Genomic DNA, 144,179 nt, shown 5'->3' with positions numbered 1-144,179 from the left:
ATGCCAAAGAGATCTTTGAAAGGAAGGAAAGGTACCCCATGTGTAAAAATGTTTGTAGCAGCAATGTCCTGGGGTAAGACTGTCCATGGTTATCTCTTATAAGGACTGCAAGATTAGGAATGGGAATAGAGAAAACATATATCTGTCAGTCTCCTGGATATACAGATATAGAATAAAAACAATCCTGACCCATACTGGATAATGTGAAGAAATCCTATTGGGAAATGGGAGGCCTAGCTGTAGTGTGCCCATTTTCTCCATCTGTTCGCTAATTTTCCTAAGATCTGTCACCATCCTCCATTTTCCTGATTTCTTTTTTTATCACAAATACTGGAGAATTCCAAGGACTACTAGAAGGCTCAATATATCCTTGTTCCAGTTGAATTTGTACCATCTCTTTTAAAGCCTGCAACTTTTCTTTGATAAGGGCTCTGTCCAAACAAGTTGGTCAATTTTCCATCAATTTGGAACAAGTGTAGGCTGTGTGGTGGCCCCTATAAAAAGCCTCAGTGATGAGGCAGATTCCTAATTTACTGAGTAAATCCCAACCCCAAAGATTAACAGCCAAATAATCAATGATATAAGGTCTGATTTTTCCTTGGTGTCCATTATACACCCATCTTAAGGGGTGAATACTAATGCAGGGGGCTGCAACCACACCATCCCTACCAAGGCAGCATCAGCTAGTTCAGAGGGCAATTCTGCCGGCCAGAACAAGGATGATAAAACTGTTTTGTTGGCGCCTGTGTCTATAAGACCTTCAAATGTTTTTCCATGGCTGTTAACCATTAACATTGCTGGAGGATTGAGATATAGTTTTAATCCCATAATCATAGGAGCTTTCTGGGTCTAATCCTTTCAGTATCAAATTTCTTAAAATTAAGAAGCACAGTAAAGCATAAAGTAAATTGAAATATCTGATTTCATCTCAAATGTTTCAGTTCTTGATGCTTAGTAAAGTGAGTAGATCCAAGACAACTTGTGCACAGCAACAAGATTATGTTTTGATCAACTCTGATGGACTTGGCTCTTTTCAAAAATGAGGTGATTTAGGCCAATTTCAATAGATTTGTAATGGAGAGAGCCTCTCCATTCAAAAGGAGAACTGTGGGGACTGCATGTAAATCACCACGTAGTATTTTCACCTTCTTTCTTGTTGTTTGTTTGCTTTTTGTTTTCTTTTTTCCCCGTTTTGATCTGATTTTTCTTGTGCAGCATAATAAATGTGGAAATATGTGTAAAAGAATTGCATGTGTTTAACACATATTGTATTACATGCTGTCTAGGGGAAGGAGTGAGAAAAAGGAAGGGAGAAAATTTTGAAACAAATTTTGCAAGGTTGTTGTTGAAAACTATCTTTGCATATATTTTGAAGATAAAGAGCTATTTTTATTATTATAACGTTTTATTGACAGAACATATGCATGGGTAATTTTTTACAACATTATCCTTTGCACTCACTTCTGTTCCGACTTTTCCCTTCTCTCCCTCCACCCCATCCCCTAGATGGCAGGCAGTCTTATACATGTTAAATATGTTATCATATATCCTAGATACAATATATGTGTGCAGAACTGTACAGTTCTCTTGTTGCACAAGAAGAATTGGATTCAGAAGTTAAAAATAACCTTGGAAGAAAAACAAAAATGCAAACAGTTTACACTCATTTCCTAGTGTTCCTTCTCTGGGTGTAGCTTATTCTGTCCATCATTGATCAATTGGAACTAAATTAGATCTTCTATTTGTTGACAATATCCACTTCCATCAGAATACATCCTAACACAATATCATTGTTGAAGTGTATAATGATCTCCTGGTTCTGCTCATTTCACTCAGCATCAGTTCATGTAAATTAAAGAGTTATTTAAAAAAAAAAAAGAAATTTTCAATTCTCCTGCTTCCTTTATTTACTTAGAACTGGAAAATAATTTAGGCCACTAATATATTTGAAGTAATCCAGGTAAGTGATGACATTTTGGATTCTAAAGTCCATTCTACAGTTGATAAAAATAGATTCTCAGATCTTTCAGAGCCATATAATATGAAAAATTGGAGGACATTCTAGCCCTGACATATGTGTTCTCTCCCTTTTTCTAAAGGCTCTCCTTAATTTCTCATTCTCTTCTCCATGGAATCTCTCAGACATGGTCTCTTATAAAATCCCATTTCTTCTAACAATTTTCCTCATCAGCCTCTGAAAATCTTTCACTCTCTGTTTTAATCCTTCCCTAAAATTACATTCCTGCTTCAACAGCCTCATACATCTCAAGATTCTACTTTGTACATGTCAATCAAGCTCAGATATTCTAGTTCGAAGTTTGTTCCAAGAATTGTTTGATAATTCTTAATTCACAATCAAATTACTAATTTTTCTATTCAGAAGGAAAACTTACTGTCATGCTGGGAAATTTTGTCTTCTGAATTTCAGCCTACCAATAAGTTAGCAGCTTTAATGGCACCTGGGTGCACACATATTCATTTTTCTAGGAACTTCCACAGATAGGAGATTCTCATATCTAAGGAAATACTCTCTTAATATCTATTTGGATTATTTTTTCTTACATTCCTTTTATTGTTTTATTTTAACAATGCAAAATTTACCCATATCTTAAATTCTAAACAGGTCTCCTCCATTTATATATAACACCAATGCCCAAAAATACTGAATAATCATTATGACAAATACTATTATAAATAGCTAGTTGTCTTTGGATTACACTCTTTTTGTTGCACACATGTTTAGCAATTGTGGCATTAATTTTTGGTGGCAATAAAATGGGTGGTATTTTTACCTTTCCCTCAAGGCTCTTTGATTTATGATATCAGAATTTTTTCTTTTTCTATCAATAGCACATACGAAAAATGGAATTTGAATTTAGAATTAATTTCACAAAAACAATCTGCCGTCATCTTATTTACTAAATAGCCTACAACAGGTTAATATTTGGGCCAAATAAAAATGTATCTGAGAACACCTCTTTGCCATTTATGATATTAGCAATTTTAGACCCATTGCTAGATGATCATTTATCTATCAAGTATGGTGATATTCAAGACATTTCAAGATCTGATCTTTAGAGTCTTAGACATTCTCTGCTCTGATATGATGATTTTGAAATAGAAGTCTTCTCTCTAACAAGTTCTCTATGAAGGTTTTGTCCAAAACTTCTCAATATTAATTTTTATTAAAAATAAAAGAAATAGCAGTCTTTACTAAGGAAAAAATTATATAACAACTACCTTTCTTTTTGTTGTAAATATGTTGGGGTTTAGAGGAAATTTTTTTTTTCTAGCCAAAACAAAAAAAACCCTTTTAGTACTGTGGTTAAAGATAGATGGTGGTTTTGGTTTTTATGGGGTTTTGGAGGGCGGGGGTTATACATCACTACTGTGCAACAAACATTATATTGGAATAAATTAACTATCTGTGAAAAATTTACCTTTCTCTTATTTTGTAATACCAGCTCCATGTAGAAATTAACAAATATTTGCTATTTGTGATATTGACAAAGATGAGGCCCCTTCTCCATAAAATAATTTCTATTCTCTGAACTCTCTCATTTATAGTATTTGATGATTTGGAGTTCACTGAAAAAGCTGTTTTCCTCTGCCCAAAGGGGTCTCTGTTCTCTGGTGACCCTCTTCTATGGGAACTGCAAGCTCTCATTTTTATCTCCAGAACTGACACTCTACATACTCAAATCCTCTTATTTCTTAATGTCCATTTCCACACCTCATTCATTCCCCCCATTTTTTTCTTATCTAGACCCTCACAGTTCTGAACTTACAGCTTCTAAAGCCTCATCCATGATCCTGAATTCCAAATTTCTTTCAAGCTCTTACTTTCTATATTCTATGAGGCATCCCAAATCTACTAGTCTCTCTAAGCTTTTCATTTAAAATCTAGACATTCAGAGGCAAGACATATGTCCTGCTAGGAAATGCATTTTTGTAAACTACAGGACTCCTCCAACATATTATCTTTGAAAGGTCCTGGGAAGTCCTCATATGCTATGTTTCAAAGGGCTACTCTCCTATTAAACCATGAAGATTTTTTCTTTTTCTTTTTTTAATGGAATTATTATTACAGTACACATTAATCTTACCACATTCAAAATTTTTAAATTGACCAGTGTAATTTTTATTTTCTTAACGTGCAACTCATTATTTATCCAGATCTAGAAAATATGTTCACCTACTAAAAATACATTTATAATAATCCTTGAAATTTATAACATTTTGGGGATTTCTGGGTAAGGTGGCAGAGAGGAGGCATACAGCTACTTAAGCTCCACATTTTCTCTCAGAAATTATTTCATGACAAGCCTCATAATTAGTGCTTGACTGGAAAAACCCCCACAAATAATTACCAACAGAAGACATCCTTGAAATTCACCAGAAACGGTCCGTTTTTGTTCTGGGTTGGGATAACCAGATCGGGCGCAGGTTGAGGGCAGACAGCAAGAGCTTGGCAGGCAGCTCACACTCTGCCGATTCTGGAGAATGACCTTTACCACAGTGTGGATATTCTGTCTTGGCAGCAAGCCAGGATCAGCAGAGAAGCTATAAACATAGGAGGTAAAGACTATAACCCCAAAAAGCTAGCATCTTTCCTGACCTGGCCACCCCCACCCAGAGTGACTCAGTGCGTTCTTAGAGCCTCAGAGTCTAAGAGCGCAGATGCAGCACAGCCATTGCTGTCCTGCTAGTGCCTCACTGCTGTCCCCCGCAGTCTGTAGAGGAACCCCAGTAACACCATCCAGCCCCCCACTCAAAAAAGCAGACTGCATTTGTTTCTCTTGTTAGTTTGTTTTCTTTGATTCTTCTCTGACAAAATAAGCAAAAAAATTAAAAAAGAACTCTAACCATTGATGGCTTCTATATGGATAGAGAGCAGACTTTAAACCCTGAGGAGACTAAAAATAGACTGTCTCCAGATGAATCCCCAAAGGGAGATATGATCTGCTCCTTAATACACAAAACTATTATAGAAGACATCAAAAATGCTCTCAAAAGAGAGCTAGAAGTAAAATGGGAAAAGGAAAGGGAAGCTTGGCAAGAGAGTCTAGATAAGTCATCCCACTCATTTAGAGTGGATAAAGAAATCAAATCCTTGAAAAACAAAATTAGTGAATTGGAAAAAGAAAATAGCTCTCTAAAAATAGAATTGGCAAAATGGAAAAAAAAAAACTCCATAGAACAAAACAACTCACTTAAAAACTAATTATGACAATTAGAAAAAGTTATTTAAAAAGTGAGTGAAGAAAATACTTCATTGAAAATCAGAATCAAACAAAGAGAATTGAATGACTGCAGGAGACACCAAGAATCAGTCAAGTAAAACCAAAAAAAAAAAAAAAAAAAAAAAAAAAAGAAAGAAAGAAAGAAAGAAACAATGGGAAAAAATGTCAAATACCTTAATACCTTCTTGGGAAAACAACAGACCTGGAAAATAGATCCAGGAGAGACAATCTGAGAATAATTGGAGTCCCTGAAAAATGTGATTAAAAAAAAAAGAGCCTGGACACTATTTTTCAGAAAATTATCAAAGAGAACTACTCAGATGTTTTAGAAACAGAGGGTAAAATAGGCATTGAAAGAATTCATCAATCAACTACTTGAAGGGACCCTAAAATCAAAACACCAAGAAATATAATGGCCAAATTCCAGAACCATCAGACAAAGGAAAAAATACTGCAAGCTGCTAGAAAAAAATCAATTCAGATATGGAGGAGCCACAATAAAGATTACCCAGGATCTAGCAGCGTCTACGTTAAAGGATCGAAGGGCCTGGAAATTGATATTCTGAAAGGATAAGGAACTTGGTATGCAGCCAAGAATAACTTACCCAACAAAAATGAGTATCTTTTTCCAGGGAAGAAGATGAACATTTAACAAAATAAATAAATTCCATCTATTCTTGATGAAAAAACCAGACCTACATAAAGTGTTTGATCTTCAAAAACAGAACTCAAGAGATTTCTAAAAAGGTAAAAAGAAATCTTGAGAACTATATTTCTGCCATAAAGATATGTAAAGAACACATGTATAATTTATTCTAGAAACTATAGATGGAAAGGAAATTATACCAGAAAAAAGGATAAAGTGGTGGTACTACATCTCACAAAGAGGCAAAGGTAACCTATTATACCTGAGAGAAAGAATGGAGGGGATGAACATAGTGTGTATCATATTCTCATTAGAATTAGCTTAAAGAGAAAAATATAGACATATTCGATTTATGGTGAAACTCCTTCCACTTAGTTGAAAAGTGGGAGGGGAAAAGTGAAAAAGGAAGGACTAAGCTAAGTGGAAAACAATACAGAAATTGTGAGGAAAAGGGGTAAAATAGGGGGAGAAACTCTAAGGTGAGGGAGGGATACTAAAAAGGGAAGGCTGTGAGAAGCAAGTGATGCTCACAAGTTTAATACTGGGGAGGGAGGTAAGAGGGAAGGAAAGTAGAAAAGCATAATCAGAGATTAACAAGATGGCAAGTAATACATAATTAGTCATTTTAAGCATAAATGTGAATGGGGTAAACTCCCCCATAACGAGGAAGCAGTTAGCATCCTGGATTAAAAGCCAGAATCCTACAATATGTTGTATACATGAAACACACCTGAAACAGGGTGATACATACAGAATAAAGGTAAAAGGTTAGAGCAGAATCTACTATGGTTCAGCTGAAACCAAAAAAGCAGGGGTAGCCATCCTCATCTCAGATCAAGCAAAAGCAAAAATTGATCTAATTAAAAGATATAAGGAAGGACACTATATCTTGCTAAAGGGTAGCATCTAAATTCTTAAAAGAGAAATTAAGAGAACTGCAAGAAGAAATATACAGAAAAAAAATAGTGGGAGATCTCTTTATGCCAATAAATTCAATAACTTCAATGAAATGGAAGAATAACTTCAAAAATATAGCTTGCTCAGATTAACAGAGGAAGAAGTAAATTGGTTAAACAGTCCCATCTTAGAAAGAGAAATAGAATAAGCTATTAACCAACTCCCTAAGAAAAAATATCCAGGACCAGATGGTTTTACATGTGAATTCTACCAAACATTTAAAGGACAATTAACTCCAATGTTATATAAACTATTTGAAAAAATAGGTATTGAAGGAGTCCTACCAAATTATTTTATGACACAGACATGATACTGATACCTAAACCACATAGGTTGAAAACCAAAAAAAAAACAAACCAAACCAAAACAAAACAAACAAAAAAAAATATAGGCCAATCTACCTAATGAATATTGATGCTAAAATCTTAAATGAAATATTAACAAAAAAATTATAGAAAATCATCCCCAGGATAATACACTATAAACTAAGTAGGATTTATACCAGGAATGCAGGGCAGATTCAATATTAGGATAACTATTAGCATAATCGACTATATCAATAACCAAATTAACAAAAAAATATGATCATCTCAATAGATGCAGAAAAAGCATTTGACAAAATCCAACGTCCATTCCTAATAAAAACACTTGAGAATATAGGAATAAATGGATTATTCCTTAAAATAGTCCAAAGCATATAAATAAAACCGTCAGTAAACATCATATGTAATGGGGATAAACTGGAACCTTTCCCAGTAAGATCAGGAGTGAAACAAGGTTGCCCACTATCACCATTACTATTCAATATTATATTAGAAACACTAGCCTCAGCAATAAGGGTCAAGAAAGAGATTAAAGAAATTAGAGTAGGTAATGAGGAAACCAAACTGTCACTTTTTGCAGATGATATGATGTTATAGTTGTAATGTTTTGTTGTCTCCAGAAACTGCCGATTGCTCTCTGGGAGGAGATCTGCTGTCTCAACTCAATCTCCTGGCCAGACTCCTCTTCCTGTAGAGAGCCGTCCCAACTCTGACCTAGAGTGACTCACTCCTTGCTCAATATTGTCTTCTTTTATCCTCCCAGAGAATGGGCGTGTGAGAACTCAAGGGCTTGTGGGAAAATTACTTCAACTAATGAACTTGCTCCTTTTAAAAGTTGTGTAAACTCCTTTTCATATGTAAACTCCTCTTCAGAAGTTCAAAGGGGTAAACTCCCCTTAAAGGCCGGAACCAAAGGTGTGAACTAGAGAATTGTTAAGTACTGACTTAGCACTTAGTAAGAACCTAACATCTCCCCCTTTCTTTTCATTTAGAACATAGGGTGGTCATGACCTTGAAACATAAATCCATCAATATGGGAGGTATTACACATAATTTCATAAATTACATAAACACATAGTAACATAGTAGCATAATACATGCTAGAATAATGTAACAAATAACATGATCAAATAATCATAAATTGAGAATTTATAAATGTCCATAAGTCCATTGTCCATTAGTCTCATCTTGTGTTAGGAAATCCAATGATTCCTGCTGGTTTTAAAGTTCTTTAACAGTCTTCTTATTAGTCATGCTCTTTCAGTGTCAGATGTTTCTTAGATTTTTCTCCTTTGTTTTGAGGTCTTTCTCTTTTTCTGTCTCTCTCCAATGGACAAGGTGAATATGACTCATTGGTACCCATCTGATTCCTTCTCCATCTGAAGAAATATAAGCAAAACCTCTCCCCCAGGCAGTTAACTTATCTGGTTCCTTCCATTCACCACTTTCTGGGTCTTTCCACATGACCTGGCAATTATCTAAAGACAGTGGATCTCCTTGCACTGGACACTGCCCTTCTAGTGGGTTATAAAACCTGTCTGCCGGAGCCAGTGCATCTTTGTCAAAAATTAGAAATGGTATAGAGAACTAAATTTAGAAGTTCCCTAGGGTAACCTGTGGCTCCCCCTTTCTTTTGTTTTTGGAGGAGTGTCTTAATGTCTCTGTTTCTTCTCTCTACTATTGCCTGACGTTGTGGATTAAAAGGTATGCCAGTGTTGTGTAAAATCTTATACTGTGCACAAAAGTGTGCAAAATGTTTAGAATGTGCAGGTGCATTATCTGTTTTTATTTCTTGTGGCATACCCATAATTGCAAATGCTTGGATAAGGAATTCAGTGACCACTGTCTCTTTTGCTGTTGGCACTGCAAAAGTGAATCCTGAAAAGGTATCTACCACCACGTGGATAAAAGACAGATGACCAAAAGATTTATAGTGGGTCACATCCATTTGTCAGATTTCATTGGGTCTTGAACCATAAGGATGCTTTCCTGGAGGGAGTGTAGGAGCGTGGAAAGGAAGGCAAACTGTACAGCTTTTTTACTGTGCTCCTAGCTTCCTCTCTTGTTATTCCAAATTGTAAATGTAAAGCTCGAGCAGCCTGATGATATTTAGAATGAGATTCTTGTGCTTCTTGAAATAAAGGAGTACTGGCTAACATAGATAAAAGGCTATCTGCCTTTGAATTTCCATCAAAAATAGGACCTTAAAGTCCATTATGTGAGTGGACATGCAAGATATAAATCTTGCCTGGATGGATTACTTAGAGAACCCCAGAGATTCTAATTAAAAGCTATTAGAAATAATTCACAACTTTAGCAAAGTTGCAGGATACAAAATAAATCCACCTAAATCCTCAGCATTTTTATACATCATCAACAAAATCTAACAGCAAGAGATACAAAGAGAAATTTCATTCAAAATAACTGTTGATAGTATAAAATATTAGGGAATCTATCTACCAAAGGAAAATCAGGAATTATATGAACAAAATTATAAAACACTTGCCACAAAAATAAAGTCAGATTTAAATAATTGGAAAGACATTAAGTGCTCTTGGTTATGCCGAACCAATATAATAATGATGACAATACTCCCTAAACTTATCTATTTATTTAGTGCTATACCAATCATACTCCCAAGAAACTATTTTAATGACCTAGAAAAAATAACAAAATTCATATGGAAGAACAAAAGGTTGAAAATTTCAAGGGAATTAATGAAAAAAAAATCAAATGAAGGTGGCCTAGTTGTACCTGATCTAAAACTATACTATAAAGCAGCAGTCACCAGAACCATTTGGTATTGGCTAAGAAATAGACTAGTTGATCAGTGGAATAGGTTAGGTTCACAGGACAAAATAGTGAATAACTATAGCAATCTAGTGTTTAACAAACCCAAAGATCCCAACTTTTGAGATAAGAATTCACTATTTGACAAAAAAACTTGTAAGAAAACTAAAAATTAGTATGGCAGAAATTAGGCATGGACCCACACTTTATACCACATACCAAGATAAGATCAAAATGAGTCCATGATTTAGATATAAAGAACGAGATCCTGAATAAATTAGAGGAACATAGTATAGTTTCCCTCTTGGACTTGTGGAGGAGGAAGGAATTGTTACCAAAGAAGAACTAGAGATCATTATTGATCACAAAATAGAAAATTTTGATTACATCAAATTAAAAAGCTTTTGTGCAAACAAAACTAATGCAGACAAGATTAGAAGGGAAGTAACAAACTGGGAAAACATTTTTACAGTTAAAGGTTCTGATAAAGGCCTCAGTTCCAAATATATAGAGAACTGACTCTAATTTATAAGAAATCAAGCCATTCTCCAAATTGATAAATGGTCAAAGGATACGAACAGACAATTTTCAATCTTCCAAATAATTATTGATCAGAGAAATGCAAATTAAGACAACTCTGAGATACCACTACACACCTGTCAGATTAGCTAAGATGACAGGAAAAAATAATGATGAATGTTGGAGGGGATGTGGGAAAACTGGGACACTGATGCATTGTTGGTGGAGTTCTGAAAGAATCCAACCATTCTGGAGAGCAATTTGGAACTATGCCCAAAAAGTTATCAAGTAGTGCTACTACTTGGCTTATATCCCAAAGAAATACTAAAGAAGGGAAAGGGAAAGTATGTGCCAAAATGTTTCTTGCAGCCCTTTTTGTAGTGGCTAGAAACTGGAAAATAAATGGATGCCCATTAATTGGAGAATGGTTGGGTAAATTGTGGTATATGAATGTTATTCAATATTATTGTTCTGTAAGAAATGACCAGCAGGATTAATATAGAGAAGCTTGGAAAGACTTACATGAACTGATGCTGAGTGAGATGAGCAGAACCAGGAGATCATGATATACTTCAACAACAAAATTGTATGAGGATATATTCTGATGGAAGTGGATGGATATCTTCAACAAAGAGAAGATATAATTCAGTTCCAATTGATCAATGATTGATAGAATCGGCTACATCCAGGGAAGGAACAATGGGAAATGAGTATAAACTGTTTGCATTTTTTTCCAAGGTTATTTTTACCTTCTGAATCCAATTCTTCCTGTACAACAAGAAATTCGGTTCTGCACACATATATTGTATCTAGGATATACTATAGCATATTTAACATGTATGGGATTGCCTGCCATCTAGGGGAGGGAATGGAGGGAAGGAGGGGAAAATTTGGAACAGAACTGAGTGCAAGGGATAATGTTGCAAAAAATTACCCATGCATATGTACTGTCAAAAAAAGTTATAACTATCAAATTAATTTTTAAAAAGTAAAAAAAAAAGAAATTTATAACATTTTACATTTTAACGCTCATTCCACAGCAGATGATACAGAGTATGTGAGCCCTCAGACCTATGGCATATGGTAAATTAGTTTACAATTCAGTCCTGAACTTTTGTTTTCTGTCCCACAACAAATATTCCATTTTTACAATGATCTCCACAATTTCTCATTCTTCCAGACCTGAAGTTGGCTCTTTTCAAATCCTATTTAATTAGAAAATTTCCCTCATTAGCCTATTAACATCTCCTGATCTCTTTCTTCTAGTCCTTCTCCAAGCTGACATTCCAATTTCTACATCTTCATTCTTCCCAAGATTCTTGGATTATATATGTCAAGATATTATTCAGGATTGTTCATTTCCATCAAGCTCAGATAGTCAAGATTTTGACACATAGTCCTGTTCAGTAATTCTGTTTTCACAAACTTTCCTAATTGTTCCATGCATAGGGACATACTGGAATGCTGGGAATGCTCCAGTCTATAACTCACTGTAATGGTATTTAGAAGTCCAGACATTAAGTTTTTTAATGACTTTTAAAGACATTGGAGTCTTATATCAAAAAGAGCACCCTCCTTAGTCTTTTTTCTGCTTCAGATTATTTTATTCTTTTATTTTAACAATGAAGTTAAGTCTTACATATATATGATTTTCAAACTTAAGTTGTATTCCCTCAAAAGGCCATTTTAAATGACGAAAAATAATGAATATCTATTATCACTAATATGTTTTAAATAATTATCTTTCTCTGGAAAATGCCATCCATATCCAAAGAGAGAACTATGGAGACTGAATGTAGGTCAAAGCATAATATTTTCACCTTGTTTTTGTTATTTTCTTTGTTTGCTTGTGTTTTTTTTCTTTCTCTTGGTTTTTTCCTGTTTGATATGATTTTTCTTACACAACATGAAAAATATGAACATATGTTTAAAAGAATTGCACATATTTAACCTATATCAGATTGCCTGCTTTCTTGGGTAGGAAGAAGATAAGGGAGGAAGGGAGAAAAATTTGGAACACAAATTTTTACAAAAATGAATGTTGAAGCAACTATGAAAGACTTGGTTCTTCTCAGTATTTATTCAAACACTAAACTAAGGTAATCCCAATAAACTTTATGACAGAAAACACCATCTGTATCCAGGAAGAGAACTATGATTTACATTCAATATATGCTAATGTTCACTTTTTTCCTCTTTTTTTTTCTCTCATGGTTTTTCCCTTTTGTTCCGATTTTTCCCTCACAACATGATTCACAAAGAAATATGTATTTTTAAAAGTTAATATATATGTTTAACCAGAAAAAATAAAACAATTAATTGGTAGGTACCAAATAATTAAAATTTTTAAAATGGATATTGAAAAATATTTTACATGTAGTTGTAAAAATAAAATACAAATAAAAATAAAAAATAGCTTTCTCAATGTAGAAATTATAAAAGTTTCATAAGGTTTTTTAATGAGTTTTCATAATCTATCTTGCTCTTCTTTTCTTTTTTAAATGACCAACAATAATATTTGGGCCAACGATGAATATATTTGAGCATACATCTTTGCTATTTATGATATTTTCCATTCTAAGGCCCAATCAAAGCTAATAATTACTGTTTTCAGAAAAAACCAAGCAATCAATCATAGTGATTTTAAGGCCATTCTCAGATCTGCCCTTTGGAGTCTCAGGGAACTCTCTGCTCTGATATTCCTTATTCTAAGTGGTCTCCTACTTCCTTCATTCTCTTGACCATGGTTACACAGTACCATATGTCAAAATCTAATCTGTTCATTTTGCTTTCCATTCTTAGCCCCTGAACCTCTCTCACTCTTATTTTTCTATTCCCTCCTAATATTGACATTATAAATTCCATAGCTGAATCAACCTCAGGATTTTATATTCAAAGTTTCCATTGAACGCACACAGTCTTGGTTCCAGGTGCCCTGAATGGCCACCTATTCTGTTTTCACTTTCCCCATTGGAACATTTAGAGGCAGGAAATAACTTATAGCTTGAACAACCTGCATCTCTCAATTGCTCCCAAGATTTCTATATGAAATGTTAGAAACCTAAATTTTAGTATTCTAGGAACCATTCAAGATGACATTTTTAGTTCAAACATGATAAATTTTTTTTATTTTTAAATTATAATAATTATTATTATTATTTTGCTGAGGCAATTGGGATTAAGTCACTTGCTCAGGGTCACACAGCTAGGAAGCATTAAGTGTATGAGGTCAAATTTGAAGAACTATAGAGACTGAATACAAATCAAAACATACTATTGCCACCTCTTTTTTGTTTGATTTTTTTATGGTATTTCCCTTTTGTTCTGATTTTTCTATCACAAAATAACCAATATGAAAATATATTTAAAATAATTGTACATGTATCAAATTGCTTGCTGCCTTGGGGAGAGGGAAAGAAAAGGGAGAGAGAAAAAAAGTAGAACTCAAAAATTTACAAAATTCAATGTTGAAAAAGATCTTTACATGCAATTGAAAAAATGAAATACTGCTGAAATTTTTTTAAATAGTTTTATGCATAACTTATGTCATCATTGTTTTTTATTAATAAGATTATTATTGAAATGTAGATTGGTTTTACTGAAATGATGATTTCACAGTAGGTCTTCTTTTTTAAAAACTCTCTGTACTGAGGCAGTTAGGTGGCACAGTGGATAAAACACCACCCCTTAAATCAGGATGGCCTGAGTTTAAATCTGGTCTCAGATACTTAACACTTTCCTGGCTGTGTGACCCTGGGCAAGTCACAACTCCAATTGCCTCAGAAAACAAACAAACAAACAAAGAAACAAAACAAAACACAACAAAAACTCTCTATTTGGAACATATTGATTTTTTGGCCCAAACTGTACAATATTAATTTTGTTAATAAGAAATAGAAAAAGCAGTCTTACTAAGTAGAAAAATAGATACAACAGTCTTTATTTTGGTGTGCAGGTGTTGTGGTTTAGAGAAGCTTTTTTCTTGCCAAAAAATTGAGAGTAATCTCATCAAACCTTTTTGGTTCTGTGATTGGAAATATGAGGGGTTTTTATTTGTTTCTTTTTTTAGTTTCTTTTTTGTTGTTGTTGTTGTTTTCTTATATAGACCTGATGCATAATAATAATTGTAATAAATGAATGATTGCACAAGAAAAATCTACCTTTTTAAAATTGGCTCAAAATGGCAAAACTACAAAACATTTTCCACACAAAAAAAAGTCAGATCTAACCAATTGGAAAAATATTAAATGCTCTTGGATAGGAAGAGCAAATATAATAAAGATGACAATACTACCTAAACTAATCCATTTATTTAGCACTATACCAATCAGACTCCCCAAAAAACTATTTTAATGACCTAGAAAAAAATAATAACAAAATTCATATGGAAAAACAAAAGAATTTCTTTTCTTTTCTTTTTTTTATTTATAATTTTTTCACAGTATATATGCATGAGTAATTTTTTTTATAATATTATCCCTTGTATTCATTTTTCCAAATTATCTCCCCCTCCCTCCCCTCCCTCCCCCCATGACAGGCAATCCCATTTTACATATGTTACAATATAACTTAGATACAATATATGTGTGTAAATACCATTTTCTTGTTGCACATTAAGTATTAGCTTCCGAAGGTATAAGTAACCTGGGTAGATAAACAGTAATGCTAACAATTTACATTCACTTCCCAGTGTTCCTTCTCTGGGTGTAAAACAAAAGAATTTCAAGGGAAGTAATGAAAAAAAAAATAAAATGAAGGTGGCCTAGCTGTACCAGATCTGAAATTATATTATAAAGTAGCTGTTACCAAAACCATTTGGTATTGGCTAAGAAATAGACTAGTTGATCAGTGGAATAGGTTAGGTTCAAAGAACAAAACAATCAATAAATTTAATAACCTAGTGTTTGAGAAACCCAAAGACCCAGATTTTGGGATAAGAACTCACTGTTTGACAAAAATTGCTGGGAAAATTGGTTGTTTGTGCTGAGTCACTCACTTCTGCTTTTGGATGGGTATAGATCCTGTTAGGTTCTGTCGGTTTTTGTACCCTCTACCTTTGGCTTTAATTTTTCTGCTGGTCTATGGCTTTGCAACCAAAGCAGAGCAGCCAACCTGTGGTAAAGTCCACCCTGTAAATTTTCAAGCCACAGAGACCACCCCCACCCCAGTCTGCTCCGTTTGCTAGCCTCTCCTATTTCCCTGCTTTCTCTGGTCTGCTCCTGCTGTTCAGGACAAACCTTTTCTGGCGATCTTCCAGATTATCTTTGGCTGATAAATTGTACTTCCAATCTTTGTGAATTTTACCAATCAAGTGTTATTTTTAAGGCTAATTTTAATAATCAGTAATAAGGGTATGTGAGGAGGTTTGAAAGTCGAGTGTGCCTTCTCTGCCATCTTGGCTCCACCCCCCAGGTTTGTGGAGTTTTGAGAGCTGATGATAAAGTAGTATTTTCTCTGTATTTTTTTCTTTTTTACATCACCAATGCATACTAAAACTTAAATTGGATGTGTCTGATTATAAGAAAAATCTAACAACCTTATTTTTAAATGACCTACAAACAGGTCAATACTTGGGTCAACTAAGAATACATATGAGAAAACATACTTGCCATTTTTCATTCTAAGGCATGTTCAGAGCCATTCGTTTCTGTTCTGAGATTTCCTACTAATCAAATTTAATTATCTTAAGGACATTCCAGGAATTTCAGAACACTCTACTCTGATATTTCTTATTCTGTAATCTTCCTCTCCTATTCCCTCCCAATACTGACATGAATTCTATAGCTGCAGCAAAGCTCAGGATTCTGGATTAAAAATTTCCATCAAGCCCACACAGTCTGAGTTCCAGGTGCCCTTCATGGTCACCTATTCTGGCATCACTGACCCCTTTAGTTCTTTCAGAGGCAGGACTTAACCTTTAGCTTAGACATTCTGCAATGCTCAACTACTCCCAAAATCCTCACAAGAAAGCTATCTAGAAAGCCTAAATTTTAGTGCTGTTGGGACCAGGGAAGACATGACATTTTTGATTCTGAAGTCATAGCAAGATAAATTATATAAAGTTGTTATGTTCCATTTTGTTAATTGGGTTAATTAAATTAATGTGCATTGAATTTAGCAATATGATGAATTTGAAAGAGAAATCTTCTTCCTATACTACTCTCTATACTGAAAATCTGTTTTTTCTCCAAAATGTTCAATATTTATTTTTTATTATTAGTAATAGAAAGAGTAGTCCTTACTACGGAAAGAAATACATGAAACTGCATGTATTCTGGTGTACAGGTTTTGTGGGATGTGGAATTTTTTTTGGCTAACCAAATAATGCACAGAAATCTCATCACAGCCTTGTGCAACCTTATTTCAAAATGTGTGGGGAATTTCTTCATTTTTTCCTGTATTAATATTTTCTGTTTGTGTTTTGTCATGGCCATAAATAGATGATTTTTTGCCATACTCTTTAGGCTCTGTGGTTAAGGATGCCAGTTTTTTTTTTTCTTTTTGCATCTCCAAAGCATGCTTAACATAAAATTCAAATTTAAGTTTGATCTCATAGGAATTATCTGTTATGGGCCAGAATTCTTAACTTGAAACACAGATTCTTACAAGATGCTAAGTCAGTGGAATTGATAAAAGCAATAGTTATTTAGTTTAGCATGGTGCTTAATAGTTCTCTAGTTAAGTACATGTACTTAGTACTTATAGTTTTACAAGATTTACACCTATAATGGAGTATATAACAGCCAGCAAGGAGGAGAGATAGATTCATTCTATTGTTCACCTTTATGATAGCTGGAGGCTGAAGCACAAGCCCTTGGACTCAGATTCATTTCTATCTTCATCAGCCTTGTGGTGGCTGGCCTGTCCTCCTGCACTTCCCCCTCTGAGACCAAGGCTGGTCTGAAAGGCTCTTCAGAAAGTTGCCCAGCTCCAGACAAGGAGGCAATAAAGAATTTGGACTTTGAACTTTAACACCTGTCTATTTTCGTAGTGATTAATCTGACTGAAAAGAAGGCTGCTCCAGAGACCTCCAAGAAAACCAAAAAAGAACATTACAATTATCCATCTTCTCCTTGTTTTTAAAATTGCCATTAACAGGTCGATACTTGTGCCAACTAAGAATATAAGAATACATTGTTGCTATTTATGATATTTTCCATTCTAAAGTCCATTCAGAACTGATCATTTCCATTTTCATGGATAGGCAAGCAGTCAAATTTGGTGATTTTCATGCCAAGATTTGCCCTTTGGCATCTCAGGGAATTTTCCCTTCTTCAAAGTAGTCTCCTATCTCATTCTCTTAAACCAGGTTTGCATCATGTTTTGTGCTAAAACCATCCTGTTTCTGACATTTTCCATTCTCAGAGACCAAACGTTCTCATCTTACCCCTTACAGCCCCTCTGAAAAATGACAGTAGAGATACTACAGCTGAATAAAGCTGAAGATTTTGGATTCAAAGTTTCTATCAAGCCCACAAGATATGTGACCACCTATTTGGGCTTCACTTTCCACTCCACTTGGGACATTCAGAGGCAGAATTAACTACTAGTTTGGACTTTTTTTCTGGGTATCCTCAATTAATACCAACATTACTACATAAAAGTATCTGGAACCCTAACATGTCTTTATAATTCTAAAGAACACATGAGTTTTGGTTCTAAAGTCATATCAAAAAATGTGTCAAATTATTACTTTTAATTTTATTATTCATATCATTATTGTAATGTACATTGGTCAAACTTATATGATAACTTCAAAATAGAAATCTTTTCTCTAAAAAAAAGCTTCTACCCTGATCACTTGGGAGCTTTTATTAATAGTAATAGAAATCATAATAAAAACATCAGTCTTTCCTAAGGAAAGAAATACATGCAACTGCATTTGTTTTGGTGCGTAGGTGTTCTGGTTTTGCTAGTTAAAAAAAATTGACAATAATTTCACCAAACACTTTTGGTAGAACAGTTAAACATAACAAGATTTTAGGGGTTTCACTTTTTAGTTACTTATTTAGTTTTTCTTATAGATAACTAGTGATTAATAAAATTTGTGTTGGAATAAATGAATGAACTCCTAAGGGGGGAAAATTACCTTCTTATATTTTAAACTAGTTTAAAATGTCCTATATTTGAACCCATTGAGTATACACATAAAAATAAATCCAGGTAAATTGTGAGATTTTTCACTCTAAGATTCCTTCCCCAGATAATGATTTCTTTTCTCTGAACCCTCCCCCACCTATAGCATATAGCTGTTTGGAGTAGACTATGTGAGCTGACATTTTCTGCCTTATTCACTCTCTTTGTTCTGATTTCCCCTTCTCTATGGGCACTGCTAGCTCTCTTATTTTCATCTCCATGGCAACAACCAGGTCTGACATTTTCAAGGATCATGCTCAAAATCTCCTGTTTCTATAAATTTCCATTCACAGACCTTATAACTCTATCACTCTTTCTTCTCCAGACCTTCAAAATTCTGACCTGAACCTTCTATAGCCTCATTCAGCTCATGATGGTGAAAATGATCTGCAAAGATAGTTATTACAATGCACATGCATCATATATGTTATATATATGTGTGTGTGTGTGTATGTATATATGTATATACAAATTTGCAAAACTAACCCATGTCTGCTCTGTCATGAATATAGTACATTTTCATTTTATTGCCAAAACAGACTCTGCATTCATTATCCTTGTTAGTAATATCAATAGTTGTCTGGACTGAAGGAGAACATTTAGAGAATTACATTTGCCTTGGTGTCCAAGAGTTTTTAGTTTGGGGACGTTTTTTGGCTTGCCAAAAAATAGACATTAGTTTAATTAGATGCTTTTAGCTAAATAGTTATAAATTCTTAATTTATTTTGAAAGCATCCCTAATTTTGAATATTAATCAAATTACAGAAAAATATTGAAGTCACAGGCAAAATTCCCTCCTTCTAGTTTTTTTTTATTCTCTACAACTGGCCAATATTTTGGCTCACTTAGAATGCAGATGAAAATAAATCTTTGCCATTTATGATAATTTTCTATCCAAGGCAATTACCAAAGCAGATTCTGATTCATGTTCTCAGAGAGCTTCTTGCCATAATATAGCCCATTATAGGGGCTTATAGCCCATTCAAAAGTCTGATCTCTTGTGTCCTAAGGTTTTGCTTTGCTCTACTAAATCTACCCCAAAGAGAAAAATTCAGAGTTAGGACTTATACCTAGCTAGGAAAATTGATAAGCAAATTACAGCCACCTCCAATAATCACTATTTGAACGTGTCGAGGCATTAAGTGTCATAAGGACTTTTTAAGATATGAACTTTTTAACTGAGTGGTGAAAGCTATCTAAAAAGGTTTTGGTTTGTGGCAGCCCTTTTTGTAGTGGCTAGAAACTGGAATTGAATGGATGCCCATCAATTGGAGAATGGGTGAATAAATTGTGGCATATGAATATTATGGAATATTATTGTTCTTTAAGAAATGACCAGCAAAGGATATGAACAATTTTCAGATGATGAAATTGAAACTATTTCCACTCATATGAAAGAGTGTTCCAAATCACTATTGATCAGAGAAATGCAAATTAAGACAACTCTGAGATACCACTACACACCTGTCAGATTGGCTAAGATGACAGCAAAAAGTAATGATGAATGTTGGAGGGGATGTGGGAAAACTGGGACACTGATGCATTGTTGATGAAGTTCTGAAAGAATCCAACCATTCTGGAGAGCAATCTGGAATTATGTCCAAAAAGTTATCAAACTGTGCATACCCTTTGATCCAACAGTGCATTTATATCCCAAGGAAATACTAACGAAGGGAAAGGGACCTGTATGTGCCAAAATGTTTGTGGCAGCCCTTTTCATAGTGGCTAGAAATTGGAAAATGAATGTATGCCCATCAATTGGAGAATGGTTGGGTAAATTATGGTATATGAATGTTATGGAATATTATTGTTCTGTAAGAAAAGACCAAAAGGATGAATACAGAGAGGCTTAGAGAGACTTACTGATGCTGAGTGAAATGAGCAGAACCAGAAGATCATTATACACTTCAACAATGATACTGTATGAGGATGTATTCTGATGGAAGTGGATATCTTCAACATAGAGAAGATCTAATCCAATTCCAATTGATCAATGATGGACAGAATCATCTACACCCAGAGAAGGAACACTGAGAAATGAGTGTAAACTGTGAGCAATTTTTTTGTTTTTCTTCCCAGATTATTTTTACCTTCCGAATCCATTTTTTCCTTTGCAACAACAACAACAAAATTCGGTTCTGCCCATATATATTGTACCTAGAATATACTATAACATATTTAATATGTATGGGAATGCCTGCCATCTAGGGGAGAGGGTGGAGGGAAAGAGGAGAAAAATTCAGAACAGAAGGGAGTACAAGGGATAATGTTGAAAAAATTACCTATGCATATGTACTGTCAAAAATGTTATAATTATAAAATTTATTTAAAAATTTAAAAAATTTAAAAAATAAAATAAAATAAAATAACTGTCGATGATATAAAAAAATGACCAGGAGGATGATTTCAGAGAGGTTTTAAGAGACTTACATGAACTGATGCTAAGTGAAATGAGCAGAACCAGAAGATCATTATACACTTCAACAATGATACTGTATGAGGATGTATTCTGATGGAAGTGGATATCTTCAACATAGAGAAGATCTAATCCAATTCCAATTGATCAATGATGGACAGAATCATCTACACCCAGAGAAGGAACACTGAGAAATGAGTGTAAACTGTGAGCAATTTTTTTGTTTTTCTTCCCAGATTATTTTTACCTTCCGAATCCATTTTTTCCTTTGCAACAACAACAACAAAATTCGGTTCTGCCCATATATATTGTACCTAGAATATACTATAACATATTTAATATGTATGGGAATGCCTGCCATCTAGGGGAGAGGGTGGAGGGAAAGAGGAGAAAAATTCAGAACAGAAGGGAGTACAAGGGATAATGTTGAAAAAATTACCTATGCATATGTACTGTCAAAAATGTTATAATTATAAAATTTATTTAAAAATTTAAAAAATTTAAAAAATAAAATAAAATAAAATAACTGTCGATGATATAAAAAAATGACCAGGAGGATGATTTCAGAGAGGTTTTAAGAGACTTACATGAACTGATGCTAAGTGAAATGAGCAGAACCAGAAGATCATTATACATGACAACAGCAAGATTACATGATGATCAACTCTGATGGATTCCAATTCCAATTGTTCAGTAATGAAGAAAATCAGCTACACCCAGAGAGAGAACTATGGGAAATGAGTGTGAACTATAACATATCATTTCCTCTCTTTCTGTTTATGTTTGCTTGCATTTTTGTTTTCCTTCTCAGGTTTTTTTTAACCTTCTTTCTAAATCCACTCTTTCTTGAGCAGCAAGATAACTGTATGAATATATACACATATACTGTGTTTAACATATACTTTAACATGTTTAACAGGTGAGAGAAAGGAGGTGAAAAGTTGGAGCAGAAGATTTTGCAAGGGTCAATGTTCAAAAACTACCCATGCATGTGTTTTGTAAATAAAAAGCTATAATAAAAATAAAATAAAAAAGGTTTTGAATTTCACAAAGGTATAATATAAATTGAAATAAATGTCTGATCTCCTCTATAAATTCTTAATTCTCCTACTTTCTTGACTTACTTAGAAGTGGAAAATAGTTTTGCTTACTAAAAATATATTTGAAGTAATCCAGGTGGATGATGAAATTTTGTATTCTAAAGTCCATTCTACAGTTGATGAAGTAGACTCTCAGAGGTCTCAGAGCTATAACATGGAAAATTGGAGGACACTTCAGCCCTAACCTTTTCTGTTCTCTCCTGGATTAGATATCCCTTTTTCTAAAGGCTCTCCTCATTCTTTTTTTCCATGGAATCTCCCAAACTGACATGGCCTCTTCTCAAATCCCATTTCTTCTAACAGTTTTCCTCATCAGCCTCTGAACATCACCTATTCTATGTTCTAGTCCTGCCCTAAACTGATATTCCTGCTTCTACAGATGCATCCAGCTCATGAATCTACTTTGTACCTGTCAATCAAGCTCAGATATTTTAGGTTCCAAATTTGTTCCAAGAACTGTTCGAGAATTCTGACTTCACAATCAAAATTACTCATTTTTCCATTCAGAGGGGGGAATTTACTGTCATGCTAGGAAATTCTGAACATGAGCTTGGCAGTTTAATGGCACCTGAATGCACACACATTCATTTTTCCACAGATAAGAGATTCTCCTATCTCCTAAGATCCATTTGTATTATTTTGTTTACATATCTTTTATTGTTTTATTTTAACAATACAATTATTATTGCAATATACATTGGTCTTAATGATGTCGTGACTTTAAAATAGAAATCTGCTCCCTAAAATGCTCTCTATATGGAACATCTGTTTTGGGGGGGTTTTTATGTTCAATATTCATTTTTATTAATGAAAGGAATATATATGCATCTGTACTTGTTCTGGTATGCATATTTTGTGTGGCCTGAATTGGGTTTGGGTTTGAAGTGTTTTGTTTGTTTTTTCTTTTTATCTAGCCAAAGAATACATAGTAATTTCATCATAACCTTTTGCCAATTATTTTAATTTGTGTGGAGTTTTCAGTTTTTTTCTGTAGAGATATATGGAGCTCGTGGGGTTTTTGGGTAGTCATAAAATAGATAGCATTTTTATCTTCCTTTTAGATTGTGTGGTTAAAGATGATAGACTTTTTCTGTTTTTCCTGTTTGCATTGCAAATGCATTCTAAAAATAAATGGAAATTTATGTTGGAACTTATGAAAACCATACACTTTCTTCTTGTTTTTCAAATGACAGATCAATATTTAGACTATGTAAAAATCTCTCTGGAAATACTTTTTGCCATTTAAGACATTTTTTATTCTAAGGCCCATTCAGAGGAAATTTTGGTTCTCTTAGATGATCTGGCAATCAAACATGGCAATTTTCAAAATTCCCACAAGAAAGATATCAGGAAGCCTAAACATTTAGTATTATAGAGTCTATCTAAGGCAAGACATTTTTAGCTATAAAAATACATCTAGCCAAATTATGTCAGATTATTGTTTTTAATTTTATTGATTTATTGTTAAAATGTTCATTGGTTTTAATCTAGATATTGATTTCTAAATAGAAGTCCAAATATTATTATCCAAAATTGCTCAGTATTAGTATTTATTAATAGCAATAGAAAAAGTAGTTTTACTAAGGAAAGAAATGTACAAAAAAAACTGCCTTTATTTTGGAGAGGTAATGTGGCTTTGAGAGGGTTCTGTTGTTTGCCAAAAATTTCAAAGTAATCTCGTGAAACCCTTTCTGTTTGTATCTATTTTAGTTTCTTTGTTTATTTTTCTTGTATATCACTAATACCCAATAACACTTTTTAAATAAATGAATTGTCTGCTACAGATGTCTACTTTTAAAATTAGTTCAGAATGGATAATTATCAAATGCACTACTTTCATATACATGAAAATGGATCATTACTATTTGTGAGATTTTCCACTCTAAGTCCCCTTGCCCACCAGGTAATGTCTGTTTTCTGAACTCTCCCATCTATACTATTCCTAGGGTTAAGAATACACTGGGATATTTGGCCTTTCTCTTCTTGCTCTGAAGTTTTCTTTTCTATGGGGACTGCTCATTTTCTCATTTTTGTCTCCATGACAACTCCCAGGCCTGACACTCTGCATACTCAAATCCTGAAACTGTCCATTTCTAGACTCTGCACAGCTCATCTTTTAACATAAGCCATTACAGTTCTAGCCTAACACATTCTATAGGTTCATACAGGTCACGGTGCTGAATTCCAAATTTCCTTCAAACTCGTTCATTCTATATTCTATAAGCCATCCTCTATCTAATAAAAGCTTTTTATTTAAAATCAGGAAATTCAGAGGCAGGATTTATTCTTTGGTTAGGAAATGCTATTTTCTCAGTCCTAGGACTCCTTCAATATATATTCTTTTTTTTGAAAGTAAATAAACATTTATTTATGTAAAACATGCTATGCGCCAGGGACTGTGCCTTTTTAAAAATTCCATTATATTTAATCAAAAAGAAGATTGATTCTTGGTGGTCTTCAATCATATGCCTATTAGGTTTTTTTTTCTCTTTTGTGCCCATTAGTTATTTTCTTAACAAAGATACTGGAAAGATTTGCTATTTTTTTCTCAGATAATTTACAGGTGAGGAAACTGAGGCAAATAGGATTAATTTATTAAAATTAAAAATTATTAGGATTAAGTAACTTGCTCAGGATCACACAGCTAGGAAATGTCTGAAGCCAAATTTAAATTCAGGCAGAAGCATCTTCCTAATTGTAGACCCAACACTCTATTCACTGCACCACTTAGCTGTCTTTACATAAATTTATTTTATTTTATTTTACTTTACTTTTTATCATACATTTTTATTTACAAAACATGTGCATGGGTAATTTTTTCAACATTGACTCTTGCAAAAAAAATTTTCCCCTCCTTCCCTTCACCCCCTTCCCTAGATGACAGGTAGTCCCATACATATTATTTGGATCCTCTCATTGCTGAAGAGAGCCACATCCATCAGAACTGATCATCATATAGTATTGTTGTTGAAGTGTATAATGATGTCCTGATTCTGCTCATTTCACTTAGGATCAGTTTATATATGTTTGTATTCACCCTGCTGGTAATTTCTTACAGAGCAATAATATTCCATAGCATTCATATACCACAATTTATCCAACCATTCTCCAACTGATGGGCAACTATTCAATTTCCAATCTCTAGCCAGTAAAAAAAGGGCTGCCACAAACATTTTGGCACATATGGGTCACTTTCCCTACTTCAATATCTCTTGAGGATATAAACCCAGTAGTGACACTGCTGGGTCAAAGGGTATGCAGAGTGTGTGATAACTTTCTGAGTATAGTTCCAAACTTCTTTCCAGAATGGTTGGATCCATTCACAACTTCACCAACAATGCATCAGTGTCCCAGTTTTCCCACATCCCCTCCAACATTCATCATTATTTGTTCCTGTCATCTTAGCCAATCTGACAGGTGTATAGTGGTAGCTCAGAGTTGCCTTAATTTGCATTTCTCTGATCAATAATGATTTGGAACACCTTTTCATATGACTAGAAACAGTTTCAATATCTTCATCCAAAAATTGTCTGTTCATATCCTTTGGCCATTTATCAATTGGAGAATAGCTTGATTTCTTATAAATTAGAGTCTATATATTTTGGAGAGGAGGACTTTATCAGAACCTTTAGCTGTAAAAATGTTTTGCCAGTTTATTGCTTCCCTTCTAATCCTTTCTGCATTAGTTTTGTTTGTACAAAAGCTTTTAACCTTAATATCATCGAAATTTTCCATTTTGATGGCAGAAATTAGATATGGATCCACACTTAACACCATATACCAAGATAAGATCAAAATGGGTCCATGATTTAGGCATAAAGAATGAGATCACAAATAGATTAGAGGAACAGAGGATAGTCTCCTTTTTCTTTTCAGATTTACCAAAGTTTTATTTATTTTATTGGCTTTTTTGTAAAACCAACTCTTAGTTTCATTTATTATTTCAATAGTTTTTTTTTTGTTTTTTGACTTTCAGTGTTATTGATTTCTCCTTTTAATTTTAGAATTTCAAGTTTAGTTTTTGGTTGGGAATTTTTAATTTTTTCTTTTTCTAGCTTTTTGAGTTGCAGGCCCAATTCATTGATGTTCTCTCTCTCTATTTTATGTAAGTAAGCCTCTAAAGATATAAAATTTCCCGTTATTACCGATTTGGCTGCATCCCACTAATTTTGGTATGATGTCTCATAGTTGTCATTATTTTGGGTGAAATTATTAATTGATTCTATAATTTGTTGTTTCACCCAGTCATTCTTTAAGATGAGATTATTTAGTTTCCAATTACTTTTTGGTCAATTTACCCCTAACTTTTTGTTGAATGTAGTTTTTATTGCATTGCGATCTGATAAGAAAACATTTACTATTTCTGCCTTCCTGCATTTAATTTTGAGATCTTTATGTCCCAATATATGGTCAGTTTTTGTATAGGTTCCATGAACTGCTGAGAAGAAAGTATACTCCTTTATATCACCATTCAGTTTTCTCCAAAGATCATACCTAATTTTTCTAATGTTCTATTTACCATCTTTAATTTCTTTCTTATTTATTTTGTGGTTTGATTTATCTAATTCTGAGAGTGCAATGTTCAGATCTCCCACTATTATACTTTTGCTGTCTATTTCTTCTTGCAACTCTCTTTACTTCTCCTTTAGGAAGTTAGATACTATACGACTTGGTGCACATATGTTAAGTATTGATATGAATTCATTGTCTATGCTACCTTTTAGCAGGATATAGTTTCCTTCCTTATCTCTTTTAATTAGATCAATTTCTACTGTTGCTTGATCTGAGATAAGGATGGCTACTCCTGCTTTTTTTGGCTTCAACTGAAGCATAATAAATTCTCCCTCCAGACTTTTACTTTTACTCTGTATGTATCAACTTGCTTTGAGTGTGTTTCCTGTAAACAACATATTGTAGGCTTCTGACTTTTGACCCACTCTACTATCTGCCTCGGTTTAATGGGAGAGTTCATCCCATTCACATTTATAGTTAAAATTACTAATTCTGTATTTCCTACCATCATATTATCCCCTGATTGTGCTTTTTTCCCCTTGTCCCCTCTGAACCCCTTCCCCAGTATTGAATTTATGGACCCCACTTGTGGTGCACAGCCATCCCTTTTTAGTATCCCTCCCATTCCTTTTAAGTTTCTTCCCCTTTCTTGTACCCTTTCCTTATTCCTCTTTTCCTTTTCCCTTTTCCTCTCCCCCCTTTTAATGAGGTGAAAGAGAATTTTCTGAAAAATAAATATGTTAATTATTTACTCTTTGAGCCTACTCTGATGAGAGTAAGATTCACACAATGTTTCTCCCCCTCTCTAAATTCAGTCATATGAGGTAAATTTTCTTTGCCTCTTCCTGGGATGTAGTTTCCCTCTTTTTATCTCTCCTTTCCCATTTTCTGATACTATCCCCTTCCCTTTACTACTTCCCTTTTTTATATCAGTAAAATCAAATTATCCATGTAGACTTTCTTTATATCCAGAACAGAAATACATTTCTTAAGAGTTCTTTTTACCTTTTTCTGCTTCTTGTGTATATAGATCAAATTTTTTGTTTAAGTCTGTTTTTTTTCTTAGAAAGAAATGGAATTCATCTGTTTCATTAAATGTCCATCTTCTTCCATGAAAGAAAATGCTAAACTTAGCTGCGTAGTTTATTCTTGGTTGCATTCCTAGTACTTATGCCTTTTGGAATATCAGGTTCCAGGCCCTTTGATCCTTTAATGTGGAGGCAGCCAGATCTTGAGTGACCCTTATTGTGGCACCTTGATATTTGAATTGTTTTTTCCTAGCTGCTTGCAATATTTTTCCTTAGTTTGGTAGTTCTGCAGCTTAGCCACAATGTTCCATGGAGTTCTTTTTTTAGGGTCTTTTTCAGATGGTGAAATTCTTTCAATGTCTGATTTCCCTTCTGTTTCTATTATCTCTGTACAGTTCTCTTTGATGATTTCCTGTAAAATAGAATCTAGGCTCTTTTTTTCATCATAATTTTCAGGAAATCCAATGATCCTCGGATTATCTCTCCTAGATCTATTTTCCAGATCTATAGATTTTCCCAGTAAATATTTGACCCTATTCTCCAGCTTTTCTTTTTTTTTTTTTTTTTTTTTTTTTTTTTTGTTTTGTTTTGTTTTGTTTTGTTTGACTGGTTCTTGGGTTCTCAATGAATCATTCATTTCTATTTGTTCAGTCCTCACCTTTAATGAGTTATTTTCTTCATGCACACTTTTTAGTTATTTTTGTATATGTCCAAGTGAGTTTTTAAATGAATTGTTTTGCTCTGTTGAATTTTTTTTCCATTTCACTAATTTTTTTTTAGTGAGTTATTTTCTTTTCACAAATCCTACTTTCTTGGGAATTTTTTTATATTTTCCAATTTAGAAATCCTACTTTCCTGTGATTTTTTAACATTTTCTAATTCACAAATTTTGTTTCCCTGCACCTCCTGTGAATTCTTTATTTTTTCCAACTCAAATTTCAGGACGTTGTTATTCTCTATCATAGCTTCTCTTTACTTTCCCCATTTTTCTTCAAACTCTCTTAACTTTTTAATAGTCCTCTTCTAGGAGAGAGTTATGTGATGGGGGGCAAGTATCATTCCCCTTTAGGGTACTATCTGGAGACTGTCTGCTGTTAGCCTCCTCGGGGTTGGATACCTGCTCTTTCTCTATATAGAATGTGTAAATCATTCTCTTCAGTTTCTTACTCATTGTTAAAACTCAGTGGGGTCTGCCCATTTACCAGCTTCCTCCCAGACTGGGGATAGAATGCAGCAATCCTGTGACTGGGCTAAGAGAGACCTCTGGGAGAGAGTTCGCCTCCCCCCTTGAAATGACTCAGAGGTGGTTACTACGGCTAGCGTTGCAAGTAGTGCCCAGTGAAGCACTCCCCACTGTGTGGCCTAGCGACTGCACTGAGGTTAGAAGCTGAATTGTAAAAGCATCACAAACCCCAGACAAAGCCTTCCATGGGGCCGTGGATATTAGCAGTTGACCAATTGAAAAGCCCCTGTGCTCAAACCGGAAGTCTCTGCCTGGGAAGCACAGGCCCTGCTGGGGGGGTTCCGATGCTGCTGGAGTTTCGCTAAATGGGAGAATTCCACTGCCTCAGGCTGAGCCCCCCATTATGTGGATTAGAGGCTGCCCCACACTGTGTCCGCCCCCCCCTCCCTTCAGGTTCTTAACTGCCCCAAGGAAAAGCCATGGACAGCAGAAGGCGGCTGCACAGCTGTGCTAAGATCGGTGCTGAATCACTTCTATTTTGGGGTGGTTGTATTTTCTGGTTTTTTATATTAAAGTGGCTTTGATTTCTCTTCTGATCTGTTGTTTTACAAGCAGAGTAGAGTTATCAGCCTATGCCGGATTCCTCTATCTCAGTGGCTTCTGTGATCCCAGAGTTCTCCCCAGCCTGTTTGGCACAATGTGCTAGCCCCTAGTCCAACCCTGTCTGTACCAGTCTTTTTTTTTCCTCCCCTCGGAACTGACCTTTTCTGTCAAAATTCCAGATTCTCTTCAGCTGGTAAGTTGTGCTTCTAATCCTTGAGTTTTTTTTTTTGTTGTTTTGTTTTTTTATCAGTCCAGCGTTATCTTTGAGGCTGATTTAACTAATTGGTATTGAGGGTAGAAGGGAGCTTAGAAATTCACATGCATCTTCTATGCCATCTTGGCTCCGCCCTCTCACCAATTTTTTAAAAAGAATTATTTTCTTTTTCCAATTCACAAATTATGTTTTTTCAGGGAGCTTTTTTCTTTTTCCACCATACATACATATATATATATATATATATTTTTTTTTTTAAATTATAGCTTTTTATTGACAGAACATATGCATGGGTAATATTTGCAACATTGTCCCTTGCATTCACTTCTGTTCCAACTTTTCCCTTCCCTTCTTCCACTTCCTCCCCTAGATGGCAGGCAGTCTTATGCATGCTAAATATGTTACAGTATATGCTAGATACAATATATGTGTGCAGAACTATACAGTTCTCTTGTTGCACAAAAAGAATTGGATTCAGAAGGTAAAAATAACTTGGGAAGAAGTACAAAAATGGAAGTAGTCCACATTCATTGCCAGTGTTCCTTCTCAGGGTGTATCTGATTCCGTCCATCATTAATCAATTGGAACTGAATTGGATCTTGTCTTTGTTGAAGATATTCACTTTTATCAGAATACATCTTCATATAGTTGAAGAGGGCTGGAACTGAACAGATGCAAGTTAACCTGGCACTTGAGGCTAATTACTAATTGGACAATTCTCTATTACCACATGTTTGGAGAATGACCCTAATTAACTATTCTGTACTGGCTCAATAGGTGGGTATGGAGAAAGAAGGGGAAGTGAGATCATTGGGTGGAGTAGGAGGAGGAGATTGATTCATTTTCTTGGCCCTGGAGAGAGAGGAAGGAGGTGTGGAGATTGCTAGATATAATCCCCTGACCACAACTGCAAAAGACCAAGAATAAAGATTTTTGCTCATCCTGACTCCTGCTGGTTCTAAGAAATCTGGTGTTTCTACATACAGTAGTGTTAATGAATTGTATAATGATCTCCTGGTTCTGCTCATTTCATTTAGCATTAATTCATGTAAGTCTCTCCAAGCCTCTCTGTATTCATACTGCAGGACATTTTTTAAAAATTATAACTTTTTTTCACAGTACATATGCAAGGGTAATTTTTTACAAAGTTATCCCTTGCTCTCACTTCTATTCTGAATTTTCCCTCCTTCCCTCAATCACCTCCCCTAGGTGGCAGGCAGCACAACACATGTTAAATGTGTCATAGTATATCCTAGATAAAATATATGTGTGCAGAACTGAATTTCTTGTTGCAAAGGAAGAATTGGATGCAGAAGGTAAAAAAAAACCTGGGAAGAAAAACAAAAATGCAAACAGTTTACACTCATTTCCCAGTGTTCCTTCTCTGGATTTAGCTGATTCTGTCCATCAATTGGAACTGAATTAGATCACTTTGTTAAAGATATCCACTTCCATTCAGAATGCATCCTTGTACAATATCATTGTTGAAGTGTATAATGATCTCCTGCTTCTGCTCATTTCACTCAGCATCAGTTGATGTAACTCTCTCCAAGCCTCTCTGTATTCATCCTGCTGATCATTTCTCACAGAACAATAATATTCCATAACATTCATATACCATAATTTACCCAGCCATTCTCCAATTGTTGGGCATCCATTCATTTTCCAGTTTCTAGCAACTATAAAAAGGGCTGCCACAAACATTTTGGCACATACAGGTCCCTTTTCCTACTTTAGTATTTCTTTGGGATATAAGCCCAGTAGTAGCACTGCTGGATCAAAGGGTATGCAGAGTTTGATAACTTTTTGGCCATAATTCCAGATTGCTTTCCAGAATAGTTGGATTCTTTCACAACTCCACCAACAATGCATCAGTGTCCCAGTTTTCCCACAGCCCCTCCAACATTCATAATTATTTTTTCCTGTCATCTTAGCCAATCTAACAGGTGTGTAGTGGTATATCAGAGTTGTCTTAATTTGCATTTCTCTGATCAGTAGTAATTTGGAACACTCTTTCATATAAGTGGAAATAGTTTCAATTTCATCATCTGAAAATTGCCTGTTCATACCCTTTGACCATTTATCAACTGGAGAATGGCTTGATTTCTTATAAATTAGAGTCAGTTCTCTATACATTTTTGAAATGAGGCCTTTATCAGAACATTTAACTGTAAAAATATTTTCCCAGTTTGTTACTTCCCTTCTAATCTTGTTTGCATTAGTTTTGTTTGTACAAAAGGTTTTTAATTTGATGTAATCAAAATAATGATCTCTAGTTCTCCTTTGGTCACAAATTCCTTCTTCCTCCACAAGTCTGAGAGGTAAACTATCCTATGTTGCTCTAATTTATTTATGATCTCATTTTTTTATGCCTAAATCATGGACTCATGGACCCATTTTGATCTTATCTTGGTATGTGTGGGTTAAGTGTGGGTCCATGTCTAATTTCTGCTATACTAATTTCCAGTTTTCCCAGCAGTTTTTGTCAAACAACGAATTCTTATCCCAAAATTTGGGATCTTTGGGTTTGTCAAACACTAGATTGATATGGTCCTTGACTATTTTGTCCTGTGAACCTAACTTATTCCACTGATGAACTAGTCTATTTCTTAGCCAATACCAAATGGTTTTGTGATTGCTTCTTTATAATATAGTTTTAGATCAGGTAAAGCTAGGCCACCTTAATTTGATTTTTTTTCCATTAATTCCTTTGAAATTCTCAACCCTTAGTTCTTCCCTAGGAATTTTGTTGTTTTTTTTTCTAGGTCATCAAAATAGTTTCTTAAGAGTCTAATTGGTATAGCATTAAATAAATAGATTAGTTTAGGGAGTAACGTCATTTTTATTATATTGGCTCGGCCTATCCAAGAGCGCTTAATGTCTTTCCAATTATTTAAATCTGACTTTATTTTTGTGGCAAGTCTTTTGTAATTTTGCTCATATAATCCCTTACTTTCCTTTGGTAGATAGATTCCCAAATATTTTATGCTATCGACAGTTATTTTGAATGGAAATAATCTTTGTTTCTCTTACTATTGGATTTTGTTGGTGATGTATAAAAATGCTGAGGATTTATGTGGATTTGTTTTGTACCCTGCAACTTTGCTAAAGTTGGGGATTATTTCTAATAGCTTTTAATTAGAATCTCTGGGGTTCTCTAAGTATACCATCATATCATCTGCAAAGAGTGATAGTTTGATTTCCTCATTACCTACTCTTATTCCTTTAATCTCTTTCTCGAATCTTATTGCTGGGGCTAGCATATCTAATACAATATTCATAGTAACAGAAATAGTGGGTAAACTTGTTCCACTCATGATCTTACTGGAAAAGGTTCCAATTTATCCCCATTACGTATGATACTTGCTGACGGTTTTAAATATATGCTCCTGACTATTTTAAGGAATAATCCATTTTTTCCTATACTCTCAAGTGTTTTTAGTAGGAATGGATGTTGGATTTTATCAAATGCTTTTTCTGTATCTATTGATATGATAATATGGTTCTTGTTAATTTGATTATTAATATGGCCAATTATAGTAATGGTTTTTCTAATGTTAAACAAGCCCTGCATTCCTTGCATAAATCCTACTTGATCATGGTGTATTATCCTCAGGATGATTTTCTGTAGTCTTTTTTCTAATATCTTATTTAAGATTTTAGCATTAATATTCATTAAGGAGATTGGTCTATACTTTTCTTTCTCAGTTTTCAACCTACCTAGGTATCAGTACCATGTCTTTGTCATAAATGGAATTTGGTAGGATTCCTTCAATTCCTATTTTTTCAAATAGTTAATATAACATTGGGGCTAATTGTTCTTTAAATGTTTAGTAGAATTCACATGTAAATCCATCTGGCCCCGGGGATTTTTTTTCTTAGGGAATTGATTAAGTGCTTGTTCTATTTCTTTTTCTGAAATGGGACTATTTAAGCAATTTACTTTCTCCTCTGTTAATATGGGAAGCCTATATTTTTGGAGGTAGTCATCCATTTCACTTAGATTATCAAATTTATTGGCATAAAGTTGGACAAAATAACTCCTTATTATTGTTCTAATTTCCTCTTCATTGGTGGAAAGTTTCCCCTTTTCCTTTTTAAGACTAACAATTTGATTTTCCTCTTTCCTTTTTCTGATCAGATTTACTAAAGGTTTTTCTATTTTATTGCTTTTTCATAGAACCAACTCTTAGTTTTATGTATTAATTCAATAGTTTTTTTTTTACTTTCAATATTATTAATTTCTCCTTTAATTTTAATTAATTTCAAGTTTAGTATTTGCTTGGGGGGTTTTAATTTGGTCTTTTTCTAGCTTTTTAGGTTGCAACCCCAATTTATTGATCTTCTCTTTCTCTATTTAATTCAAGTAACCTTCTAAAGATAAAAAATTTCCCCTTATTACCGCTTTAGCTGCATTCAATAAATTTTGTTATGGTGTCTCATCGTTGTCATTATCTAGGGTGAAATTTTTGTGTCTATAATTTGCTGTTTCCCACAACCATTCTTTAAGATGAGATTATTTAGTTTCCAATTTAGTTACTTTTTGGTCTATTTACCCCTAACTTTTTGTTGAATGTAGTTTTAATTGCATTATGATCTGAAAAGAAAGCATTTACTATTTCTGCCTTCCTGCATTTAATTTTGAGATCTTTATGTCCCAATATATGGTTAATTTTGTATAGGTTCCATGAACTGCTGAGAAGAATGTATACTCTTTTCTATCACCATTCAGTTTTCTCCAAAGATGTATCATACCTAGTTTTTCTAATGTTCTATTTACCTCTTTAATTTCTTTCTTATTTGTTTTGTGGTTTGATTTATCTAATTCTGAGAGTACAAGGTTGAGAACTTCCACTATTACAGTTTTGCTGTCTATTTCTTTTTGCAACTCTCTTAACTTCTCCTTTAGGAAGTTAGATACTATACCACTTGGTGCATATATGTTTAGTATTTATATGGCTTCATTGTCTATGCTACCCTTCAGCAGGATATAGTTTCTTTCCTTATCTCTTTTAATTAGATCAATTTTTGCTTTTGCTTGATCTGAGATAAGGAAGGCCATCCCTGCTTTTGTGACTTCACCTGAAGCGTAATAGGTTCTGCTCTAGCCTTTTACCTTTACTCTATGCAGCTACATAATATATACTATACTGAGTCACTTCCGGTTTGGGGGGGTACAATTCTTGCATTTTTAGAGTACCCTGTACCTCTGGCTCTAATCTCTGTGGTGGTTCCCTGCTTTACAATCAAGACAAAGCGGTCAGCCTATGGCAGGGTCTTTTCCACTGCTCTTCTAGCCACAGAGACTAACTTCATCCCTGGTCCGCTCAGGACACCAAATTTTCCTATATCCCTGCCTGCTACTGGTCTGTTACCTCCCCTCAGGACAAACCTGGTCTGGCAGCTTCCAGATTATCTTTGGCTAGCAAGTCGTTGAACCTTTAATCTTCATGAATTTCACCAGTCAAGATCTATTTTTGAGGCTAAATTCAAAGATCGGTAGTGAGGGCATGAGAGGAGCTTGGAGAGTGTGTGTCTTCTCCACCATCTTGGCTCTGCCCCCCACCCCTTGCTGGGCATTTCTTACAGAACAATAATATTCCATAACATTCATATACCACAATTTACCCCACCATTCTCCAATTGATGGGCACCCATTCAATTTCCAGTTTGTAGCCATTACAAAAAAAGCTGCCACAAACATTTTGACACATGAGGGTCCCTTTCTCTTCATTAATATCTCTTTGAGATATAAGCTCATTAGTAACACTGCTGGATCAAAGGATTTGCACAGTTTGATAACTTTTTGAGCATAATTTCAAATTGATCTCCAGAATGGCTGGATTCATTCACAATTCCACCAACATCAGTGTCCCAGTCTTCCCATATCCACTTCAACATTCATTACTTTCTTTTCCTGTCATCTTAGCCAATCTGGCAGGTATGTAGTGGCATCTCATAGTTGTCTTAATTTGCATTTCTCTTATCAATAGTGATTTGGAAGACTCTTTCATATGAGTAGAACTAGTTTCAATTTCATCATCTGAAAATTGTCTGTTCATATCATTTGATCATTTATCAATTGGGGAATGGCTTGCCTTCTTATAAATTACAGTCACTTCTTTATATATTTTGGAAATGAGCCCTTTATCAGAACCTTTAACTGTAAAAAAATTTTCCCAGTTTATTGCTTCCCTTCTAATCGTGTTTTTTCTTTTCTTTTCATTTCTTTTTTTATTAATTTTTATAATTATAAGATTTTCTTTGACAGTACATATGCATAGGTATTTTTTTTTACATTATCCCTTGTACTCCCTTCTACTCCAAGTTTTTCCCCTCCTTCCCTCCACCCCCTCACCTAGATGGCAGGCATTCCCATACATATTAAATATCTTATAGTATATCCTAGGTACAATATATATGTGCAGAATCGAATTTTGTTGTTGTTGTTGCAAAGGAAGGATTGTATTCGCAAGGTAAAAATAATATGGTTAGAGAAACAAAACAAAACAAAACAAAACAAACAAAAAAAAACAAAAACCAATGCTCACAGTTTACACTCATTTCCCAGTGTTCCTTTTCTGGATGTAGCTGATTCTGTCCATCACTGATCAATTGGAATTGGATTAGCTCTTCTCTATGTTGAAGAAATCCACTTCCATCAGAATACATCCTCATACAGTATCATTGTTGAAGTGTATCCCCTAGTTCTGCTCATTTCACTTAGCATCAGTTGATGTCTCTCCAAACCTCTCTGTATTCATCCTGTTGGTCAATTCTTACAGAACAATAATATTTTATAACATTCATATACCATAATTTAACCAACCATTCTCCAATTGATGGACATCCATTAATTTTCCAGTTTCTAGCCACTATGAAAAGGGCTGCCACAAACATTTTGGCACATACAGGTACCTTTTCCCTTCTTTAGTATTTCCTTGGGATATAAGCCCAGTAGTAGCACTGCTGGATCAAAGGGTATGCACATTTTGATAACTTTTTGGGCATACTTCCAGATTGCTCTCCAGAATGGTTGGATTCTTTCACAACTCCACCAACAATGCATCAGTGTCCCAGTTTTCCCACAGCCCCTCCAGAATTCGTTATTTGTTCCTGTCATCTTAGCCAATCTGACAGGTGTGTAATGATATCTCAGAGTTGTCTTAATTTGCATTTCTCTGATCAATAGTGATTTGGAACACGCTTTCATATGAGTGGAAATAGTTTTAATTTCATCATCTGAAAAGTGTCTGTTCATATCTCTTTGACCATTTATCAATTGGAAAATTGCTTGATTTCTTATAAATTAAAGTCAATTCTTTGTATATTTTGGAGATGAGGCCTTTATCAGAACCTTTAACTGTAAAAATATTTTCCCAATTTGTTACTTCCCTTCTAATCTTGTTTGCATTAGTTTTATTTGTGCATGAACTTTTTAATTTGATGTAATCAAAATTTTCTATTTTTTGATCAATAATGGTCTCTAGTTCTCCCTTGGACACAAACTCCTTCTTCCTCCACAAGTCTGAGAGGTAAACCATCCCATGTTCCTCCAATTTATTTATGATTTTGTTCTTTATGCCTAAATCTTGGACCCATTTTGATCTTATCTTAGTATATGGTGTTAAATGTGGGTCCATGCCTAGTTTCTACCATACTAATTTCCAGTTTTCCCAGCAGTTTTTGTCAAATAATGAATTCTTATCCCCAAAGTTGGGATCTTTGGGTTTGTCAAACACTAGATTGCTATTTTTATTCACTATCTTGCCCTGTGAACCTAACCTATTCCACTGATCAACTAGTCTATTTCTTAGCCAATCCCAAATGGTTTTGGTGACTGTTGCTTTATAATATAGTTTCTAGATCAGGTACAGCTAGACCACCTTCATCTGACTTTTTTTTTCATTAGTTCCCTTGCAATTCTCTACCTTTTATTCTTCCATATGAATTTTGTTGTTATTTTTTCTAGGTCATTAAAATAGTTTCTTGGGAGTCTGATTGGTATAGCACTAAATAAATAGATTAGTTTAGGGAGTATAGTCATGTTAATTATATTCACTCGGCCTTCCAAGAGCACTGAATGTCTTTCCAATTATTTATATCTGACTTAATCTTTGTGGCAAGTGTTTCGTAATTTTGCTCATATAATTCCTGACTTTCCTTTGGTAGATATATTCCCAAATATTTTATACTATTGACAGTTATTTTGAATGGAATTTCTCTTTGTATCTCTTGCTGTTGGATTGTGTTGGTAATGTATAAAAATGCTGAGGATTTATGTGGATTTATTTTGTATCCTGCTTTTTAGCAGAGTCTTTGGGGTTCTCTAAGTATACCATCATGTCATCTGCAAAGAGTGATAGTTTGATTTCCTCATTTCCTACTCTAATTCCTTGAATCTCTTTCTTGGCTCTTATTGCCGAGGCTAGAATTTCTAGTACTATATTGAATAGTAATAGTAATGATTCTTATTATCCTGGGGATGATTTTCTGAAGTCTTTTTGCTAATATCTTTGTATGAACATATATTCTGATGGAAGTGGAAATCTTCAACATAAAGAAGATCCAACTCACTTCCAGTTGATTAATGATGGACAGAGGTAGCTACACCCCGAGAAGAAATAATGGGAAGTGAATGTAAATTGTTAGCACTAATATCTGTCTGCCCAGGTTACATGTACCTTCGGAATCTAGTGCTTATTGTGCAACAAGAAAATGGTATTTACACACATGTATTGTATCTAGGTTATATTGTAACACATGAAAAATGTATGGGATTGCCTGTCATCGGGGAGAGGGATTAGAGGGAGGGAGGGATAATTTGGAAAAATGAATATAAGGGATAATATTATAAAAAATATATAATAAAAAAATAAAAATAAATAAATAAATAAATAGTCAGTAGCATCTATTTAAAACCTTCAATAAGCATCATATGTAATGAGGAAAAACTGGAACCATTCCCAATAATATCAGGAGGGAAACAAGGTTGCCCACTATCACTATTCCTATTCAATATTGTATTAGAAATGCTAGCTTTGACAATAAGAGATAAAAAAGAGCTTAAAGGAATTAGAGTAGGTAATGAGGAAACCAAATTATCAATCTTTGCAGATGATATGTTGGTATACCTAGAGAATGCCAGATATTCTATTAAAAAACTATTAGAAAAAATCCACAACTTTAGCAAAATTACAGGATACAAAATAAGTCCAAGGGAAAATCAGGAAGTATATGAGCAAAAGTACAAAACACTTTCTACACAAATAAAGTCAGATTTAAACAACTGAAAAAATACTAATTGCTCTTGGATAGGTTGAGCGAATATATTTAGTGCTATACCAATCAGATTCCCAAGCAATTACTTTAGTGACCTAGAAAAATAACAAGAAAATTCATCTGGAAGAACAAAGTTCAAGAATTTCAAGGGAACTAATGAAAAAAAAAAATCAAATGAAGGTGGCCTAACTGTCCCTGATCTAAAACTATATTATAAAGCAGCAGTCACCAAAACCATTTGGTATTGCCTAAGAAATAGACTAGTTGATCAGTGGAATAGGTTAGGTTCAAAGGACAAATAGTCAAGGACTATACCAATCTAGTGTAAGAGTGTGAGTATGTGTGTGTGTGTGAGTGTGAGTTTATGAGTATGTGTGATTGTGTCTGTGTATATGAGTGTGTGTGTGTGTGTGTGTGTGTGTGTGTGTGTGTGTGTGTAGGAGTACAAAAAAAACATGTGTGTGTAAGAGTACAAAGTGTGTGTGTAAAAGTACAAAGTCTGTGTATGAGTGTGTGTGTGGTATTTGACAAAATCTGCTGGGAAAATTGGAAATTAGTATGGTAGAAACTAGACATTGACCCATACTTAACACCGAACACTAAGATAAGATCAAAATGGATTTATGATCTAGGCATAAAGAATGTGATTATAAATAAATTAGAAGAACATAGGATAGCTTACCTCTCAGAGGAGGAAGGGATTTGTGACCAAAGAAGAACTAGAGATCATTATTGATCACAAAATAGAAAATTTCAATTATAGTAAGTTAAACATTTTTTGTAGAAATAAAAGTAATGCAGACAAGATTAGAAGGGAAGCAGTAAGTTGGGAAAACATTTTTACATTCAAAAGTTCTGATAAAGGCCTCATTGCCAAAATATATAGAGAATTGTCTCAAATTTATAAAAAAAAAAAAATCAAGCCATTCTCCAATCAATAAATGATCAAAACATATGAACAGACAATTTTTGGATGAAGAAATTGAAACTATTTCTTGCCATATGAAAAGGTGCTCCAAATCATTATTGATTAGAGAAATGCAAATTAAGTGGTATCTGAGATACCACTACACACCTCTCAGGTTGGCTAAAATGGCATGAAAAGATAATGACGAATGTTGGAGGGGATGTAGGAAAACTGGGTCATTGATACATTGCAGGTGGAACTGTGAACAAATCCAACCATTCTGGAGAACAATATGGAACTATGCTCAAAAATTTATCAAACTATGCCTACTTTTTGATTCAGCAGTGTTACTCCTGACCTTGAAGAATAATCCTGAATACATTTTCTGTTCCATGTGTCATAACCCATCCAATATTTTAACTCAGCTTTTCACTTAAAATCCCCACGTTCAAAGGTAAGACTTACCCCGTAGCTAGAAGATTCTGTGTTCTGAGGTCTAGTAACCTTCCAATATATTTCTTTAAAAAGCTCAGGAGTGGTCCAGCTATTCAGTGTTCCAAGGGGCTAACCAGATTTGATATTTAGGATTCTATGACCTATGATTCTACTTATAAGGATTTTTCTTTTTACCATTTATTGTGTATTTATTAAAATGTGCATGCATCACATGCATACACAAATTTCCAAAAAAACCCATGTTTCTTTTAAGTCCTTAGTAGGCTATACCTTCATTTGGTTGCCCAAACAACAATGCCTTCATTTTCCTGAAGAGAAATATTAATATTAGTGTTGATCAAGGGAGGACCTGTATAGAATTACATTTGTTTTGGTTCCCAAGTGCTTTCATTTTGGGGGCATTTTTTTTGCTTATCAAAAATAGAAAATACTGCCACTAGACTCTTTTAGCTGTGTAATTGGGAATACGAGCTGTGTTTCAAAGCATCCGTATAGTAGAATGTCAATTAAATTGCAGGAAAAAATTGAAATGCTAGAAAAAAATCTCCCTCCTTCTTGTTTACAAAAATCCATAGAACTGGCCAATATCTTGGCTCAGTTAAAATATAAATAAAAATAAATCTTTTCCACTTATAATATTTTCCATTTCAAGGCCTCTGTTAGAGCAGATTCCTATTCATGTTCTGCAAGAGTTTTTAGCTATCACAAAGGGTAGTTTGTTGCCTGTTCAAAGGCCTGATCTTTTTGTTTTATATGGTTTTTCTTTGCTTTCATATCACCATTTCAAAAAGAGGCATTCAGAGGTGGGACTTGTGCCCAGGTAGGAAATGCAGTACACTAATTCTTAGCCACCTTTAACAATCACTCTCAAATATTGTTCTATAAGAAAATGATAAGTAGTATTATTTCAGAGAGGCCTTTAGACACTTCCATCAACTGATGCTAAGTGAAATGAGCAGAATCAAGAGATCATTATACACAGCAACAAGACCATAAAAAGATCAATTCTGATGGACATGTCTCTCTTCAACAATGAGATGATTCCCCAGTTCCAGTGATCTTGTGATGAAGAGAGCCATCTACACTCAAAGAGAAGACTATGGGAATTGAATGTGGATCCCAATGTAGAATTTTCACTCTTTTTATTATTGTTTGCTTGCATTATTTTTTCTAATTTTTTTTCCTTTTTTATTTGATTTTTTGTGTAATAAGATAATTGTATAAATATGAATATATATATACATATATATATATATTAGATTTAACATATATTTTACAATGTTTAACATATATTGGATTACTTGCTATCTGGGGGAGGGGTGGGAAAAGGGGGGAATTGGAACTCAAGGTTTTGCAGTGGTTAATGTTGAAAAAGTATCCATCCATAGCTTTTGAAAATTAAAAAGCTTTTTTAAAAATCATCCTTATAGGGAACTCAACAGCCCCGGCATTCCATATGCTAAAAAAACAAAAACAGAAACAAAAACAAAACCAAAACATTCTAAGTTATGAGATTGGTGGTTCCAAAGAAAAATTATCATAAGAACTATAAAGTTGATTTTTAAAAGTATTTTAATGGATTTTTAGTCCATGGTACATCATTGGCCTTAGTGACAACATGGTCTGGAAATTTTAGTTCTTTCTCTAGAGGCTTTGGGAATCAATACTTAGGTTTTCTTTTTGTTGAAAAATATCTATATTCATTATCAATAGCAGTCATGTCAATGATAGTCTTTATCAAAGAAGGATCTTTGCAGAACTTCATTTGTTTCATCCTGCTGGTATATTACCTTGTCTGAGGAGTTTTTAGCCAGAAAAAAATTACCAGTACTGTTACAAAATAGTTTTGGCTTTGTGGTGAAATATAGGTCTTTTTAAAATTTTCACAATGGTATATAACATGAAATAAATTAAAATAAATGATTGATGTCAACAAGAAATTCAAAATGTGCCTTGGGTTTGTTTTTTTTATTTATATAGAACTGGAAGATGTTTTGGACTACTGAAAATATATTTAAAGAAATCTTTGAAATGTAAGACATTTTCAGTTTTCAGCATCCTCACAGTTATGGCATATGGAAAACTGGAGAACACTCAAGTCCTGACCTTTGGTGTTTTCACCTGGATATCTGTATCCCTTCTTCTAGAGGCTCTCCTCAATCTCTCCTCCTTTTATCTTTTCCATGGTTCCTTCAAGACCTAGCTTTATCCTTTCTAAAATCCCATTTCTTCAGACAATTTTCCTTATCAGCCTAAGAATGTTTTCCAGTTTCTTTATTCTAGTCTTTCCGCAAAATGACATTACAATTTTCAAAACCTCAACAGCTGAAGATTCTAGAGTGTGTAATTCCATTAATTTAAAATACTCTAAATTCCAAGTCAGAGATTTGAACAAAGATTATGGCTTTGCAATCTATTGTTACATTCAAAAGGGAAACTTAATGCCATTCTGGGAAATTCTCTATTTTAAGCTCTAGTCTGCCAGCTATTTTCCTGGTACCTGGTAAGCCCAGATATTAAATTTTCTAAAGATCTTCACAGAGAGGAGGAGCTCATGTATCTAAAGGAGCACCATTCTAAGATCTGGTTGGGTTTATTTTATTGAGTTGCTTTTATTCTTTATTTTAACAATGCACTGATTTCCAAACAGATTACCTGATACCATGTTGTATTAATACCCCAAATACTTTATATTGATTATCATAAATATAACTATCAATAACTATCTTTATCAATAAAGCAATTGTAAAGAATTGCATTTCTTTCATGGACATATTTGGAATTTGTGGTATTACTGGGATAAACCTGCTTCTATATGCTGAAAATATTCCAAGCCATGAGATTCCAAAGAAACACCATCATAAGAGCTATAAAGTTGATTTTTAAAAGTCTTTTGATGGATTTTTATTTCATGTTACCAATGCCTTAGAGACATCATGGCTTAGAAATATTAGCTCTTTATCTCATAAGGCTTTGGGAATTAATGCCTAGGTTTTCTTTTTGTTAAAAAATATCTATATTCATTATCAATAGCAATCATGTCAATGATAGTCTTTATCAAAAAAGGATCTTTGTGAAATTGCATTTGTTTTGTCACGCTGTTTATGCATGCATAAAATTGATTGTTTTTTTTTTAGCTTAGCTCTATGGTTAAGGATATTAGATATTTTAAATTTTCTATCATCAACATATATAAAAATGTTAATTGAACTTATGTTTGCTCACATCACAGAAATATACCTTTGTCTTTTTAAAAAATAGATTACCTGCAACATGTCAGTATCTAGGCCAACTTATATATGAGAATAAAATTTTACTATTTATGACATTTTCTATTCTAAGGCTCACTCATGGTAAATGATTTCTGTTCTCAGAAATTGCCTAGAAATCAAATATGGTGATTTTCAGGACACAAAAAGATTTATTATTTCCTAAAATCTTCCTGTTTCTGAGAATTCCTATTTTCACTCCCTTCACATGTTTTATTCTCCCTCTTCTAGTCTCTCATAACATATACATTAATACATTATGGATTCTCCAATAAAATCAAGCTCCATTTTCTAGATTTAAAATTGTCATGAAGCCAACACAGCCTTGCTTCCAGTGACCTCCATGATAACATATTCTGACTTCACTTTCCACTTCTCTTTGATAACTTCAAAGAGGAAGAATTTAGCTCCTAGCTTAGAAATTCTGTATTTCCACTCTTAATTTCTTCTAATATCCCCACATGAAAAGTACCTAAAATCCTAAACTTTTAATGTTCTAGGGACATTCAAGACGTGACATTTTTGGTTCTAAAGTCACATCATGAAAACTTGTATCAGGTTATGATTTGTATTTTTTATTGTTTTAATTTTTATTATAATATACATATATTATTACAATATACAAAAGACATAATACATTGATTTCAAAACAAGTCTTTCCCTAATAAACTCTCTATACTAAACACTTTAGCCAAAAAATTAACAATAATCTCACCAACTCTTTTTTATTGTTTTGATGAAAATAAGCAGTTTTTAGATTTTGCTTTTTTGTTGTAATTGTTTGCTATTTTTTCTTAAACATAATTGCTGTTCAATGTTATTATATTAGAATAAGTTAGTGAACTCCTAAGAAAAATATACCTTCCTCTTATTTTTAAAAATAAATTTAAGTGGTCAATCATCAAGCCCACTCAATAGATACATGAAAATAAATCCATGTGAGTTGTGAGATTTCCAGTCTAAGACTCATTCCCCAGGAGATGATGTCTGTTCTCTGAAAACTCCCACTTATAGCATATAGGAGTTTGAAATATATTGTAAAGATCTGAAATTTTCTGCTCTATGATTTTGTTGTTGTTGTTGCTAGGAGCACTTCTAGTTCTCTCATTTTCATCTCCATGGTAACTCCAGGTCTGACATTATGGGCTCAAATCCTCTTGTTTTTGAAAATTTTCATTTCCAGACCCTCTATTCCTTCTTTCATCTCTAGATCCTCACAATTCTAACCTTTCACCCTGATCCTGTTGATCCTGAATTCCAAATTCCTCCCACACCTAACCTTGCTCTGGGCATTACACTCAAAACGTGAACATTCAGGATCAGGATTTGTCTTCTTGATAGTTAATTCTATATCATAATTTCCCAGGACCCTGCAGCCCCAATATTCAGTATTCTAAAGGGTTAACAAGATTCTTAGGCCACATCCTGCTAAAATCTATTAGGATTTTGCTTTTTATCTTTTTATTGGGTAATTAACACTCTTATCTACATATAATTTTTTCCATATTTATTCACATCTCTTCTAAGTCCTTAGCATAGAATAGTTTCACGTTAATGCTCAAACTCCTCATTTATTTTTCTTAACAATAATATCAATAGCATCCTTGACTAAAAGAGGACCGACATGTCATAATATCTATTTGTACAACCAATTATTTTCAATTTGAGGACATTTTTTGGCTTGATAAAAAAATAGATAGTATTTTCTTCAAACTTTTATCTTGTAGTTATGAATGGGTGATTTGTTTCAAAGTATCTCTATGGCAGAATATCAGTTAAATTGCTGGAAAAAAAAATTGAGATGCTAGAAAAAAATGTCCCTCTCCCTGGTTTTTGAAATTACCTAGAATTTGTCAATATTTTGTCTCACTTAAAATATGTATGAAAATAAATCTTTGCCCTTTGTGATATTTTCCATTCTAAGGCCCCTGCAAAAGCAGATTCTGATTGATGTTTTCAAAGAGGTCATGCCAACTCTTAACTGCCCTGCCGAGGGAACTGACACTCCAGGAATTCAGTGTGCTAAGGACATTCAAAGCATGACATTTATGATCCCAAAGAAATGCCTTCATATGATCTATAAAGTTGATTTTTAAAAGGTTTTAGGGGCAGCTAGGTAGTGCAGTGGCTAGAGCACAAGCCCTGAAGTCAGGAGAACCTCAGTTCAAATCTGGCCTCAGACACTTAATCCTTCCTAGCTGTGTGACCCCAATTGCCTCAGAAAAAAAAATTCAAAGTTTTTAATGTATTTTTATTTAGTGTACCTATTAGCTTAAATATCATGATCTGGAAGAATTAGTTTTGTGTCTAATAAGGTTTTGAAAATTGACACCTATATTTTTTTTCAAAAAATATGTTCATTATCTATGTTCATTATCAAAAACATCATATTATAGATGGAAGGCTTTATCAATGGAATTGCAGGTTTTGGGTACTCTCCTGAATTAGATATCCCTTTTTCTAAAGTCCTCTTCAATCTCTCATTCTCTTCTCCAAGGTTTCTCCCGTACCTGACATGGTCTCTTTTAAAATCCATTTCTTCAGACAATTTTCCTCATCAGCCTCTGAACATTTCCTACTCACTTTTCTAGTTCATCTTTGAACTGGTATTTCAGTTTCTTCAGCCTCATCCAGCTCATGATACTAGACTGTGTATTTCTGTCAAACTCAGATATTCTAGATTTGAAGTCAAAGAACTGTTCCAGAATTCTGGCTTTACAATCCATTCCTAATTATTCTACTCAGAAGTGGAACTTACTTTCATACTGGGAAATTTTGTCTTTCAAGTTCTAGTGAAGTACCATCCTGACAGTTTTAATGGTATCAAGAATCCTGGATTCTCATATCTAAAGGAGAACTTTCCTAAGATCTGTGCTTTTGTGGTTTTTTTTTGTTTGTTTGTTTGTTTTGGTTTTGCTTACATTTCTTTTATTGTTTTATTTTGACAACAAACTTGAATTACATACCTTATACTGATTTCCAAACAGCCGTCTTTTCTCTTTACATATAACACCATGTTGTAGGGCCACAAATTATTGAGTATCCATTCACATAAACACTACTATCGATAATTTTATAAATGAAGCAATTAAAGAGCATTGCATTTTTTTTCTGTACAGATATTTGGGGATTGCAGTGTTGTTTTGGATGGCCATAAAATTTGTTATTCTCATCATCTCCTTACATTTCTGTGGCTAAGTATGTCAGATTTTTTTTTCTTTTTTCATCTCCAATATATCATAAAAATTGAATTCGAATTTATGATTGATTTCATAAGAACAGTCTACCTTTTTCTTTTTTAATGACCTACAGAAGGTCAATATTTGAGTCAACTAAGAATATATCTGATAATATATCCTTGCTATTTATGACATTTTCCATTCTAAGGCCTACCAATCATTTATGTTCTTGGAGATAGCCTGACAATCAAACACGGTGATTTTCAGGACATTCCAAGATTTCTTATGTTCCCAAATCCTTCTGTTTCTGAGAATTTCCATTCTCAGTCTCTGAACATTGTTTACTCTCCCTCTTCTAGTCCTTCTCAACATTATTGGTTCTTCAGCCAAATCAAGTTCCAGCTTCTGGATTTAAAATTTCTATGAAGTCCACACAACCTTGGGTTCAGTGACCTACATGATCACATATTCTGACTGCACTTTCCCATCCAAATTGGTACATTCAGAGGCAGGACTTGACTGCTGGTTCTGACATTTTCTATCTTTACTCTCATTTACTTTCAACATTCTCAAATGAATAGTATTTAAAAGGCTGGATCTTTAGGATCCAACATTTATGGTTCTAAAGTCATATAATGTTAAATTGTTCAAATTGTTATTATTTTATTAATCTTATTTTTATTACAATGTACATGTGTCCTACTAATATGATCATTTGAAAATAGAAATTGTTTCCCTAATGAACTTTCTATGCAGAATATTTTGTCTTTTTGCCCAATATTACTGAATATTCTTCTTTACAAAACAATGAAATACATGGAAAAATGAATTTGTTTTGTTGTGCAGGTGTTGTGGGTTTCAGGGATTTTTTTTTAAATCTAACCAAAGAATTGACAGTAATCTCACCAAACCCTTTTGGTAGTATGGTTGAAGATAAAAGTTTTTGTGTGTTTTTTTTCTGGGAGGGGAGCTGTGTGTTTTTCTTATTCATCACTGGTACTCAATGAAGATTATATGGGAGTAAATCATTTCCTTAGGGAAAAAAAAACTACATTTTAAAAATTCTTTTAAAATTGCCAATATTTAGATGCATACATGAAAATAAATTCTTGCTATTTGTGAGATCTTTCACTTCCCCAACAGATGATTTCTGTTTTCTGAACCCTTCCAATTATAGTATATAGAAGTTTGAAATATGCTGCAAGATTTGACTTTTTCTGCATTGAGCTCCCTTGTTCTGATATATTTCATTTAATGAGTGCTGCTAACTCTCAAATTTTCATCTCCAGGGCAATTCCAAGGCCTTACACTGTGTTCAGATCCTCCTGTTTCCAAAAAAAATGTCTATTCCCATATACACTGTATATCTCTTGATTCTTTTCTTCTCTGGACCATCACAATTCTGATCTTTTACTTTCTACAGCTTTATTAAGTTCATGATTCTGAATTCCAAAATTCCTTCAAGGTCATACATTTTATGTTTTATGAGCCAACCCCATCTAATCCTCATTCCAAGCTTTTCACTCAAAATCTGGATGTTTAAAGGCAGGAATTATCTTTTAATTGAGAACCAGTTATTTAAAGGTCCAGGACCCCTTCAATATTTGTCCTTGAAAGGTCTCAGAAACAGCCCTAGTATTCAATTTTCCAAAGGACTACCAAGAGCTGATAATTTAGAATCCAAGGCCAACCTTTCCTATTGTCTATAAATGATTTTTATTTTTAAGTGAATAATAATTAAAATGCACATACATCTTGCCTACATACAAATTTTCAAAACTTATCCCTGTCTCTTCTAAGTCCTTAGAATGCTACACCTTCATTTTGTTGCTCAAACATACTCTGCCTTCTTTTACCTTAATAGTAACATTAATAGCACTCTTGACCAAAGGAGGATCTCTATAAGAGGTCCTTCAATTGTTTTCAGTTTGGGAAGGGTTTTTTTGGCTTGCCAAAAAATAAACAGTACTTTCACTAGACTTTTTTTAGTTGTATTGTGAATATATGCCTTGTTTCAAAATATTCCTATGGCAGAATATCAATTAAATTGCTGGAAATGATTGAAATGCTAAATAAAATCGCCCTCATTGTTCTTTAAAATCCCTAGAACTTGACATGTTTGGCTCACTTAGAATATATGTGAAAAGAAATCTTTGTGATTTATGATAGTTTTCATTGTAAGACCTCTACCAGAGCAGATTCTGATTCATAGTCTGAGTTTCCAGATATCATCTGGGGTATTTTGCAGCCCATTCAAAGGATCAATATTTTATGTTCTAAAAGTTTTGCTTTCTTCTCATAAGTTCTAATAAGTTCTCTTTACTGAACTCCTAGATTTTTTGTGAAAAATATTTAAATATTCATTTTTGTTAATAGTAATAGAAATAGAAATCTTTATTAAAGAAATAAATACATGGAATTGCATTTGTTTTAGAGTGTAGGTGTTGTGGTTTTGAGGGGTTTATTTAGGTAACAAAAAATTTTCAGCAATCTCACCAAATCATTTTGGCAGCATGGTTGAAGATAGGAGGTTTGGGGAGAGGAGTGTTTGTCAGTTTTTCTTATACATCAACTGATAAAAAAATATTCTATTTATTTTTAATAGTAATATAAACAGTAAAGAAATGTATTAAACTGCTTTGTTTTTGGTGTGCTTGTGTGTGGTTTTAAGAAGAGAGATTTCCAAATGGAAATATTAACAATAATGTCACCAATTTTTTTGTATTATACTTGCCAATAGAAGGATTGGGGTTTTTAATTTGTTTTTCTTGTACATCACTGATAACCAAGAAAATCATAGGATGATTGAATTAGGAAATCAATCAATGGTTTCCTTAAAAAAAAATCTTCATTTTTATTTTTTAAATTATTTTTAAATGGTCAATGTTTGCACCCACTCAGTATGTACATAGTAATAAATCTTTGCCACTTGTGTGACTTTGTACTCAAAGTACCCTTCTCCAGTAGATGAATTATAAGCTTATACCCTTCTATGACATATAAGCATTTTTATTTTTATTAGATAATTATTAGTGTACATTGATCTTACCTACATGCAAATTTCAAAATTTTACTCATGTCTTCTATTACTTTTGATATTACCCCTTGATGTTTTCATTCAATTATACTCTAGTTCACTTTCTTTTTTTTTTAAGTATTTTATTTATTTTCCAGTTACATGTAAGAACAATTTTAACAAGTTTTTTAAAATTTTGATTTCCAAATTTTCTCCATTTTTCCTCCCCTCCCCCTTCACTGAGAAGCCAAGCTATTTTATATAGGTTATACTTGTACCATAATGAGAAACATATTTCCACATTAGTCATTTTGTGAAACAGAACACAGACCAAAACAACAACAACAATAACAACAATAAACAAACCAAGAAAAACAAAGAAACATTTTAAAGTATTCCTTGATATGCAGTCATACTCCATCAGTTCCTTTCTCTGGAGGTGGATAGCATTTTCCAACAAAAGTCCTTTGGAATTATCTTGGATCACTGCATTGCCAAGAGCAGGTAAGTCATTCACAAGTCATCACTGTACAATAGTGCTATTACTGTGTACAATGTTCTCTTGGTTCACTTCATTTTGCATCAATAAGTTCATGAAAGTTTATTTTTTTTCTGAAAAAGTCCTCCTTGTCATTTTTTAGAACAACAGTATTCCATCACAATCATACACCACACATTGTTCAGTCATTCCCCAATTGATGGGCATCTCCTTAATTTCCAATTCTTTGCCACTGAATTCATGGCTGCCCTAAATATTTTTGTACATATTAGTCTCTTTCCTTTTTTTGATCTTTTTGAAATATACACTTAGTAGAGGTATTGATAAGTCAAAGGACATTCAGTCTCTTATAGCCCTTTGGGCATAGTTCAAAAATTTTCATTAAATTGTTTGGGACAGGTTACAAATCTACCAATGGTGCATTAGTATTCCAGTTTCCCACATTCCCTTCAACATTTGTCATTTACTTTTATGTGACATTAGTCAAACTAATATATGTGAGGTGGTATCTCATATTTGTTTTTACTTCTTTTTCTCTCAATAAAGATTTTAGAGAATTTTTTGACCTAAAAACTACCTGTTCATATCCTTTGACCATTTATCAATTGAGCAATGACTTGTACTCTTACAAATTTGATTCAGTTGCCTATATTTTAGAAATAAGGCCTTTATCAGAAAAATTTGCAGTAAAAATGTTTCCACAATGATTATGAGCATGTTTTTTCTTCCATCCAATTACCCTGTCCCTCAGCTAAAGTGTTTTATTTCTGACCACTACCTCCCCTAATCTGCCCTATCAGTACCTCCCTTCCTTCTTTTCTCCCTGCCCATGCTACTTCACTATAGGATAATATAAATTTCTATATCCGACTGAAGATGTATTTTACTCCCTCTTTGAGCCAAATCTAATCAGAGTAAAATTCAAAAATTTTCTGCTACCTACCCTCATGTTCCCCTCCACTGAGAATAACTCTTACCTGCCACTATTATGAGTTTCTTTTTGTTGTTGTATGTATACTCATCTAAGTCATTTTTTTACTTATGTTAAAGTTGGGCTTTGCTCTTGGGGTAAAGTGCCCCAAACTTCAGGTTTTTCTACTGCTATTTTCAGAACTAGCTCTGGGAGTCTTTAAGTTTCAACTCTTCCAAGATGATTAAGGAAATGTGCAGTCACTGCTCTCCTGGCCTGTGAGGAACCAAAAGCAGTCTTCTGGACTCTTTGGAACTTTGGACCAGGATCCCCACCCCTGAAGCCAATTGCTCATGTGCTAATGCTCTTCTTTGCCCTGTGACTGCAACACAGAACCATTTATGGACAAGGCAACAGAGTCCTGACCTCCAGTGCCAACAAATAGTTGCCTATAATCCCTTTCTGACTAGTTGTCAAACAAATCCCCTTACCGTTTAGGCAGAGAGCTTCAGCATGAATTTGTGCAGTCATCCCAAGGCCTGTGCTGGCTTGCCTTGGCATGGCCTGCCCTGGACTGGACTGTACTCTCATTCCAGTGAGATTAACTTTTGCAGATGATCTAAGTTCACACTGGCTAGAAAATTGGTTGTCCTCCCCAGTCCTTTTGTTAGCCCAGCTGCTCCAGAATTGATTTGAGGCATTATTTTAAAATTGTTTAGAGGATACTTATGAGAGATGAGGAGAGTCCCTGCCTTTACTCAGCCACATTGACTCTGCCCACCCCCTGCATTTACTTTAATTAATAGTGATATCAATAGCAATCTTGACCAAATAGAAACCTCAAGGGAATTATTTTTTATGGTGTTTTTAGTCTAGGAACATATTACTGCTTGTCAAAAAACAAACAGTACTGTCACTATAATCCTTTACCTATGGAGCTGAAAATGGTCATTTCAAAGTTTCAAAGCAGCCCTACTGCCAACCACCAGCTTGCCTCCTTCAACAATACCTGGAAACCTCAGTGTTCTAAGGGTCTTCACACATATGGCATTCTGTTATCTAAAGGAACACACATCTAAGATCTATAATTTTTTTACTAAAGTTTATTTTATATTTTAACTACACACTTGAATCTCATCTATATATTGATTTCCAAACATGAGACATCTCCACTTATAATTTCTTATCACATAACAAGTTTTAATGACCAAAAATACTCAATATTCATCATCACTAATACTACTACCAATAGCTATCTTCATTAATGATGTAAATGCATAGAATTGCATTGGCTTTCATGTACAGATTTTGGGGCTTTTTGGCATTTTTTCCAGTAGCCAAAAAATAAAATACTATTTTCACTATACCCTTAAGGCTATGTGGTTAAGGATGTGAGATTTTTTTTAATCACCAATGCATACTAAAAAGAAAATTAACATTTTAATTTACTATTTATTTTTAATATTCTTTTCTTTGTTTAATTTTTAGTTCCAAATTATCTCCCTCCCTCCCAGACCCTCCCACACCCACCAATGACACAAGCAAAAACAGTATCAATTATACATGTGAAACCACACTAAACATATTTCCATATTAGCCATATTTACATTAAAAAGCAAGAAAAATAAGGGAAATGACAAAATTATACTTCAATTTGTACTCAAGAATTCATCAATTCTCTCTGTGGACATGGATAGCATTTTTTCATCATGAGTCCTTTAGAATTGCCTTGATTGTTGTATTGATCACAGTAGACAAAATCTTTCACAGTTGATCACCATTACAACATTGATGGTATTATGTTACAATGATCTCCTCATTTTACTTCATTTAATATCAGTTCAAATAGTTTTTGTCATGTTTTCTTTTTTTTTCTGAAACCAGTCCTTTTGTTATTTCTTATAGCAAAATAGTAATACAACACAATTAATTATATGCCACAATTCTGTTCAGCCATTCTTTAACTGATGTGTATCTCCTTGATTTCCAGTACTTTGCCATCACAAAAAAAAAGAGTTGCTATAAATAATTTTGTAATGTAATTCCTTTTTCACTTCTTTTTATCTCTTTGGGATGCAGACCTAGTAGTGGTTTTGTTGGATCAAAGAGTATGAACAATTTTTTAGTCCTTTGAACCTCGTTCCCAGTTGTTCTTGAGAATGCTTCGCTACTCCACCAATATTTTATTAATATATTTATTTTTTCCTCACCCCCTTCAGCATTTGTCAGTTCTAATAGGTATGAGGTGGTAGTTCAGTTGTGTTATTTTGCAATTTTCTAGTCCATAGGGATTTAGGGAATTTTTTTCATAAGACTATAGATAGCTTTGATTTCTTCTTCTGAAAACTGCCCGTTCATATACTTTGACCATTTACCGATTGTGGAATGACTCTTATTTTTACAAACTCGACTCAGTTCTATGAACTGAGTCTTTAATGAGGTCTGTTTTTGTTTCTGCTTTGTCTGAGATCATGATTGCTAGCCCTGCTTTTTTACTTCAGCTGAAGCATAACAGATTCTGCTTCTCCTTTTATTTTAATACTCTGTATTGTGTGTGTTTTAAATGTCTCTTGAAATAATACATTATTGGATTCTGGTTTCTAATCAATTCTGCTATTTGCTTCCATTTTCCTGGTAACCTCATCTCATTCATATTTGGTTATGATTACTAATTGTGTTTTTTTCTCCATTCTATTTTCTTCTGTTTCTTCTCCCTTATTTTATCCTGTTCCTCCTCAATATTTTTTTTTGTTGCTAAACAGTGTCTTCCTTAATTTGTCCTCCTTTTTATCATCCCTCCTTTCTAATATCCCCTTCCCTTCCTATTCCCCTATTAAGTAAATTACATTTCTATATACAACTATGTGTGTATATATTCTTCTTTCTTGTTTGAAGAAATTCTGAAGTGAGGTTCAGACACTGCCTGCCCTCCCCTCATTTTCCTGTCCTTTGTAAAAGTTTTTCCTTGTGAAACTCTTAAGAAAAATTTCCCCCATTAAATCTCTCCCTTCCTACCTTTTTCTTGCTTCTTTATTTTTTTGGAGATCATTCTAACATAATTGACTCATGCCCTCTGTCTATGTAAACTTAAAAAAAAAAAAAAAAAACAACTGTTTTAATAATGATGAAAATTCTTAAAAGTTACATATAGGAATGTTAGCAGTTTACTGGATTGAGTCCCTTATGATTACTTTTTGATGTATACTCTTTTGTACCTCCTTGGGTCTTCTCTTTGAATGTCAAATTTTCTATTCAGATCTGGTCTTTTCATCAGGAATGCTTGGAAGTCTTCTATTTCATTAAACGACCATTTTTTCCCTTGAATGATTACACTCAGTACTGCCGGGTATGTTATTCTTGGTTGGAATCCCAGATCCTTTGCCTTCCGGAATATTAAATTCCAAGCCCTACGCTCCTTTAATGTGGAAGATACTAAGTCTTGGGTGATCCTGACTGTGACTCCACGATATTTGAACTGCTTCTTTCTGGCTGCTAGAAGTATTCTCTCTTTGAGCTGGGCATTTTGCAATTTGGCTATAATATCCCTGGGAGTTTTGATTTTGGGATCTTTTTCAGGAGGTGATCGATGGATTCTTTCAATTTCTATTTTACCATCTGGATCTAAGACACCAGGGCAGTTTTCTCTGATAATTTCTTGCAACATGACTTCTAGGCTCTTTCTTTGATCATGGCTCTCAGGTAGTCCAATAATTCTTAAATTTTCTCTCCTTGATCTATTTTCCAGGTCAGTTGTTTTTCTGATGAGATATTTCACATTTTGTTCTATTTTTTCACTCTTTTGTCTTTGTTTCATTGTTTCTTGATGCCTCATGGAGTCATTAGCTTCCACTTGCACCATTCTAATTTTTAGGGACCTATTTTCTTCAGTGAGATGTTGTACCTCCTTTTCCATTTGGCCAATTCTGCTTTTTAAGAAATTCTTTTCATCAGTGAATTTTCGTACATCCTTTTCCATTATGCCAATTTTGATTTTTAGGGAGTTCTTCTCTTCTGTGGATTTTTGTGCCTCTTTTACCATCTGACCTAATTTGTTTTTTAAGGTGCTATTTTCTTCAGTATTTTTTTGTGCCTCTCTTACCAAACTGCTAACTTTCTTTTCATAATTTTCTTGCATCACTCTCATTTCTTTCCCCAATTTTTCCTCTACTACTCTTACCTCCTTTTTCAACTCATCCATAAAATCTTGGTCAGGATGGGACCAGTTAGCATTTTTCTTTGACCCTTTTTTTGAAGCAGATTTCATATTGTAGTCTTCGTCTCCCTTTCTGTCGTGGTCTTCCCTTCCAACGTAAGAACTTCTTATGGTGAAGCTCTTTTTCTGTTTGCTCATTCCCCTATTCTATCTCTTGTTTTTGAATTTTCCTCCACAGTGGAGAAGTACTTTGCCAAGATTCAAGCTATTTTCACACTACCGTTTTTAGACCTAGTTCTGAGGAACTGCAATTTTTTGATATTTGCAAGATGATGTGATCCTGGGAGAATTGAGCTCACTTGTTCTCCTGGTCTGATCTTTGTCCACGAAGCACCGTGGGCCCCTGCAGACACAAGAGTTAACACTCCTGTTTGCTTTGAAACTGTGACTAAGATTTTTGATCCCTTGTAACCAACTACCAAGCCCAGAACAGACTAAATAATAGAGTTACCAGTTAGCTCCAGCTGTAACCTGTAATAAGTCCTCTGTAATCTCTGTCTGACCAATTGTTCAAACCCTTGTGGTCTTTGGGCTAAGACCCCTGAAGCTATTCCTGTGGACACTGTTACTATCACCACCTGTGAGGAGGTGAGACTTCAAACAAACCTTCACCCCAGAGTCACAAATTTCTGCTGACCATTTAAGTTTTCTTAGTCCTGAAAAATGTCTTACTCCGAACTTTTGTTGGCTCTGCTGCTCCAAAATTTGATTTGAGGCGATACTTTAAAGTTGATTGGAGGGGAATGTTGAGAGACAGTTGGGTTGCTGCCCCTAATCCGCCATCTTGGTTCCATCCATACTAAAAGGTAAATTGAAATATATGATTGAACTCATAAGAAAAATCTAACCTCGTTTTTTAAATGATCTACAACAGGTCTATATTTGGGTCAACTAAGAATGAGAATGCATCCTTGCAATTTATGAAATATTACATTTAAAGGCATATTCAACATTACATTTTCAGAGAACTCTTAGCAATCAAATATGGTGATGTTCAGGACATTCCAAGATATTACTGTTGAAGTTCTCAAGACATTTCTGTTTTGATATGCCTTATTCTTGAACTCTCTTTTGTGTTTTTTCACCACAACTAAACCATGTGATGTGTTAAAATCTTCCTATTTCTAACAATTTACATTCATGGCCTCTAAACATATTTCACTATCTCTGATCTCGTCCCTTCCAAGACTGGTATTATACATTGTACAGATGAATCCCACTCAGGATTCTGGATTCCAATTTTCCATCAGGCCCACACAATCTTGGTTATAAGTGGCTTCCTTGAGCAAATATTCTGAGTTCATTTTAACACTACAAATTGGTTCATTCAGAGATACAACAACTTTTAGCTAGGACATTCTGTGTCTAAGTTCTCAGGTACTTTCAACACTTAAATAGGAATGGTACCTGGATCCGCAGACCTTTAATGCTCTAAGGAGCATCCCAAAACATGACATTATAAAGCCATATAATGTATAAATATATTATATTTATTTTTATAATTGTATTATTATTACAAGGCACATGAGTTGTACTAATATGCTGATTTTGAAATATAAATCTTCTCTCTTATAAGCTCTCTACACTTAACACCTTATTGTTTTGCTCAAAATTACTCAATATTCAATTTCATTTATACTAATAACAAGAAAATTTTTTACAAAAGAATGAACTACATTGAAGAACAGGTTTTGCAGTTTGGGGGAGTTCTTTCAGCTAGCCAAAAAATATATAGTAATTTCAGTAAACCCTTTTGGCAATACGGTTGAAGATATGAAATCTTTTTTATTTGTTTTGTTATTTGCATTATTTATGTGTATTACTGATGTACACAAATCATTGGAATGAGTGAATTAGTTTATATTAAAAAATCTACCTTCTTATATATATATAAAGTTATTGATATATACATATATAAAGTTATACATATATATACACATAAAGTTTTATATGTAAAAATATTCAGAAAATAAAGCCTTTTGGCTTTATTGTTCAGGTTTTCTTGTCGAAATTGTTCTTTCGGATTTTTTAAAAATTTTCCACTGTGTAATTTAAATTAATTTAGAATTAATGACTCATATCAAATCCAAATAATCTACCTTCTTGTTTTATAGTTTAACTAGAACTGTGCAATACTTTTTTCCACTAAAAAATATATATGAAAGCAAATTCTTATCAATTATAACATTTTCCATTATAAGACCCCCTTCCAGGGCTGATGACTTACATTCCCAGAACTCTCCTAGTAGTTTTTAGGATACTCCCAAGTTCTAACTTTTTTTTATTCTAAAGTTCACTTTGCTCTAATAGCCCTGCCTCTAAGGACTCACCTATCTCTGTCATTCTTTTTTCCATTGCTATTTCCAGGCCTGACATTTTATGTGCTAAAATCCCAAAGCTTTTGACCTCTGAATCTATACCACAATCTCACTTCTAAAGTCCCTGTTAACTGTAATTATAGAACTGATATATATTCTAAAGATTCCTCTACTAGAGAAATCTGGATTTAGTATTTTCCTCATTCTCAGTTCTAAGTTACTCCCCTGTCTGGCATTCTGACTTCTCTATCCATTCCAAGTTCTGACATTTAGATTGTGATTTTTATCCTTGTCAGGAAAGTCTAGATTCTATGCTTCCATAACCTTAAATATTATTTTTTAATATCATCTTGAAAGCCAGACATGCTAGGTCCTAAGGACATTTCCAAAACTGCCATTCTAGTTTCTCAGGTCACCCTTTCCTCAAATATACAAAGATCCTTTTCTTTAACTTTTTTTTATTTTACTGATTTCAGTATACTTTCCCTTCTTTATTAAAATCACAGGCCACATCCAATTCCTTTTAATTCAAAATTAGCGCTTACATTTTTTCAAAAAATACTCCAAAATCATTATCATTAAGGAGGAATAACAATACCTGTCTTAAATGACAAAGCATTACAAGTTGTTCTTTCTTATTTTCTTTTGTTGTTTTCAAACAAATGAAGCCCACATTCAAAGCACTACTGATATAAAATATTCTCTGAGATCTCTACTATTCTTCTTTGAAAATAATCTTGAAGACCAGACATGCTAGGGTGTAAAGACATTTCCAGACTTAGAGATCTACTTTCTCAGGCCACAACCTCTTTGGACATTTACTCTATGGTTCTTTTTTTTTCTTTAACCTTTTCACTTCTATTCATTTCAATACATTTATTTTCTGCTTGATTATTACAGTGACTACAAAACAGATCAAGTTCCTTTTAATTAACACCTACTTTTGTCATGAAATACTTTTTAATTATTTGTTTTATTTATTTATTATTCATTAACTTCTAGCATTTGAAAAAAAATTGAGTTTTAAATTCTCTCCCTTTCTCTCATCCCTCCCTCATCCACTGAGGAAGAAAGTAATATGATATCCATTAGATGTATTAATCTTATAAAATATTTTCATAATACCTATATCACTGGGGGAAAAGTAAAAAAAAAAGAAAAAGTGAGAAAACTGTACTTGCACTCAGAATTCATCAATGCTTTCTCTGGACATAAATAGCATTATTCATCATGAGTCCTTCAGACTTTTCTTTTAAAAAATACTCCACAATTATTATCATTAAGAGGAAATTGATAGCTGCCTTACCTGATAAACAGCTTGCAGAGCATTACAAGTTTTTCCTTTTCTTCTTTTTTGTCCTTATTGTTTTCAGGTAAATGAGCACAACCTTTCACTTGCAAGATTGTTTGGGTATTTGAAGATCTCAGTTTTCATTCAGAACATCAGTGCTGTACTGATACAAAATATATTGACATGAATGATTAAACTCTTCCCCCAAATACAATGGCTTCTTGTTTTGTTTTGTTATGTTATCTGGTCCTGCTCCATACTTTGGCCTATTGAGCACATAAACAAGCAACTTCCTTCCCAATGATTGCATTTTGTTTTCTAGAGCTGATGATTTACCATCTCCTGGCACTCTTGGCTCTGCCAATCTCTGCCTTAAAAGTTCCTTTGACTTTTAACATTCAGTGTTCTAAAGACTTTCCTAGATCTAATGTCCTTTGGTCTAAGTGTTCTGCAGTTTTCTGCCCCATGGAATCTACCAGTCCTAACTTCTCTGTCCCAGTGTTCCACTGACTCTGGAAATTTCTTTTCTCAAGCTCTGGACATCTCCCATTTGCTGTCTCCTAAGGTTCCTCCCAATGCTATTAGAACAGGTTCTAGTGGCCCTCCTTGATTTGGAAATTCCATGTAGCTCAGAAAATACCTGTTCTATGTGACCTGTGAACATTCCAAATTCTGACATTCACAACCTGCACTATCCTACAAGCCCTACCAAACTATATATTCCAAATTCTCTTCCGTCTCCATGTTTCTCCTTTAAAAAATTATTGAAGCCCAGGATCTTAATGATATTTTATGTCCTAGTGCCTTCTTTGGCATAATATGCCAGGGTTTTTTCCCCCTGTTTTTATAATATGGGCTTAATCAATACAAAGATTTCAAGGAGAAGCAGGGTCCTTTTAGACACAGCACTTTATTCTGCCAAAATGTACATTATAATGATTGCGATTATCATAAATGCTGAGGAAAGTCAATGGAAAAATACATGGAATAGAATTGTTTTCAGTGTGCCTTCTAGTACTTTTATCGTACCCTTTTAATTGTGTGATTATTGGATGTAAGATTTATTTTTAAAGCATCACAAGTTGGCTAAGCTATATTAAATTGGGATAAATTATTAATTTCATTTTAAAATCTACTTTTTTTCTTAAATTTACCTAAAACTAGATTATTTTGGCCCACTAAAATATGTATTCAAATAAATCTTTATCTTTTTATGATATTTTTCATTCTAAGTTCCCTACCAGAGCCAAGGATTCATATTGTCAGAACCTATCCAGCCATCACCTGCACAAGTTTTTAGGATACCTCAAGTTTTGACCTTTTGTGTTCTAAGATAATTTCCTCTGTAAAGGTACTACTTTTAAGTTTAATCTTATCCCTCTCATTCTCCTATCAATAACTCCTCCAAGACCTATCATTCTGTATACTCAGATCACACTGCTCACAATTTCCTTTCTCAGCCTCTGAACATTTCTCCCTCCCTCTACTCTGGTCCCTCCCAACTCTTGACATTTCACCTTCTAAAGCTTCATCCAGTTCAGGATTCTGGATCTGAAATTTCCTTTAAGCTCTAACATTCTAAGTTCTAAGTGTTCACCCTCATCTGATATTACAGCTTCACTTTACACTACAAATTGAGACATTAAGGAACAGGAATTAACCTAACTAGGAAATTTTAACCTCTAAACTCTGGATCTCCTTCAACATTTCTTCTTGAAAGATAGTTGGAGATATACATATCTAATGTTCTAAGGTCCATCAGAGGCAGGACTAAGTTCTCTTATCTGGGAAATTCTGTATTCTAATCTCTCAGCTACCTCCAACTTTCGCCTTTAAATGCTAGTTGGAAGCCCATGCATTCAGTACTAAGGACCTTTTAAGCTATTAAATTTTGGATTCTAAGACTACACCTTCCTGTGATTTATAATTGTTGTTTTTTTTTTCAGTCTTCTTGTTTATTGGATTATTATTAATATGCACTTATGTCTTACTGTTGTAATATTTCTACAATAAGTTTTTTTTTTATCCTTTTAAGTTCATGAATACCATGTTTTTAAGGCTAACAATATTTTATAATCATTAATAGTAAGATCAATAGCAGTCCTTACCAAAATAGGAACATCATAGAATTGAAATTTTTTTCATATAAAGGTTTTGGGGCGTTGTTTGTTTGTAAAAAAATAAATATTCAGTACTTTCACCATAGTCTTTAGTTAGTTATCTAATATGTAATTTAAAAATTATCACCATAGGGCTATAATAAATTATATTGGAATAATGAAAATTGAATTTCCATCTTGTTTATTAATTTAATTAGAACTATCCAATATTTTGACACACAAATAATATGTGATAAAATAAAACCTTCCAATTTATGATATTTTCCCTTCTCAGGACTCTCTAGAGCTTATCTTCTAACTTATTTTCTAAGATCCCTTCCAACAATCTCATTCTCTGGTATTGAGATCACTCTGATGTCTGCTATGCTAAGTTCTAAGGACTCTCCTCCCTTTGATATATACCTTCTTCCATGTGTCCTCCTCCTCCTCCTCATTCTCTTCCCTATGGCTAATCCCTGACATTCTGTTTGCTACAATTCTCTTGCTTCTGACAATTTCCATTCTTAGCTATTAAAACATCTCCATCTCTCTTTTCTAGTCCCTTCCCAGTGACTTCTATAGCCCCATCTAGTTTAAGATTTTAGTTTTGAAATTGCCTTCAAGTTCAGAGATCCTAGGTTCTACATGTCCTCCCTGCTCTAATATTCTGGGGATTAACTTTCTATTCTAAATCTGGGCATTTAGAAATGAGACTTGCCTCCTTGTTAGGAAATTCTGCATTCAAAACTCTCAGCCACCTCCAAAATTTCCCCCTAAAAGTTCCCTGAAAGTACTATATAATAGTCAGTGTTCTACAGATCTTCCCAGCTCAGATATATTTTATTCAAAGGCTTTACCCAAGAGAAATTTACTTTTTTATATTTGTTTGGTTATTATTACAGTTCAATATATCTTTATAATATAATTTTAAGATTATATATTGTGTTCCTTTGCCATCTGCTATATGAAAACCTTATTCATTTACCTAAAAGATTCTGTATTGATTATCAGTAATAACAATAGAAGGCTTTACCATAAAAAGAACTGCATGCAATTACATTTTTAATCAGTGTGAATATTATGGGTTTTGGAGAGTTATTTTGGTTTGCCAAAAAATATGTAACACTTTCACCATATCCTTATGGTTGTATAATTTAAGGATGTGACATTTTTAAAAGACCCATCACTATTTAACATAAATTGGGGTAAATAAATTACACAAAAATATGACTTTTTTATTTGTTCATTTAACTAGATCTAGCCAATATTTTGGCCAACTAAATATAAATGAAAATAAAATTAATGAAATAAAAATAAATGAAAGTTTAAAATGTTCTTGCCATTTATATTTCCATTCTAAGGCTTCTTCTCAATGACTAATGTCCTCAAAGACTTACCATGACATAAATAAGTATTTAGGACAGTCCAAGTTTGATCTTTTATTTTCTAAAAGCTTTCCTTGATTTAAGATCCCTTCTTCTAAAAAACTCTCCTTTCTCATTTTCTTCTCCATGGCTATTCACTAGCCTGTCAATCTGTGTGAAAAAAAAATCTTATTCCTACTTAGTTTTTATTCTCATCACCTGAACATCTCCAACTATTACTGTTATGTTCTGTTATAATTCTAACATTGGAGCTTTTACAGCCTTAACACTCTTAAGATGCTAGATCCAAAACTCCATCAAGACATTCTGAGTTCTAAATGCCTTCTTCATTCTGATATTCTGGCTTAATTTCTCACTATAAGTTGAAACATTCAGAGATGATACTTATTTCCTGGATACAAAATTTCATATCCTAAACTTGCACCAGACTCCAACATTCCCTCTTGAAAGGTGCCTGATAGGACATTCAATCTTCTAAGAACTATCTTAGTTCAGAGAATTTTTTATCGAACCTTTGTTTCCTGTCTAGAAGTTTTTTATGGGATACTTTTAAAAATGCACATGTGTCTTGCCAATAAAATAATTTCAACTATAAGTTGTATCTCTTTGAAACCCTCTGTATGGAATACTTTATTTGCCCCAAAACTGTATATTGATTGTTGCTAATAGAAATGACAATAGCATTTGTTACCAAAAAAGGTACAACATGGAATTACTTTTGATTGAATGTTTTTGTGTTTTGACTAGACAAAAAATAGACAGTATTTTCCACCATAACCTTTGGGCTGTGCGGTTGAGAATTTGAGCTTTTTTCTGTTAAGTCTCAACATTGTGTAATATTAATTAAATTGGAAAAAATGACTGATGTCATATGAAAAAATGTACCTTTTTATTCTCTCATTTACCTACAATTGACCAATATTTTGGGGCCACTAAGAATAAATAAAAAAATATATCCACTTAGGATATTTTCCATTTTAAGGACCCTTCTAGAACAGATGATTTCTGTTCTCAGACTTCCCAATTACAGCATATGCAATTTTTTTATAGCAATCCAAGTCTGATTTTTTATGTTATAAGGTCTCTCCTTGCTTTGTTATCTCTTTTTCCTCTCATTTCCTTCTCCATGAGCACTGCCAGGCCTGACATTTTGGGGGTAAAATCCTCCTGCTTCTGACAATTCCCATTCTCAGTCTCTAAACATCTTCTACTTTTTTATCGAACCTTTGTTTCCTGTCTAGAAGTTTTTTTATGGGATACTTTTAAAAATGCACATGTGTCTTGCCAATAAAATAATTTCAATTATTTGTTTAGTTAGTTCCTTAAGATTCGCTACCATCATACCATATGCAAAAAGTAACAGTTTTGTTTCCTCATTGCCTTGTCTTACTCCGTAATAACTTTTTTTTGCCTTACTGCTGTAGCTAACATTTCTAGCAAAATATTGATTAGTAGTAGTAATAATGGACATACTTGCTTCATCCCTGATGTTTCTTGGGAAAGCATTTAGTTTATTCTCATTCCAGATAATGCTTGCTGTTGGTTTCAAAAGTAAGTTGTTACTTACTATTTTAAGAATGTCTCCATTTATTCCTAAAATTTCTAGTGTTTTTTAAAGTAATGAGTGTTGTATTGTTTAAATTTTTTCTGCATTTATTGAGAAAACAATGTGATTTCTGTTGTTTTTGTTATTTATATGGTCAATTTATACTTATTACATTATAGTCTAAAAAGGGATTCCTCTAAAATAGCATACTATTTCCTCCTGTAACTCATTTAATTTTTTTCTTTAGAATTTGGATGTGTTTAGTACAGATATTACTTAATTGTCTAAGGGACATTTTAACAAAATGTTGTTTCCCTGATTTTTTAAATTAGATCTATGTTTGCTTTTGCTCTGTCTGAGATCATGATTATTATCTTGCTTTTATTTTTTACTTCAGCTGAAGCAGAATAGATTCTGCTCCAGTCCCTTGTTTAAATTATCTTTATGTCTTTCAGTTTCAACTGTTTCTTGTAAACAACATATTGTTAGGCTTTGTTTTTTTACTCCATTCTGCTGCTTATTTCTGTTTTTATGAGTGATACTTAAGATAACTATGTATTTCTCTATATCCTATTTTCTTCTGTTTATAAATCTCTGTATTCAAATGAGTATGACTATAGATTCTTCTCTCGCTGAACCAGTTCAGATGAGAGTGAAGTTCAAGCATTGCCAGCTCCCTTCTATTTTCTCCTCCACTGTAAAATCTCTTCTCTGCATGCCTCTATTATGTGAATTTTCCCCATTCTTCTTTTCCCTTTCCCCTTCTCCCATGCATCCTGCTTTCTCACTCCTCCATTTTTTGGATGGTCACAACTTAATCAACTCACACCTGTGGCCTCTATCTTTGTAGATTACTTCTAATTGCCCTAATAATGATAAAGATCTTATAGAAATGTAAATCTTTTAATCTTTTGAATCCCTTATGATTTCTCTTTACTGTTTACCTGTTTATGCTTCTCCTGTGTCTTACATTTGAAAGTTAGATTTTCTATTGGGCTCTAGGGTCTTTCCATCACCAATGATTGAAAGTTCTATAGTCATTAAACCCATTTTCCTCTTTGCAGATTTATAATCAGTTTGGTGGGCAGGTTATTCTTGGTGGCAATTCTAGCTCCTTTCCCTTCTGGAATATCATATTCCAATCCTCTACTCTTTTAATATAGTGTATATTAAATCTTGTGCAATCCTGAATATTGCTCTATAGTGTTTGAGCAATTTTTTTGACTCTGGAGCTCTGGGATTTAGCTGGAAGTTTTCATTTGGGAATCTCTTTCAGTAAATGTTTAGTAGATTCTTTCAACTTCTGTCTTACCTCAGGTTCTAAGATATCAGGGCAATTTTCTTTCAAATTTATTGAGATATGATGTCTAAGCTCCTTTTTTGTTTATGGGCTTCAAGCAGTCCAATAGTTCTTAAATTATCTACTTGATCTATTTTCCAGGTCAGTTGTTTATCTGATATTGGTCCTTGCATAGAATTGGTCATTGATCTCTTCCTTTCCTATGCCCTATTGCTCCTCAGCACCCTGCACCCTTGTGACCTATAGCACTACTTTCCACTGTGGAACTGTGACAAGCTATGGGCAATGGAGTTGCCAAATAGTACTGTGTTCAATGCTAGTCTCTTTTATTCTCTTTCTGATTAATTGCCTAATTTCTTTACTTTCTCTGGGCTGAGAATTCTTGAAGCTGCTGTTGTTGCTGTCATCAACAACAAAATCAACAACCATTGTTGATACTTCTGCTCTGGGTCCATTCCCATCTAGGTTGTTCTGGCCTGAAAAAATATCTCACCTTGGACTTTTGTTGACTCAACCATTTCAGAATTCTATTTAAGGTATTATTTTAAAGTTATTTAGAGAGGAATATTGGTAGATCTTGGCAGTAGTTTTTCCTCTATTCCACCATCTTGGCTCTGTCCCTTCAGAGTTTGTAAACTTCTCTGAAATTTTGTGTTCTAATCCTTTAGAAAGCAGTCTTCTCTCTCTGATATTTTTTTTTCTAAAGGCTCTATTAGCACTGATATTCCTTCATCAAAAGGCTACCCTTACTCTATCTTTCTCTTCTCCATGGCTACTCTCAGGCCTGACATTCTTTGTGCTAAAATCCCACTGCTTCTTATGACTTCAATTCTCAGCCTCTGAACATCTTCCACTCTCTCTGATCTAGTCTAACATTCTAACATTCCTGATTCTCCAGCTTCATTCAGCCTCAGGATTCTGAATTTTAAATTTCTTTCAAACTCAGATATTTCTGGATCAAAGCACACTCCCTGAATCCATATTCTGGATTCACTTTCCATCCCAAACTGAGACAGAGGAGGGACTTACATTCTAGTTAGAATATTCTGTTTTCTGCACTCTCTCACCTTCAAAATTCCCTTTTCAAAGGTATGTGGAGGTACTTCATAACGTTCTATGTTCGAAGGATCTTCCCAAACCTGGTATACTTTACTTGAAGACCACATACTACTGTGGTCTAGAAAGTTTTTTTCCCTCAATTTTTAATTTATTTTGATATTGTTAGAATATATATATTTGTTATTATTATATCTAGTCAATAAAATGATTTGGAAATACATATGGCATGCCACTGGAGTCTCCTGAATACTGAATGCCTGATTTATTAGCCAAAACACTTTATATTGTTTATCAAAAGTATAATAAAAAGTCTTTATGAAAGAAGGACATGTAGAGGAATAGCATTTATTTTGCCATGGAGATCTTGTGTTTTTCTGGAAGATTTTGGTTAAATAGGCATTATCTTCACTATATTCTTTTAGTATATAGCATAGTAATTTTTTTTTCAATTATCACCACTGGACTAATATAAATTAAATTGTCAAAAAGTATTGTTCTTATTTTTTTTAAAGAAAAAGGTACTTTCTTCTTTTTTGCTAATTTAATTAGAAATGGTTAATATTTTAACTCAAAAAGAAATAAAACATTCCAATGTATGATTATTTTCAATTCTGAGATCATTCCAGTGTTGAGGATTTATTTTTTCTAGACTTCCCAGCAATCCCATTTGATAGTATTAAGGACACTGCTATTTCTGATTTGCTGGGTTCTGGCACTTCTCTTCATTCTGATATTCTTTCCTTTTTGTTCTGTGTCTTTTAAATCTCTTTGGGATACAGATCTAGTAGTGTCATTGCTTAGTCAAAGGGTAGGCACAGTTTTATAGCCCTTTGGACATAATTCCAAATTGGATCGCCCTTTTTCTTTTTTTCTCTTAATTCATTGTCTTCTCTATGGCTACGCCAAAACTGACATTCTTTTTCCTAAAGTTTCACTGTTTCTGACAATTCCCATTCTCAGCCCATGAATATCTCCCACTCTCTCTATTCTAGTCCCTCCCAACATTGATATTTAAGCTTCTACAACCTCATTTATTTAAGAACTCTTGGTTAGAAATTCATTTCAAACTAAGATATTCTATGATCTACCTTCCATTCTCAAACTAACATTTGGTCTTCAACTTTCTATCCTAAATTAGGCCATTTAGAGGGGAAACTGACCACCTAGCTAGTAAATTGTAGGGTCTTGAATGTCTCCAATATTTCTCCCAGAAAGCATTTGATAACATTAAAAATTCCAAGGACCTTTCTAGCTCTAACATATTTTGTTCTAAGACTGTACCTACTAAAGAGTTTTTTTTCAATATTTAATTCATTTGGATATTATTACAGTGTATATGTAGACCTAACAGATTGTGATATTTTTGATTCCAAGGCTACATTTTCCTTCTATAAGGTTTTCTTTTCTTTTCTTTTTCTTTTTCTTTTTTTTTTTTTTTTTTTGGTTGTTGTTAATTGGATTATTATTATATGGGTCTAATTATATTACATTATAATAATTATTACAGGGGTCTAACAGATATCCCCATATACCCATTTCAAAACATAAGTCAGGTCTCTAAGTATTTGGAATCTTACATATTTTTATTTGTCCAAAACTACTCTAGGGTCATTATCATTAATAGGAATGTCAATAGCATCCTTTACCAAAGAAGGAACTGCATAGAACTGTATTTGTTTTGAGTGCAGATTTCTTTTTGTTGTTGTAGTTGTTGTTGTTGTTGTTGTTTTGGGGTGAGTGATTGTTTGTTGATTAGATAGCCAAAAAATTAGACAGTATACTAACTATAGTTAATCCTTTTGGCATTGTGGTTGAGGACAAAGGTATTTGGGGTTTTTGAGATATTAGTAATGCATCTTGTGAATTGAAATGGAATAAATGATTACTCTCATATGAAAAATTTATGTTTTTTAAATTTTTTACTACCTGTAACTAATCAATATTTGGACCAACTAAGAATATATATATATGTACATATATATATATATGTATGTATACACACACACATATGTTTGTGTGTGAAAATGAATCTTTGCCATTTGTAAAATTTTGCATTCAAAGGCCCCTTCGAGAACAAATGATTTATGTATTCTCAGGGCTCTCCAAGCTATTAAATATGGAGGGTTTTTAGGACATATCATAATCTAAATTTCTGTGTTCTGGGTGTTCTCCTGGTTATGATTTCCTTTCTTCTTTTTTGCTAATTTAATTAGAAATGGTTAATATTTTAGCTCAAAAAGAAATAAAACATTCCAATGTATGATTATTTTCAATTCTGAGATTATTCCAGTGTTGAGGATTTTTTTCTTTTCTCCTTTAAGCCCCTATGTTCATTTTTCTAAGGACTTTCTAAGTATGGCATTTCAGGATCTAAAGAAATACCTTCCTATGATTAATAAGATATTTTTTTCTTTAAGGTTTTTCTTTCATCGTTGTTACTATAACCTTTCCAGATCTGACACGTTTGGTGTTAAGCTAACACCTTCTTATGATTTATAAGGGTTTTCCCCCCCATTTTTTAATTGATTGGATCATGTTATAATGCATCTAGGTCTTACTGATATAGTGATTTCAAAATATAAACTGTGTTCATTATAAATACTCTTTATGTAAGATTTTGTTTTGTAGCCAAAAAGATTCTATGTTCTTTATCATCATAGTACAATAGCAGTCTTTACCAAAAAAGGAAATACATAGAACTGTATTTATTTCAATGTTCTTTCTGGGTTTTTTTGTTTTGGTTTTTGGTTTTTTGGGTTTTTTTTAACTAGCCAAAAAAAGGTCAATATTTTCATCGTATCCATTTGTCTGTATGGTTGAGGATATAAGATTTTTGTTTTGTTTTTAACCTTCACAAGTATGTGATAGAAATTAAATTGATATAAATGATCGATTTATACAAAAAAGATCTACCTTCTTGGTTTTGGGGAGTTTTTTTTATCTAAAAGTAGCCAATATTATGGCTCACTAAGAATACATACAAAAATTTAAATCTTTCCCATTTATGATATTTTCCATTTGAAGTCTCTTAAGAGATTTGATATATTTTCTCAGTTCTCCAAGTGATGTCATGATATTCCAGGACTTACCTTTTGTGTTCCAGGCACTCTAATCTTTTTGATATCCATTCTTCTAAATGCTCTCCTAACTCTCTCATTCTCTTTTCCATGGTTACAACCAAGCCTGACATCCTATTTACTAAAATCCTCCTGCTTCTGACAATGTCCATTCTCAAACCAAGTATATTTCCCATTTGGTGTTCTAGTCTCTCCCAACACTGACATTCCAGCTTCTACAATTTAATCCAGCTCAGAATTCTGGATTCAAAATTTCTAGGTCTTAAGAGCCCTCACTGATAGAATATTCTTATTTTCCTTTCCATTCCAAATTGGGACAATCAGAGACAATACTTATCTCCTAGCTAGTAAATTGTGAATTAGAAATTTCCTTCGAGCTCTAAAAGTCTAGCTTCATTTACCATTTTGAAACATTTAAAGGCAGGACTTAATGCCAAGCTAGGAAATTCTGTATTCTTAGCCCTAAACTACCTCCAACTTTCCCCAAAAAAATATTAACTGAAAGCTCAGATTTTCACTATTCTAAAGACCTTCCAAGAAATTACATTTTGAGAGCAAAAGGCATAACCTATTACGATCTATAAGGTTTTTTTATATATAAGGGTTTTTTAAATTGGATCATTATGACATTCCCAGCTTAGAACTTTTTCGAAGACGATGCCTTCCTATGATTTATAAGGTCTTTATCCGATTTTTTTACTGACTTTATTTTTTATCACAGACACTTAGGGGATTAGGGACATAATGCTCTATCCACTACACCAATTAGCTGCCTCTACCAAACATAAGACACATCTCTTTTAATTCATTTTTATGTAACACCATGTTTTGTGGCCAAAAAAGAGTCTGCATTCATTATTGTTAATAGTAATATCAATAGCAGTCTTTTCCAAAGTAGGAAATGCATGAAATTATATTTCTGCATGCTAATGTTTGGGGTTAGGGACAAGGATAGCCAAAAAATAGTGATGTGAGATTTGTTTAAAGCATCACTAAAGCTAATCTATAATTGCAATAAATTGTTAATTTCATAGGAAAAGTCAACAATCACATTTTTTTTTAAATTAACTCAAACTGGCTGATGCCTTTCTACCCCTATGAGTATATATTTAAATACATCATTGACATTTATAGCTTTTCCATTTTAAATTCCTTTTAGGGCTGAGGACTTATGTTTTCAGAACACCATCTCTTCACCATCTCTTGATATCACATATGGCCTTTTTTCAGACATTCTAAGTTCTGAACTTTTTTGTTCTAAAGTTTCCCTTGGTTCTAATAAGCCTTCCTCTAAGGGTTTTCCTTCTTTTTTTTCTCTTTTCCAGGCCATGCCTTATTTGGTCATAGGGTCCTCATTGACTCAGATTGAATGTAAATAGCAATTGTTTCTATTTAGGCCAGAAACCCTGAGGGTCTTCCCCTCCCAGATTCATTCATTCACTTATTTATTTATTTATTTAGTTTTTTTTTTTTTTTTTTTGGACTAAGCTGATCTTAATAGCTACCTAGCCTTAATCACGGAATGGGTGTGGCCTCAGTCAAACAGAGACCTGTTGAAGACCTTAGCTTTAAAAGGCCAAGATCTTCCACTGCATCCAGGGCCATCTTCAGTCATCTTGATTTATCTCTGGCCACTGGACCCAGATGGTTCTGGAGGGGAAAGTGAGGCAGGTGACCTTGCATAGCCTTCCCTCCATCAAATCCAATTCACTTGCATGTCATGGCACTGCCTCCCTGATGTCATATCTTTTTTGAGAACAAAAGTCATACAACCTCTGTGAAGCTACTCTGAATATGCTAAAATTCCATTGCTTCTGATAGCTTCCACTCTCAGTCCCTGAACTTCTCTCACTTTCTTCCTTTAAAAAACCCTCCTAAATCTAATATTGCAGGTTCAAATTTTTCCTCCAGTTTCAGGATTTTGGATTTGATATGCTCAGACATTCTCATGTCTAAATCTCTTCCCAGATCTAATATTCTGATTCTCTGTCCCATTCAAGTTCTGATATTCAGAGCCATGACTTACATCCTAGCGAGGAAAGTCTGTATTCTATGTTCCTTGAAACTTCCAATTTTCTTCCCCTAAAATCATCTTGAAGGCTAGACATGCTAGATTCTAACAAACCTGGAGTTGTAGTTTCTCACATCACAACTTCCCAGGACCTAAAAGGGCCTTTTTATTCTTTTAACTTCTTCAATTCTATATATTTCAGTAACTTTCCTCTATTTTATCATTGCAATGATTCCAAAGCCCCAATTCAATTCCTTTTAATTCCAAAGACTTAGAACCTAATTTCATTCCCCCCAAGAAAATGCTCCTTTAAGAGGAATATTGATACCTATCTTACCTGACCAAGAAACTGCAGGTTGTTGGAAAGTTTTCTTATTCTTTTTTATTATTGTTTTCAGGTAAATGAGGCACAACTTTTCACCTTGCAAGATTGTATGGGTGTTTGAAGACCTCAATTTTCATTCAAAGCATCAATGTTGTTTGTACCTGATAGAAAATATACTAAATATACTGAATGATTAAACTCTTCCCAAAAATGTAATGACTTCTCCCTTTTTAAATCATCTGGTTCTTTCCCATACTTTGGTTTACTGAGCATATTACCAAGAAATTTTTGCTTCCTGAGGCAATTGGGGTTAAGTGACTTGCCCAGGATCATGTAGTTGGAAGTGTTAAGTATCTGAGGTCACATTTGAACTCAAGTCCTTCTGACATCAGGGCTGGTGCTCTATCCACTACACCAATTAGCTGCCTCTACCAAGCAATTTTCTTTCCAGAGACAATATTTTCCATTAGAGAGTTAATGATTTACTACCATCTCCTGGCACCCTCAGCTCTGGTATTCTCTATTTTCAAGACCCCTCTAACTTCTGTTTTCTGTATTTTAAAGATTAGGTTTGCTCTAATGCACCTTGCTTTAAATGCTCTCTACTTGTGCCATTTCATGATCTATAGATATTTCTGGTTCTGACTTCTCTGTCTCAGGGTCCTACTAACTGGGAATTTCTTTTCTCAGGCTCTGGATATCTCTCACTTGCTATTTTCTAAAGTACCTTCCAAAGTGGTAGGACAGGTTCTGGTGGCCCATCTTGACTTGAGAGAAATGCCATACAACTCAGATGATACCCATTCTAAGTGACCTCCCAGTTCTGATATTCTGATATCTATGAAGATTCTAATGATGAGGTATGAGAATTGAGGGTAAGAGATCCCCTCTGGTCGATGTGCAGATCCCTTGTGAAAGAATTCACAAACCTGAAGTCTGTAGCAAAAAGGGATTTTTTACACTTAAGAAAAAAGAGTGCTAAGAAGACAGTTTTTTTAGTGGGCAGAGTCCTGTTTAGGAATTAGCAAAGGTACATTATCCATTCAGAAGACAGCTTACTTAGTGGGCAAACATCTGATTAGGAATTTGGCAAAGATTGGGGGGGGGGGTCAGAATTGTCTTTTATTAGCCTTCTGAGGCTTTACTGGGATTTGCCCAGGCCCCAGGCCCCCCATCCCCTCCTCCCAGCTGGGAGCAGTTCTAGGGACTAATCTCCAATTCAAGAGAGGGTGGTGATTAAGCCCCTAGCCTAGATCTTCAATTGAATGAGATTACTTATCTTGGGAAGGGTGTTGTCTGGGAAAGGTGTGCCCCTCCCAGGGGAGAGTTTGAGACCCTAAATCACCCTTTCCTGACAGATAAAAGAGGACACAGTTTGTATCATTTCCCCCAAAAGGTCTCAGTTTATATCACTAATATCTGACGTTCATAATCCATATTGCTCTAGCAGCTTTATCATGCTATATTCCAATCTTTCTCCTTCCTCAGAACTTCTCTTTAAAAAGGAAATTCAAAATTCAGATACTTAATGTTGTAAGAAACCTCCCAGTGCTGACATTTTATGTTGGAGGCCTCACCCTGCTATAATGAAACAGGTTTTTTTGCTTTTTTCCCATTTTTTTATATCTTTACATATGTGCTTAAGTAATTCAATGATTTAAAAGCAAAAGTGGTATCTCTTTAAAACTAGGAACATAACTCCTTATTTTTCTGTAAAAATATACTAGTTATGATAATTATTAAAATCAAAATACTCTATTAATGAAAAATGCATGGGATTCTATTGTTTTCAATGTGCCTTTGGAGTTCTATTGGAACTTAAAAAATGAAGAGTACTTTCATCATACTTTTTTAAAGACATTATCAATAGGCTAACTCATATTAAGCCAAAGTTTTGGCCCATTAAGAGCATACATGAAAATAAATATTTGCCATTTATGTTATTTCTCATTCTAAGGCCTCTACCAAAGCTGAAGATTTATATTGCCAGATCCTTTTCATCTATTACCTGAGATAATTTTTAGTACACTTCAAGTTCTGACCTTTTGTGTTCTAACAGATTTCTTCACTATAATATTTTGCTGTTGTTGTTGAATCATTTCAGTCATGCCCAACTTTTTGTGACCCAATTTGGAGCTTTCTTAGCAAAGATACTGAAGTGGTTTGCCATTTCTAGTTCATTTTACAGATGAGGAAACTGAGGCAAACAGGATTAAGTGACTTCTCCAGGATCGAACAACTAGTGTCTGAAGCTACATTTGAACTTAGGTCTTCTTAACTCTAGGCCTGGTCCTGTATTACATATCTGCCCTATTTCTGATATCCCTCAGTTTTTCTATTTATTCTTATTCTCTTCTCCATGGCTACTACAAGTCCTGCTTTAAAATTCCACTGCTTCTGACAATTTCCATTCTTAACTTAAAACATTTCCCAATCTCTAAATTTTAATCCCTCATAATTATGACATTACAGCTCTCACCCAGCTCCAAATCCCAGATTGCAAATGTCCTTTAAGCTCTAATATTCTAATATCCTAAAATCCTAAGCTCTAATGTCCTTTAATACTTAAGTATTAGGTTCTACTTCTAATAAACTGGCTTTACTTTGCATCATTCAGAAGCAGGACTTAACTGCTAACTAGAAAATTCTGTAGTATAAGCTCTTGACTATATGGAAGGCAGAAAATTCAGTGTTCTAAGGATGTCTCCAAGACATGACATTTTTGGTTCTAAGGCCACACCCTTCTGTGATCTATATATTTTTCCCCAATGGAAGTTTTTAGAACAATTAAGTTCTGACTTTATGTTCTAAGAGATCTCCTTTCTCCGATATTCCTTCTTATTAGTGTTTTAACTCTCTCATTCTCTTCTTCATAGCAATGCCCAAGCTGACATTCTATTTACTAAAATTCAATCCTTCTCACAATTTCATTCTCAATCCTGAACATTATCTACTTTTCTGTGTTCTAATGCCTTCTAAAACTGAAATTCTGGCTTCTAAAACTACATCCAGAAATCTCATTCAAGCTCAGACATTCTATGTCCTAAATACCATAGTCTGATTTTTCACATTTTGTTTCACATTGGTACATTCCAAGATAGAACATAAATCCAAAATACTATTCTGAGTTCTTAACCACATGCAACTTTCCCTCTTGAAAGGTACCTGGAAGCCCAGATATTCAGTGTTCTAAGGATATTCCAACACATGAATTTTGGTCCAAATAGTCAAAATATTCTGTGACATAAAAAGAGTTTTATTTTTTAATTAATTATATTATTTTAAACGCAAATAGGTCTTACTGGTATACTGATTATGAAACAAATATGTCCTCTAATGAATCCTAGGCAATTAACACTCTAGGCTTTATTGTTGTTTTCCAAAAATACTCTGCATTTATTATCATTTGTAGTAATTAGTAGCAATCTTTACAAAAGAAGGACCTGCAGAGAATGGCATATGTTTAGATTGGGAGGGAGGGGGAAGATAGCCAAAAAAAACTATAGATAATATCCTCATTTTAGTGAGATTTGGAACTAAGAGTGAAGATGTGGGATGTTTTTAAGTATCACCAATGTATAATATAAATTAAATTATAAAAAATGAATGATCTCAAAATGAAAAATCTACCTTTTATTTTTAAATGACCATTAATGCCCATATTTGGATCCCATAAGAATATATTTGAAAATAAATCTTTGAGAGTTGCAATATTTTCCATTCCAAGACCCCTTCTAGAGCAGATGATTTATGTCTTTAGAGCCCTTCCACATATTAAATATGGTATTTTGTAGGACACTGTGTCCTGGTTTGTGTGTGTGTGTGTGTGTGTGTGTGTACATGTGTTCTAAAGGCTTCCTCTGCTCCTATGTCACTTCTTTTAAGTACTTTCTGACCTCTCATTCTCTTCATGTCTACTCCCAATCCTGACACTCTGAGCTAAAATACTACTGTTTTTGACAATTTCCTTTCTCAGCCCCTGAATATTTCTCTCTCTCTGATATAGTCCTTCCCAACATTGACATTCCAGCTAATTAAAGTAGCATCCATTTCAGGATTTTGAATTCAATATTTCCTTCAAGCTCACACATTCTAGGTCCTAATTTCCCTCCCTAATTTAAAATTCTGGCTTCATTTTCCAATTGAAATTGAAACATTTAGAGGAGAGACTTTGGGGTGGAGTTGGGAAGTTGAAAAAAGGAAATTACTTGCACCATACCTTTTTGGTAGTGTGGTTGAAGATGTTAGACTTTTGTTTTGAAATGTAACCAATGGGCTAATTTATATTAAATTGGAATAACTTATTAACATCGTACAAAAATCTACTTTACTCTTGTTTTTACATTGACTAGAACTGGTCTATATTTTAACCACTAAGAATATATATAAAAGATCACTTCTTGCCATTTATGAGATTTATCATTATAATATTTCTTCCAGAACTCAATTCATGTTCTCAAAGTATTCTCAGCTATTACATAGAATGGTATTTTAGCACATTCCAAGATTTTATCTTTTGTGTTAATAAGAACTTTCTTTACTTTAATATCCTTGCTTCTAAGTGCTTCCCTACCTCTCTTGTTTTCTTCTTCATGGCTACTCCCGAATATAACATTCTGTGTATTTGAATCCTACTTATCTAGAAATTTGCCATTCATCTCTCATTTTCTCTTTCTAATCCCTACCAAAACTGAAATTCTAGCATCAACAGTATCATTCAGATTAGGATTCTGGATTTTAAATTTCCTTTAAACTCAAGGTACCTAGGACCCGAGTGCCTTCCCAGATCTGGCATTCTGGCTTCACCTTCTGATCCAAAGAGGGAAATTCAGAGACAAGATTTAACTCCTAGTTAGGAAATTCTGTCCCAAATTTCCCATTAAGTCATACCTGGAAGCCCAAAAATTCAATGTCCTAAGAATATTGCAAAATGATATTTTTGGTTCTAAAACCACAAAACCCTAGGATCTACAAAGTTTATATTTTCATTTTTAATTTGATTATCATTACAATGTACATGGGTGTTACTGATACACTGATATTGAAACACATGTCATTTTTTATTTAAAAATATGCCATATGCATTATCTTTAATAATAATATCAATAATCATTGACCAAAAAAAGAATTATAGAAATGGCATTTGTTTTGGTGTGCAAGTTTGAAGGATTTAAGGAAATTTATTGGCTCACCAAAAAATAGAAGTACTCTAACCAAATCTTTTTGGCATAGTGTTTGAAGATGTGATTTAAAAAAAAAAAATTACCAATTAAATGGAAATAAATAAGTGACCCCCTGTGAAAAATCTTCCTTATTTTCTAAATTACCTAGACCTAGCCAATATTTAACCACATATATATAAAAACAAATCTCTGCTTTTGGGATATTTTTCATTTGAAGGACACTTTCAGAGAAAATGATTATGTTCTCAAAGAGCTCTCAGTATTAAATATAGTAGTTTTTAGGATAAAGATATGATATTTTATGTTCTAAGGACTCCCATCACTCTGACATGCCTTCTTTGAAGTGCTCAAAGACCTCTCTCATTCTCCTCTCCATGGCTACTCCAAAATCTGAAATCTTATGTGCTAAAATTCTCCTGCTTGTGACAATTTCCATTTTCAGCCCAAGAATATCTCCCTTTTTCTGTTTTAGTTCCACTAAACATTGACATTCCAGCTTCTACAAACATATTTAGCAAAGGATCCTTGATCTGAAATTCCACCAAGCTCAGAGAGTATAGATGGAGATGGCAAAACATTCCAGTATCTTTTCCAGGAAAACCCCATGGAACATATTAAAATTATAAAAGATATGACACCAGAAGATGAGCCCCTCAGATTGGAACATACTTGTAGGGAAGATGGAGACAATTACAAGTATAAGAAATGGCAGTTGTGTCAGATTTTATATTCTTAGGCTCAAAGTTCACTATAGATGGCAACTATAGTCATGAAATTAAAAGGGGCTTGTTCTTTGGAAGAAAAACTATGGCAAATCTGGACAGCAATACTAAAAATCAGAAACATCACCTTGTCCACAAAGTCCATATAATCAAACTGTGTTTTTTCTAGTAGTGATATATAGCTGTAAAAGTTGGACTATAAGGAAACCTGAGCACTGCAGAATCAAGGCTTTTGAATTGTAAAGTGTCCATGGAGTTTTCTTGGCAAAGACTTTTCAAAGTCCCTTGGACAGCAAGGAAATCAAATGAATCAATATCTAAAGAAATTAACCCATATTATTCACTAAAAGTCAAATACCAAAGCTGAAGCTTAAATATTTTGGCCACAGAATGAGAAAACAGGATTCATTGGAAAACACTCTGATTTTGGGAAAGAATGAAGGCAAAAGGAAAAGAGATTGGTGGAGAATGAGATGGATAGAGAATGTATAGTGGAGGATAGAAACACCTGTTGTACTATGGTCAAGGAGGTCACAAAGAATCTAAGAGGACTGAACTACTGAACAACAGCAAAGGTCTCAGCTGCTTCCAAAATTCATTTTTCAAATATACTTGGAAATACAAAACACTCAATGTTTTAAGGACTTTCCCAGCTCTGACATAGTTTATTTGAAGGCAACACACTGCTATAGACTAGGAAATGTTTCTTTTAAAAAAAATTGCATATTGTTCAATATAATGATTCTCAAGCATAATCCACTAAAATATACTGCATTAAATCTTGTTTATTTGCCCAATAGACTATATTGATTGTCATTAATAATAAGAAAATATCAGCCTTGACCAAGATGGCAGAGAGTAGACATGGCTTTTGGTGACCTCCTCTGACCTTTCTCTCAAATCAACAGCAGATTAAGTATTGGACCAAGGAAAAAAACATTACAAGCATCCAAAAGGAAACATTAAATACCAATGGGGCACAATCAAGATTACCTAGGATCTAGCAACTTCCATCTTAAAAGAACAAAGGGCCTTGAATAAAATATTCTGAAAGGCAAAGGAATTTGAATTGCAGCCAAGAATAAGCTATCCAATTAAAATGAGCATTGTCTTTCAAGGAAGAAGATGGACATTCAGTGATACAGATGAATTTCATCTATTTCTGAAGAAAAGACCTGAGCTGAACAAAAAATTTGATCTCCAAATAGAGAACATAAGAGAAGCATAAAAAGTATAAAGAAAAGAACTCTTGAAAGCCATATTTCTGGTATGGGTATACTTAGAGAGTGTGGGTATAATTTGATTTTATTATGCTAATATGAAAAAATAACAAGAGGTAGAAGACATTGTACTGAAAAAAAGAGGAAAATGGAGGTAAAATGAGGGAACTTAGATTTCATGAAAAGGCGAAGACCTACCATAATTGAGGGGGAAAAGGGGGAATGGGCATTGTGCAAATCTTATTCTCATCAGATTTGGCTCAAAGAGAGAATATCAGACATATTTGATTTCACAAAGAAACTTGTCTCACATTATAAGAAAATAGGAGAGGAAAGGATAAAGAAAAGGGATAGGCTAATAAAAGAAAACAAAAGGAGTAGGAGAAAGGTATAAAAAAGGGGGAGAGACTCTAAAAGGGCAGGGCTGTTTGAAAGAGATGGTAGTCAGAAGCAAAATACTGGGGAGGAGGGAAAGGGGGGAAAAGAAGAGAAACATATAACTGGGGAAAAACAAGATGGCAGGAAATACAGAGTTAGTAATTTTATCCATGAATGCAAATGGAATGGACTTTCCCATAAAACAGAAGTGGAGAGCAGACTGGATTAAAAGCCAGAATCCCACAATATGTCATTTACAAGAAACACATTTAAAGCAGAGAAATACATACAGAGTAAAGGTAAAAGGCTGGAGCAGAATTTATAATGCTTCAAGTGAAGTAAAAAAAAGCAAGGGTAGCCATCCTGATCTCAGATCAAGCAAAAGCAAAAAGAGATCTAATTAAAAGAGATAAGGAAGGAAACTATATCTTTGCTAAAGGGTAGCATAGATAATGAAGCAATATCAATACTAAACATATATGCACCAAATGATATAGCATCCAAATTCTTAGAGGAGAAATTAAAATAGCTGCAAGAAGAAATAGATAGCAAAACTATAATAGTGGGGGATCTCAACCTTGCTCTCCAAAGCTACATAAATTGAACCACAAAATAAATAAGAAAGAAGTTAAGGAGATAAACAGAATGTTAAGAAAAAGTTAGGTATCATAGATTTTTGGAGAAAATTGAATGGAGATAGAAAGGACTTTACTTTTTTTTTTTTTTTTTTTTTCTCAGCTCATGGAACTTATATAAAAATTGACCTTGTATTAGGACATTAAAAACCTCAAAATCAAATACAGAAAATCAGATATGTAAATGAATTTTTTTCAGATCACGATGTATAAAAATCACATGATATAAAAGGCCAGAGGAAAATAAAGCAAAAATTAATTGGAAACTAAATAATCCAACCCTAAAGAATGAATGGGTGAAACAAGAAATCATAGATACAATCAATAACCTCATCCAAGAGAATGACAATAATGAGACATGATACCAAAATTTATGGGATGCAGGCAAAGTGGTTATTAGGGGAAATTTTATATCTCTACATACATACTTGTATAAAATAGAGAGAGAGAAGACCAATTAATTCAGCTTATAACTACAAAAGCATAAAAAACAACTAAATTAAACCCTTAATTAAATACCAAATTTGAAATTCTGAAAATAAAAGGAGAAATTAATAAAATTGAAAGTAAGAAAATTATTGAATTAATACATAAAACTAGAAGTTGGTTTTATGAAAAAACCAACAAAATAGATAAACCTTTAGTTAATTTGATTAGAAAAAGGAAAGAAGAAAATCAAATTGTTAGTCTAAAAATGAAAAGGGAGAACTTTCCACCAATGAAGAAGAAATCAGAGCAATAATTAGGAGTCATTTTGTGTAACGTGCTCTCCTGGCAGTTACAATTACTAGTCTGTCCTAGACCCACCAGAGTACCTTTGACCACTGCCCTTTGCAGTGTGAGCTCTACCCGGCTCGCCTCCTCTGAGGCCTTCTAAGGTCTCTGGCCACAATCTCTTGAATCTATAGCTTAGTAACCGGTAGCGCACTCAAGAACAACCACGTGTAATCTTAAAAGCCTTTATTATACCTACTCACATAATGCCCTGACTGATGCCCTGACTTGTTGGTTCCCTAGTGAACACCTGGTCAGAAGACCCATGTGTTCACTACCAAAACCCTTACCTCTTTCGGCTACCCATCTTGGCTTGGCCACCCAGGCTAGGAGCCAGGGTGAACAGCAGGAGGTTAAAGAGGGCAGTTGCTGCCTGCAGTGGGCTTATATAGGGCCTGTGAGGTCACACACACAGCCAATCAGCGAGAGAGTCACCCATTACGAAGCTATCTCAATATGGCCAGGATCCCGCCCAAGGGCAGTCCTAATATCCACAGAAATTATTTCTGGGCCTCAATCTCCCGATGCACCGTGTCCGCCCATTTAAAGGGCCCTTACAATTTTGCTCAACTATATGTCAATAAATTTGATAATCTAAGTGAAATGTAGGAATATCTACAAAAAATATAGATTTCCTGGGTTAACAGAAGAGGAAATAAATTATTTAAATAGTCCCATTTTAGAAAAAGAAATAGAACAAGCTATTAATCAATTCCCTAAGGAAAATCTCTAGGGCCAGATGGATTTATATGTGAATTCTACCAAACATATAAAGAACAATTAATTCCAATATTATATAAACTATTTAACAAAATAGGGAAAGGACTCCTATCAATTTTTTTTTCTTTTTTTTTTTTTTCTTTTTTTTTATGACACAGGTACTGATACCAAAATCTGATAGGGTGAAAACAGAAAAAAAAATTATAGACCAATTTCCCTAATGAATAGTGATGCAAAAATCTTAAATAAAATACTAGCAAAGAGATTACAGAAAGTCATCCCCAGGATCATACACTATGACCAAAAAGAATTTATACCAGAAATACAGGGCTGGTTCAATATTAAGAAAATTATTAGCGTAATTGATTATATCAATAACCTAACTAACAAAAACCATTTGATTAGTTCAATAGTGCAGAAAAAAACATTTGATAAAATCCATCATCCATTCCTATTAAAAACACTAGAAAATATAGGAATAAATGGACTTTTCCTTAAAATGATCAGTAGCATGTATTTAAAACTATCTGCAAGCATCATATATAATGGGGACAAACTAAAACCATTTCCAGTAAGATCAGGGGTGAAACAAGGTTGCCAACTTTCACCATTACTATTCAATATTGTATTAGAAATGTTAGCTTTGGCAATAAGAGAAAAAAAAATAGATTAAAGGAATTAAAGTAGGTAATGAGGAAACCAGATTATCACTCTTGGCAGATGATATAATGGTGTACTTAGAGAATCCTAGGGTATCAACTAAAAAACTACTAGAAACAATCCACAACTTTATTACAGTTGCAGGATACAAAGTAAATACACAGGAATCATCAGCATTTTTATATATTACCAACAAAGTTCAGCAGCAAGAAAGATGAAAAGTAATTCCGTTTAAAATAACTGTAAATATAAAATATTTGAGAATCTATTTGTCAAAGCAAAGTCAGTTACTATATGAACACAACTACAAAACACTTGCTATACAAATAAAGTGGGATCTAAACAACTGAAAATATAACAAGTGCTCATGCCAAGCGAATAATAAAAATGACAATACTACTTAAATTAGGCTACTTATTTAGAGATATACCAATCAAACTCCCAAGAAATTATTTTATGGATCTAGAAAAACTAATAACAAAGTTCATCTGGAAGAACAAAAGGTCAAGAATTTCAAGGGAATTAATGAAAAACAATGCTAATGAAGGTAGCCTAGCTGTGCTAGACTTAAAACAATATTATAAAACAGCGGTCATCAAAAACCTACTGGCTAAGAAATAAGAGTAGTTGATTAGTGGAACAGGTTAGGTCCACAGGACAGAATAGTCAATAACTTTAGCAATCTGGTGTTTGATAAACTCAAATATCCCAGCTTTTGGGATAAGAACTTAATATTTGACAAAAACTGCTGGGAAAATTGGAAACTAGTATGGCAGAAACTAGGCACTGACCCACACCTAACAGTGTATATTAAGATAAGGTTGAAATGGGTCCATGATTTAGACATAATGAGTGATATTATAAGCAAATTAGAAGAACATAGGGTAGTTTACCTCTAAGATCTGTGGAGAAGGAAGGAATTTGTGACCAAAGAACTGGAACTCATTATTGAACACCAAATAGATAATTATGATTGTATTAAGTTAAAAAGTTTTTGTACAAACAAAACTAATGCAAATAAGATTAGAAGGGAAGCAATAAATTGAGAAAACGTTTTTACATTTAAGAGTTCTGATAAAAGCCTCATTTCTAAAATATATAAAGAACTGACTCAAATTTATAAAAATTCAAGCCATTCTGCAATTGATAAATGGTAAAAGGATATGAATACACAATTTTCAGATGAAGAAATTAAATCCATTTATAGTCATATAAAAAAGTGCTCTAAATCACTATTGATTAGAGAAATGCAAATTAAGACAACTCTGAGATATGTGTAGTGACACCTCTCAGATTGGCTAAGATGACACAAAAAGATAATGATGAATGGTGGAGGGGATATGTAAAAACTGGGACACTAACACATTATTGGTGGAATTGTGAACATATCAAGCCATTCTGGAAAGCAATTTGGAACTATGCTCAAAAAGTTATCAAATTGTGCATACTCTTTGATCCAGCAGTGTTTCTACTGGGCTTATATCCCAAAGAGATTTTAAAGGAGGGAGAGGGACCCATATGTAGAAAAATCTTTGTGGCAGCCCTCGTTGTAAGTGGCAAGAAGCCCATCAATTGGAGAATGGCTGAGTAAGTTATGGTATATGAAAATTATGGACTATTATTGTTCTGTAAAAAACAACAAACAGGATGATTTCAGAGAGGGCTGGAGAGACTTACATGAACTGATGCTAAGTGAAATGAGCAGAACCAGGAGATAATTATACATGGCAACAAGACTATACAATAATCAATTCTTATGGGCTTGGCTCTCTTCAACAATGAGATGATTCAAACCTTCCGATTGTTCAGTGAAGAAGAAAGCTATCTACACCAAAAGAGAGGACTGTGGGAACTGAGTGTGGACCACAACATAGCATTTTCACTCTTTCTGCTTTTGTTTGCTTGGATTTTGATTTTTCTCAGTTTTTTTTTCCTTCTTGATCCGATTTTTCTAGTGCAGCAACATAACTGTATAACTATGTATACATATATTGAGTTTAACATATTTTGGCATATCTAACATGTATTGGATTACCTGCCATTTAGGAGAGGGAGTGAGGGGAAGGAAGAGAAAATTTGGAACACAAGGTTTTGTAAGGTCAATGTTGAAAAATTACCCATGCATATGTTTTGTAAATAAAAAGCTTTAATTTAAAAAATCAGCCTTCATAAAAAAAAGAAAGAAAGAAAGAAAGAAACTGCGTGGAATTGCATTTCTTAAACCAGTTTGGTCTTTTCTGCAATTTGGGGACTTTAGTTTTAGATTTAGGGTTAAATACACTATACTTCCATCCTACCCTTTTTTTGGTGTGGTTGAAGATGTGCCTTGTGGGGGTTTTTTTGTTTGTTTGTTTGTTTTAAGTAAGTATAACATAAATTAAAATGGAAAAAAATTATTAATCCCAGGGGTTAAAAAGTACTTTCTTCTTGTTTTTTTAATTTGATCCAAACTGGCCAATATTTTGGTCAACTGAGAAAGTATAATAAAATAAAACCTTCTAGCTTAGGACATTCCAGGGCTGATTATTTATCTTAATGACCACCTCCCTAGCAATCACATTCCAAGGTATTAAGGGCACTCCTATTTCTTATATGGTAAATTCTAAGAGTTCTCTTCAATCTGACATCCCTTCTTCTAAGTGCTCTCCAAATTCTCTCTTTTATTCTCTTCTCCCCGACTAATACTAGGCCTGACACTCTGCAGGCTATAATCCAATGCTTCTTACAATTTCCATTCTCAACCTCTAAACACCTCTCATTAGCTCTGATCTAGTACCTTTCAACACTAACAATAGAGCTTCTACAGTCTCATCTAGCTCAGGATTCTGGATTCAAAATTTCCTTCAAGCTCAAACATTCTAGGTTCAAAAATACACTCCCTGATCTGATATTCACTTTCCTCTCCAAATTGAGACATTCAGAGACATTCAGTCACATCCAACTTTCTCCTTTGAATGGTACCTGGAAGCCCAGATATTTATCATGTTAAGAACCTTCATAGATTTAACACTTTTTGTTCTAAAGCCATTAAATTTCCCCCCAATTTTTGGTTTTGGGATTTTTATTACAATTTTCATGTGTCTTACTAATATATTGGTTCACCAAAAAAAGTTCTCCCTTATAAGTTCTCTTTATGTAGCACCTTATGTAGCCAAAAATATCCTAAAATTGTTATTATTAATAGCAATATCAAAAGCAGTCTTCACCAAAGAAAGAATTTCATGGAATTGTTTTTTCAGGATTTTTTAACTAATAAAAAAATAGAGAGTATTTTCACCATATCTGGGATAAAATATATTAAATTGAAACAAATTGTTGATCTTATCCTACAAATAAATTTTCCTTTTGTTTTTAAAATTAACTATTTTGACCCACTAAGAATAAATATGACTATAAATCCTTAACAGTTGTGATCTTTTCATTCTACAGCCCTTTTTGGAGTAGATGATTTATTTTTCAAAGCCCTCCCAACTATGGCATTTGTAGCTAGATGAAGCTGTAGAAGCTCTAATGTAAGGGTTGAAAGGGACTAAATCAGAGCTAATAGGAGGTGTTTAGAGGTTGAGAATAGAAACTGTAAGAAGCATTGGGATTACCCCAAATATCTTGAGACAGCTAGATGATGTAATGGATAGAGCATTCTTCCTAATGGCAAGAGGACCTCAGTTCAAATCCAGCCTCAGACACCTAACACTTACTAGCTGTGTGACCCTAGTCAAGTCACAAAACACCAATTGCTTCAGCAAATAAATAGATAATTAAAAGAGGAATATCAATAATACCATCCTTACCAGAGGGAACTATAGGTTATTACCAGCTTTTCTTTTCTGGCTTTTTTCCCCTTATGGAATATTAATAACTGACTTACCTGATTAAGAGACAGCAGTGTCCACAGACTTGGTTTTCTTACTTTTTATTCCTTTTTGTTGTCAGGAAAATGAAAAACTGACCTGACATCTGGCACCTTCCACAATGGTTGTTTGAAGACCTGGATTTTCATTCAAAGCATCACCTCTGTGTTGATATAAAATATATTGTTATGAACGATTAAACTCTTCCCCAAAATATAATGACTTTTTGTTTTTTAAATTACCTGGTTCTTCTCCATACTTTGGCCTACTGAGCACATCACCAAGCAACCTCTTTCAAGAAAAATGTTTTGTGTTCCAGGCCTGAAGATTTACCATCTCATAGCACCCCCATCTCTGACATTGTAAGGCCACTTTGATCTCTGACATCTTGTATTCTAAAGGCTGTCTAATATTGTGGCTTCTATTTCTATTTCAAAAATGTGAAATTCAGAGGGAAAAACAACTTTTAGCTGGGAAATTCTGTATTCTAAGCTCTCAAGTCACCTCTAATTTTCCCCATTGAATGGTATATAGAAAGCCAGACATACAGTAAGGATCTTTCACAATACTACATTTTTGGTTCTAAAGAAACATCTTCCTATGTCTTTTTCCAGTTTTAGGTTTTTTGGATTACTGTTACAAAGTAAATGTATTTTTCTGATATAATAATTTCAAAACATAAGGTTTCTCTTTTAAAAGTTCTCTGTGTGTGATGTCTTTTTTGAGACCAAAAATATGATTCATTAACATTAAGAGCAATATCAATAATAATCTTTTTTAAAAATCTTTTTGCTGAGTGATTTGCCCAGGGTTACACAGCTAGGAAGTGTTAAGTGTCTGAGACCAGATTTGAACTTAGGTCCTCCTCTATCTACTGCACCACCTAACTGCCCAATAACAGTCTTTACCAAAAAAAAAAAAAAATGAAAAGAAAAGAAAGAAAAACTGCATGGAATTTCATATCTTTTGGTGTGCAAGTGTTTAGGGTTTGTATGGGAAGTGAAGGGTGGCTAGACAAAAAAAATACAGTTCTTTCACCATCTTCTTTTTAGTTGGGTGGCTGAGGATGTGAGTTTTTTTTTTTAAAGAAATGCCACTGAGTTAATATGTATATTAAATTGGAATAAAATATTGATCTCATATGAAAAATCTATTTTCTTTTTTCTTTCTAAATTAATTAGAAATTGGCAATATCTTAGTCTACTAAAAATATATTTGAAAACAAATCCTTGCCAGTTATGATGATTTCCATTCTAAGGCCTCTTCTAGAAATTATAATTTTTGTTCTCACATGAAAATTTTGAGGATGCTGGATGTTTGACTTTTGATGTCATCTCTTGTTTGTTGTGCTTAAAATTAACAAATTCAACAACATAATTGAGAAACAACAAATTTTGCAAGTGACCAGGAGAAGACTTCAAATACAAAGGAAAAGAAATACGAATAACATGAATCTTCTGTTCCCATCAGAAAGTGTAGGAAGGAACAGAATATATTTCAAACAGGAATACAATTCCAAAATTTGGAACACAAGGTTTTGCAAGGGTGAATGCTGAAAACTATCTTTGTATGTATTTTGAAAATAAAAAGCTATTATTAATTTTTTTAAAGAAAGAAAAAAGAATGTAATCATCAGTGAAAAAAGACAAGACATTCAATAATAAAAAGGTGAGTGAAACATTCTTAGAAAGAAAAGCCGATCTGAAAAGTGTTTTTGCTTCACAAATACCCCAGGTAACAGAAATTCAAGAAAGGTACAGGAATACAATAACAAAAGGACAACAACAACAAAACAACAGAGAGATTATTAAGACTTCTTACAAAGGAGATAGGGATGAAAGAAAAAATCAAATAAAAGTGATGGTAGGGACATAGGTTTAAAACATCATTGACTGGATCTTTCATCTATATCTATCCACCTATAGGTGAAACAATGGTTTTTTTGTAGAACTGTAATGGTTCATACATTTTTAAACAAAGTGAGAATGTATTAAAAGGGAAATGGGAGTAAAAACTCAGAAGAGAATAGGAGATGAGTCCTAATCAAGTCAAAGGTGTATAACAATTGTTGTGCCACAGTTCACTTTAATTGTACTGACTCAGTTTCCCTAATTGTCCTGACTCAGTTTCCCTAAATTGTCCTGTCTTGGTTTCCCTGAATTGTTCTGCCTCAGGTCCTAATTTTTCTGCTCAATCCTGCAATACCACCCCTTCCTCCTGATCAAGATGATCCGGATAAGGAGAAAGACCTTCTAGCTTAGACATTATCAGAATATTGGGTGCCTCTCCCCATCCTAATTTATCAGAATGTTTGGTGCCTCCCCTCATCCTGTAAGAATCAGATTAATAGTCCGTTCCACTCTCTGTGTATGCTCTGACTCCATTCCTGCCTCGGTCTACCCCTGTAGTTGAGCCATGTGTGTATATATACTTCCTGGGAAGCACACATTAGGGGCTGGATGCTTTAGAAATCAGCCTTAGGGCAGCATGCCCCTCGCACAATCTCTCCCTTTCAAAAAAAAATATTAAAAACTCTCTAATCTCTATCTTGCCTCAGTTTCTCCAGAATTACACAATGAAAGCACATTAATTCTTGTAGTTTTTCAGGAAGAAAAGAGCCTACAGGAAAACAGGAGAGTAGGCAAAAGGAGGGATTATAAAGGGTGGAGGGAGAGAGAGAGGAAAATCTTGGTTCAGTGCAGAAATGGTGTTTCACTGATGAATTCTGCAATAAAGATATTCTATAAAAGAGATGAGGACCTTTCAGTAGGTATTATCAACAGAGATTTAGTTTTTACAGAGACCACTCAGATTTCCTCAGAAAAAAAGGCTAACAGTGCTCCTGGGGACAACTGAAAAACCCAGAAGAGGCATCCACCCATGGGCAAGATTTCGAGAAAAATATGAGGGAAATGAGCAAAGAAAGGGCAAAAATCAATAATAAACTGTATGATTATCAACACAGGAAGGATCCTATCATGGGGCAATATCTTCCCTACAATTTTGAAGAATTGGTACTTTGCTGAGAGAGGCATTAAATTAAAAAGAGGGTTGGGGCAAGCTTTACAAGATAGTAACAGAAACTATTAAAGAAAGACAAAACATAAGTAACTTAACATTTCTAGTTAGTGAAAATTACAGAGAATAAAGAAGAACAAAATAAGGGCCATGAATCAAAGTAGAAAAGTCTAGAATAGGCAGAAAGGGAGAATTGAACAAAGAAAAGAGTGAGGAAAAGAAAGCCTAAAAAAAAAACTCATAGAAAAACATTTTTTAAAACAATGAACAAGATAAACTGAAAGGCAAAAAAGTGAGCTGGGAAAGAAGTAAATAACCAAATGAAATTAAGAAAGAAAAATGAATTAATAAGCAAAACTCCAAAAAGTGGGACCAAGGGTAAAGAGTAGAAAACCTGGAAATGGGTCACTTTAAAAAACACTTAAGCTAAAATAAATAAAGAGACATAATACTGCATTCACAGGAAAAGGGGAGGAATCACAATTTAAAAAGAAAAGATAATAGTAGAGACAAATGGAGGGGGGATCTAAATCTCATAATTTAAAATGTGGATTAAACAATCCAATAAAACAAAAAAGTGACAGATTGAACAAGAAAACAAACTCAACAGTCTCTGCTTACAAGAAACATATTTAAAAAACAAACACATATATAGAATAAAAATGAAGGCTGGAAAAAATAAAAAGACTATACATCAAGTGAATCCAAAATAGGAGGAATTACACTCATTCTATCAGAAAAAGCAATATGTGTGTGTGTGTGTGTGTGTGTGTATTTTCAAAACCTAAAAATACATCAAGTTAACTATATTATGTTGAAAGGAACCAGAGAAAACAAAACAATATAAATACTGAATTTATATGCTCCAAATGTCTTTTCAAATTCATAAAGAATACAACTGTGCTATAAGAATATAGAGCATCAACCCTGAAGTTAGGAGGACCTGAGTTCAAATGTAGTCTCAGACACTTTACACTTCCTACTTGTGTGACCTTGGGCAAGTCACTTAACCCCAATTGCCTCAGCAAAAACAAACAAACAAAAAAACAATAGTAATAAGAGAATTCAATGTCATTCTTGATTTTGGCTAAGTCCAACAAAAAGACAAATAAAAAGGAAAATATAAAAATAAATAGAATGCTAGAGAAATAAAAGCTAAAAGACTTGTGACATCTTCTAATTATGACCACAAAAAGTTACTCAGCACCACATAGCATTTTTATTAAAAACTGACCATGTATTAAAGCACAAATATAATGCAAATAAATGTTAAAAGTCAGAAATAATAAATATATCCATATAAAAAAATGTGATTGGTTCAGAGCCAACAAAATTGAGACTTAGCAATGAATACTAAATATTAAGTGCATCAAAAAATAAATCCTAGAAACAACTATATGAGAGAAAATTATGATAAATAATATAATCAAATTTCTAGGATACAGTTAAAAAAAGGCCTCAAGATAAAAGACACTTCATCCATTGAAAAAAACAGAAAAGGGAGATTAAGGAACTGAATATGAATTTTTAAAAATTAGAAAGCCAATAAATTAAAAAAAAAGCTAAAACAAGCACAAATGAGATATTAAAAATTAGAAGAGAAATAGGTAAGCTGGAAACCAAAAACAAATCCATAGGAATTATAAATAAAACTAAAAACTGGTTCTTTGAAAAAACTAAAATAATTAATAAACCTTTAGCTAACATAATTTTAAAAGAGCAGAAAATTAAATTAATAAAATAACAATTGAATAAGGTGAAATCACAACAAAACCAGAAGAAAAAGAATAAGAATATACTATCGACAGTTATATATTAAGAAAATTGAAAACTTAAAAGAAATACAATTCCTTCAAAAATATAAAACTCCCAAACTGACAAAAATTCAGATAAAGATAATAAATAACCAAATTTCAGAAAAATAAATACAATTAGTTATAATGGTACTATAAAAAGGGGAAAAAATACCTCCTGGTGCTGATGGATTCACAGGGGAATTTGATTAGACTTTAAAAAAAATCAGTAGCTATACTAATCAAATTATTTTCAAAAATTGAGAAATCTCTCTACCAGAAACCTTTTATAAGATAAATTTAGACCTACTATCTATCCTAGGAAAGGACAAAACACAAAATGAAAACTATAGATAAACATCATTAATGAATATCAGTTCAAAAGTTTTCAACAAAATCCTGTTGATCAAGTGATTTAACCAAGAAATCATACATTTTGATCAAGGTAGATTTATACCATAAATACAAGAATACTTAAACATTAGGAAAACAATCAGCATAATCATATTAAAACAAAAAAACATACAAGACAACATAATTATCTTAGAAAAACCCTTTAAGACAGTACAACACTCATTTATACCAAAAACTCTATAAAGAACAGGAATTTTTCTAAAACCAAAAGCAATCTACTCTCTCCACTATTGTTTGATTTAGTTCTGTAAATATTGGCAAAAGCAGTAATATAAGAGAAAGAAATTAAAGGCATAGAACCAGGTAAATGGAATAAAACTATCCCTATTTGTTGATATATAATGATATATTTGGAAAATATTAAGGAATCAGTAAAGATGCTAACTGACATTATGTGCCAGGCATTGTGCTAAATACCTTTTCTTTCTTTAAAAAAGAAACAAATATTTCATTGGCTTCTCACAACAACCCTATGATGTACCTTTGTATTGTTATTTTCCCCATTTGAGAGATGAGGAAACTGAGGCAAATGGAAATGTGTTAACGCCAAATTTGAACTTACATCTTCGTGACCCCAAGCATACCACTTACCTACCCACTTTCTGAGTTCTTAGGCTCTGCTCATATCACAAAATCTGTGTTCTGATTCCTCCCACCTCTCAAATATCCTACTCTAGGGTCCTATCCAGCTCAGAAAAATCTTAATTCTAAGAAGACTCCTAACTCAGACATTTTGTATTCTAACGTCCCACTGGTTCTGATCACTTGTGTTCTCAGGTTCTAAATAGCTCTCATTTTATGTGTTCTGAGATTCCTCCCAAATCCATTTATTCCTAATTCTAGGGCCCCATCCAAATCAGACACTCTTAGTTCTAAATTTCCTCCAAGCCCAGACTTTCTACATTCCATATATTTTCCCAGGTTTGATATTCTGACTTTTGTGTCCACTCCCAGTTTAGACTGTCTGCCCCTTCAGCTCTGAAATCCTCCATTTTAAGCTTTATTAACAGCTCTCAAATTCTCCCTTGATGGGTACAGTCTAATACTTGATAGATTAAGGTACTGAATAACGCAGAATTCTAAATGCTAAGGCCATACCCATCTATGACATTTTAGGCCTTTGTTTCTTTTCATTTATTTTATTATTTTATTACATTGCAAATGTGACTTAACAATACAAGAATTTAAAAGTTAAAAAAGATATCCTTTTAAATAGCATATATTTAAAAAACTCGTTTGCTTCTATAAACACTCTCCATTCATTGTAAATTATAGGAATATCAATAAAAGTCTTCAATTAGGCAATGGAAGGAATTGTTTTTCCTATTAGGTTTTTGGTTTTGTTTTTTTTGAGCAAGATACACAAGTGTGTTCTCTTTTATATTTTGGTTGTCTAAATTTTATTTCATAGTCACCATTATGTTGATATAAAGGACAGTGAAATGTATCTTGCAACTCATACCATATGCTTCATTAATGGGTTTGTTTGTTTTTAATTTACTTGTCCCTCCCCCACACCTCGTTCCTGAAGCACATCACACTTATTCAATTCCGTGCCCGCGCTCGCCTTCACACACACACACACACACACACACACACACACTCTCTCTCTCTCTCTCTCTCTCTCTCTCTCTCTCTCTCTCTCTCTCTCTCTCTCTCTCTCTCCCCCTCCCTCTCCCTTTCCCTCCCTTCCTCCCTCCCTCCCTTCCCTCCCTCCCTCCTTCTAAGATATGATGTTCAATGTTATGTTTTCAGGCTCTTCTCAGCCCAACAATCAACGGTTCCTAAAGCCTTCTCTCTCAGAGCCACTCCTACTCTGGGTACTGAACGATTTCTGAGGTCTCAGAAGCCTTTGTTCTATATGCCACTTCCGACATGATTTCTCCTAGGCCTAAGATTCCGCGTACTAAGCTCCTAAAAACTCAAGACAATCGAATAAGAAACAGCCTCAATTCATTGCCCATTTTAGGGGTTCAAAAGTCCCTCTCACCTCTGATATTCCAAGCACCTGGGCCTCATCCAGCTCAGGCATTTTTGCTTCTAAATTTCTAATTTGCTCAGACAGTCTATACAATACATCCCTCGAGCGTTTGATATTGTTTCCTCTGTAGACTCTCAATTACGACATTTGGTGTCCAGACTGCCATCCCAGTGCAGAAATTCTCCATTCTAAACTCTATTCAGCCTCCAACATTCTCATCGAAAATCATCTCACATACCATCTGAACCCTGATATTCTATCGTCAAAGGCTCCATCCTGCCTCTTTTGCCGAGGTTTTATTTTTTTCCCTTTCATTTTTCATCTTTCTTTTCATTACAATGTATTACATATGTCTTAGCATTACAATGATTTAAAAAATCTCTTTAAAATCCACTATTCATAACATTTTTCTCCCCAATAAATACTTTCAATCGTCAAAGGACCCATCCCGCCCTTTCCCCCCAATTTTTTTCTTTTCATTATTCATCTTTATTTTTATTACACTGCACATGTATCTTATCATTAAAATGATTCAAAAACATAAAGTCGCTTTTAAATCCACTCTTAACACTCCCCCCCCCAATAAATGAATGCTCTCCATTCATTATCAATAGCATTAATTATCAATAAGCCTTACCTGCTCCCGGATGTACAATATTTCTATGACACTAATTCGCCACCGCCTCCGCCTCCGCTTCCAACTCTAACCCTAAACGCCTGTGATTCTATTTCACCTTTTCTCTTTGGCTCAGGAGGGAAGCTTTAATTTAGAGCATCACTTTGGTACTGATCTAAATATACTGAAATAAATGTATTGAAAAGCACGAATCTATTTTGTCACTGATCAATAAATTCGCCTGTCCTTCCCAATACTCTGGCCTACTGAGCACATAAAAAAGAAAGAAGCCAGCACCCTTTCGGAGGTGCAGCGGAGCCCCACTTCACAAGAGCAGCTTCTCCTCTCCCACCCACCCACAATCAGAGATGCTTTACCTCAAAGAAGACAAAGCTGACTCTGGACCCTGATTGGCTCCCGTCTCAGTCTCGCTCTCCTAGACACTGCTCTCCCCCTCTCCTTTTCTCCTTCCTTTCTCAGGCAACACTGGCTAAGCCGAGGACAAAGCTGCCTCTGGAACCTGATTGGCTCCGGATTCTCTAATGCATTTGTACCCCCCCACCACCACCATCCCCCATCCAAACCTTCTCAGCCAACGTAGGCTGAGAACAAAACAGCTTCTGGGACCTGATTGGTTACAGCTTTCCTGCCTCTGCTTCCATTCCCCACCCCCTCCACCAATCTTGGGTACCCAGGCCAAAGCTACCCCTGGCAACTGAATGCCTACCCCTCCTCTCCCTCTCTTCTTCTATGCACGCTCCTGGTTACCTAGGAGCTTGAAAATCTCCTGTCTGCTGGCCCCTTACGTCCTCAGAGCCAATCAAGTTATTGTGCCTTGCTGACCAGACCAAACTGGTTTACAGGGGGAGGGGGAAAAGGAGAGAGGATGATGAAACGGTCGGGGGTAGAGAAACTAAGTGTTTTTTCTGGGTTTTGTCTGTTCAGTGTTGACAATGCCTAGCACAGAGCAGACTCTTAATAAATGATAATTGATTGATTGATTGACTTTGGAGGACCTCAGCACCTAATCAGCCTTAAGAACTGCAAATCCACCTCATTGTGTGTACCTCAGTTACTTACAGAGAGTAAAGAAGGGAGGGAAAAGGAGCATTATGGGTTCAATATCTGTGCTCTTTGCAAACAAAGGGTGAAAAACAACCAATTCCTAGGCATGCTACTATGGGTAAGGCCGAATGGAAACCCTTAAGAGTTCCCCAAACCATCCCATGTAGTTAATTCCCTGCAATATCAAACCACCAGGAGGGCAAAAGATTTTTTTTTCTCTCATCATAATGGAAATGAAGGAAACAGGAGTACTGTGTTATATCAACTCCCCTTACAACACCCGTATGTTACCTTTGAGAAAAGCAGGTGGAGTCTGGCAGCTCTACAAAAGAGACGTGAACAAAGTGATCTCCAGAGCTTTCATCTCTAAGCCTGTTCCTGCCTGACTTCTTCATTGTTGTAGAGCAGGCAGCCCATGCCAAGCGTGAGTGGTATGAGGCCATCCATCTTGCCAGTGCTTTTTTCTTTTATATCTGTGGCTAAGACAATACAGGAACAATTTTCTTTCACTTGGGAAGGAGTGAAAAGCACCATCCTTTCCCACTACTACTTAAATCCTCTCTCATATTGCCAGGCAGAAACCTGAAGGAGGCTTCTTTTTCCTGAGGTCATTGATGAACATCACCATGTTGATTATGCAATTTTTTGGCCAATTCTACTTTTATTTATTCTTTTTAAATAGCTTTTTTATTTTCCAAATACATGCAAAGATACTTTTCAATATTCACCCTTGCAAAACCCTGTGGGCCAAATTTTGCTCCCTCCCCTGCTGCACAAGAAAAATCACATCAAAAAGGAAAAAAAAATCAACAAGCAAACAACAACAAAAAAGGTGAAATACTATGTTGTGATCCATATTCAGTCCCCACAGTCTGCTTCCTGAACACAGATAGATCTTTCCATCATAATGGAATTGCCCTGAATCACCTCATTGTTGAAAAGAGCCAAGTCCATCACAGTTGATTATCACATTATCTTGTTACTGTATACAATGTTCTCTTGGTTGTGCTCACTTCATTTAGCATCTCTAGGCCTTTCTGAAATCATCCTGCTGATCATTTCTTTGAGAAAAATAATACTTCATAACATTCATATGTCATAAATTATTCAACTATTTCTTAACTGATGGGCATCCACTCAGTTTCCAGTTTCTTGACACTACAGAAAAGGTCTGCTACAAACTTCAAACTTTTTTGTACATGTGGGTCCTTTTCCCTTTTTTATGATCTCTTTGGGATACATATACAGTAAAGACACAGCTGGATCAAAGGGTGTGAACATTTTATTCCTTTAGGCCTAGTTCCAAATTGCTCTCCAGAATGATTAGATCAGTTCTTCTTCTCCATCAATAATATATGTGTCCCAGTTTTCCCACATCTCCTCAAACATTTATCATTGTCTTTTCCTGTCATTAGCCAATTTGAAAGGTGTGTAGTAGTACCTCAGTGTTGACTTAATTTGCATTTATCTAATCAATAGTGATTTAGAGCATTTTTCATAGGACTATCAATGGTTTTAATTTCTTTGAAAATTGTCTGTTTGTTTCCTTTGACCATTTATCAATTGATATAATTATAAATTTGAGTCTCTATATATTTTAGAAATGAGGCCTTTATCAGAATCCTTAGATATATTTTCCCAGTTTTCTGCTTCCCTTCTAATCTTGGCAGCACTGGTTTTGTTTGTATAAAACATTTTTAATTTAATATAATCAAAATTGTCTATTTTGCATTTCATAATGTCCTCTAATTCTTTGGCTATAAATTCCTTCCTTCTCCACAGAGATGATGTAATTTAAAAAAACTTAATGGTATTTTATTTTTCCAAATACAAGCAGAGGTAGTTTTCAACATTTACCTTGTAAAACCTTGTCTTACAAATTTTTCTCCCCTTCCTTCGCCTCCCCTCTCCCCAAGACAGCAAGCAATCTGATAAAGGTTAAAGGTGAGTGATTCTTCTAAAGATATTTCCTTATTTATCATGCCAAACAAACAAACAAAAAAAGCAGACAAAAAGGGAGGAAAAATGAGAAATTGAGAAAAAAAGACAAGTAAACAAACAACAATGAAAAGGTGAAAATACTATGCTTTGATCTATATTCAGTTTCCATAGTTTTCTCTCTAGATGTGGATAACACTTTCCATCCCAAGTCTATTGAATCACTGAGGATTTAAGTCCTGAATCACTGAATTATTGAGAAAAGCCAAGTCCATCACAGTTGATCATAACATAATCTTGATACTGTGTATAAAGTTCTTTTGGTTCTGTTCACTTCACTTAGCATCTGTTCACATAAAGCAGGCTTTTCTGAAATCACCTTGATCAGATGACATAATTTTTACTGGGCCAGCTAAGTTTATGGTGGCAGAGACCTTAGATGATGGTCCATATAAGAGACAAAGGGTGGGAAGTCATCCTTTTGAAAATCCAGGCCCTAGCATGTTTAGTCAAGTTTAGGGAAATACAGAGATTCCAGACATAGTTCAAAAGAAAGAAAACAAGGAGGGAAAAAAAAGGAAACAATCATTTAGTAAACATCAACCATGTACTAGGCTTTATGCTAAGTACTTTAGAGATATTTTATCTGATTCTCACAACAACAGTAGGAGGTAAGTTCTATTATTATTTCCATTTTTACAGTTGAAGAAACTTAGGTAGAGAGGTCAAATAACTTGCCCAGAGTCACACAACTAGTAAACCTCTATGACTGGATTTGAATTCAGGTCTTTCTGTTTCTAGACCCAGCTCTCTATTCCCTGCACTTTCTAGCAGCCCCTACTCACCCTACTTTTCTCCAAGATTTAAGAAAGAAGGACAGAGATTTATTGGGTTTTTTTGTATTAGGAAATTTATATTCCTCATCCTCATTAGATGGCCCCACTTGCCAAGTCATATGTAAGTCTGCGTCATTCTAGTGAGGTCCAGAAGAGACTAGTTCTGGAAGATCTAAAGCAGGATGTCTGAAAATCTTTCTCCTTGGGCACTTATGACTCTGTAAGGTATGCCTCTCTGAAGCTCTTTCTCCATAAAGACCAGATTTAGTGCAACCTTTGACAGGAAAAAAGACATAGCTAGAATAAGTGACTACTTGGTGTCTGGAGCTTCAACTATCTCAGAACAGCCATTCTCTATATTGCTTTTGAAAAGCACTTGCTTGCTTCTGATACATACTCATATAAACAGAAACTGAGACTTTCAGTCTAAACCTTGGATGGTTGTTTTCTTGGTTAGTCCAATGTATCCCCACTATAAGCTCATGTCTCTTAAAGAATATCAGTTGGTCTATGGCTCCCTCTACTCTAAGACATGTACAATTGGACTTAGCAATCCAGTAACAAGGGATATGATAGTGAATTTTGATTCTGTCAAGTCTTCCCAGTGGACTGAGCTCCAGGCTGGCAAGTAAAAGAGCTTTGAGGAATGGGGCAGAGAAGATCTTCATCTAATTCTTGAGGGATGGCCATGGGTTCGACCAAATTGTCTGCAGCCTTGTGAACACAGGACGGAACAATGAAAGGCTCTTCCCTTTGGGGTCAGTGCCAATGGAGGAATTTAGGCAATGCATATAACTGTGGGGCATGTTAGTACCCTTCAGAGATACTGTGTGCTAACTGATCAAATTAGAGCTATGACAAGAATAGCAGAAGTTGAGGTGCCAATTTGGACATTGGGGTAATGATGCCATGCTGTGTTAGGCAGATAATCATGTGAGTCTCCCTAAGGAGAAGACCAGCTTTTCCAATTCAGCCCTGTTCTTTGGGCCATTCAGAGCATCTGGTATCTTGCTTTCTAATTGCATGGGAAAGGTAAAACTGGTAGGAGTGTGGCATAGCCATAATCTAGAAAATCCATATAAAAATTTTGGCCTTTCCTTCATACCAGAGAAATTTGATTTTTTTTTCCTTTTCTATGGGGTGTTTGAAATACCTTATTGTAAAATTTGGGTTCATATTATACAATAATATCCATATATTTTATGCATTTCTGAGTTTCTAAACATCTTCTGTATTGTCTCTATAATGGACTTGTAACTGACATCGAAAAATTGACATGCTGGTAATTCTGAGAAACTGGATTTCGGTGAGGAAAAGTACTTATTTAACCCCTATGGAATAAGGGGGCAATGCTTCCACAAAGACCTCTATGAGAGCAAAGATTCTGCTTCATTCCAATGATGTAGATAGATATCAGAGAGGGGAAAGGTTTTGGAAATCAAGCAATGTAATATTGAGTGGGTTTCTCTACTATATCAACTTAGCTCCCAGGACAGGTTATTTACTTATGATCTCCCGGCTACTTTACTACAGATGGCCCTGATGTGTGATGAAGTATTGTTAACTGGGACAGAAATGTGCATTCTCTGGCCCCAATGACCTGTTCCTGACCATCATTATCACTACCTTGCATTAAGAGACCCACTATGAACTGCAAAGATTTAGAATCATACACCACAAGGACTACCCAAGGAAATGTGAGTCTTGATCCTTCCAAATGGGAGGAGAAAAGGCCTAGGATTTCTGAATTTTGTATTCCACGTTTTGTTACTTTTTTTCACTTTCCATTCTTCCCATTCTATGCCAGAACTGTCCCATAAAAGCTCTATAAGCATTTAACCAGAATTTCTTTGACTCAGCTTCTTTCCTCATACCCAACATGGGAGATTTTACTCAAAAGAACTAGCTGACTCCAGGACCTGATTGGTTACAAATTTTCCAATGAACCTTCATCTCTTATCTCTATCCCCCAAAACTCAGCCAGCATGGGGAAGACCTAGGAAAAACCTAGCCCTGGGATTTGATTGACCCTGGATTCCCTGAAGCAGCTTCCTGATCACCCAAAGCATTTTTATGCCTTAGACTTGTGGAATCTGGTCCCTTCAGACTTGGTGGATTTCTTTTTTTTCTTTTTTTCTTTTTGGTGAGACAATTGGAGTTAAGTGACTTGCCCAGGATCACACAACTAGTAAGTATTTAAGTGTCTGAGGCAAGATTTGAACCCAGGTTTTCCTGAATCCAGGTCTGGTGCTCTATCCACTGCACCATCTAGCTGCCCCTGGAGTTATTCTTTTTCTTTTTTGACTTGGTGGATTTCTGAAGCCCACCCTAGCCACTTATTAAATATTTATTAAGCAACATAATTGTTGCTTATTGCAATAGTCCAGGTGTGAAATCATGAGGACCCATAGCAGAGCAATGACAGGGTCAAAGTAGAGGGGGCTTGCCAATGTAGGAATGTTGAGAAGAGTAAAGTTCTCTCTGCTTATGCCAAACACAATTGTGCTGATCAGGGCTATGGGTATGGGCAAGGAGAAATAAGTGTACATCTGGTGAATGTGATAGCAGAGGGATGGGGATCCTTCTGGCTGGGGGCACTCACAGGAAAATGGAACCTGGTTTCAGTTCCAGGACAGAGAGATGAGTGGAAATTGCCAGACATAAGAAGGATGCAGGAAGCAAAAGTATCTACAATGACTACATGGCTGAGTCCTCAGCTGTAGCTCAGGGGTGAAGAGGAGTGTTTAAGGTTAGGCTCCCAGAGAGAGCTTAGAACACAATGGTATATAAAACCTGAAACTTGAGGATGAGTAATAATCCACTTTAAAAAATAACAATGATGAGTAACCAAAGGAGACCTGATCATAGATAGCTACTATTGAGACAGAGAAGACCTAGTTTTATATTCCAAAGAGGCTAAAATAACACTCCTACTTTAAAGAAAAATGTCAAATAGTCACAAGCCCAAAAAGAGTTCTTGGGAAAGCTTTAAAAATCAAATAAGGAGGAGAATTCTGGGAAGATGGCAGAGTAGGTCAGTAAATTTCAAGCTCTCCAGATTTCCCCCACAAACCAAACAAATTTGTGCCTCAGGGCCAATGTAGACTGGTGAAAAATCAAAAAGATTTGGGACAGAACAGGAGTCCTTCTGGCACAAACCCAGGGATTGACCAGTGTGAAGTACAAACACCTCTGAGGTAGCTCCACAAAACACCAAGTGGGGACCCCTGGAGCTACCTGGATATGGCTGGGGCCTCAACAGCAATCACAGAAACTTTCACTTTCCAGACTACCAGCAGAATGGGTGGGGGGAACAGAGGAAGAAGTCCAGGAAGACTGAAGAAAGCTCAGTTAATTAGGATAACAGACCAAGCTGTGCTGCAGAGATGATCTGAATGAAAAGGAAACAGCACACCTGGAGTAGGGGGCAGGGATGCTGCCAACTATGGGCACTTGAAGGAGGGAGGACCTTTTGATTTAGGGTTTCATGTCAGAGAAGAGAGCTGAAGTAAGGCCAAAGGCACCATCTTCCCACCCCAAGATTAAAGGTATTTACACTAATAATTCTCATTTAAAAAAATGAACCAGCAAAGAAAAAAAACCCCAACCATACAAAATGACTATGGGAGTAGGGAAGACTGAGGTTCATCTTCAGAGGAGGACACTAAGGTTTAAAAAAAGTTTCTTCTATCCCAAAAAGTGATGTTAAATGGCTCCTTGCCCTAAGAGAATTCAAAAATAACTTTAAAAGTCAAATGAAAGAGATTGAAAAAAAAATTAAAAATTAAAATTAAAACCATTAAAGAAAAAGAAGATTATGAAAAAAAGTTAACCAACTATAGAAGGAAATGAAAAGTCTTAAAGATGAAAATAATACTTTGAAAATTAGAACTGGACAAGGAGAATCCAATGAATGTATGAGAGACCAAGAAATGACAAAACAAAATATAAAGAATGAAAAAGTAGAACAGAATGTGAAATATCTTATTTAAAAAAAAAAACAATAAATTTAGAGAACAGATCAAGAAGAAAAAATTTCAGAATAATTGGACTACTTGAAAGCTAGGACCAAAAAAAAAAAAAAAAACTTGATATAATAATGCAAGAAATAATCCAAGAAAAATTGTCCTGAAGTTATAGAATATGAGGTGAAAGTAGAAATAGAAAAAATCCACTGATCAGCACCTCAAAGAGATCTTCAGTAGAAAACAGGTAGTAATATTATTGCCAAAGATAAAAAGCCCCAAATCAAAAATAAAATGTTGCAAGAAATAAGAAAAAAACACTTCAAATATGTTGGAGCTATAATTAGAATTGAACAGGATATAGCAGTAGCCACAATAAAAGATAGCAGGCACTGTAATAATATACTGGCAATTAAAAGAAATAAGACTGTGGACAAAAATATCACATCCAGCAAAATTATCCATAATATTGAATTTGAAAAAAATAGACAATCAACAAAGGTTGAGATTGTCAGAACTTGATCTCAATCAAACATGAACTTGATAGAAAATTTAACATGTAAGAACCAATATTAAAAATTAATTTTGCTGGGAGGGCAGAGCCAAGATGGCAAAGAGTAGACATCTGAGTTCCTTCTACTGTCCCTCAGATAAAGATACTGTCCCTCATGCATCTGAACTGGTTTTGGTGTGACAGAACCCACAAATATTTGGAGTATAACAAATTTCCAGAAGCGGAAACTTTGAAAAAACTTCAGAAAAAGTGTATGTCAATTGAGCAGGGGGAGAGGTAGCCAAAGACAGACACAGCACAGGGAGTCTGGGGCAGAAAGGCAGGGAATCTACAAACAAAGCAAGTACAAAAGGCAAATAACCTCTGAACCCCAGAAAACCGTGGTACTTAGCCACATCTATCCAGCACTGAAACTTAGCAGTATGAACCCAAAGACAAACTATAGTGACTGTTGCCCCTTTGCCTTATGAGAAGATCTCAGACTTTTTAAAAATGAGCAAAAAAGCAAAGAGAACTCTGATGACAGCCAGCTTTGATGGAGAAAGAGAATAAACCTCAACCCCTGAGGATCCTAATGGCAAATCATCTACAGATAAAGCCCCAAAAGGTGATGTGAGTTGGTCCCCATTTCACAAGGCTTTCTTGGAAGAATTCTAAAAGGATCTTAAAAGAGAGTTAGATGAAAAATGGGGAAAGGAAATGAGATGCTTGCAAGAGGGTTTGGAAAAGAAAAAACAGAAATTATCTGAAGAAAATTCCTTAAAAATAGATTCAATGAAATGGGAAAAGCATATAACTCCTTACAAAATAGATAGGGGAGTGGAGCCAAGATAGTGGAGAAGATAAATGTGAATTTGTAAGCTCCTTTCTTCCCTCAATACCAACTAGTTAAATCAACCTCAAAAATAACGCTGGACTGATAAAAACCACAAGGATTAGAAGCACAACTGATCAGCTGAAGAGATTCTGGAATTTTGACAGAAAAGGTCGGTTTCAAGGGGAGGAAAAAAAAAGATCAGCACAGACAGTGTTGGACTGGGGCTAGCACACTATGCCAAACGGGCTGGGAATCAGAGAAGCCATTGAGATAGAAGAATCTGGCATAGGCTGATAGATCTACTCTGCTTTTAAAAATAGCAGATCAGAAGAGAAATCAAAGCCACATTAAAGCAATAGCCAGATGACATAATCACCCCAAACCGGAAGTGACCTAACAGATCTCTGCAAGGCTGTGCAGCCACCTCCTGCTGTCCGGGGCTTATCCTTGGGGCAGTTAAGAACTTGAACACAGGGGGACACAGCTCAGGACAGCCTCTAATCCACATAGTGCAGAGCTCAGCTTAAGGCAGTGGAATTCTCCTAGCAGCGAAACTACAGCAGCTGCAGAACTCCCATAATAGCAGAACCTTCAAAGCAGGAACTGTGCTCACCAGGCAGACACTTCTGTTTTGATTGCAGGGGCTTTTTGCCTCAGCTGCTAATATCCACGGCCCCAGGGGAGTCTATGGCTGGGGTTTGTGACTTTTTTACTGTTCAGCCTCTAGTCTCAGGGCAGTCACAAGGCCACACAGCGAGGGTCCTTCACTGGGCATTCCTCACAATGCAGCCCTGCTAAATATCTCTAAGTCACTTCCGGAGGGAGGGGAACTCTCTCCCAGAGCTATCTCTTAGTCCAGACACAGGAGTCAACCTATCCCGGTCTGGGAGGAAGCTGATTAATTAATTTCCTACCCAAAGGATAGATCCCACACAGATTTTTAACAATGAGTAAGAAGCTGAAGAGAACAATTGACACCTTCTATACATAGAAAGAGCAGGTATCCAACCCCAAGGAGGCTAACATCAGAGAGTCTCCAGATAACAACAAAAAGGGGAATGATACCTGCCCCCCCCATTCACATAACTCTCTCCTAGAAGAGACTATTAAAAAGTTAAGAGAGTTTGAAGAAAAATGGGGAAAGGAAAGAAAAGCTATGATAGAGAATAACAACGTCCTGAAATATGAGTTGGAAAAAATAAAGAATTCACAGGAGGTGCAGGGAAACAAAATTTGTGAATGAGAAAAGGTTAAAAAAATCACAGGAAAGTAGGATTTGTGAATTGGAAAAAGATAATAACTTACTAAAAAAAAATTAGTGAAATGGAAAGAAATACAACAGAGCAAAATAGTTCATTTAAAAACTCATTTGCACATATACAAAAAGAACTAAAAATGTGAATGAAGAAAATAATTCATTAAAAATCAGGATGGAATGAATAGAAATGAATGATACATTGAGAACCCAAGAATCAGTCAAACAAAAAAAATGAAAATCTGGAGACTAATGTCAAATACTTACTGGGAAAATCTATAGACCTGGAAAATAGATCTAGGAGAGATAATCTGAGGATCATTGGACTTCCCGAAAACTATGATCAAAAAAAGAGCCTAGATTCTATTTTATAGGAAATCATCAAATAGAACTGTCCAGAGATAATAGAAACAGAAGGGAAAATAGGCGATGAAAGAATTCATTGAACACCTTCTGAAAAAGACCCTAAAGAAAGAACTCCATAGAACATTTGGCTAAGCTGCAGAAATACCAAACTAAGGAAAAAATATTGCAAGCAGTTGGGAAAAAAACAATTCAAATATCAAGATGCCACAATAAGGGTCACTCAAGATCTGGCTGCCTCCACATTAAAAGATTGAAGGGCCTGGAACCTGATATTCCGAAAGGAAAAAGAACAGGATTGCAATCAAGAATAAACTACCCAGCTAAGTTTACCATTTTCTTCCATGGAAGAATATGGTCATTTAATGAAACAGAGGAAATCCATTTGTTTCTAAGAAAAAAACCAGACTTAAACATAAAATTTGATCTACATCCACAAGACTGAAGAGAAGCAGAAAAAGGTAAAAAGAACTCTTGAGAACTGTATCTCTGTTGTGGATATACAGAAAGTCCACAGGTATAAATTAATTTTACTGATATAATATAAAAAAGGGAAGTAGTAAAGGGAAGGGGATAGTATCAGAAAAAGGGGAAGGAGAGATAAATAGAGGGAAACTACATCCCAGGAAGAGGCATAGAAAATCTACCACATCTGAGGGAATTTAGAGAGGGGGAGAAACATTGTGTGAATCTTACTCTCATAAGAGTAGGCTCAAAGAATAAATAATTGACATATTTGTTTTTCAGAGAATTCTCTCTCACCTCATTAAAAGGAGGAGAGGAAAAGAGAAAAGCAAAAGGGGAATAAGGGAAGGGTACAAGAAAGGGGAAGGGACTTACAAGGAGGGGGAGGGATAATAAAAAGGGAAGGCTGCACGTCACAAGTGGGGTCTATAAATTAAATACTGGGGAAGGGGTTCAGGGGGGTCAAGGGTAAAAAAGAATAAGCAGGGGATAATATGATGGCAGGAAATACAGATTTAGTAATTTTAACTGTAAATGTAAATGGGATGAACTCTCCCATTAAACCGAGGCTGATAGCAGACTGGATCAAAAGTCAGAACCCTACAATATGTTGTCTGCAGGAAACACACTTAAAGCAGGGAGATACATACAGAGTAAAGGTAAAAGGTTGGAGCAGAATCTATTATGCTTCAGGTAAAGCCAAAAAAGCAGGGGTAGTTATCCTTATCTCAGATCAAGCAAAAGCAGAAGTTGATATAATTAAAAGAGATAAGGAAGGAAACTATATCCTGCTGAAAGGTAGCATAAATAATGAAGCCATATCAATACTAAACATATATGCACCAAGTGGTATAGCATCTAACTTCCTAAAGGAGAAGTTAAGAGAGGTGCAAGAAGAAATAGACAGCAAAAGTATAATAGTGGGAGATCTCAACCTTGCACTCTCAGAATTAGATAAATCAAATCACAAAACAAATAAGAAAGAAATTGAAGAGGTAAATAGAACATTAGAAAAACTAGGTATGATAGACCTTTGGAGAAAACTGAATGGTTATAGAAAGGAGTATACTTTCTTCTCAGCAGTTCATGGAACCTATACAAAAACTGAACATATATTAGGACATAAAGATCTCAAAATTAAATGCAGGAAGGCAGAAATAGTAAATGCCTTCTTCTCAGATCACAATTCAATAAAAACTACATTCAATAAGAAGTTAGGGGTAAATAGACCAAAAAGTAATTGGAAACTAAATAATCTCATCTTAAAGAAAGACTGGGTGGAACAGCAAATTATAGAAACAATTGATAATTTCACCCAAGATAATGACAACGATGAGACATCATACCAAATTTTGTGGGATGCACCTAAAGAGGTAATAAGGGGAATTTTATATCTTTAGAGGCTTATTTGAATAAAATAGAGAAAGAGAAGATAAATACATTTGGCCTGCAAGTTAAAAGGCTAGAAAAAGACCAAATTAAAAACCCCCAAGCAAAAACTAAACTTGAAATACTAAAATTTAAAGGAGAAATCAATAATATTGAAAGTAAAAAACTATTTAATTAATAAATAAAACCAAGAGTTGGTTTTATGAAAAAGCCAATAAAATAGATAAAGCTTTGGTAAATCTGATCAGAAAAAGGAAAGAGGAAAATCAAATTGTTAGTCCTAAAAATGAAAAGGGGGATCTTTCCACCAATGAGGAGGAAATTAGAGCAATAATAAGGAGTTACTTTGCCCGACTTTATGCCAATAGATTTGATAACTTAAGTGAAATGGATGACTACCTCCAAAAATATAGACTTCCTAGATTAACAGAGGAGGAGGTAAATTGCTTAAACAGCCCCATTTCAGAAAAAGAAATAGAACAAGCTATTAATCAACTCCCCAGGAAAAAATCCCCCGGACCAGATGGTCCATGTGAATTCTACCAAACATTAAACATGTGAATTCTACCAAACATTTAAAGAACAATTAGCCCCAATGTTATATAAACTATTTGAAAAAATAGGGGATGAAGGAATCCTATCAAATTCCTTTTATGACACAGACATGGTACTGATACCTAAAAAAGGTAGATTGAAAACTGAGAAAGAAAATTATAGACCAATCTCCTTAATGAATATTGATGCTAAAATTTAAGTAAGATATTAGCAAAAAGACTTCAGAAAATCTTCCCCAGGATAATATACTATGATCAAGTAGGATTTATAACAGGAATGCAGGGCTGGTTTAATATTAGGAAAACTATTAATATAATTGACCATATTAATAATCAAATTAATAAGAACCATATGATCATCTCAATAGATGCAGAAAAAGCATTTGACAAAATCCAACATCCATTCCTACTAAAAACTCTTGAGAGTATAGGAATAAATCGATTATTCCTTAGAATAATCAGGAGCATATATTAAAGACCATCAGTAAGCATAATATGCAATAGAAATAAACTGCAAACTTCCCAAGTAAGATCAGGAGTGAAACAAGGTTGCCCACTATCACCATTACTATTCAATATAGTACTAGAAATGCTAGCCTTGGCAGTAAGAGTCGAGAAAGAGATTAAAGGAATTAGAGTAGGTAACGAGGAAATCAAACTGTCACTCTTTGCAGATGATATGATGGTATAGTTAGAGAACCCCAGAGATTCTAATAAAAAGTTATTAGAAATAATTCACAACTTTAGCAAAGTTGCTGGATACAAAATAATTCCACATAAGTCCTCAGCATTTTTATACATCACCAACATAATGCAACAGCAAGAGATACAAAGAGAAATTTCATTTAAAACAAATGTCGAGAGTATAAAATATTTGGGAATCCATCTACCAAGGAATAGTCAGAAATTATATGGGCAAAATTACAAAACACTTCCCACAAAAACAAAGTCAGATTTAAATAATTGGAATGATATTCACTGCTAGTGGATAGGCCGAGACAATATAATCAGATGACAATACTCCCTAAACTAATCTACTTATTTAGTGATACAACAATCAGATTCCCAAGAAAGTATTTTAATGACATAGAAAAAAAAACAACGAAACTCATATGGAAGAATTAAAGGTCGAGAATTTCAAGGGAATTAATGAAAAAAATGTAAGGTGTACTTGATCTAAAGCTATATTATAAAGCAGCAGTCACCAAAACCATTTGGTATTGGCTAAGAAATAGACCAGTCAATCAGTGGAACAGATAAGGCACAAACGACAAAAAAGTGTACAACTATAGCAAACTAGTGTTTGACAAACCCAAAGATACCAACATTTGGGATAAAAATTCATAATTTGAAAAAAACTGTTGGGAAAACTGGAAATTAGTACGGCAGAAATTAGATATGGATCCACACTTAACACCATATACCAATATAAGATCAAAATGGGTCCATGATTTAGGCATAAAGAATGAGATCATAAATAGATTAGAGGAACAGAGAATAGTCTACCTCTCAGAACTGTGGAGGAGGAAGGAATTTATTACCAGAGGAGAACTAGAGATCATTACAAAATAGAAGATTTTGATTACATCAAACTAAAAAATTTCTGTACAAACAAAACTAATGCAAACAAGATTAGAAGGTAAGTAATAGATTGGGAAAATATTTTTATAGTTAAAGGTTCTGATAAAGGTCTCATTTCCAAAATATTAAGAGAACTGGCCCTAATTTATAAGAAATCAAACCATTCTCCAATTGATCAAATTCAAAGTATATGAACAGACAATTCTCAGATGATGAAATTAAAACTATTTCCACTCATATGAAAGAGTGTTCCAAATCAGTATTGATCAGAGAAATGCAAATTAAGACAACTCTGAGATACCACTACACACCTGTCAGATTGGCTAAGATGACAGGAACAAATAATGATGAATGTTGGAGGGGCTGTGGGAAAACTGGGACACTGATGCATTGTTGGTGGAGTTGTGAAAGAATCTAACCATTCTGGAAAGCAATCTGTAATTATGCCCAAAAAGTTAACAAACTCTGCATACCCTTTGATCCAGCAGTGCTACTACTGGGCTTATATCCCAAACAAATACTAAAGAGGGAAAGGGGTCCTGTATGTGCCAAAATGTTTGTGGCAGCTCTTTTGGTAGTGGCTAGAAATTGGAAAACGAGTGGATGTCCATCAATTGGAGAATGGTTGGGAAAATTAAGGTTTATGAATGTTATGGAATATTATTGCTCTGTAAGAAATGACCAGGAGTATGAATACAGAGAGGTTTGGAGAGACTTACATGAACTGATGCTGAGTGAAATGAGCATAACCAGGAGATCCCTATACACTTCAACAATGATACTGTATGAAGATATATTCTGGTAGAAGTGTATATCTTCACATAAAGAAGATCCAACTGTCTTCCAGTTGATCAATGATGGACAGAAACAACTACACCCAGAGAAGGAACACTGGGAATTGGATATAAACTGTTAGCACTACTGTCTTTCTACCCAGGTTACTTATACCTTCGGAATCCAATACTTACCATGCAACAAGAAAATTGGATTTACACACATACATTGTATAAAGGTTATACTGTAACACATGTAAAATGTATGGGATTGCCTGTCATCTAGGGGAGGGAGTAGAAGAAGGGAGGGGAAAATTTGGAAAAATGAATACAAGGGATAATGTTATAAAAAATTACCCATGCATATATACTGTCAATAAAATTTTTATAATTATAAAATTAATTTAAAAATAGATATGAAAAAGAAACTGGTTCATTGGAAAACAAAATCTGCAGAATGGCAAAAAATGCAATGAATAAAACATTTAAAAGTTCACTTAGTCAAATGCAAAAGGAGATTTTTAAAAGCTAACTGAAGAAAATAATTCCCTAGAAATTAGAATTGAAGAAATGGAAGTGAAAAACTCAATGAGACTTCAAAAATCAGTGAAAATAAACCAAAAAATGAAAAAAAAATAGAAGAAAAGGTAAAATGCCTCATTGGAAAAACAACTGTTTGGAAAATAGATCTAGGAAAGATAATCTAAGAATTATTGCACTTTGTGAAAACCACAATAAAACAAAATAGCCTAGAAATCATCTTTCAGGAAATCAAAGAAAACTGCCTGGATATCCTAGAATCAGAGAGCAAAATAGCCATTGAAAGAATTCACCAAACACCTCCTGAAAGAGATCCCAAAATTAAAACATAAAGGAACATTATAGCTAAATTTCAGAATTATCAGATAAAGGAGAAAATATTGCAAACAGCCAGAAAGAAACAATTCAAATTTAGAGAAACTATAATTAGGATCACCTAGGACCTAGCAGCTTCCACTTTAAAGGATCAAAGATTGTGGAATATATTTGAGAGGGCAAAGAAACTTAGATGAGAGCCAAGAATCATCTATCAGGGAATATTAAGTGTTACACCCCTATGGACTACTCTAACCTGGTAGCTCCCCTTAGAGCTACTCTTAATGCCCGTCCATCGACAGCACCGCTAGGCCACACTTACCTGTCTTTGGGCACCAACCCGGATCCCATAGAGACAGACCACCATTAGGTAGGGGTGAAGCAAAAGAGAACTTTATTCTGAGATAGCACATATTTATACCCCACTGATGATATGGGGGAAGGGGGAAGTCCTCTAGGAACCTGGCATAATGTGATTGGCCCAAGAAGAAGGAGGGAGGCGTGCTAGACTTTGAGAGCACTAAGGAGGGAGGCGTGGTACCTGGAATCAGACACTGCCTCTTGGGGCTGTGCCCCACCTCCACATAGGACTCTCCTGTGCCTCAGAACCTCTCATCCCTCAGGTCTTCCCACATGCCTTGAACTGCATTCCTTGCTTCTAGAGGCTTTTTAACCCTTACATATCCCCCTTTTTTATTAATAAGACAGAGTGTTTTCATGTTGACAAATGAGCTCTTCCATAAGCACCTCTAAAGAATTTTTAAAAGAATACATACAAAGCATCCTAGCAAAGTAGGCAAAAACAAAAGAAGCAACAATACAAAAATGGCTACATTGAGCCCATGGGATACAATAGAAGGGATTGGGAAAGGGAAGTATGTTGGATCCAGTCACTAAGTTGGTCCAGCAAGGGTAGTCATCTCTCTGCTATGGCGCTGTTTTGGGGTGTCTCCTGGGTCATCTCCTTCTCTTCTTCTTCAGCCCCTGTTTTGATAGGGGCAACTCTCCTTGTCCTTCTTTCTGGAATCCAGTGGCCTTCCCCATCAGGATCTGCAAGACATAAATATCCCGGCCCTCTCCAAAGTAATAAGGATGGACCTTGCCAACATCCTTCCTCATCCTTCCAGAAGACCTTTTGAATGTTCTCTAGCACTTGAAGTGCCGTTTTCATGGAGCTTATTTTTCTGCCCTGTCTATAAGATTTGCCAAATGTATCATTCCTGGAGAGAGGCTGTATCCCTATCCAGACACAAAAAATTGTAATTATATAAAGTCTTATCCATGTCCACCTGTGTGGGCCATCGGGGGTTCTGTCTATTTACTCACCCTTTAGGTTTAACAAGGGTGGCCTTCAGAATATGATGGGCCTGTTCCACCAGGGCCTGACCTTGTGGATTATAGGAAATCCTTGTAACATGCTTAATGGTGAATATGGTGAGAAAGGTGGCCATCTGCTTAGAGGTATAAGCTGTCCCATTGTTGGTCTTTATGGTATTAGGAACTCCGTGAGAGGAGAAACAACTATACAAATGTTTAATGACTGAAGGAGTGTTCTCACAGGAGGCCACTGTGGCCTAAAGGAATCTAGAATAAGTGTCAATACAGATATGGATGGCCACACAATCCACATGTGTCACATCCATTTGCCACAAATCATTGGTGAATAAACTCCTGGCATTAACTCCTTTACTAGGTGAAGGAGAGAGAAACTGAGCACACTGCTTCCCTATCTGTTGGGCTTGTTCCCAGGTGAGGCCATAAAGGCTATGTAGAGAATTAGAGGGTAAGTGGAGAAAATCATGGGCACATTCAGAAGGTGTGGTCACCATGAGAAGGGAACATTGTAAAGCACGGTCCACCACCTCATTGCCAACAAATATGTCTCCTGCATAGCATTGGTGGGAATATACATGCAGGATGTAAATGGAATGTTTCCTAGTCTGTAAAATCAGCTGCAATTCATCAAAAAGGTCAGCAATTGAAGAATTCTGAGGCTGTAGGACAGCATCCTCAATGCCTCTGAGCACTTGGACAGCATTTAAGCTATTTAATATGATATTAAGGGGCTCTGAGTATCTTTTACACCCTTTTAAGATGTCATATAAAGGCTGCATCAAATAAATAGGAATAAGGACATGAGCCCTTAACCATTGAATTTGTCCAACTAGTTTCTGAAATAGGTTCAGAGTATTCACCTTGTCTAATTGTAAGTTAGGTATCTGATTAGTAACTGCAGAAGTCCCCATGCAGAGTCCCAGGTAAATGATGGGCTACTTATGTGGGATCTTTCCTGGGGCTACCACCAGTCCGTGTGGAGCAAGAATGTTCCTGGTCTCTTTAAGCAGGACAGACAGATCTTTCTCACTGCTCATTGATAACAGTATATCGTTCATATAATGCAATATCATGGCATGAAGCCACACCTTCCAAATTGGGTCTAGCACTTGCACTATGTACACCTGACATAAAGTGGAGCTACAACAAATCCCTTGGGGTAGAACTTTCCATTGGTAGTGCAAATCAGGTCCTACATTGTTTATAGAGGCAATGGTAAAAGCAAATCTTTTCTTATCCTCTGGGTCCAGAGGGATGGAGAAGAAACTATCTTGTATGTCTATTACTGTAAGTAGCCAGCCAGTGGGTACTAGATTAGGAGATGGCATGCCAGTCTGTAGGGCTCCCTTAGGCTCAATAGTAGCATTAACAGCCCTAAGGTCCACTAGCATTATGAATTTTCCACATTTTCTCTTTTTAATAAGTACAAGGCTATTCCATGGGCTGGACATTGATCCTATATGTCCAGCCTCCCACTGTTGTTTTATAATTTCACATAAGGTTTGGGTTTTATAAACTGAGAAAGGCCATTGAGGTACACTAACCAGGGTGTTAGATTTCCATGTTAATGGTGTGGGCATGATATATAACAACACCAAACACCCAATGACCCCAATTAAAAATCCTCTGGAGGTTGTATATAGATTGAGGGCCCACAAGCCTTCAATATGTCCCTGTTCCATAGATTGTATCTGAAACTTGCAACCACCAGGGGTTGGAATATCCCCTGTTTGCCTGCAAACTGCCAGGGCAGGTCTTCTGCTGCAATCTCTTTAGATATAGCAACTGCAAAGGCATCCATTTGAAAGGCACTGGAGCCAACATTCTCACATATCTTTATCATCTCTTCCAGGCCAGCCTCCCCGTCTATAGTAGGCATGGCCCTCTGGCAGTTAGTATTAGCATTCTCCGCTGTCAATTTCTGCATAAGGAGGCTGGAGGTTTCTCCTCTACCCACAGACCTCTCAACAGACAACTGTAGGTGTGCCACAAAATCTGGAAAAGTTTCATCTGGGCCCTGTTTAATCCTAGTCATTGAGGGCTTCTGCTTTCCAGAAGCTTGAATTTTGCTAAATGTTCTTTGGGCACATTGAGACACAGCTGCATATACTGCTGCATCATATTGCATTTGATCCTCATTTCTTTTATATTTTCCAGCTTTCTGTATTATTTGTCCTGAACTTGTCTGGGAATCTGCAAAGCCTTCACAAGCGGGCTCAGAGGGAGCAGATGGGAGACATATCTTCTCAGGGAAGGAGGGGGACAAGGGGGAAGGCCATGCCTCAGAGACAGAGGCAACCTTCCCTCTGTTTGCTTTCTCCTCCCTCATCTTATCACCGTCCTTTACTTCAAGGTCATATGTCTCTCTGTTTATTTTCTCATTACTCATCTTATCCCTGCCCCCTCCTGTCCCTTCATATCCACTTCCTGCTTCTTCCTTACTACCTCTTCCTTCTTTCACGTCACATCCACCTCCTTCATCTTCCTGTTTATTTCCTGATTCTTTTCCATAGTTAACTTCCGCCGGCTCCATTTTATGGGCACGGCTGGTCCTGGTGAGTGCCAGTTTATGACCCTCATTTGTTTTATGACTCTCCTCTGTTTGCACTTCATTATCTACTTTTAATGGGTTGCGGCTTGCACCTCTTAAAGTGCCCCCAATCACTTGATGCCATTCAGGGATGGCTCCTGGAGTTTCCTTACCATAGGAAGCCATCTGACTACCTACTACCTCCCACTTTTTAAAATCCATTTCCATTTCTACTTGCTTTACTATTCTAGAAGCTTCTTTCCCTGGTACCTTCTGGTCTGGGAACATCACAATAACCTGTCCCATTTTCCTAACTTTCTACTCACTTTAGAGCAGAGTTCTGTCTCTCTTCCCACCTGTAGGCCTGCTACAAGGTGAGGTCCTAGCCAAAATTGTCCCACGTTGGGCGCCACTTGTTACACCCCTAAGGACTACTCTAACCTGGTAGCTCCCCTTAGAGCTACTCTTAATGCCCGTCCATCGACGGCACCGCTAGGCCACACTTACCTGTCTTCGGGCACCAACCCGGATCCCATAGAGACAGACCACCATTAGGTAGGGGTGAAGCAAAAGAGAGCTTTATTCTGAGATAGCACATATTTATACCCCACTGATGATATGGGGGAAGGGGGAAGTCCTCTAGGAACCTGGCATAATGTGATTGGCCCAAGAAGAAGGAGGGAGGCGTGCTAGGCTTTGAGAGCACTAAGGAGGGAGGCGTGGTACCTGGAATCAGACACTGCCTCTTGGGGCTGTGCCCCACCTCCACATAGGACTCTCCTGTGCCTCAGAATCTCTCATCCCTCAGGTCCTCCCACATGCCTTGAACTGCATTCCTTGCTTCTAGAGCTTTTTAACCCTTACAATTAAGCATTATGTTTCAGGGGAAAAGGAAGGATATTCAATGAAACAGGTAAATTTCATTGATTTCTGATGAAAAAAAAATAGAGCTGAATAAAAAATTTGATAGTTAAATACAAAACTCAAAAAAGGCATTAAAAAGGTAAAAAAGAAAGAAAAATAATTTTCTTTAAAAAGTTAAAAAGATATGTTTAACTCTTGAGAGCTGTAATTCTATTATGGGTATAAAGAGAGAGTGAAGCTATAATTTGATTTTACTGTTATAATATAAAAAATAAACTAAAGGGGGAAAGGGAATTGCACTGGAAAAAGCGGAAAGTGGATGTAAAATTAGGGAAGTTACATTTCATGAAGAGGCAAAGAAAACCTATTATAATTGATGGAAAGAAGAGAAGGGGATGAATATTATATGAATCTTACTCTCATCAGATTTGGCTCAAAGAGAGAATATCAGACATATTTAGTTTCTTTTTTTCACTTTTGATTTTTTTAATTATAGCTTTTTATTTACAAGATATATGCATAGGTAATTTTACAGCATTGACAATTGCCAAACCTTTTGTTACAATTTTTCTCCTCCTTCCTCCCACCCCATCCCCCAAATGGCAAGTTGACCAATACATGTTAAATAAGTTAAAATATAAATTAAATACAATATATGTATACATGTCCAAACAGTTATTTTGCTGTACAAGAGTCAGACTTTGAAATAGTGTACAATTAGCTTCTGAAGGAAATAAAAAATGCAGGCAGACAAAAATAGAGGGATTAGGACAGACATATTTAGTTTCACAGAGAAACTTCTCTTACCTTATAGGGAAGTGGGAGGGGAAAAGGGAGAGGAAAGGAGGAGGCTAATAGAAGGAAAAACAGAAGTAGTAGTGGAAAAACATAAGAAAGGGGGAGGGGCTGTAAAGGAGGAGGGCTGTTTGAGGAAGGTAGTGGTCAGAAGCAAAATACTGAAAAAGAGGGAAAGGGAAAAAGAAAAGAGAAAAGCATAACTTGGGATACATGAGATAAAACAAAATACAAAATTAATCATTTTAACTGTGAATGTGAATGGAATGAATGCTTCCATAAAATGAAAGCCGATAGCAGACTGAATTAAAAGCCAGAATTCTACAATTTGTTGTTTACAAGAAACACATTTAAAGAAAAGTGATACAATAAGAGTAAAGGTAAAAGGCTAGAGCAGAATCTATTATGATTCAACTTAAGTAAAAGAAAGCTTGGGTAGCAATACTGATCTCAGATCAAGAAAGACCAAAAAGAGTTGTAACTAAATGAGATAATAAAGGAAACTACATCTTGCTAAGGGGTACCACAGATAATGAAGTAATATCAATACTAAACATACACACATCAAGTGGTATAGCATCCAAATTCCTAGAAAGTTGCAAGAAAAATTAGACTGCAAAACTATACTAATGGGGGATCTCAAACTTGTTCTCTCAGAATTAGAAAAATTGAAACACAAAATAATTAAAAAAAAAGTTAAGGAGGTAAATAGAATCCTAGAAAAGTTCGGTATGATAGACCTTTAGAGAAACTTTAATGGAGACAGAAAAGAATATAATTTTTCTCAGCAGTACATGGAACCTATCCAAAAATTGACCATATAATAGGTCACAAAAACCTCAAAGTCAAATGCAGAAAGGCAGAACTCATACATGCATTTTTTTCAGATCATGATGAAATAAAAATTACATGCATTAAAAGGCTGGGGGATAATAGACCAAAATTAATTTTAAACTAAATAATCTAATCCTGAAGAATGAACGGATATAAATAACAAATCATAGACACAATAATTTCATCTAAGACAGTGACAATAATAAGACAACATACCAAAATTTGTGGGATGCAGTCAAAGTGGTTATTAGGGAAATTTTTATATCTCTAAATACTTACCTGCAAAAATAGGGAAACAGAAGATAAAGGAATTGGGTTTGCAACTAAAAAGCTAGAAAAAGAACAAATTAAAAATACCCAATTCAATACCAAATGTGAAATTCTGAAAATAAAAGGAGAGAAATTAAAAATTTGAGAGCAAGAAAACTATTGAATTTATATATAAAACTAAGAATTGGTTTTATGAAAAAACCAACAAAATGTATAAAATATAGTTAATTTGATTACAAAAAGGAAAGAAGAAAATCAAATTGTTACTTTAAAAAATTAAAAGAGAAAACTTTCCACCAATGAAGAGGAAATTAGAGCAATAATTAAGAGTCGTTTTGCTCAACTATATGTCAATAACAGAAAAAATAGATTAAAGGAATTAGAGGAGGTAATGAGGAAACCAGATTATCACTCTTGGCAGATCATATGATGGTATTCTTAGAGAACTCCAGAGAATCAACTAAAAAACTACTAGAAACATTTCACAACTTTAGCAAAGTTGCAGGATACAAAATAAATCGACAGAAATCATCAGCATTTTTATATCTTACCCACAAAGTTCAGGAGCAAGAGATATAAACAGAAATTCAATTTAAAATAACTGTAGATAATATAAAATATTTGGGAATCTATTTACCAAGACAAAGTCAGAAACTATATGAACACAACTACAAAACATTTTCTACACAAATAAAGTGGGATCTAAACAAAGGAAAAATATCAAGTGCTCCTGGGTAGGCTGAGCAAATATAATAAAAATGACAATACTACCTAAATTAATCTACATAATTAGGGTTATACCAATTAAATTCCCAAGAAATTATTTTACAGATTTAGAAAAACTAATAACAAAGTTCATCTGGAAGAACAAAAGATCAAGAATTTCAAAGGAATTAATGAAAAAATGCTAATGAAGATGTCCTAGCTGTGCTAGACCTAAAACAATATTATAAAACAGTGGTCATCAAACCCATTTGGTATTGGCTAAGAAATAGAGTAGTTGATGAGTGGAACAGGACAGAATAGTCAATAACTATGGCAATCTGGTGTTTGAAAAACTCAAATACCCCAGTTTTTGGGATAAGAACTCAATATTTAACAAAAACTGCTGGGAAATTGGAAACTAGTATGGTAGAAACTACGCATTGACCCACACCTAACAGTGTATATTAAGATAAGATTGAAATGGGTCCATGATTTTGACATAAAGAGTGATATTATAAGCAAATTAGAAGAACATAAAGTAGTTTACTTCTAAGATCTGTGGAGGAAGGAATTTGTGACCAAAGAACATTATTGAACACAAAATAGATAATTGTAATTATATTAATTTTTTGTGATTTTTTAAAATTAATTTTATAGTTATATTTTTGGGGGAGCACATATGCATGGATAATTTTTTTTACAACATTATCCCTTGTATACACTTTTCCACATTTACCCCTCCGTCCCTCTACTCCCTCAGTTGATGTAAGTCTTTCCAAACCTTTCTGAATTCATCCTGCTGGGCATTTCTTACAGAGCTATAATATTCCATAACCTTCATATACCATAATTTGCCCAACCATTCTCCAATTGATGGACATCCATTCATCTTCCAGTTTCTAGCCACTACAGAAAGAGCTGCCACAAACATTTTGGCACAAACAGGTCCCTTTGCCTTCTTTAGTATTTCCTTGGGATATAAGCCCAGTAGTAGCACTGCTGGACCAAAGGGTATGCACAGTTTGACAACTTTTGGGGCATAGTTCCAAATTGCTCTCCAGAATGGCTGGATTCTTTCACAACTCCACCAACAATGCATCAGTGTCCCAGTTTTCCACATCCCGTCCAACATTCATCATTATTTTTTCCTGAAATCTTAGCCAATCTGACAGGTGTGTAGTGGTATCTCAGAGTTGTCACTCTAATCAGTAGTGATTTGGAACACTCCTTCATATGAGTGGATATAGTTTCAATTTCATCATCTGAAAATTGTCTGTTCATATCCTTTGACCATTTATCAATTGGAGAATGATTTCATTCCTTATAAATTAGAGTCAGTTCTCTATATATTTTGGAAATGAGGCCTTTATCAGAACCTTTAACTGTAAAAATATTTTCCCAATTTGTTACTTCCCTTCTAATCTTGTTTGCATTAGTTTTGTTTCTACAAAAGCTTTTTAATTAGATGTAATCAAAATCTATTTTGTGATCAATAATGATCTCTAGTAATACATTGGTTATAAATTCCTTCATCCTCCACAAGTCTGAGTTGTAGACTATCCAATGTTCCTCTAATCTATTTATGATCTCATTCTTTATGTATAAATCATAGACCCATCTTGATCTTATCTTAGTATATGTTGTTAAGTGTGGGTCCATATCTAATTTCTGCCATACTAATTTCCAATTTTCCCAAAAGTTTTTCTCAAACAATGAATTCTTATCCCAAAAGTTGGTATCTTTGGGTTTGTCAAAGACTAGATTGCTATAGTTGTACCATATTTTGTCCTGTGTACCTAACCTGTTCCACTGATCAATTAGTCTATTTCTTAGCCAATACCAAATGGTTTTGGTGACTGCTGCTTTATAATATATTCTTATGTAAGGTACAGCTAGGCCACCTTCATCTGACTTTTTTTTCATTACTTCCCTTGAAATTCTCGACCTTTTGTTCTTCCATATGAATTTTGTTGTTATTTTTTTCTAGGTCATTAAAATAGTTTCTTGGGAGTCAGATTGTTATAGCACTAAATAAATTGATTAGTTTGGGGAGTATTGTCATCTTTATTATATTTGCTTGGTCTATCCAGGAGCACTAAATGTCTTTCCAATTTAAATCTGACTTTATTTTTGTGGCAAGTGTTTTGTAATTTTGCTCATATAATTCCTGACTTTTCTTGTCTGTGTCATAAAAGGAGTTTGGTAGGACTCCTTCAATCCCTAATTTTTCAAATAATTTATATAGCATTTGAGTTAATTGTTCTTTAAATGTTTGGTAGAATTCACATGTAAATCCATCTAGTTCTGGGGAGTTTTTATTGGAGAGTTGGTTAATAGCTTGTTCTATTTCTTTTTCTGAAATGGGACTATTTAAGCAATTTACTTCCTCCTCTGTTAATCTAGGAAGCCTATATTTTTGGAGGTAGTCATCCATTTCACTTAAGTTATCAAATCTATTGGCATAAAGCCGGGCAAAGTAACTCCTTATTATTGCTCTAATTTCCTCCTCATTGGTGGAAAGATCCCCCTTTTCATTTTTAAGACTAACAATTTGATTTTCCTCTTTCCTTTTTCTGATCAGATTTATCAAAGTTTTATTATTTTATTGGCTTTTTCATAAAACCAACTCTTTGTTTTATTCATTAATTCAATAGTTTTTTTAACTTTCAATATTATTGATTTCTCCTTTAAATTTTAGTATTTCAAATTTAGTTTTTGGTTGGGGGGTTTTAATTTGGTCTTTTTCTAGCTTTTTAAGTTGCAGGCCAAATGCATTTATCTTCTCTTTCTCTATTTTATTCAATTTTATTCTAATGATATAAAATTTCCCCTTATTACTACTTTAGCTGCATCTCGCAAATTTTCGTATGATGTCTTATTGTTGTTATTATCTTGGGTGAAATTATTAATTGTTTATATAATTTGCTGTTTCAGCCAATCATTCTTTAAGATGAGATTATTTAGTTTAGTTGTTGAACGTAATTTTTATTGCATTTTGATCTGAGAAGAAACCATTTATTATTTCTGCCTTCCTGCATTTAATTTTGAGGTCTTTATGTCCCAATATATGGTCAGTTTTTGTATAGGTTCCATGAATTGCTGAGAAGAAAGTATACTCCTTTCTGTCACCATTCAGTTTTCTCCAAAGGTCTATCATACTTAGTTTTCTAATGTTCTATTTAGCTCTTTAATTTCTTTCTTATTTGTTTTGTGGTTTGATTTATCTAATTCTGAGAGTGCAAGTTTGAGATCTCTCACTATTATAATTTTGCTGTCTATTTCTTCTTTCAACTCTCTTAACTTCTCCTTTAGGAGGTTAGATGCTATAGCACTTGGTGCATATATGTTTAGTATTGATATGGCTTCATTGTCTATGCTTCCCTTTAGCAGGATATAGTTTCCTTCCTTATCTCTTCCTTATCTCATTAGATCAATTTTTGCTTTTGGTTGATCTGAGAAAAGGATGGCTACCCTTGCTTTTTTTTACTTCACCTGGAGCATTATAAATTATGCTCCAGCCTTTTACCTTTACTCTGTCTGTATCTCCCTGCTTTAAATGTGTTTCCTGTAAACAGCATATTGTAGGGTTCTGACTTTTGATCCAGTCTGCTATCCGCTTCTGCTTAATGGAAGAGTTCATCCCATTCACCTTTACAGTTAAAATGATTAATTTTGTATTTCCTGCCATCATATTAATGCCTGATTATGCTTTTTTCCCCTTATCCTCTCTGAACCCCTTCCCCAATATCAAACTTAGGGACCCCACTTGTGTCATGCAGCCCTTCCTTTTTAGTATACCTCCCCCTCCTTTTAAGTCCCTTCCCCTTTCTTGTACCATTCCCTTTTTCCTCTTTTTTCCCCTTTTCCTCTACCCCCTTTTAATGAGGTAAGTGAGAATTCTCTGGAAAACAAATATGTCAATTATTTACTCTTTGAGCCTACTCTGATGAGAGTAAGATTCACACAATGTTCCTCCCCTTCTCTAAATTCCCTGAGATGTCATAAATTTTCTTTGCCTCTTCCTGGGATGTACTTTCCCTCTTTTTATCTCTCCTTTCCTGTTTTCTGACACTATCCTCTTTCCCTTTCTACTTCCCTTTTTATATTATATCAGTAAAATCAAATTATACATGTGGACTTTCTGTATGTCCACAAGAAAAATACAGTTCTCAGGAGTTCCTTTTACCTTTTTCTGCTTCTTTTGAGTCTTGTGGTTGGAGATCAAAATTTTTGTTTAAATCTGTTTTTTTTTCCCTTAGAAACTAATGGAATTCCTATGTTTCATTAAATGACCATCTTCTTCCATGGAAGAAAATGCTCAACTTAGCTGGGTAGTTTATTCTTAGCTGCATTCCAAGTTCTTTTGCCTTTTGGAATATCAGATTCCAGACCTTTTGATAGAGAGCAAGACAGGCAGCTCACACAGCTCAGACCAGAGGGGGGAGTGGTACTATCTCTTCCGTTTCTAAGAAAAGACTTTTACCCCAGGGTGGATATTCCATCTTGGCAGCAAGCCAGGAGCAGCAGAGAAAGTGTAATTCTTGGAGGTGAAGATTAAAACCCCGGAAAGCTAGAATCTCCCTGGACCGGCCAATCCCACCCCCACCCCCACCCAGAGTGACTCAGGGTGTTCTCAGAGCCTCAGAGTGCAGATGCAGCACAGTCATCGCTGTCCTGTTAGTGCCTTGCTGCGGTCTCCCTCAGTCTGTAGAGGAAGCTCGGTTGATCCGAGCTCCATCCATCCCAGAAATAGACCAATTGTTTCTCTTGTCAATTTGTTTTCTTTGAGTCCTGCTCTGAAAAAATGAACAAAACATCCCAAAGGGTTCTAACCATTGACAGCTTCTGTATTGAGAGCGCAGACTTCAAATACTGAGGACATTAAAAGCAGATTGTCTCCAGAGGAATTCCCTAAGGGGGATATGAGCTGCTGCTCACTACAAAAGAATCTCATAGAGAAAAAGGCTCTCACAAGAGAGCTAGAAGAAAAATGGGAAAAGGAAAGGGAAGCTTGGCAAGAGAGCCTGGAGAAGTCATTCCATGCATTTAAAGACAGACTGGATAAGGAAAACAAATCATTGAGAAATAAAATTAGTGAGCTGGAAAAAGAAAACAGTCCTCTAAACAATAAAATGGATGAAATGGAAAAAAACTCCATAGAAGAAAAAAACTCACTTAAAAACTCAATTGGACAATTACAAAAAGATATAAAAATATTGAGTGAAGAAAATACATCATTGAAAATTATACTCGAGATCAACTTCTGGTCAAGATGGAGGCGTGGAGGCAGACAGCTGCTTGAGCTCCGTATTTTTTCTCAGGACTTACTTCATGGCAAGCTTCAGAGTTAATGCTTGACCGGAAAGGAAACTCACAAATAATCACCCACAGAAGACATCCTTGAAATTTGCCAGAGAAGGTCTGTGTTTGCTCGGGGGAGAGTAGAACAGACTGAACACAGATTGAGGGCAGGCAGCCAGAGGAAGACAGGCACTCACACAGCTCAGACCCAAGTGGGGAGGGGTACGATCACTGCCATTTCTGAGAAAAGACTTGTACCCCAGTGTGGATATTCTGTCTTGGCACCAAGCCAGGAACAGCAGAGAGGGTGTAAACACTGGAGGTGAAGAATAAAATCCCGTAAAGCCAGCATCTCTTGGAACCCGGCCACCCCCAACCCTCACCTGGAGTGACTCAGCGTGTTCTTAGAGCCTCAGAGCACAGATGCAGCAAAGCCATCACTGTCCTGTTAGTGGCTCGCTGCTGCTCTCCTTCCCAGTCTGTAGAGGAAGCCCATTAACACCATCCTTCTCCATCCCCCCAGAAACAGACCAATTGTTTCTCTTGTCAATTTGTTTTCTTCCATTCAGTTCTTGACAAAATGAACAAAAAATTCAAAAGGGCTCTAATCATTGACAGCTTCAGTATGGAAAGAGAGCAGACTTCAAATACTGAGGAGACTAAAAACAGACTGTCCCCAGAGGAATCCCCTAAGGGGGATATGATCTGCTACTCAATACAAAAGAATCTCATAGAGGAAATCAAAAAGGCTCTCACAAGAGAGCTAGAAGAGAAATGGGAAAAGAAAAGGGAAGGTTGGCAAGAGAGTCTGGAGAAGTCATCCAGAGTGGATAAAGAAATCAAATCATTGAAAAAGGAAATTAGTGAGCTGCAAAAAGAAAATGGCTCTCTAAAAAATAAAATGCATGAAATGAAATGGAAAAAAATTCCATAAAAGAAAAAAACTCACTTAAAAACTCAATTGGACAATCACAAAAATATATAAAAAAGTGAGTGAAGAAAATGCATCATTGAAAATTAGACTTGAACAAGTAGAAATGAATGACTCAAGGAGAAACCAAGAGGTAGTCAAGCAAAACCAGAGAAATGAAACAATTGAAAAGAATGTCAAGTACCTTATTAGAAAGACAACAGACCTGGAAAACAGATCCAGGAGAGACAATTTGAGAATAATTGGACTCCCTGAAAAATGTGAGGAAAAAAAGAGCTTGGACACTATTTTCCAGGAAATTATCAAAGAGAACTGCCCAGACGTTTTGGAAACAGAGGGTAAAATAGACATTGAAAAAATTCATTGATCACCTACTGAAAGGGACACTAAAATCATAACACCAAGAAATATAGTGTCCAAGTTCAAGAACCATCAGACAAAGGAAAAAATATTGGAAGCTGCTAGAAAAAAAAATTCAGATATGGAGGAGCCACATAAGGATAACCCAGGATCTAGCAGTATCCACATTAAAAGAACGAAAGGCCTGGAACATGATATTTCGAAAGGCTAAGGAACTTGGTATGCAGTCAAGAATAACTTACCCAGCAAAAATGAGCATCGTTTTCCAGGGAAGAAGATGGACATTCAACAAAAGAAATAAATTCCATCTATTTTTGATGAAAAAACCAGACCTACCTAAAAAGTTTGATCTTCAAATACAGAACTCAAGAAATTTCTAAAAAGGTAAAAAGAAATCTTGAGAACTATACTTCTGCCATAAAAATATGAAAAGAACACATGTATAATTTGTCCTAGAAACTAGAGGTGGAAAGGAAATTATATCATCAAAAAGTGTAAAGTGGTGGTACTACATCTCATGAAGAGGCAAAGGTAACCTATAATATCTGAGAGAAAGAAAGGAGGGAGATGAACATAGTGTGTATCAATAGACATATTCAATTTATGGTGAAATTTCTTCCATTTCATTGAAAAGTGAGAAGGAAGGAGTAAGCTAAGGGGAAGGGAATACAGAAATTGTGAGAAAAAGGGGTAAAATAAGGGGAGGAACTTTAAGCTGGGGGAGGGATACTAAAAAAAAAAGGAGGGCTGTGAAAAGCAAGTGGTTATAACAAATTCAATACTGGCTAGGGGGGTAAGAGGGAAGGAAAGGAGAAAATCATAAGCAGGGGTTAACAGGATGGCAAGCAATATAGAATTAGTCATTTTAACCATAAATGTGAATGGGGTAAACTCCCTCATGAAGAGGAAGCAATTAGCAGACTGGATTAAAAGTCAGAATGCTATTATATGTTGTTTACAGGAAACACACCTGAAACAGGGTAAGACATTCAAACTAAAAGTAAAAGGGTGGAGCAGAATCTACTATGCTTCAGGTGAAGCCAAAAAAGCAGGGGTACCATCCTCATCTCAGATCAAGCAAAAACAAAAATTGATCTAATTAAAAGAGATAAGGAAGGGCATTATATCCTGCTAAAGGGTAGCATCAATAATGAAGCAGTATCAATATTAAACATATATGCACCAAGTGGTGCAGCATCTAAATTGTCAAAAGAGAAATTAAGAGAGCTGCTAAAAGAAATAGACAGCAAAACTATAATAGTGGGAGATCTCAACCTTGCACTCTCAGAATTAGATAAATCAAACCACAAAATAAATAAGAAAGAAGTCAAAGAGGTAAATAGAATACTAGAAAAGTTTGATATGATAGATCTTTGGCGAAAGCTAAATGGAGACAGAGAGGAGTATACTTTCTTCTCAGCAGTTCATGGAACCTATACAAACACTGATCATATACTATGCCATAAAAACCTCAAAATCAAATGCAGTAAGGCAGAAATAGTAAATGCATCCTTTTCAGACCACAATGCAATCAAAATTACATTTAAAGAAAGCCAGGGGAAAATAGACCAAAAAAATAATTGGAAACTAAATAATCTTATACTAAAGAATGATTGGGTAAAACAGCAAATCATAGATATAATTAATAACTTCACCCAAGAAAATGACAATAATGAGACATCATACCAAAATGTGTGGGATACAGCCAAAGCAGTAATAAGGGGAAGTTGTATATCTCTACAGGCCCACTTGCATAAAATAGAGAAAGAGAGGGCCAATGAATTGGGCTTACAACTAAAATTGCTAGAAAAGGAACAAATTAAAACCCCCCAGACAAACACAAAACTTGAAATTCAAAAAATAAAAAGTGAGATTAATAAAATTGAAAGTAAAATAACTATTGAATTAATTAATAAAACTAAGAGTTGGTTCTATGAAAAAACCAACAAAATAGACAAACCCTTAGTAAACCTGATTAAAAAAAGGAAAGAGAAAAAGCAAATTGTTAGTCTTGAAAATGAAAAGGGAGAACTCACCACTAATGAAGAGGAAATTAGAACAATAGTTAGGAGCTACTTTGCTCAACTTTATGCCAGTAAATTGGATAACTTAAATGAAATGGAAGAATATATAGCTTACCCAGATTAACAGAGGAAGAAGTAAGTAGTCTAAATAGTCCCATCTGAGAAAAAGAAAGAGAACAAGCTATTAACTAACTTCCTAAGAAAAAATCCCCAGGACCAGATGGATTTACCTCCAATGCTATATAAACTATTTGAAAAAATAGGGATTGAAGGAGTTCTACCAAATTCCTTTTATGACACAGACATGGTACTGATACCCAAACCAGGTAGATCCAAAACTGAGAAAGAAAACTATAGACCAATCTCCTTAATGAATATTGATGCTAAAATCTTAAATAAGATATTAGCAAAAAGACTTCAGAAAATCATCCCCAGGATAATACACTATGACCAAGTGGGATTTATACCAGGAATGCAGGGCTGGTTTGATATTAGGAAAACTATTAGTATAATTGACCATATTAATAATCAAATTAATAAAAACCATATGATCATCTCAATAGATGCAGAAAAAGCATTTGATAAAATCCAACATCCATTCCTACTAAAAACTCTTGAGAACATAGGAATAAATGGATTGTTCCTTAAAATAATAACGAGCATATATATAAAACCGTCAGTAAACATCATATGTAATGGTGATAAACCAGAACCTTTCCCTGTAAGATCAGGAGTGAAACAAAGATGCCCAATATCACCATTATTATTCAATATAGTAGTAGAAATGCTAACCTCGGCAATAAGAGCCAAGAAAGAGATTCAAGGAATTAGAGTAGGAAATGAAGAAATCAAACTTTCACTGTTTGTTGATGATATGATGTTATACTTAGAGAACCCCAGAGATTCTAATAAAAAGTTATTAGAAATAATTCACAACTTTAGCAAAGTTGCTGGATACAAAATAATTCCACCTAAATCCTCAGCATTTTTATACATTACCAACACAATCCAACAGCAAGAGATACAAAGAGAAATTTCATTTAAAACAAATGTAGAGAGTATAAAATATTTGGGAATCCATCTACCAAAGAAAAGTCAAGAATTATATGAGCAAAATTATGAAACACTTGCCACAAAAATATAGTCAGATTTAAGTAATTGGAAAGACATTCAATGCTCTTGGAGAGGCTGAGCAAATATAATTAAGATGACAATACTCCCTAAACTAATCTATTTATTTAGTGCTATACCAATCAGACTCCCAAGAAATTATTTTAATGACCTAGAAAAAATAACAACAGAATTCATATGGAACAACAAAAGGTCGAGAATTTCAAGGGAAGTAATGAAAAAAAAAATTAAGTGAAGGTGGTCTAGCTATACCTGATCTAGAACTATATTATAAAACAACAGTCACCAAAACCATTTGGTATTGGCTAAGAAATAGACTAGTTGATCAGTGGAATAGGTTAGGTTCACAGGGCAAGATAGTGAATAAAAATGACAATCTAGTGTTTGCTAACCCAAAGATCCCAACTTTGGGGATAAGAATTCATTATTTGACAAAAACTGCTGGGAAAACTGGAAATTAGTATAGCAGAAACTAGGCATAGACCCACATTTAACACCACATAGTAAGATAAGATCAAAATGGGTTCAAGATTTAGGCATAAAGAACGAAATCATAAATAAATTGGAGAAACATGGGATGGTTTACCTCTCGGACTTGTGGAAGAGGAAGGAGTTTGTGTCCAAGGGAGAACTAGAGACCATTATTGATCACAAAATAGAAAATTTTGATTACACCAAATTAAAAAGTTTCTGCACAAACAAAACTAATGCAAACAAGATTAGAAGGGAAGTAATCAATTGGGAAAACATTTTTACAGTTAAAGGTTCTGATAAAGGCCTCATCTCCAAAATATACAGAGAATTGACTTTAATTTATAAGAAATCAAGCCATTCTCCAATTGATAAATGGTCAAAGGATATGAACAGACAATTTTCAGATGATGAAATTAAAACTATTTCCACTCATATGAAAGAGTGTTCCAAATCACTATTGATCAGAGAAATGCAAATTAATACAACTCTGAGATATCATTACAGACCTGTCAGATTGGCTAAGATGATAGAACAAATAATGATGAATGTTGGAGGGGCTGTGGGAAAACTGGGACACTAATACATTGTTGGTGGAGTTGTGAAAGAATCCAACCATTCTGGAGAGCAATTTGGAACTATGCTTAAAAAGTTATCAAACTGTGCATACCCTTTGACCCAGCATTGCTTTTATTGGGCTTATATCCCAAAGAAATACTAAAGAGCGGAAAGGGACCTGTATGTGCCAAAATGTTTGTGGCAGCTCTTTTCGTAGTAGCTAGAAACTGGAAGATGAATGGATGTCCATCAATTGGAGAATGGTTGGGTAAATTATGGTATATGAAGGTCATGGAATATTATTGTTCTGTAAGAATTGACCAACAGGATGAATACAGAGAGGCTTGGAGAGACATCAACTGATGCTAAGTGAAATGAGCAGAACTAGGAGATCATTATACACTTCAACAATGATACTGTATGAGGATGTATTCTGATGGAAGTGGATATCTTCGACAAAGAGAAGATCTAACTCAGTTCCAATTGATCAATGAAGGACAAAATCAGCTACACCCGGAAAAGGAACACTGGGAAATGAATGTAAACTGTGAGCATTTTTTTTTGTTTTTCTTCTCAGATTATTACCTTCTGAATACTATTCTTCCTTTGCAACAACAACAAAAACAACAAAATTCGGTTCTGCACATATATATTGTACCTAGGATATATACTATAAGCTATTTAATATGTATGGGAATGCCTGCCATCTAGGTTAGAGGGTGGAGGGAAGGAGGGGAAAAACTCAGAATAGAAGGGAGTACAAAGGATAATGCTGTAAAAAAAAAAAAAAAAAAAAATTACCTGTGCATATGTACTGTCAAAAAAATGTTATAATTATAAAATTAAAAAAAAAAAAAAAACTTTTCCAATTCACAGATTTTGTTTCCCTACACTTCCTGTTAATTCTTTTATCTTTTCCGGACTTCCAGCCATGATGGCGGCATGGAGGCAGACAGCTGCTTGAGCTCCTCGTTTTCTCTCAGAACTTACTTCATGACAAGCCTCAGACTTAATGCTTGACCCAGAAAGAAATCCACAAATAGTCACCAAGAGAAGACATCCTTGAAAGTCGCCAGAAAAGGTCTGTGTTTGCTCAGGGGAGGGTCAATCAGACTGGGCGCAGACTAAGGGCAGGCAAGCCAGAGCGAGACAGGCAGCTCACACAGCTCAGACCTGAGGGGGAGGGGTACTATCTCTGCCGTTTCTAAAAAGGTAAAAAGAAATCTTGAGAACTATACTTCTGCCATAAAAACATGTAAAGAACATATGTATAATTTGTCCTAGAAACTAGAGGTGAAAAGGAAATTATATTATAAAAAAGTGTGAAGGGGTGGTACTACATCTCATGAAGAGGCAAAGGTAACCTATTATATCTGAGAGAAAGAAAGGAGGGAGATGAACATAGTGTGTATCAATAGACATATTCAATTTATGGTGAAATTTCTTCCACTTCATTGAAAAGTGAAAGGGAAGGAGTAAGCTAAGAGGAAGGGAATACAGAAATTTCAAGGAAAAGGGGTAAAATAAGGGGAGGATCTTTAAGGTGGGGGAGGGATCCTAAAAAGGGAGGGCTGTGAAAAGCAAGTGGTGTTCACCAGTTTAATACTGGGTAGGGGGGTAAGAGGGAAGGAAAGGGGAAAAGCATAAGCAGGGGTTAATAGGATGGCAAGCAATATAGAATTAGTCCTTCTAACCATAAATGTGAATGGGGCAAAGTGCCTCATAAAGAGGAGGCAGTTAGCAGACTGGATTAAAAGTCAGAATCCTACTATATGTTGTTTACAGGAAACACACCTGAAACAGGATGAGACATTCAAACTAAAAGTAAAAGGGTGGAGCAGAATCTATTATGCTTCAGGCAAAACCAAAAAAGCAGGAGTAGCCATCCTCATCTCAGATCAAGCAAAAACAAAAATTGATCTAATTAAACGAGATAAGGAAGGGCATTAAATCCCGCTAAAGGGTAGCATCAATAATGAAGTAGTATCAATATTAAACATATATGCACCAAGTGGTGCAGCATCTAAATTGTTAAAAGAGAAATTAAGAGAGCTGCAAGAGGAAATAGATAGCAAAACTATAATAGTGGGAGATCTCAACCTTGCACTCTCAGAATTAGATAAATCAAACCACAAAATAAATAAGAAAGAAGTCAAAGAGGTAAATAGAATACTAGAAAAGTTTGATATGATAGATCTTTGGCAAAAGCTAAATGGAGACAGAAAGGAATATACTTTCTTCTCAGAAGTTCATGGAACCTATACAAACATTGATCATATACTATGGCATAAAAACCTCAAAATCAAATGCAGTAAGGCAGAAATAGTAAATGCATCCTTTTCAGACCACAATGCAATCAAAATTACATTTAAAGAAAGCCAGGGGAAAATAGACCAAAAAATAATTGGAAACTAAATAATCTTATACTAAAGAATGATTGGGTAAAACAGCAAATCATAGACATAATTAATAACTTCACCCAAGAAAATGACAATAATGAGACATCATACCAAAATGTGTGGGATACAGCCAAAGCAGTAATAAGGGGAAGTTGTATATCTCTACAGGTCTACTTGCATAAAATAGAGAAAGAGAGGGCCAATGAATTGGGCTTACAACTAAAATTGCTAGAAAAGGAACCAATTAAAAACCCCCAGACAAACACAAAACTTGAAATTCAAAAAATAAAAAGTGAGATTAATAAAATTGAAAGTAAAAAAACTATTGAATTAATTAATAAAACTAAGAGTTGGTTCTATGAAAAAACCAACAAAATAGACAAACCCTTAGTAAACCTGATTAAAAAAAGGAAAGAGAAAAAGCAAATTGTTAGTCTTGAAAATGAAAAGGGTGAACTCACCACTAAAGAAGAGGAAATTAGAACAGTTAGGAGGTACTTTGCTCAACTTTAAATGAAATGGAAGAATACCTTCAAAAATATAGCTTGCCCAGATTAACAGAGGAAGAAGTAAGTAGTCTAAATAGTCCGATCTCAGAAAAAGAAATACACCAAGCTATTAACCAACTTCCCAAGAAAAAGTCCCCAGGACCAGATGGATTTACATGTGAATTCTACCAAACATTTAAAGAACAACTAACTCCAATGCTATGTAAACTATTTGAAAAAATAGGGATTGAAGGAGTCCTACCAAATTCCTTCTGTGACACAGACATGGTACTGATACCCAAACCAGGTAGATCCAAAACTGAGAAAGAAAACTATAGACCAATCTCCTTAATGAATATTGATGCTAAAATCTTAAATAAGATATTAGCAAATAGACTTCAGAAAATCATCCCCAGGATAATACACTATGACCAAGTGGGATTTATACCAGGAATGCAGGGCTGGTTTGATATTAGGAAAACTATTAGTATAATTGACCATATTAATAATCAAATTAATAAAAACCATATGATCATCTCAATAGATGCAGAAAAAGCATTTGATAAAATCCAACATCCATTCCTACTAAAAACGCTTGAGAGTATAGGAATAAATGGACTATTCCTTAAAATAATAAGGACCATATATTTAAAACCTTCAGTAAACATCATATGTAATGGCGATAAACTAGAACCTTTCCCTATAAGATCAGGAGTGGAACAAGGTTGTCCACTATCACCATTACTACTCAATATAGTACTAGAAACGCTAGCCTCGGCAATATGAGCCGAGAAAGAGATTCAAGGAATTAGAGTAGGTAATGAGGAAACCAACCTATCACTCTTTGCAGATGACATGATGGTATACTTAGAGAACCCCAAAGACTCTCCTAAAAAGCAATTAGAAATAATTCAGAATTTTAGCAAAGTTGCAGGATACAAAATAATTCCACATAAATCCTCAGCATTTTTATACATTAACAACACAATCCAACAGCAAGAGATATAAAGAGAAATTCCATTCAAATAACGGTCGATAGTATAAAATATTTGGGAATATATCTACCAAAGGAGAGTCAGGAATTATATGAGCAAAATTACAAAACGCTTGCCACAAAAGTAAAGTCAGATTTACATAATTGGAAAGACATTCAGTGCTCTTGGATAGGCCGAGCAAATATAATTAAGATGACAATACTCCCTAAACTAATCTATTTATTTAGTGCTATACCAATCAGACTTCCAAGAAACTATTTAAATAACCTAGAAAAAAATAACAACAGAATTCATATGGAACAACAAAAGGTCGAGAATTTCAAGGGAAGTAATGAAAAAAAAAATTAAGTGAAGGTGGTCTAGCTGTACCTGATCTAGAACTATATTATAAAGCAACAGTCACCAAAACCATTTGGTATTGGCTAAGAAATAGACTAGTTGATCAGTGGAATAGGCTAGGTTCACAGGGCAAGATAGTGAATAAAAATGACAATCTAGTGTTTGACAAACCCAAAGATCCCAAATTTTGGGATAAGAATTCATTATTTGACAAAAACTGCTGGGAAAACTGGAAATTAGTATGGCAGAAACTAGGCATAGACCCACATTTAACACCACATAGTAAGATAAGATCAAAATGGGTTCAAGATTTAGGCATAAAGAACGAAATCATAAATAAATTGGAGAAACATGGGATGGTTTACCTCTCGGACTTGTGGAGGAGGAAGGAGTTTGTGTCCAAGGGAGAACTAGAGACCATTATTGATCACAAAATAGAAAATTTTGATTATACCAAATTAAAAAGTTTCTGCACAAACAAAATTAATGCAAACAAGATTAGAAGGGAAGTAATCAATTGGGAAAACATTTTTACAGTTAAAGGTTCTGATAAAGGCCTCATCTCCAAAATATACAGAGAATTGACTTTAATTTATAAGAAATCAAGCCATTCTCCAATTGATAAATGGTCAAAGGATATGAACAGACAATTTTCAGATGATGAAATTAAAACTATTTCCACTCATATGAAAGAGTGTTCCAAATCACTACTGATCAGAGAAATGCAAATTAATACAACTCTGAGATATCGTTACAGACCTGTCAGATTGGCTAAGATGACAGGAACAAATAACGATGAATGTTGGAGGGGCTGTGGGAAAAATGGGACACTAATACATTGTTGGTGGAGTTGTGAAAGAATCCAACCATTCTGGAGAGCAATTTGGAACTATGCTTAAAAAGTTATCAAACTGTGCATACCCTTTGACCCAGCATTGCTTTTATTGGGCTTATATCCCAAAGAAATACTAAAGAGCGGAAAGGGACCTGTATGTGCCAAAATGTTTGTGGCAGCTCTTTTCGTAGTAGCTAGAAACTGGAGGATGAATGGATGTCCATCAATTGGAGAATGGTTGGGTAAATTATGGTATGTGAAGGTTATGGAATATTATTGTTCTGTAAGAATTGACCAACAGGATGAATACAGAGAGGCTTGGAGAGACATCAACTGATGCTAAGTGAAATGAGCAGAACTAGGAGATCATTATACACTTCAACAATGATACTGTATGAGGATGTATTCTGATGGAAGTGGATATCTTCAACATAGAGAAGAGCTAATCCAATTCCAATTGATTAATGATGGACAGAATCAGCTACATCCAGAAAAGGAACACTGGGAAATGCGTGTAAACTGTTATTTTTCCCTTCTGAATCCAATTCTCCCTGTGCAACAAGAAATTCGGTTCTACACACATATATTGTATCTAGAATATACTGTAATATATTTGACATGTATAAGACTTCCTGCCATCTGGGGGAGGGGGTTGGGTGAGGAAGGGAAAAAATCTGAATAGAAGTAAGTGCAAGGGATAATGTTGTAAAAAATTACCCATGCACATGTACTGTCAAAAAAAAAGTTATAATTATAAAATAAAATAAAAATTAAATTAAAAAAATAAAATAAACAAAGCTGAAATTGTGATGACAGGCCCACATTCCAAAATCTGTTAAAAAAAATTCTTTATCTTTTCCAATTCAAATTTCAGGATGTTGTTACTCTCTAGTATAGCTTCTCTTTGCTTTCCTCATTTTTCTTCTAACTCTTTAACTTTTAAGGAGTTATGTGATGGGGGAGGGGCAGGTATCATTCCCCTTTAGGGTATTATCTGGAGACTTTCTGCTGTTAGCCTCCTCAGGGTTGGATACCCATTCTTTCTCTGTATAGAAGTTGTCAATTGTTCTCTTCAATTTTTTACTCATTATTAAAATCTATGGAGTCTGCCTTTAGGGTATGAAATTTACAAGCTTCCTCTAAGAACAGGGATAGGATGGATTGCAGCAGTCTTGTGAACGGGCTAAGAGGGAGCTCTAGGAGAGAGTTCCCCCACCACCACCGGAAATGACTCAGAGGTGGTTAGCATGGCTGTGGGGAGTGCCCAGTGAAGAACCCCTGCTGTGTGGCCTAGCAACTGCCCTGAGGCTAGAGGCTGAACAGTGAAAGCATCACAACCCCAGGCCAAAGCCCCCCTTGGGGCAGTGGATATTAGCAGCTGATCGGCAAATAGCCCCAGCACTCAGACCAGGAAGTGTCTCTGCTGGGGAAGCACAGTTGCTGCTGGAGTAGTTTCACTGCTGTGGGAGTTTCACTGCTGTAAAAGTTCCATTGCCTCAGGCTGAGCCCCACACTATGTGGATTAAAGGCTGCCCCAACCTGTGTCCCCTGCTGTGCAGATTCTTAAGTAACCCAAGGAAAAGCCCCGGACAGCAGAAGGCGGCTACACAGCCATGCAGTGATCAGTGTTGGGTCACTTCCAGTTTGGGGTAGTTATAGGTTCTGCCAGGTTTTTTGTTTGTTTGTTTGTTTTTTTGTTTTTGTTTATTAAAGTGGCTTTGATTTCTCTTCTGATCTGCTGTTTTACAAGCAGAGTAGAGCCTATGCCAGATTCCTCTATCTCAGTAGCTTTTCTAACCCCAGAGGCCTTCCCAGCCCGTTTGGCACAATGTGCTAGCCTTTAGTCTAACCCTGTCTGCTGCTGGTCTTTTTTTCCTCCTCTCAGGACCAACCTTTTCTGACAAAATTCCAGATTCTCTTCGGCTGGTAAGTTGTGCTTCCAATTCTTGTGGTTTTTATCAGTCCAGCGTTATTTTTGAGGCTGAGTTAAATAGTTGGAATTGAGGGTAAAAGGGAGCTTAGAAGTTCACATGTATCTTCTCTGCCATCTTGGCTCCACCCCCATTGATTATATTAATTTTAAAAGTCTTTGTATGCAGACAAGATTAGAAGTGAAGCAATAAACTGGGGAAAATTTACATTTAAGGGTTCTAATAAAGTCTTCATTTTTAAAATATATAGAAAATTGACTCAAATTATAAGAATTCAAGCCACTCTCCAATTGATAAATGGTCAAAGAAGAAGAACAGACAATTTTCAGATGAAGAAAGTGAAACCATTTCTAGTCATATGCTCTAAGTTACTCTTGGTTAAAGAAGTGCAAATTAAGACAACTCTGAGATACCACTACACACTTCTCAGATTGGCTAAGATGACAGGAAAAGATAATGATGAATGTTGGAAGGGATGTGGGAAAACCCGGGACACTAATATATTGTTGGTGGGTTGTGAACTGATCCAATCATTCTGAAAAGCAATTTGGAATAATGCTCAAAGGGCTATCAACATGTGCATACTCGAGTATGCACATCTCCTAAAAAGATCATATGTGGAAAAATGTGGCAGCCCTTTTTGTAGTGGCATGAAACTGGAAACTGAGTGGATGTGATACAATATAGCAATGATTTTTTGGTCCCCCAGTTTTAGGAGCTTTCAGTTATAACAATGTCAGTAATTCTAAATCTTCTAGCTTTGTAGTCTGCCTCAGGGACTTCCCACACTCCCAATTTAAGAACAACAATCTGTTTGGTTCTGAAGAGACCATACCTCAATTCATTGCTGTCTGACAATCTGGTCAGTGAGAAACAAATTCAGGAGATGACCACTCCACGTCCTACCTCCTGGCCACAGAACTAACATGTCAATGATAGAAAACTGGATCTTCATCCATCATTATCTTCTATCTCATCTCTCTTAGGGCTTTGTTAAATTCTCTTGAAATTTAGTGCAATTGTAAGTGTGCTATAATTACATTAAAACTTTGTCCCTTGACCAGGAAATGGATTCAAGCCTGCAAATTCTTTTGAGACATTGCAACATCAGTCTATGATCCCAAACTTTGGGGGTCCCCTTCCCAACCAACATTTGGTAACCCATACAGGGAGAGTCTGGCATCCCCTGGCTTGATTGCCTCCTTGTCAAGGAAAGTTCCCCATTTTTTTCTCCCACAATCCTATACCAGGACACCTCAAGCCACTGGGAGAAGACTTGTCTGAAATAGCATGAGCTCCACATTCAGCAAGTTTTCCTTGAATGGGGATGCCCAGACTGGAAAATTCTTGCAACTTTCAGCAAAGTTCCTAGGGAACCTTTGCCACTCTTTCACCTTCTGAGATGGAAGTGCTATAGGATAGCTTTGGCAAATTTTTAAGGCTTTTGGCAAAGAAGGGACAGTCCTCTTCTATGCCATTTTGTCTGTGTCTGTATCTGTGCAGAATGTCTTTGTCAGGTTTATTCTGTGAGCTAGGTTTTGTTACCTGAAAAGATTTAAAATGCAAGTAGCAAAAAACAAACAAATAATACACAACCTCTATGCTCTAGTTAGAATGCTGGGAAATTTTCTTTAAAAGCCTAACTTTTTTCTGTGGACTTCAGCTCTGGCCAAGCCAGGGGCTACATAAAAAAGTAGCTAATTAAATTAAAATAACATCTTAGATTCTCAAAATTTTGAAAGCAGTAATTAAGAAGTTTGACAATTAGTCATTTTAATATTGCAAGAAAAATTCCTGAAACATTGGGGATAATTTCAGAATTTACCCTATTCTGAAAGAAAAAAAAGGGAAAAACAAACCAGGTAAATACTAACTTTTTGCTAACTCTTCCTTAACTCCTGTCTTGTCTGAAGTCCTCTTCTGCTTCTTTGGGAAAGCACCTCAAAAGGTATTAAGGGACTCTCTCCACTCCACTCCCTGGAGTGGTCCTCAGTGTATCTCAATCCTGGGGATTGCTAACAAGATCAATATGGCTCAACTCCCTCTGTTTGCTAATCCCTCTCATCTCAGATCAGATTAAAATTCAAATTCTGCCTCACCTCTAGAAAATAGGGGAGGCAAAACCATGGGGACTTCACACAACTTTACCCAAATACCTCCCCAACCCAGCTTGGTGGGAATAGGGATGGAATGAGGGGCAGGTTCCATGATCAGCATTCCTTGAACCCTGACACCTAAACCTACCATCAAAGGGATATCCTGGCACCAATCACCCCAGCTTTCAGCAGGTTCTGTTCAGGAACTGCCTGGAAAGAATTCCAGTACCTTTGGCACCACCTAGCATGTGAGGTGAGAAAGCCACTCAGCTTCTGCATTTGGTAAGACCACCATTTTCTGTTTCAATTATGGATACATATTAGCTATGTAATTTGTGGCAAATTATTTTATCTCTGTCCAGTTTTTTGATTTGTAAAGAAAAATAATAGTTGTTGTGATCATCATGATTGCAAAAGTGCTTAGAATAAAACATGCTATATGAATGTTAGCTGCTTTATTTGGATATAATTGCTTTATATTTGATAACTTTATGAGTTTTTAGATGTGACCAACAGATAAATGATTTCAGTATGTGTGCAAAGTAATCTGGAAATTTGTTTGAGATGTGATAGTAAAAGTAGTTTTAAAGGACCTCCAATTAAAGCCCACTAAAGGGATCTATTTGCTCTGACAGTGTTAACAGAAGAATCTGGGAATTTTAGAAAAAACAAAAAAAGCAGTTTGCTACTACTTTAAAAACTCTTGCTATCTAGAGTCATACTTCTGAGGGCCCAGTCAGTAGAAACTGATACCTTTTCCTGGCTCTCAAAAGAGAAATGATTTGAGTAAATTGGAAAATAGCCAAGTTGCAATTAAGTTTGTCTAGGACATTAATCAGAACCTAGGGAATCACATTAATTAAAAAGTTAAGTCAATTTTAAAAATCTGGGGCGGAGCCAAGACGGCAGAAAAGCCAGACAGAACTTTCTAAGCTCTCTAATTCCTTTTCTACCAAGGATTTAATTCAGCCTCAGAAACAGCACTTGACTGGTAAAACCCACAAAGATTGGAAATACAAAAACTTACCAGCAAAAGAGAATCTGGAATATTGCCATAAAAGGTTTGACCTGAGGTGGTGGGAGCAGACCAGCACGAGAGTGGGGCGGCCTCTGTGGTTGGAAGGTTTACATAGAGCTCTCTGCCTTAGCTGGACTGCTTTGCTTTGTTGGCGGAGTAGGGGATCAGCAGAGAAGTTGGAGCCTGGGTTAGTGGGTACTCTAAGGGATGTCAAAGCCTGAGAGGATCTGGCTGAAATCACCCAGGACCAGAAGTGACTTAACGCATACCATAACATAGTTCTTCGGGACATTTTGCAGGAAGGGGCTCGTGGTGTGGGCAGTCACCCACAGAAGGGGCACAGCCCAGGACAGCCTCTCATCTGTATAGTGAGGGGCTCAGCCGAGGGTGGTGAAATTTCCCCAGCTCCACTGAGCTCCCCAGGCAGAGACACTTCCAGTGCAGTGAGGGACAGGCATTTTTTGGGGGGGCAGTGATACTTTTGCACCTTAATCTATAGCCCAAGGCAGTCACTAATACTCATAGTGGGGCTCTTCGCAGGGCACTTACACAGCCCAGCCCATGATACCCAGGCATACACACTTCCATGCAGCCCATTGAGAGGGCAGATAATGTCCATAAACGCATCCTTGCTCTGCAGAGGAAGCTGGTAATCTCCTTGCCCTGAGGGCAGACCATGAAGGCTTTAAAAAAACATGAGCAAAAAAAATGAAGAAAATGATTGACAGCTTCTATGCAGAAAAAGATCTGGTTTCCAAACCTGAGGAGGCTAACAGCAGACAGCCTCCAGACAATACCCCAAATAACGCTCTCCTAGAAGAAACTATTAAAAATCTGAAGAGAGAATTAGAAGAAAAATGAGGAAAGGAAAGAGAAGCTATGCTAGAGAATAACAATGTCCTGAAATGTAAATTAGAAAAAGTAAACAACTTCCTTAAATGTGAATTGGAAAAGGTAAAGAATTCACAGAAGATGCAGGGAAACAGAATTAAGGAGTTGGATAAGGTAAAGAAATCACAGGAAAGTAGGATCTGTAAATTGGAAAAGATAAAGAATTCCCAAGAAAGTAGGATTTGTGAATTGGAAAAAGAAAATAACTCACTAAAAAACAAATTTAGTGAAATGGGAAAAAATTCCATAGAGCAAAACAACTCATTTAAAAACTCAATTGGACACATTAGAAGTTTAAAAAAAAAAGCTAATGAAGAAAATAACTCATTAAAAATTAGAAATGAATGATTCACTGAAACATCAAGAATCAGTCAAGCTAAGCCCAAAAAATGAAAATCTGGAGAAAAATGTCAGCTATCTACTTGCCAAAATGACAGACCTGGATAACAGATAAGGAGAAACAATCTGAGGATTATTGGACTTCCCAAAGATTATGATGAAAAAAAGAGCCTATATACTATTTTACAGGAAATCATCAAAGAGAACTGCCCAGAGGTAATAGAACCAGAAGGTAAAATAGACATCGAAAGAATTCATCGAACACCTTCTGAAAAAGACACTTAAAAAAAAAAAAAAAACTCCACGGAACATTGTGGCCAAATTTCAGAACAATAAGACTAAGGAAAAAATATTACAAGCAGCCAGGAAAAAACAATTGAAATGCCAAAGTGCCACAATAAGGGTCACTCAAGATCTGCCTGTTTCTACATTAAAGGATCGAAGGGCCTGGAATTGGATATTCCAAAAGGCAAAAGAACTTGGAATGCAGCCAAGAATAAACTACCCAGCTAAATTGAGCATTTTCTTCGATGGAAGAAGATGGACATTAAATGAAAAAGATGAATTCCATATGTTTCTAAGGAAAAAAAAAAACAAATCTAAAGAAAAAAATTGGATCTCCAATTGGAGGACTCAAGAGAAGCAAAAAAAGGTAAAAGGAACTCTTTTTTTTTTAGAAATTTTTCCCACAGTATATATGCATGAGTAATTTTTTATATAATATTATCCCTTGTATTCATTTTTCAAAATTATCCCCCCCTCCCTCCACTCCCTCCCCCCCCGATGACAGGTAATCCCATACATTTTATATATGTTACAATATAACCCAGATACAATATATGTGTGTAAATACCATTTTCTTGTTGCACATTAAGTATTAGATTCCGAAGGTATAAGTAACCTGGGTAGATAGACAGTAGTGCTAACAATTTACATTCGTTTCCCAGTGTTCCTTCTCTGGGTGTAGTTATTTCTGTCCATCATTGATCAACTGGAAGTGAGTTGAAGATATCCACTTCCATCAGAATACCTCTTCATACAACATTGAAGTATACAGAGATCTTCTGGTTCTATTCATTTCACTCAGCATCAGTTGATTTAAGTCTCTCCAAGCCTCTCTGTATTCCTCCTGCTGGTCGTTTCTTACAGAGCAATAATATTCCATAACCTTCATATACCATAATTTGCCCAACCATTCTCCAATTGATGGACATCCATTCATCTTCCAGTTTCTAGCTACAACAAAAAGAGCTGCCACAAACATTTTGGCACATACAGGTCCCTTTCCGCTGTTTAGTATTTCTTTGGGATATAAGCCCAATAAAAGCAATGCTGGGTCAAAGGGTATGCACAGTTTGATAACATTTTAAGCATAGTTCCAAATTGCTCTCCAGAATGGTTGGATTCTTTCACAACACTACCAACAATGTATTAGTGTCCCAGTTTTCCCACATCCCCTCCAACATTCATCATTATTTGTTCCTGTCATCTTAGCCAATCTGACAGGTGTGTAGTGGTATCTCAGAGTTGTCTTAATTTGCATTTCTCTGATCAGTAGTGATTTGGAACACTCTTTCATATGAGTGGATATACTTTCAATTTCATCATCTTAGAATTGTCTGTTCATATCCTTTGACCATTTATCAATTGGAGAATGGTTTGGATTCTTATAAATTAGGGTCAGTTCTCTATATATTTTGGAAATGAGACCTTTGTCATAACCTCTAACTTTAAAAATATTTTCCCAATTTGTTACTTCCCTTCTAATCTTGTTTGCATTAGTATTGTTTGTACAGAAACTTTTTAGTTTGATGTAATCAAAATCTTCTATTTTGTGATCAATAATGATCTCTAGTTCCCTTCAGGTCATAAATTCCTTCCTCCTCCACAGGTCTGAGAGGTAGACTATTTTCTGTTTTTCTAATCTATTTATGATCTCATTCTTTATCCCTAAATCATGGACCCATTTTGATCTTATCTTGGTATATGATGTTAAGTGTGGATCCATATCTAATTTCTGCCATACTAATTTCCAGTTTTCCCAACAGTTTTTTCCAAGTAATGAATTTTTATCCCTAATGTTGGTATCTTTAGGTTTGTCAAAGATTAGATAGCTATAGATGTACCCTTTTTTGTCCTTTGTATCTAATCTGTTCCACTGATCTACCGGTCTATTTCTTAGCCAATGCCAAATGGTTTTGGTGACTGCTGCTATATAATATAGCTTTAGATCAGGTACACGTAGACCACCTTACTCTGACTTTTTTGTCATTAGTTCCCTTTCAATTCTCGACCTTTTATTCTTCCATATGAATTTTGTTGTTATTTTTTCTAGGTTATTAAAATAGTTTCTTGGGAGTCTGATTGGTATAGCACTAAATAAATAGATTAGTTAGGGGAGTATTGTCATCTTTATTGTATTCGCTCGGCCTATCCAAGAGCACTGAATGTCTTTCCAATTATTTATCTCTGACTTAATCTTTGTGGCAAGTGTTTTGTAATTTTGCTCATATAATTCCTGACTCTCCTTTGGTAGATATATTCCCAAATATTTTATACTATCGACCGTTATTTTGAATGGAATTTCTCTTTGTATCTCTTGCTGTTGGATTGTGTTGGTAATGTATAAAAATGCTGAGGATTTATGTGGATTTTTTTTGTATCCTGCAACTTTGCTAAAATTCTGAATTATTTCTAATAGCTTTTTAGCAGAGTCTTTGGGGTTCTCTAAGTATACCATCATGTCATCTGCAAAGGGTGATAGTTTGATTTCCTCGTTACCTACTCTAATTCCTTGAATCTCTTTCTCGGATCTTATTGCCGAGGCTAGCGTTTCTAGTACTATATTGAATAGTAATGGTGATAGTGGGCAACCTTGTTTCACTCCTGATCTTACTTGGAAAGTTTGCAGTTTATTTCTATTGCATATTATGCTTATTGATGGTCGTAAATATATGCTCCTGATTATTCTAAGGAATAATCCATTTATTCCTATACTCTCAAGAGTTTTTAGTAGGAATGGATGTTGAATTTTGTCAAATGCTTTTTCTGAATCTATTGAGATGATCATATGGTTTTTATTAATTTGATTATTAATATGGTCAATTATACCAGTAGTTTGCCTAATATTAAACCACCCCTGCAATCCTGGTATAAATCCCACTTGGTCATAGTGTATTATCCTGGGGATGATTTTCTGAAGTCTTTGTGCTAATATCTTATTTAAGATTTTAGCATCAATATTCATTAAGGAAATTGGTCTATAATTTTCTTTCTCAGTTCTCGATCTACCTGTTTTAGGTATCAGTACCATGTCTGTGTCATAAAAGGAGTTGGTAGGACTCCGTCATCCCCTATCTTTTCAAATAGTTTATATAACATTGGGGCTAATTGTTCTTTAAATGTTTGGTAGAATTCACATGTAAATCCATCTGGTCGGGGGGATTTTTTCCTGGGGAGTTGATTAATAGCTTGTTCTATTTCTTTTTCTGAAATGGGACTATTTAAGCAATTTATCTCCTCCTCTGTTAATCTAGGAAGCTTATATTTTTGGAGGAAGTCATCCATTTCACTTAAGTTATCAAATTTATTGGCATAAAGTTGGGCAAAGTAACTCATTATTTCTCTAATTTCCTCTTCATTGGTGGAAAGATCCCCCTTTTCATTTGTAAGACTGACAATTTGATTTTCCTCTTTCTTTTTTCTGATCAGATTTACCAAAAGTTTATCTGTTTTATTGGCTTTTTCATAAAACCAACTCTTGGTTTTATTTATTAATTCAATACTTTTATTACTTTCAATATTATTGATTTCTCCTTTTAATTTTTGTATTTCAAGTTTAATTTTTGGTTGGGGGTTTTTAATTTGGTCTTTTTCTAGCTTTTTAAGTTGCAGGCCCAATTCGTTAATCTTCTCTTCCTCTGTTTTGTTCAAATAAGCCTCTAAAGATATCAAATTTCCCCTTATTACCGCTTTAGCTGCATCCCACAGATTTTGGTATGATGTCTCATCATTGTCATTATCTTGGGTGAAATTATTAATTGTTTCTATAATTTGCTGTTTCACCCAGTCATTCTTTAAGATGAAATTATTCAGTTTCCAATTACTTTTTGGTCTATTTACCCTTAAGCAACTGAATGTTGCTTTTATTGCATTGTGATCTGAGAAGAAGGCATTTATTATTCCTGCCTTCCTACATTTAATTTTGAGATCTTTATGTCCTAATATATAGTCAATTTTTGTGTAGGATCCATGAACTGCTGAGAATAAAGTATACTCCTTTCTAACATCATTCAGTTTTCTCCAAAGGTCTATCATACCTAGTTTTTCTAATGTTCTATTTACTTTTTAAATTTCTTTCTCATTTGTTTTGTGGTATGATTTGTCTAAATCTGAGAGTGCAAGGTTGAGATCTCCCACTATTATACTTTTGCTGTCTATTTCTTCTTGCACCTCTCTTAACTTCTCCTTTAGGAAGTTAGATGCTATACCACTTGGTGCATATATGTTTAGTATTGATATGGCTTCATTATTTATGCTACCTTTCAGCAGGATATAGTTTCCTTCTTTATCTCTTTTAATTATATCATCT

The 144,179-nt window shown here is 34.8% G+C and overlaps 1 long non-coding RNA gene across 2 annotated transcripts; it reads right to left on the bottom strand.

Annotated features, from left to right (window-relative positions):
- Positions 1 to 49,902: 49,902 nt before the first annotated feature.
- LOC141548852 (uncharacterized) lies at positions 49,903 to 94,289 on the bottom strand. 2 transcript variants are annotated; one of them, XR_012484128.1, is made up of 4 exons: positions 94,156 to 94,289; positions 85,974 to 86,119; positions 59,027 to 59,174; positions 49,903 to 56,201 (listed from the first exon to the last, which is right to left on the bottom strand). It is a non-coding gene; the product is annotated as an uncharacterized LOC141548852 (long non-coding RNA). The 2 variants fall into 2 exon arrangements; XR_012484127.1 differs by having other exon boundaries at positions 93,800 to 94,174.
- Between the last annotated feature and the right edge of the window lie 49,890 nt (positions 94,290 to 144,179).

This window comes from Sminthopsis crassicaudata, chromosome X, assembly GCF_048593235.1.
Source record: "Sminthopsis crassicaudata isolate SCR6 chromosome X, ASM4859323v1, whole genome shotgun sequence".
NCBI classification, from domain to species: Eukaryota; Metazoa; Chordata; class Mammalia; order Dasyuromorphia; family Dasyuridae; genus Sminthopsis; species Sminthopsis crassicaudata.
This window is presented reverse-complemented; position numbering and strand designations above follow the sequence as displayed.